This window comes from Gordionus sp. m RMFG-2023, chromosome 1 (assembly GCF_954871325.1).
Source record: "Gordionus sp. m RMFG-2023 chromosome 1, tfGorSpeb1-WG-v2, whole genome shotgun sequence".
NCBI lineage: Eukaryota > Metazoa > Nematomorpha > Gordioida > Chordodea > Parachordodidae > Gordionus > Gordionus sp. m RMFG-2023.
In genome coordinates this window covers 57,246,634-57,386,936 of record NC_088775.1, presented here as the reverse complement: position 1 = coordinate 57,386,936, position 140,303 = coordinate 57,246,634, and the positions used below count along the sequence as shown (strand labels likewise).

Genomic DNA, 140,303 nt, shown 5'->3' with positions numbered 1-140,303 from the left:
TCCTATCTTCTCAAAAGGAGCTAGCTCTCGCTCTAAGTAATGGAGTGCCACTCCATAACCGCTCCTTTGATTTTCATTTTTTTTAGAAGGTACACGAAACAAAATCATATTTTTTTATCACATTTATATTAAATGACTATCAAAATATTTATAATCTTTTATTAGCCTTTAAATTAAAAAATGTAGCGGCGCTCCAGGAACGCCGCTCCTTAACTACTCTGTTATCAAAACTTATTTTAACCTATTTTCGTCAAAAAGATTCAAAATAAACTTTAAAAATAACGATTATGACAATTGTCACTTATCTAGGGTACATTCTCACTGAGGTTTTATATAAACATGTTATCAATACTTATTTTAACCTATTTTCATCAAAAAAACTTAAAAAATGAGGACTATGACAATTGTTACTTTTCTATAGTACATTTCACTAAATTTTTATTTAAACATGTTATCAATAATTATTTTAACCCATTTTCATAAAAAAAATTCAAAAAACTTTAAATGTAATGAATATGACAATTGTCACATTAAAATATTTTCCTTAAATGGATCATATAAAATAACATCAAAAATGTTTTATATAAAATTTTTAAAAAATTATTTAGAAAAAACCACCTCATTTAATGAAAAAATAGATAATTTTACAAAAATTATAAAAAATATTGTAAAAGATTTCACCTAAAATATTGTTTATTTATCTAATAAAATTTACAAAAGAATTCCTCAATAAAAGATTTATTTACAAAGAAGATTGTGAAAATCACTAATAAATTGTATTAAAAAGAATATTACAATAGCACCTTATCATTTTTTTTAATAAGAAAACACATTTAAATAAATTTATTTTCATTTCATAATATAATATAAATAAAAAATATTAAATCATATCCTGTTTATTTGTTGATAATAATAAAATATTTACATTAAATATAAATAAAATAAATTATTTTACTAAAATAAATAAATAATAATTAATACTAGGCATATCTTACGGAACGTTGACGGACGATTAGCCGATGCAGAATTTTTGACTAATTTAGTTTTAGCCGATTTTTAGGCTTAGTCTAATTAGGCTTTATTTTTCAGTGGTATTCTTAGGCATATTCAAATATATATCAGAGACCTGCAGGCCCGGCCCTAAGCCCGGCTGTATTTTAAAATATACCTGAGTCAGGCCTGAAAATTTTTTTTTTTAAAATACCCGGACCGGGCCGTAAAATTTTTTAATATATTTATACAACATGAATTATTATATTCGTCAATTAGATATGGTTATAATGATTATATATAGTTATGATTAATATAATGTTGGGTGAAAGGGATGTACCGATATTTTTTATCGGATCGGATCGGGCCGATATTTTACCTATTATAAAATATCGGTTATCTGCCAATATTATAAATTTTGCAGATCCGATCCGATATAAAATGGCGTCCTTAACAAAAATAAAAGGTTATAAGTTTTTAAAAAAAAGTTATATTTAAAATCATTAATTTTTATAAATAAAATCGAAATCCATATTTTTTTAATAATAATAATTAATAAACATTCTGCCATATTGTTATTTTTTTGTGCATTCTATTTATAAAAGTTTGCGATAATCTCTTCAGAATCTATTTTTAGTGAAGCTGGTGATATTGACAGTTACCATCGCCGCAGGCTGATTTCTGATAAATTGGAAATTTTGATACTTCTAAAAAGAAATCTTCGATATATTAATTTTAAATATTTATTTAAATTTCATAATATATTTGTTTATTACTTATTATGTATATAAATTAATGTTGTTAATTATTATATAAAAGTGATTTATAATAAAAATATTTTATATACTTTTAGGCAATAGAATTGAATATAAACTATAACTGATAATTATAATATATTTAAATGACATAAGTTATTGTATAATTAAATTATAGATGTTATACTAATAAAAAGTATATTACAAATTAAAACCATTGGTATCTTTACAGAATGCAAAATTAGATATGATATCGGATCGTTTATCGGCCGATATTAATTTAATATCTGGAATATCGGATCGGATCGGCCTCCAAAATGTGGTATCGGTACACCCCTAGTTAACACTAGCTAACACTCATTGTATCTATTACATAATATAATTATCCTGCCATGGAATAAATAAGCAAAGGATAATAGGTAATAAATACATTATTATATAATATATGTTTTATTTTTTATTAATTAAAATATCAGTTTTTTTTATAAATACAATTAATATAGTATATTCTTAAAATATTATTTACACAAATTTTTTATAGTATCAATTTGTAATATACCAAATATCTGTTTAGAATAAAAAAAAATGTTAGTGTTGTTTAACGGCTCGTTTTGAACCGATTTTTAAAAACGGCTAACACAGTATTTTATCCAGAAAAATATTACGCAAGCCTGAAAATTTTGTTCATAAAAGGAGCAATGGTATAGACATTTAATATCGAAATTTCGAGGCTTAGTCAATATTTTTCGGCGAAAATATTGAGTTAGCCTTTTTTAAAAATCGGCTCAAAACGAGCCGTTTAACAACATTAGCTAATATTCTTGCCTATTAAATGATAATACTCGCCAAATATGATAAAATACAGAATAGGTGAATTTTTTGTATATACCAGGTCAAATATAATTTTAAAAATTCCGAGTCGGCCTAAAAAAATTTTTTTAAAAAAATTCGGACCGGGCCCAAAAAATTTTTAAAAAAAATATCCTGGCCGGGACTAAAAATTTTTTAATAAAATCTGGGCCGTGCAAATGGTACCTTTGCAGTATATTATCATAACATACATATAAAAAACTATTTATATCAAAGCGATCTTTTATTGTTGTTGGTTGTCATCTTGATATTGCATAGTTCATCTTTGACATTATCGAACATACGGTAATGGTCATAATGAGGTTGATTATTGATTACACTATGATTTATATCCATTGTATTAGTTGTTAATTATCAAAAATTTATCGGCTTTATTATCAATATTATTTGCATTGGCATGGTATTTGGATAATGGGATATAATTTTGGTTTAAAGGGATAATATATATTTTTTTTTATCGTACCAATTTTTAAACTACTTTTCATAAACACAACTATATCATTATTTATTTATGTAAACAAATCATTACTCTCTTTTATTATATTAATTATCTTCGACCATCTTTTTATTTCTCTCCTACCGAAGAATTTATTTAATCAAACATTAACAGTTGTCTTCATCATGAATTTTTTTAAAATTTTCCCAAATTCTTATTTCCCCTTTATTTTATTATTTCTTGTTTTACAGTGAAACGAGTGTTAATAATCAACTTACAATAAGAGGGGGTAAACATAATATGATTTTAATTTAATTTGAAATTAAATATGGACAAGCAATTAATTAACAAGATTAATCGTTAAAAATAAATGTGTTGGAAATTTAATTAAAAATAAAAAAATGTGTTCGTAGTATAATATTTATAATTTTTTAAATTTTTCTTAAATAATAAAAAAAATGTTTAATATAGAATCTTTATTATCCAATACTAATACTAATTTTTCCAATTTAAATGAAAACTCCCAATCTTCGACGAGAATTCAAAGACCAATAAGAATGCACAAATATTGGAATAAAGAAAAAATAGATATAGTTACTAAAATGTTATCAATGCCTAAAAAACAACAGATGAAAATTAAAGATATCGCAAAATACGTCGAAATGCCTACAGCATCGGTCCATAAATTTAGACCGGACACATTCCTAGATATAAATGGAGATCCTTTAATAGAATATAGTATTCAAAAAAAGAGGAAGTAAGAAAAAAGGTACTTCCATAATTGAAAGACGCATAAGTTTATTAATGGAAAATAATACTCTTACTATCCAGGAGATAATAGAAAATTTACCCTCTGGTAGTCTAAAAACTAAAACACAATTAGTAAATATATCAAAAATATAGGTTGGTCGAAAAAAAGAGCTGACAAGGAGCCTGATAGAAAAAATACTCCTGGGGAACATATTCATCAATATTGTGTTAAGATCTTAAATACCCCAAGAGAAAAATTATATTTCTTAGATGAAACAATAAACTTGCACGTTGCACCAATTCACGCCTGGGCACCATACAATGTCCGTCCAATAATAAAAATCCCATCCTCTAAGTGTAGAAATGTAAGCATACTTTGTACAATTAGAATTGGAGGGGTAATACATTATTAAATAATCGAAGGAGCTTTTAATGGGTTATTATTCCGTGTATTTATAACAGAGCTTATCAGTGTCATACACCAGATGCAATTATTGTAACGGTTATTGCATCTATCCATAGAAGCCATCTTATCGATGTTTATAAAGATAGGATTGAAGACCTACCACCATATTCACCTCAGTTTATTCCCATCGAAAATTTTTTTGGAGTCGAAAAATAAATATCGAGCAATAAATTCCCGCCCTAATTCAAGAGATGAAATTATTGGGAATATTATTCAGCTCTTACACGGATTTATTCCTTATGATTTTACTAACTTTTAAGATCACATATCACATGCAAAGCTATTTGGAGTTGGGTTATCGCGGGCAACTGATTAATTAGGTAATTCTTTTAATTGATTTGTATTAATAATTATAATATTAACTCTTTAAATTTCAGGTACCATCATCAAATTCGTGGAACAATGGTTTTAATTATATTTTTTATGTATTAATTATTTTATCGAAGTTATTATAAAAATTTATATTAGTTTCATATTTTTATCGAAATAAATGGATATAAAATTACATTTAAGAAATTCTAAAATATTTTTAAATATCAAAAAAACTTTTTATAAAAAATGATTTAGAATTTTAGATAAAATTTAATCAAAAATCTTACTTGAACATTCTCAAAGAAGATCGAAAAAAAATTTTCATATTTTATCACAAATTATATATTTACAACATAATTTCTTTTTATTATTTAAAAACGATTAATCTTGTTAATTAATTGCTTGTCCGTAATTAATTTCAATATGTATTAAATTAAAATAAAATCTTATTATGTTTACCCCCTTTTATTGTTAGTTGATTTTTAAAACTCGTTTCATTGTACCAATCTACTCCATGATTATTTACTTTTATTTTACACAAAATTTTATCTTTTAACCCCCTTTTATTATAATTTTCACAATCTATTTTTTTTTATTCTATCTTTACTGTTTCCTATTTTACAATTTTACATAATTAATTATTTTTACTTTTAATTATTTTTACTTTTACATTAAACACAATAATTAATTGCTTTCTTTTAACCACTAAATTCATCTTTTGACTCCTTCATCATTTTCTCTATTAATAGAAAATACATGTTAACAATATTTTAACCTCAACTCATATGTTACATTTTCTTTTATTATTATTTTTTAACAATTATTTTTTTCTACTTACAATTTATTAAATTCCCAACTCATATAGACATTTCTATCTTCCAACCTTCTCACACCAACGATAAATACAAAAAAATATATCAAGTAAAGCTTTAATACAATGACCCTTTAATATTACCACTTGACCCTCATATTTTACTTTATTTATTCTTTTGATTTTATTCCTATAAAGTTTAAAACCAACTTAAAATAAACTGCAAATGTGCATATAATTTTTTACAATTTTATCATTAACAACACTATCAATACCATTTAATCAACACTTTTAATATAATTCAATCCATACATAATTTCACAATTGGACTAAGCGATCCATAACCTTCCTAAATAATTTTAGATATTTAATTTTATATATGCCGATTTTTATTCAACTCAATCTCTTAATATACCAATTTTATTCAGCACGATTCCTTTCACAAAAACGATCCATAACCTTTTTACCCCTAAATAATTTTAGATATTTAATTTGATATATACCCATTTTTATTCAACTCTATCTCTTAATATTCCAATTTAATTCAGCTCGATTCCTTAATTGATCACAATGTCTCACTTCTACATTCTTATTTTCCATTATTACCGAACACAATTTATTTTCCAAATTTTCTATCACTATGCCCTTTTCCCATTTTATTTTTCCATACATTCTAACCCACACTAATTGATCCACCATGTATTTTACTTGATTCTTAATCTCCTGAATCTCAAATATTTCCGTGGATCTCAACATATCTAGAAACATATTTGTTTTTCTGCCCAATAATTTTTCTGTAGGTGATTTCTCATCTTTGCCTCTAGCATTATTATAATACAGCTGCAATACCCACATTTCCCCTCGGTCTTCTCTAATTTTTATTAACCAATTTTTTACTAAGCCACCATCCTCTAAGCCTGTCCATTTGAACTGGGATGATACGGTGGCGCGAATTCTTTATATTTAATTTCACACAAAAAATTATAAATCCAGTAATAAATGCTGGACCCCATCCTATATAGGTATTCCATATCTTGAAAATAATTTTTTTAAATATTTTACTATTCCCGTGGTTAAACCATGTATTTCACAAACTTAATCCACTTTGAAAAAGAATCAACCATCAAAATAAATTTTTTCCCTTCACGTTCAAAGAAAGTATTCACTTCCCCATTGTTTCATCATGGTAATTCCTTGATGTCCCGCATGCAATATATCCAACATTTTTTCTCTTAAATTCCGAGGAATAACAGTTCTATTTTCTCTCATTATACATTTATCAACTATCGATAATTCTGTTTCCACATTTTTAAACTTATTTCCACGGTTTTTTCCCTGTAATCCACAATTTTACCAAATTTAATTCTTTATCTTTCAAAGTATATTTTTGAATATCTTCCCATTTAGTAGGTCTACCTTTTAAAACTCTTGTTAATGTCCTGATAAGAGCTTCTTTCCCATTTTCAGTTTTATATACTTTCATATCCTGCTCTTCCTCATTAGCTTCTAATCTTGACAATATATCCGGTAAATGATTTTCCTTTCCTTGTCTACAGTGTTGTGATGATTTAATGAAACATGTTGACGATTAAATTAAAACCCATCCATATAAAATTATAATCTTTGTAAAAATAATAACAAAAGGAATAATAAAAAAAATTTCAATAATGCTTTGTCTATATTTTAATTATTTTTGCAAAGATTATAATTTTATGTGGATGATTTTTAATTTAATCAGCAATATGTTTCATTAAATCATCACAACATTGTATATTTCAATTTTATATTAAAACTTCCTACCAATAACAACAACCGTTGTAATCGAGGAGACATCATTAATCTTTATTATCCTTTTTAACCCTTTCGCGCCCATGGATAACTTTTGGAATCATAATTTTTCAATAGTATTTTTTATGTATTAAAAATAACCACTGATAACTTTTGAAATCATATTTTTAATTTTTAATATTTGCTGTTTCGTATTTTATCAATAACTCGCTTTGTTACATATGTTATTATATCATATTATAGTTATAAAAAATCAATTTTTTCGTACCAATTTCGCGCCAAAATTTTAATTCATATTTCTGGTTATCAAATCTTGCTAAAAATATAATTAATAATTTTATTATTAATATATATATATATATTAATATTTTTATTTAAAAATTATCATCTTTTTAATCATTTTATGTGTTGGAAATTGAACATAATGCCATTTGGCATCATTGGTCATTTCTTATGCACTAAAATATTTTTTATCAATAAATGGAAATTTTGGGCAAATTATTTAGGATATTTAGATTTAAAATTATGGAAACGGAAGGGGGGGGGGTAATTAGATTAGATTTTGATAATAGTTACCTATATTGATTATCTAATATCTATTAGTGGGTTTTCTTGGATATAGGGAGAGGTTCTAATAAATATTTTATATAAATAACATGTAATATGAAATGCTTTTTATATCAATATGCATTTAGGAGGGTGATATATCAGAGGCTGATATAGAGGGCTCAGACGAAGAAGACAATTATTATTCTTTGCTGGCAGATGATTTGCCGACTTCATCTTATATTACAAATCAATTAGGCCTTGATGTGGAGGATATAATAGAAGATACTTCTATAATTAAAATAAAAGATAACACCATGTGGTCTAAGAAAGACATAGGAAATATGAATACAGAATATATCCCTATATTAGAAATTCCTGAAGAGGATTCAACTCCACTAACATATTTTCGTAAATTTTTTGACAATCAGATAATCAGTAATTTTGTATCGGAAACAAATAATTATTCATTCCAATGTTCCGGTAAATCTATAAATACAGATAGTGATGAAATTGAAAAATTTATTGGGATACATTTATATACTAGTATAGTTAAGTTGCCTTCTATACGACAATATTGGTCTGTTGAAACATCTATTCCCTCTCCTTTATTTATTTATATAAATAGCTTATTATATCGGTTAAAATTCATTATTGTTAATTGTGATATATGAAATTTTGATTTAATAAAGCCTTAGGGATGCCAAAGCCATAAAGATCAAGGCATCCAGTTACATCCAACTTTCCCGCAAATAGGGGAAAGTTAAAAGGATGTAACGGCGAATGAACCCCGGGTCTGAATCCCGGATCTGTAAATGTAGAAATGCCCGCAATAATTAAAAACTATAATGAGGGAATGGGTGGAGGAGATCTTCACGATATGCTGGTGGAGTTATATCGGACAGATATTAAATGGAAACGATATTATATGCGAATGGTTTTCCATTTATTGTATTCTTGTGTGGTAAATGCCTGGCTCCTATATAGACGCCATATGAAGGCGTTAAATAATATAAAATTTATGCCTTTACTGGTATTTAAATCGCAGATAGCAAAAGGGTTGATGTTTGCAGGAAAGGATAATACAAAGAAAACCAGCAGACCTTCCAGCATAGATGTTAAAAGAAGAAAAGCTATCAACATTGCCCTCATATCGGATATAAGATATGACCAAGTAGGTCATTTCCCAAAGCCCGTAAGTATTAAGCAAGGGTGCAAGTATTGCGTAGAAGCCTATTCAAGAATTATTTGCAAAAAATGTAATATTTATTTATGTTTAATAATAAACGAAATTGTTATTTCATATGAAATAAAATATTTTTTAAATGAACTTGCATTTTGCCCATTGATAACAATTGGAATCATTGAATATCTTTTGATAGAAATACTCGAAATAAGTTTTTTTGATTAAAATGTGTTATTTGTGTCTATAATAAATAACTCTTAAAAAAAAAAATTTTTCATCGAGGGAAAAAAAGTCGGGCGCGAAAGGGTTAAATAAATGTATCAAAGGTTTATGATCTGTATGTACCACAAATTTTCTTCTAATTAAATATTTCCTGCATTTCGTCAATCCAAAAATGACTGCCTCTTGTTCAATCACCGAATACCTTCTTTCTACATCTCTGAATATTTTAGAAAAGAAAATCACTGGTCTCTTAATTCCTTCTATCTTGTGCAACTAAGCTCCACCCACTTCTTTATTGGATGCATCATCAGCCAAAATCACTATTGAAACATACTAAAATAGGTTCCTTGCTAATTTGTGCTTTCAACAATTTAAATGCCATTTCTTGTTCATCTTTCCATTCAAACGGTACATTTTTTCCTAATAATTCATACAAAGAAGCTGTTAGCCTTACAAATCCTCTATGAAACGATGATAATAATTTACCATTCCCATAAACGATTGTATCCCCGCTTTATTTGTCGGTTTTCGCATGTTTGTAATACTTAGAAAATTCTTAAACGGTTTCACTTCTATTCCATTTATTTTATGCCCCAAAAATATACAATTTCTGTAACCCCCCATAACACTTTTTTCACTACTCGCTCTTAATCCTTTAAGTTGAACTCTCTTAAAAACTTCTTCCAACCTTTGTAAAAAACACCCTTTATAACCCCTGAAATATAGCAGCCATTGTTCTTTGAAAAATTGGTGCTGAAACACTCAATCCAAATGGCAATCTACAAAATGTAAATAATCCTTTAAACGTTGTTATTGTTAACAATTATCTCGTAGATTCTTTCATAGGTAACTGTAAATACGCACATGAAAAATCTATTTTTGAAAAATACTTTTCTCCTTTCAAATTCGCTAAAAATTCTTCAATTCTAGGTAATGCGTACTTTACCTATACAACCAACGGATTTAAAGTTACTCTAAAATAAGCACAAATCTTTAACTTGCCATTACCCTTCCTTACCGGAACTAATGGTGTTGCCCATTCACTATATCCAATAGAACATATGATTCCATCGCGTAACCAATTGTCTAATTCTTTTTCCATTTCTGCTCTCCATTCAAAAGACACTCTACGTACTGCACAATACTGCGGAATATACCCGTCTTTTAAACGTATATCCAACAAACGACCCAATTAATCAAATATTTCTTTATATTTATTCTTTAAATCAACCATGGCATTCCTTAATACCACCAATCTTTGTTCTTCTTCTCACTTTGATTCTTTAATTTATTTCTCACCAATTTCACCGGAAAATTTTGCGATACAGGTAATTTTTCCCTCTCCAAATTTGAATCCTTATAAATCTCATCGCATCTTATATAGCTATTTTCCAGCTCCGATTTCCCTAAAATTATCTTATTGCCTATTTCCAAATTAAAATTTTCATCACCAATTTCCAAAATATTATCAACTTCTAGATCAATCGAAATATTATTAATTTCCAAATCAATTCAATTTCTGGATTATGTATTATACCTATGACATCTTTATTGTACAAAATTCCAGTCTTCTCCTTATCACTTAAAACTTTTACATTTTCTGAATTTCCTCAGAATTATTTAACAAATTTTTAATTTCACCACTCTTTGGCATTTTATTTTCCAAAATTTTTTATTCCTTATTATCTCAAATTTCTTGATTATTATTTACCATATTCTCAATTTTAATATTCTCTAAAATTTTATTTTTCACCAATTTGTTTTCCAAATTTTTAATATCTACCTCTTTTATAGATGTCTAATATTTTTATTATCATTTTTTCCTTGAAATATATTCAAAAAATTATTTTCCAGTCTAAATTTTAATATCCAATTCCATCCCAGATCAATTTTTCCTTTTAATATCCAAAGATTTAAATATATTATTTCTTTATTTACTAATACCGGTAAATTTACTTTTCCCAATACCATAATTTTCGATCCATTCAATTGTTTTACCCTCATTTTATCTTTAGTTATAAGTTCATTTGGCCATAATTTGTAAAATTCATCGTACCCCATTACAGATATTGTTGTCCCTGTATCCAATAACATCGAAATTTCTTTATTTCCTACATTCACATTTACCCTCGGACATCGATCTTAATTTTCATTATCTTCCAACGTTAAAACCGGTAAATCACATATTTGTATATTCCCGGGTTAAATTTCTCAATATATTTTTACAAATCCCATATTTTTACAAATCCCATATTTTTACTTTTATTTCCCCCATTTATTACATTTTCATATATAATTTATTTATTTGATCCAACAAATTTTTTGATGTAATCCTCCAAATGTCTTTATTTCACTATCATATAGTCATCCTACTGTACAATCTTTCGCATGTCTAATATAACGGCAAAAACAAGTTATATCTTCCACATCTCTTCTTTCATATGTATTTTTCTTACATTTTTTATATATTCACAGCTGGAAATGCTTTGGAATTTCCTTGTTCATTTTTATAACATTTACCCTGATTATATCCAAAATTCCCACAATTTTCACACGGAACTGTAATTTTTTGTTTTTCATTCAACAGCTTATATACCGGAACGTAACAATCTTCTGCATCATGTCCTTTATTCCCACATCTTTTACACATTTTCGGTAACACTCTTTGATTTATTCTTTCATCACATTCCTTGCTAATATGACCATACTTTCTACAATTATAACATGCTCCAATTTTCTAATGGTCTATGCTCGTATATTTTTATATATACACTGCGTCAAATTTTCTTAGATATCTTCTTCTAGTCGAATAAAAATAACGGCACCAACTATTACGATTAGTTCCAAAAAAATTACTTAATTATTACTAAAAATTATTATCCAATATTACTTAAAACAAAAACTTTTCTATAACGCATATTTTATTTTTCAACATAAAAAAAACCTAATTATGAATAATAATAATTTTCAAAAGCGATTTTAAAATACAAAATAAAATAAATAATAATAAATATCAAAATAATATTAATAATATAACACTAAAACATATACCTAAAACAATTACTATGACATTTAAGATTTGGATTTGTACATTTTTATAGGTATTATACACTATAGTGGATATCTTATACTTCCCCCAAAAAATTTATAAAAAATCGTGTGTTATAAACTTAAAATTGGTGGCCAAGACGTAGTGTACGGGATAATAATTTTTTTTTTAAATAACGTTGAAAACCAATTAGTAGGAAAGCGTTGTGTATACGGAATAACGTTGAAGACCAATTGGTAGGAAAGGCGTTGTATATAAAGCAAAGTAGATACTCTATTTGCCAAACTTTTATTTCTTTGATAAAAGCGCGAAATAATTTTGAAAAGTTTTTTTTTTGGTCAGCTATAAATCTTGACCCAATGCATTTTAACATTCGAAGAAAAAGAGATCACCAAGAATCATCTTTTTTAAAACTTGATACTTATGCGTCCAAAATCATAAAAATATAAATAAATAAAAAAATAACATAAGCTATTTTTAATGTAAAAATACAATGGGGTCCAATTTCATTTTTCGGTATTTATAAAAATTTATTTATTTTAAAAAATAATTAAAAAATAAATTCGAATAAAAATTTATTCAAAATTTATTTATTTTTAAAATTTTTATAGAAAAATAGTAAGTACAATTTTTACTGCTGTTAACTTTTATAAATTTACTAACCCAAACGATTATAACCTTTTATATTTGAGTCAAGTTTTAAATTGACACAGACAAATGTAAAATATAAATATAAAATAGTTTTTTATTTATAAAATTATATATTTTAATAGGTTGCACAATACCTTAATGAAATTGAAAACCCACTTGATGATCAGAATATTGAAATTGCTTCATTTGAGGATACTATAATTTCTGTATTTTATATTCTATTATTTGATATTTATTATTGAATAATAGCTAGATCAAGATATTGCTAATAAAGAAAATGAAAACCCCATAACTATTAATAAAAATATTCCTATTCCATCTATTAAAAGAAAAAAATTAAAAAATTCTGAAAGAACAGAAATATTAAAAGTTAAAATAATTTTATAATAAAAAAAATAGATATTTTAGATTCAAGCAAACTGGAAAAGATCAATGATAAACACTAGTGCTGTTAAAGTAACTAGTTACTAATAAAACTAGTTACATTTTTGCTAAAGAATAACTGTAACTAGTTATATTTTAAAAATCGTAACTAGTAACTGTAACTAGTTATGTTTTTTGAAATGTAACTGCCAAACGTAAAAGTAACTAGTTACTTTTAAAAATATATATGTATAAAAATATATTCCGGTAATTAATTTTATTTTTAATATGTTTTTTTTAAAAATAATATAACTATTTATTAAAATTATAATACTATATCTATATTCTATGTAAAAATCAGAGTTGTTAAAAGATCGAATCAAAAGATCGACGATCCTGGATTCGATCGCAAATTTGTCAATTTTACGCGATTTATGATTCTGACTTAAATTGAGGATCGAGATCGAGATCATTTTGTTTAAAATTCGATTCCGATCTTTTTAAAGATTAATTTTTTACTTAAAAAGCAATAAATAAAATAAAAAATTTGAAAATTAAATTATAATATTATTTTTAAAAAAAATATCTATCTTCATATTTTATCTCCGTTATCAACTTTCATTCTACCATTTATTTTATAGATATATTTATTCATTTCCTAAATTTTACGAGATTTAGAGCTCTTACAAGTTATTTAATATAAATTTATAATAATATATTAATATTTATTTTAATAGGTAAATGTAAATGTCCATTATAGATTTAGAAGATTCTATTGCTTCTACTATTGATGTAACAGCAGATATAAGTGAGTATGAGAATCTTTTACCATTTTTGAAATTACGTAAGTATTTTATTTTATGTGAAATGGATGAAAGCAACTCTTATAATATGATCAGCACCAAATGCCGTCTCTGTAAAAAGATAATATCATCTTCCAAAATATCATCCTTTCTTTAAAAATTTTTTTATTTAATAATCTTAATGTCAACATGTTTAAATTTAAATTATTACTGAGCAGGTCCTTCAGAAATAGAATCTAGATACATTTTCTTTATAAAAAAAATGAATTATTAGATACAGTATAATTAATAAAATATTTGATGAAGAGTTAATCTTGGTTTTGTTATTTATATATAATAATTAGGCATTTATTTTTTAATATTACTATTATATTAGTTTAATTTTCAAAAGAAGAGTATTTATAATAAATGGAAGGTATTTTGACTTTCTTTAATATAATTAAAACATCCAGTTCAATGTTATTTGTATTGAACTTAGCAATGTATCACCAAAAGAAAAATAAATATCTATTCTATTATTTCTTTATTATAATATGTTATATCTAATCAATTAGTATTATAGTTTCAGTTTGAGCTTGATTATATAATCCTCTTGACAACATTTTTAGGGCTTTTTTTAATAATATATTTTGAATTGAAAGTATTTTTTGTATCATTTGACTCAATCCATAAGTTCTTAAATGCCAAAAAGCCTCATTATATTCATAATAGGAAAATACTTTATCAAAATTTTTGGCCCATATCATCTTGGGAAACTTTTATTAATGATAGACAATATTGTAAACTTAAATTTTTAAGATAACCTACCCCCTTTTAACCACTAATAAAACATACTTTAATATGTTTAACAAAATTTGTTGAATCCCTTAATCCATAGTTCTTAAATGCCAAAAAGGCTAATTATATTCATTAATAGGAAAATATTTTATCAAAATCTTTAGCCCATATTATCTTGGGCAACTTTTAATAATGATAGACAAAGACAATATTGTAAATTTAAAATTTAAAATAACCTATATGAACCTTTTTTAACCATATATAAATTAAACAATATACTTTAATATGTTTAACAAAATTTGTGTTGAATCCTTTATCATTTTTTTGTTTATATAGGTTTTGAATTCAGCCTGTATATTGTTTTTTTTTTAACTTTAAATCTCCATATAAAATTTTAAAAATGAAATTTGATTCAGGAGAAGTTATTTTCATCCAACTTTGATACATACTATTTTTTTCTTTTATAAAGAAAAATCACAGTGAATTTAAAAATGAGATTACCAAACACCTCAACGAATTCTCTACACAAAAGAAAATATCACTGCAAAACCAAAGTGGTTCTGGTTGCAAATCCAGACAATCTAAATTAAATTTTAACAATCTAAACATTCCAGCTGTATCGCAAAAAACAGCAGACAAGGTTATCCCTGCGACAAAAATTATTTGTCGCCAAACACTGGGCAACAGGATATCTACTTCCTTCTCTTATATGACGAAAAATCTTATAAGAGATTTGTCTGAAGTTTCTTATATATGCACCACTGCTGATTGTTGGAGTGGTCATCGAAGGTATATTATATTTATATGAATTTTATAATGTTTATTTTATTAGGACTTTTATTGGACTTAATGCACATTGGCTGGATCCGTTAACCCTCAAGAGAAGGTCAGCCGCTTTGGCACTGAGGAGGATAATTGGGAGGCAAACATATGATGTTTTGGCCAACGAAATCATGGGCATCCACAAGTTCTATAAAATTCATAATAAGGTGGTGAAGATGGTGACTGACAATGGAACCAACTTTGTCAAGGCATTTAAGTAATATTTATATTTAGCAAAAAATATTTAAATAAATTTATTTTTTCTAGAGTTTTTGGAGAAAATGAAGAAGATAGTAGTGAGGATATGGAATTGATAAATTTGGATGACATATTATCCGTTGATGACCCAATTATTCCTACTATCAGCCTACCAAAACATCAACGTTGTTGTTGCCATAATCTTAACCTTATTGCAACAACAGATGCGGAGATGGCAGATAGTGATCTCAATTTTAAACGTCTAGATCCACTTTTGCAAAATGTTTTGCTTTAGTTAATAAACAAAATATGTCGTCAAAAATGGCGGATATTTTATTGGAGAAATTGGGAAGATATCTAATAGCTCCCAACAAGACAAGATGGAATTCTCATTACCAATCCATGTAATTAATAGATAAGATGCTTTCTGAAAAGTTTTCAGAAGTAGAACAAGTATGTGATCAAATTGGATTTGCAATGTTTAGGCAAGAGGAATTTTTTTTTGTTAAAGAGTATGCAACAGTAATACAATGATATTCTCTAAATAAATTTAAATTTTATAGGTTATGGAACCTTTGGCGATCTCGTTAAAAATCTTGGAACGGGAGGATAATATGAAGCAGGGATATCTAACTCCCGTTCTATCGATATTGATAAATAAATTAACAAAATTTAGCTGCCTGCGGTATTGTCAGCCCCTTATAGATAGTGTTCTTAGAGGTATTGATAATAGGTAATCTTTTTTTATGCAAATATTTTATATTATCAGATATCTGCAAAAATATTAAAAAATTGCAAAGATCTGGAAATTTAGTAAAATATTTTTAACAGGCCAGTTCTACTAAACCTCTGATATCTAGTAAAATATTAATGGGCCTTTGAAGACATTAAGAATTTATTAGATTATTTGAATTTTAAGCTAATATTTTGATTAATATTCTTTGTAAATAAATTACAATGTTAATTTCTTCGTATATTAAGTATTAAGTTTACATTTAATCAATATTTATGATATGACCCAAATATAAATAAATACCATACAGATGATGTGCCAGACTTGGCTGTAAATTTAAAAGGGTTAAGTTTTGCAGATACTTGATTTGATTTATATGAATAAAATGAACACTTATTTAATAATAAATTAATTATCATTTCATATTATAGATTTCCTTCACTGTATGAAGACAGTAACATTTTGGCAGCCATGATTCACCCTAAATTTAAACTTAATTGGCCTTATATTAATCTGCCACAAAATATGATGGTAAAAGAAAGATTAGTTGCCCATTTGGAAAATATGCAGGAACAGCCATATGCGGATACCTCAAATGAATGTATGGATGACATTAATGCTTTTTGGGAGAAAAATACTGTACAAAATGCTTGTTCCGTTAAAAATTTTTTTATTCAAATGATGATTCCATGAATATTTTTAATACTTATATTAATTTTAAAAAAGTATTTATTGAATATAATACACCTTTGCTATCAAGCGCTCCTGTGAAGCGCTTGTTTAGTAAATCTATTCTAAATGAAAGACGCGGATTTTTAAATGATGATAATTTAGAAAAAATTTTATTATTAAAAGCTAATTTTAATTATAAATAAATATAATATAATTGTTATATTTTTTATTCAATTACAATAAATTTCTACCATATTTAATTTATTTTTATATTAGTTAATTTTGCATCGGTTATATTATATTATTATTCAATTACAATAAATTTATAACATATATTAGTTAATTTTGCATCGGTCAGAAATTTCCTTCAGAAATTTAAATAGAAAAAAAGATCGTGATCGCGATCGTGATCTTTTTTTTAAAAAAAGGTCGATCATGGATTTCGATCCTTTGTTTTTGAAAAGATCGTGATCGGGATTCGATTATTTTAAAAAGATCGGTTAACAGGCCTGATAAAAATATATAATTAAAAGAAGGGAAATTAAATAAAATAATGTATTTAGGTTTAATCGGCGGGGCTTAATGACCTATGTATAGATATACATTTGGATAGACAAATTTTGATTGATATTCTTTGTTTTAGCTAGAATTTTGGATCACCTGTGATTAAACCAGTGGCGTATCCAGGATTTTCTTATAGGGGGGGGGGGATTTTTTGAGGCCTTCGCCCCTAAAACCCTCTTACCTGGCCTTCGGTCAGCTTTCCCCCGGCCTTCGGCAGGGTTTTATGTTTTAGCTATTCTATTAAATTATTCATAATTTAATAATAATTATATTTCTATTTTTAACTTTTATTTACTAAATCGTGCTTATGGATATTACAAGCATATTTTTTTTATTTTAAGTTTAATATATTATATTTAATAAAGTTTTTTTAAATGTAAAGTTGAAATAAAGTTTAATGTCATTATTTTTATAAAATTTGCTTTAAAAACTAGCCTCAGCATATACAATATAAGTAGATTATAATTTTTTTATTGAAAATACTAATAATAGTTTGTATAAAATATTGACTAGAAAATAATTTAAAAAACAAGTTTTATTTAACTTCTGATCAAATACAATATTATATAAAATTTTTTATTAAATACTATAATTATAATGTGATTTTTAATCTTCGTGGGAATATTGCCAATTCATCAAGAATTTCGTTTATCGTTGGAACCAAATCTCTGTGGATTTAACAGAGCTAATCCATTTAGCCGAGATTCGGAAGTAGTACTTCGTAAATATGTTTTCAACCTTATCAAGTTGGAAAAATTCCTTTCATTCGTACATGTTGTAATAGGCAAACAGGCAAGAATATAAAACAACTTCAAAATATTAGGAAATTGTTTACACCGATTGAGCGCATCAATAGCATGCTCAGGTAAAATAGCTAAACGTAGTAAATATTTATACCACAATTCGAATTCACTGATTAAATTTATTTCAGTATCAATATCAATGCCTAACCTAATTTTTATAAAATATATGCTATCTACCTTTACCATTTTTTCCTTCAATTTGTATTTGTACATTTTTTTCATGCTCAGCCTTATTTAAATTTTGTATTTCTATTTCTTCTGTTCTATAAAATGGAAGTAAAAATGAAAAATATTTAAAAAATTATAGATATTTATTAATAGTGCTGTAAACATTTCTAAAATAATCGAACGCGTTCAACATTCATTAACAAAAATCGAACGCGTTCACGTTCAAGTTCATGTTCAAAAAAAAGGAACGCGTTCACGTTCATAAAACCGTTCAAAATTTTATGATAAATTTTTTTTTAATTTAATTTAATATAAATAAACTTATATTTTTTAATATAATATATTTTAGCCATGTTAAAAAATAATATAAACAATAATATTTAAATTAATAAACTATGTGTTAAAAAAATTGAAATGTGAAAAGGAAATACACAGCCGATTAAAAAAAATATAAATAATACATTTTTTTTAAATTTTAGAAATATTAAATTTTTCAAATAAATAAAAATATTTTTTAAATAAACGAACTTTAAATTCGAACGCGTTCGTCATAAAAAAGGAACGCGTTCACGTTCAAAATTCGTCAAAAATAAAAGGAACGTCGTTCATCATTTTTTTCAAAAAAACGAACTTCGTTCACTAACGCGTTCATTTTGAACGCGTTCGTTTACAACACTATTTATTTAAATTAAAATATAATTAAATAAACTTATTAATTCTAACTCACTAATAATTTTAAATTTAATAAAATAATTATATATAATAATAAAATAAATTACGGTTTGATTTCAATCTCTCGATCATGGATTTCGATCCTTTGTTTTTGAAAAGATCGTGATCGGGATTCGATTATTTTAAAAAGATCGGTTAACAAGCCTGCTAGTTAGTCTATGGGTTAAATCCTAGTATACATATTAAAAAAAACACATGAATTCGTAATAAGGGAAACTCTGAAAGCCCGGGTAAACCACTTATTAGAGACTATGAGAAAATCAGGATTGTCCTGATATTTTTATAAGAAATAAGAAATCATACTTCGTTTTATTGGAAATAACCCAAAAATTAAGTTAAGGAGAAATATATGGATTGAAATTGCGTCCACTGCAACAATTATAACAAAATTTATTTTTTATAAGGCTCATTGATTAATGTCTGCATCATTATTTGTTATCCATGAAATAAAAATAAATGAATCTGCTAATGTATTCTATTTACCGTAAATATATTATTATTTTTTTTATTTTATAATATATACATTAACTTAATAGTTTTTCAGTTAACACTTCGAGAGACTAACTTAAAATTAACATTGATAAATAATTGATTTATTATTTTATATTAAATAAATATCATGTATAAAGGATGATTAATTTGAGAAACGTGATCATAAAACGTAAAAAAAAATTGATCAATTAACATATGCTTATTATTTGTAGAAAATATATTGAATCTAAATAAAATGATTAGATCAAAACATGAAAAATCCTAGTTATTTAACCCATCCACTTTCTCACTTATATTTTCAGATTCACTTTTTTTTACTATGATCAATTAAAATTATATCTAGAAAATAAATCGTTGTTTATTATATTGGTCTATTGTTGTTTTTCAGATAAATTTATTGTATGTCTTGTCTTTCCAAAATTATTTATCAAAGAATGCTATATTTCTATGATAAGTAAAAATGCTATCTATTTAAATTACAAAAAGGCCATTCAATATAAATGTAACTTAATTGCAATTTATTTATATTATTTTTAAGAAATTTGTTTTTCTTGTAAATCCATATAAAATTAGGCTAATTTTTTAAATAAATGATGTGTATTAATTATTATTTTGTGTATCTGTTAAAATTTAGAGCAAATCCTTTTGGAAATTTATATTTTTGATGAAAAAAGTGACAAGCTAAATATGTGCGGTGGTCTGGAATTTGATGAGGAAATAATTCATGCTTTATTCCCCTTAAGGTTGCAGGTGAATGTGATGTATTGACGGCTTACTAATGCAGGGTACAATAGCCATTGTGACCCGATAAAGTTGATGCATATGCCTTGGGCCACTAGTAAAAAAAAGAAGGCAAAATGATTTTTCTGCCAAAAATGTCTCAGCATTGGTATCCCCTTCTAAAATAGCATCTTGTACGACACTCAACCATAAAACAGTAGTATTTATCGTCGCATATATTGCCATTAAGGTTAGGTATTAAATATGAGACTGCTATAATTCTCAACGCAAATGAATCTCTTATCAATGATAATTACTCAAATTTTTTTTTAAGAGTTAGTGAAGGCTATGAGACATTTTAGCTCCAGAGATAAAATAAAAATTTCTGAAGATTGTTTTATAGCTTCTAATGATATTGAGGATCTTATTGTTTTTGTTTACCATATAGACAAATACAATATACGGTACATCATTTGCTCAAAATGCTATCCTGACCCCTAAATAAGTAAATAAATTGGTTTACAAAATTTCTCAGTTGGATTTAATTATATATATATATAAGTGCTGAAGAAACGATAACCGAGGAAGAAGCGACGTTTTATCCTACTGAATTTTTAAACTTTTGGATTACCACCTCAAAAACCTTCACTCAAAGTAGGGGTATCTATAATTTAAATGCATTATTTAAATTCTGCTTCTGGTTTGAGCAATGAGATTAAATTAATTTTAACCTCTTAGCGACCAAATATAATTGAGGCGGAATTTGTTTCTGGTATCTTTCTCAGCACTAAAGTTTTCATTCCTATAATAAGTTTAATTTCAACTGATTTGGGTTACTATTTTCCTTTAAGCGTCGCCAATTTCTCGTGAGATCTGCTTTTGTCATAACAATTAATAAAGCTCAAGGACAAAGGTTGAACAAAGTTGGCATCTATTTACCTTATCCTGTTTTTTCACATGGACAGCTATATTTGGATATATCTCGGGTTTGTTCTCCTCATAAACTAAATAATACCACTAAGGTAGGATTATTGCGATAACGTACATGAAATCTTGGAGTAGATTTTAGGTTTAAAGATATATTAGGAAAGTCATTAGTGATCATAGAAGCTACTCTCATAAATTGAGATGCAAAGGAGTCATAGCTATAAATAATTTCTTGCGATTCTATTAAAAGATGACGATCTAAAAAATGAACCTGATTACACCTGTTTACTTTAAGCATATTTAGTTATGTCCCTTAATGTTGGTAGGAGGGAACCAAATGAGATGGTGAACCTGTCAATTTATTTAAAAAGGTATATTACTGGAGCAAGAATTGGATAAAGTATATTTTATATTAACTCATAGTAAAGTGAATGATAGTGAAAAATTAAATGCTTTAATATTTGTTAAAAATTAGGCTGATAAACAATGCTCCCCGTATAATATACGTATTAAATTTAGAGAAGAGGGAAAATTTTGATAAAAATTTCCCATTCATGTATCATGTAGTAAATTGAATTTTTTATTTGAGATTTTTGATAATTTTTTACTATTCGACATTTTAGCATTGCAGAAGGCGCATATTTTCCTCATGTTTCCTATATCTAACATAGATGAGTGGTGGTCATCAAATATATGTCGAAATATGCATGGTAAAGGTGACATAAGGATTGTGGTAGTGAAAAAAACAAAATAAACTGTAAAGTTAATATCAGGCCTTATTATCCTGGCTATCAGTAACTCTAAAACGGGTAAGGCGTTTGTGAAGTCTCCATTTTTTTATTCTTTTATCTTTAATAATAAATTCTTCATATTTTATAGTAATGTGAAGCATTAAGGTTGGGTTAGCTTAGGAAAATAAAGAAATCAGGCAAAAATATAAATAAACATTATAATTTAAATTAAACGATCATTCAAATACTGTACTGAACCTGTAGAGGGGTCAATATTAAATGCATTTCTCTAGTAGTATCATTAAAAAAAATATTTTATCTAAACGATATAATGCACTGAACCTTCAGAGGATACAATATTAGATTCAACTCTCAAGCAGTTGTAGGAATATCATCAGATGCTTGTAAAGCTAATATAAATGTAATCTAAAATGTAAGTCCAAGAAAAATATATTAAAAAAATTATTGTACACATTAAGATAAATAAACATATATGCATTTTTAGTATATAGGGCGTCGGCCTAGCCCGGCCTTCAGACAGGGGATAATGTAGCATGGGAATCACAAATGTCACGGAATCAGAGATAGCCATGAATCACAAATAATGGTGAGTAACAAATCGTGATGAATCACAAAGCATGAGATATCAAAGTTCTATAATGGTACCTTTGCAGGTCTCTGCTATTCGTATTTGAAAAGACAATTAGAACGAATAACTAAGATATTTTCTAACATTTCAAGAAATTCCTTCCCTGCACAAATAGTATTAACTTAAGACTCGAAAATACACTTTCTACGGATACCTGTGTAGCTGAAACTGCTAGAACAGTTATAGCTAACTTATAAAGTTCTGGCATATTATGTTTTACATTTTCTCAATATTTCAAAAGGTTAGTATCTTTTTCTAATCTCTTTATATCAATCCGAATTATCTATTCTATTTCTATATATATTTTATAATTTTCTGTGCCCTAAGAATTATTCTTATTAAGGCTTTCATGTGGCTTTAAAAATCATAATCCAAATTTTTTTTTAATATAGGCATAGTATTTCAATATTCTAGAGCTGTAAACGTTACTACAAAAAACGAGTTACTCGTTATTTTTAAATAGGAACACGTATTACTGATTATTCAAAAAAATAATGGGTTACTCATTGCTTAAAAAATTAAATATTATATACAAAAAAAAATATAAATAAAACTATACAAAAATAATATACAATAAGAAAAGATCTTTTTATGAAAAAATTTTCAATATATATAATTAAACTATAAATAAAATTATACAAAAAATAATATATTATATATATAACATCTTTTGGTAAAAATTTTTTATTTATTTTTATCAACAATTGATTTTCAAAAATTTTGATCTTAGTGCTCAACATAGCTTTCGCCGTCTAAACCACGTTCAATTGGCGCAGAGGATGGGAGAGTTGTATTATATTTAATATATGAATATTTTAATGGGAATATATTAAAAATTATAATGAACTATTTAATTCCTTTCCTCATCAAATTTTTTTTTCTATCTTTATCAGAAAATATTCTGGTATGTGTGTTGGATAAAGGAATTAAGTATGCTCTTTCTTTATCGAGATATTCAAACTGAAAATAAGTTCTACCATTCTTCCTTTGTTGACCTCTAATTTCATCCAGGGCCAATCAATCCAATTTAAATAGCGGGTGAATTATTGCGGATAGGGACATAACTAAATATGCTTAAAGTAAACAGGTGTAATCAGGTTCATTTTTTAGATCGTCATCTTTTAATAGAATCGCAAGAAATTATTTATAGCTATGACTCCTTTGCATCTCAATTTATGAGAGTAGCTTCTATGATCACTAATGACTTTCCTAATATATCTTTAAACCTAAAATCTACTCCAAGATTTCATGTACGTTATCGCAATAATCCTACCTTAGTGGTATTATTTAGTTTATGAGGAGAACAAACCCGAGATATATCCAAATATAGCTGTCCATGTGAAAAAACAGGATAAGGTAAATAGATGCCAACTTTGTTCAACCTTTGTCCTTGAGCTTTATTAATTGTTATGACAAAAGCAGATCTCACGAGAAATTGGCGACGCTTAAAGGAAAATAGTAACCCAAATCAGTTGAAATTAAACTTATTATAGGAATGAAAACTTTAGTGCTGAGAAAGATACCAGAAACAAATTCCGCCTCAATTATATTTGGTCGCTAAGAGGTTAAAATTAATTTAATCTCATTGCTCAAACCAGAAGCAGAATTTAAATAATGCATTTAAATTATAGATACCCCTACTTTGAGTGAAGGTTTTTGAGGTGGTAATCCAAAAGTTTAAAAATTCAGTAGGATAAAACGTCGCTTCTTCCTCGGTTATCGTTTCTTCAGCACTTATATATATATATATATAATTAAATCCAACTAAGAAATTTTGTAAACCAATTTATTTACTTATTTAGGGGTCAGGATAGCATTTTGAGCAAATGATGTACCGTATATTGTATTTGTCTATATGGTAAACAAAAACAATAAGATCCTCAATATCATTAGAAGCTATAAAACAATCTTCAGAAATTTTTATTTTATCTCTGGAGCTAAAATGTCTCATAGCCTTCACTAACTCTTAAAAAAAAATTTGAGTAATTATCATTGATAAGAGATTCATTTGCGTTGAGAATTATAGCAGTCTCATATTTAATACCTAACCTTAATGGCAATATATGCGACGATAAATACTACTGTTTTATGGTTGAGTGTCGTACAAGATGCTATTTTAGAAGGGGATACCAATGCTGAGACATTTTTGGCAGAAAAATCATTTTGCCTTCTTTTTTTTACTAGTGGCCCAAGGCATATGCATCAACTTTATCGGGTCACAATGGCTATTGTACCCTGCATTAGTAAGCCGTCAATACATCACATTCACCTGCAACCTTAAGGGGAATAAAGCATGAATTATTTCCTCATCAAATTCCAGACCACCGCACATATTTAGCTTGTCACTTTTTTCATCAAAAATATAAATTTCCAAAAGGATTTGCTCTAAATTTTAACAGATACACAAAATAATAATTAATACACATCATTTATTTAAAAAATTAGCCTAATTTTATATGGATTTACAAGAAAAACAAATTTCTTAAAAATAATATAAATAAATTGCAATTAAGTTACATTTATATTGAATGGCCTTTTTGTAATTTAAATAGATAGCATTTTTACTTATCATAGAAATATAGCATTCTTTGATAAATAATTTTGGAAAGACAAGACATACAATAAATTTATCTGAAAAACAACAATAGACCAATATAATAAACAACGATTTATTTTCTAGATATAATTTTAATTGATCATAGTAAAAAAAAGTGAATCTGAAAATATAAGTGAGAAAGTGGATGGGTTAAATAACTAGGATTTTTCATGTTTTGATCTAATCATTTTATTTAGATTCAATATATTTTCTACAAATAATAAGCATATGTTAATTGATCAATTTTTTTTTACGTTTTATGATCACGTTTCTCAAATTAATCATCCTTTATACATGATATTTATTTAATATAAAATAATAAATCAATTATTTATCAATGTTAATTTTAAGTTAGTCTCTCGAAGTGTTAACTGAAAAACTATTAAGTTAATGTATATATTATAAAATAAAAAAAATAATAATATATTTACGGTAAATAGAATACATTAGCAGATTCATTTATTTTTATTTCATGGATAACAAATAATGATGCAGACATTAATCAATGAGCCTTATAAAAAATAAATTTTGTTATAATTGTTGCAGTGGACGCAATTTCAATCCATATATTTCTCCATAACTTAATTTTTGGGTTATTTCCAATAAAACGAAGTATGATTTCTTATTTCTTATAAAAATATCAGGACAATCCTGATTTTCTCATAGTCTCTAATAAGTGGTTTACCCGGGCTTTCAGAGTTTCCCTTATTACGAATTCATGTGTTTTTTTTAATATGTATACTAGGATTTAACCCATAGACTAACTAGCAGGCTTGTTAACCGATCTTTTTAAAATAATCGAATCCCGATCACGATCTTTTCAAAAACAAAGGATCGAAATCCATGATCGAGAGATTGAAATCAAACCGTAATTTATTTTATTATTATATATAATTATTTTATTAAATTTAAAATTATTAGTGAGTTAGAATTAATAAGTTTATTTAATTATATTTTAATTTAAATAAATAGTGTTGTAAACGAACGCGTTCAAAATGAACGCGTTAGTGAACGAAGTTCGTTTTTTTGAAAAAAATGATGAACGACGTTCCTTTTATTTTTGACGAATTTTGAACGTGAACGCGTTCCTTTTTTATGACGAACGCGTTCGAATTTAAAGTTCGTTTATTTAAAAAATATTTTTATTTATTTGAAAAATTTAATATTTCTAAAATTTAAAAAAAATGTATTATTTATATTTTTTTAATCGGCTGTGTATTTCCTTTTCACATTTCAATTTTTTTAACACATAGTTTATTAATTTAAATATTATTGTTTATATTATTTTTTAACATGGCTAAAATATATTATATTAAAAAATATAAGTTTATTTATATTAAATTAAATTTAAAAAAAATTTATCATAAAATTTTGAACGGTTTTATGAACGTGAACGCGTTCCTTTTTTTTGAACATGAACTTGAACGTGAACGCGTTCGATTTTTGTTAATGAATGTTGAACGCGTTCGATTATTTTAGAAATGTTTACAGCACTATTAATAAATATCTATAATTTTTTAAATATTTTTCATTTTTACTTCCATTTTATAGAACAGAAGAAATAGAAATACAAAATTTAAATAAGGCTGAGCATGAAAAAAATGTACAAATACAAATTGAAGGAAAAAATGGTAAAGGTAGATAGCATATATTTTATAAAAATTAGGTTAGGCATTGATATTGATACTGAAATAAATTTAATCAGTGAATTCGAATTGTGGTATAAATATTTACTACGTTTAGCTATTTTACCTGAGCATGCTATTGATGCGCTCAATCGGTGTAAACAATTTCCTAATATTTTGAAGTTGTTTTATATTCTTGCCTGTTTGCCTATTACAACATGTACGAATGAAAGGAATTTTTCCAACTTGATAAGGTTGAAAACATATTTACGAAGTACTACTTCCGAATCTCGGCTAAATGGATTAGCTCTGTTAAATCCACAGAGATTTGGTTCCAACGATAAACGAAATTCTTGATGAATTGGCAATATTCCCACGAAGATTAAAAATCACATTATAATTATAGTATTTAATAAAAAATTTTATATAATATTGTATTTGATCAGAAGTTAAATAAAACTTGTTTTTTAAATTATTTTCTAGTCAATATTTTATACAAACTATTATTAGTATTTTCAATAAAAAAATTATAATCTACTTATATTGTATATGCTGAGGCTAGTTTTTAAAGCAAATTTTATAAAAATAATGACATTAAACTTTATTTCAACTTTACATTTAAAAAAACTTTATTAAATATAATATATTAAACTTAAAATAAAAAAAATATGCTTGTAATATCCATAAGCACGATTTAGTAAATAAAAGTTAAAAATAGAAATATAATTATTATTAAATTATGAATAATTTAATAGAATAGCTAAAACATAAAACCCTGCCGAAGGCCGGGGGAAAGCTGACCGAAGGCCAGGTAAGAGGGTTTTAGGGGCGAAGGCCTCAAAAATCCCCCCCCCCCTATAAGAAAATCCTGGATACGCCACTGGTTTAATCACAATATTTATTAAAGAATACCATCAAAATCTACTATTTCTCAACATCTTCAATAAAAATAACGATAAATTTCAAAATCAAAATAAAGCTATATCTCTGAATTACACTTTATTAGGAAAATTATTATTTATCTATCATCAAATATCAAATAAGGAGAAAATTTTTATCATCGAATTCAGGATAAAATCTGATTTCTCGTCATTCCTGATGTGCTTACCTAGTAAATATTAATTAATAAATATAAATAAAATGATGTTATTTTAAAAAAATCTTTATTTTGTTTTCAGATGAGATAAATTAATTTATCTGTTTTATTTTCTATTAGAATGCTTAAATATTTATCAACGAAACGAGAGCCCCACTGTCCCTCTAACATCGGCCCCTTACACCTCTCTCCACTGAGATTCAATCGAGAAGCCTGCGTCACACTCCTTATTAATACCAGAGGCCCTTGCATAAAATCGTAGAAATAAATCCGAAATATTTATTTATATTTTTATAATTTACCTTTCCTAGTGATAACTAATATTTCGAATCTAATATCTCCTGTAGTAAGAAGTTCTCTCCATCCAATATTGCCATATCTATTGTCAAATTATAGTTTTCATATGTCAAATAGACAGCTGAGATACAAAAATAAAGGAGCGTATGATGCTCAGGAATTAAGACGAAGAAGGGAGGAAGAGGGAATTCAACTTAGAAAACAAAAGTGGGAAGAAAATTTGCATAAAAAGCGAATTATGCAAGGAAATGATGAAGGAAATGATGATCTTAATATGGTACAAGATGATGAAGATATCATGTCATCTAATAAAGTTTTATTAAAATTATTCAAAAATATATATTGCTAAATATATAGGTCCCTATTTTAGAAAAAATTTATAGTGATAATATACAAGAACAACTTGAGGCTACTCAACAATATAGACGATTACTATCTCAAGGTTATTCATACATCTTATTTTGTTATTAATTTAATATATAAAGAACCTAATCCTCCTATTGAGCAAGTTATCAACCTAGGTATTGTTCCTAGATTTATACAGTTCTTGGATCAAGAAGATGACTCAATGTTGCAAGTTTAATAAAATTTATTTTCTCTTAACTAATTTATTATCAAAGTTTGAAGCAGCCTGGGCCTTAACTAACATAGCATCTGGCACAACAGAACAGACTAGAGTAGTCATAGCGGCAGGAGGAATTTCAAGGTTTGTAAAACTTCTACAGTCACCTAATCAAGATGTCAAAGAACAAGTAAATATAAATTAGTGTTGATGGTATGTATATAAGTTAGTATAAAATATGTAATTATTTTTTAATTATGAATAAAATGTTTCTGAAATCAACAGACCTGGCTAGATCCATAGCCAATAAATTGGTATAATTTTAAAAATATCTCTAGAGATCTCCTGTTTAATCCATTTTATTTATTAATAATAAATATTTTTTAATGTTAGTAGAGATCTGCATGACCCAAGTAATGATGTGGCCAAAATTTTAATTAACCAATTTTATAAAAAATTGCAAATTTAAGATTTTAGTTAGATATATTTTGCTATTACTTTTGAAATCTTGTGCCATTATATACAAAATCTTGAGGCCTAGGTAATATTTTTTTGGCTAAATTCCTTGCTTAGCTCTTTTTAAAAAAATCTACTAATTCAAGATTTTTGGTAACATTAGCATTGAGCTGAATTAATCTGCTGGTTTGTGCTGAGTCATGTTGATCTCTTGTGGTTAGTGAAATATAGTTATGTTTAGTTAGAACTAGTGCTGTAATGTTACTTTGAAAAAGGAATGTTACTCATAGCATCTGATAAAAGGAACGTGTTAACATTATTTGATACCTTGTGAAAAAAGAATACACATTACTGGCTATTCAAAAACTAACACGTTACTTGTTACTTGAAAAATTAAAGATTCTATACAAAAATTTCCTATACATACATATATATATATATATATAAAATAAATAAAATTATAAATAAAATACTATATTATTTTCCTAATAATATATGATGAATTTCATATCAAATCAACAAAAAAACTCAATATTCAAGCTGACCCTCTCAGAATTTTTTTTATTGGTATTATATACTATAACTAAGAAAAAAAATGAAATTTTACTTCCTTACACCACTTACTTGCTAAGATTTGGGGGTTAAATAGTGAAAAATGATACATTTCGACAAAATTTGTCAATTTCATATATTTCAAAAATAAATAAAGTTAGAGCAATCATTTCACATAGATAAAGGACATTTAATATGACAAATAAATGTGATAAAAACCCAATTAGTGACAAAAACCGGATGTATAAAAACCCGAAATGGCCATAGAAAATAAAGAGATGTATATCTGACTACATTATATTAAATTGGGAATGGGTAAAAAGGGATCAAAATAGAAAACTAATAAATTGATTAATTTTATAAGGAAACAATTTCCAACACAAATATACCATAACACCAAAAGTGCCTTCTAATGATTTGGAAGTTTTTTTGGAGTCAATCAATTAGATTATCAGGAAGAAAATATATTTTAACAAATAATATACTATAATAAATATATTTGATAATTATAATGATTTAAAAAGCATTGATATACCTCTTCTACTACTCTCATGATTTTTAGGAGTGAGTCAAATTTAGAAAATTTGCTACTGTTAAAAGCAAATAAATGATCAATGCACTATTTTCTTTGAATAAAAAGTACAATTTTGTTTTTTATACTTTATATTATATTAAAAAAACTTAAAGGAGAGGTGATTTCTTTTTTAATTTGGAGCAATAGCTAGCTCTTTTTAAAAACACAGTAGGGGAAAAAGAGCTAGCACATTTAAAAAAGGAGCGTTAAAAATTATAGTATTGTTTAGGGCTGTGCCGATATTAAATATCGGATCGGACCGATACCTGTAAAAAACCCGAGCCGATCCTTTTACTAAAAATGCAATTCTTAAAACTTTTGAGTAATGAAACTTTGAATTATTATTACATCATATTTATTATTTTTTTAATAAAAATTTTTTTTTTAAAGTTTTTTTAAAAAAATAGAAAGGAACACCCAAAGTTTTATTTTTAATTTTTTTAAAAAATAACACCAATTTTATTATTTATACTTTAAATAAAAGAATTATTTTAAATATGGTTTCTGAATTATGGGAATATTTTGATTAAGATAAAGAGAATTTTGCAAAATGCGTTATCTGCAGAATTCTAATTTCATGGGGTGGAATAATGAAAAATTCATTTAATACAACAAATATTCGGAAATATTTAAAGCGATTCCATCAAACAGAATTCGAAGAGCTAATACAAAAAGAACTAGAAATATTAGAAAAAACATCAATTTTTTTAAAAAAAGAGCCCTGAAAGTCAGTCAACAATATCAGTCATTCTTAATAAAACTAATATTTGAAAATATTCTGATCCTTTGCCTGAAAATCTAGAGGCTCTTATATTTATTAAAAAAATCTAATATATTATAATTTTTTATGTTAAATATTACAATTTTATAAACCAACATAAAATGGATATATTATTATATTTATTTTATCTATTATAATATAATTTTTTTAAAATTATAGTTGAAATTAAAAAATTAAATTAAATGCATAATTCTTTTGCATAAAAAATATTTATTTCTTAATTACATTTGGTTTAAAGAGGGGTGGTAAAAAATCAATATAAATATCGGATCGATTTTGAACCAATATCGGATCGGATCGGTGAAAAATATGTGGATCGGCACAGCCCTAATATTGTTTATTCGTTGAATTTTACTATTTTTTCACGCACCTTAAATGGAGAAAGAAATTTTTGAGTAGACTATATAGAAATATGAAATTAAGGAAGAGGGGAGTGTTATTTAAAAGAAAATGAAGACAAATTATATATATCAACATAAAAATAGTATGAAAACACAAAATTCTCATAATCATATTTTCCATGAGTGGATTTCAGCCTCCCCCCCTACGCCACTGATGTAAACTGATAAAAAAAAATTTAAATTATATTTAAAAAAAATTAGCACTTTTTTTATAAGAATATTCTTAACTTGTAAATGAGCCTGGAGATTTTGCTCATAGGTGGAAGAAAAGTTTGGACTTCTATTTGCCAAATCTTGAAAAAATTAAACAGACCTTTTTAAAAATCTACACCAATCGGGCTGTTTAATAATACTATCTCTAGGAATGACTATGAATTGATAATTATTTCGATATTTTCACTTATATTCATTTGATTAATATTTTAAATTTTAATTAAATTAAAAAGGATTGATCTATATAAATTTTTAAATTTATAAAATAAGTGTCAAGCTACATATTTAAAAAACATAGTTGAAACTTGGATTAACCATTTTTTTTAAAAAAATAACTTTAACACAAATATTATATTTATATTATTTTACTCTTAACAGAGTGTGTGGGCATTGGGTAATATAGCTGGTGATAGTCCAGAATGCAGAGACTTGGTATTGAATACAAATTGTCTGCCTACAATATTAGAGTAATCAATATTAATATTTAAAAAAATTTTATGGTATTATGACTATTTTTTTATATAAAATATTCAATTTTTTTATACTTATGACAGAATTTTAATGAACCCTAAAACGAGATTATCGATGCAGCGTAACTCAACTTGGGCACTTTCTAATTTATGCAGAGGAAAAGATCCACCTCCCAGCCCTGAAAAGGTTTTTTACCATTAAAATATTTACCCAAAATCTCATAATATCAAAAACAAGGAAAGTATAGTGATTCTAATCATAATAAAGTCAATATGCCTCACTCAACATTCTTAAATTCATATGCATAATACATATGCAAAAAAACAGTTAATAAGGAATATAGTATCCAAAAATAATAGAGAAATTTTTCATCTCCTGACTAGCTTAAATCAAGTTCCCTCTTGCTACAACATTCAGTTTGAACGATGGATCCGAACCACAACTTGTATAACAATTATTATTTACCGAATTGAAACTCTTAAAATTTAACCAGAACCAAACCTCTAAAAAGGTCTGCTAACCGGCTTGAATCTTTTGACATTTTAACTCCATTAAAGATTATTAATAATCAGTTTTGATTGATAAGTATCAATAACTTTTTATATATATTGGTATATTACTGTTTGACGGTGCTACCCAATTTGGCATAGAGAAGTAACCATAGAATTTATTCTTTCTCCATATAGGGATAATTTGACAGAAGAAAATCTTGAAAATATTTTAATTTGTATAGGCTCAATATTATTTTTTAGATAATAGTGATAAAATTTTTAAAAATTGTGATTCTTTTTGCTATTCTATAATGATTATTTACAAAAATGTTTGAATCGGGTTTTAAAGGTTCAACTCTAAATGATGCTCTAATTTTTCGCTAACCGAAATTACCATAAATATTATTTTTATATAATCCTGAATGATATTCTTTCCTATTCGGATCCATGACATAAAACCCTAAATTATATTTGGTACTGATACAAAAATATTTTATTTAATAACACTCTTTTACAGGCTTATCCGATATATCGGACAGGAATTCATATTGCTGATATTTAAGAAAATTCTTATCAGTTTTATAAAATTTTTATTCATTTTTTTTTAAGTCAGAGAAAGCATAAAAACATAAAAAAACAATTTTTTTCGAATGTAAAAATGCGAAAAAGCAGATAAAAGCATGCATCAAATCATTTTAACGAAATTTTGAAACACTCGAAAATTAAATTTATATTATTTGCAATAAGATATTGGTAGATTATTTTTTTCATATTTATGCAGTCATATTTATACATTGTTTTAATAACATTGAAATTAATTATATGAAATGAATTAAAAATTTATTTATTTCTTCAAACAAACTTTGACCTATCTGAATTTAAGTTTACATTTTAAAAAAAACGTCCTTAAAATAGTCCCAGATTGCAAAATACAAACGTTTAATTTAATAAGTTTTATATTTTAATGTAACGTAAAATATTTTATATTATTTTTATATATTATTTAAATCGCAAATAAGGGTAATTAATTCCATGAGAAATCGACCAGCGATTCGGCCGACCATCTCAAAAATGAATGAAACTTGGCATGTTAGTTATTTATGTTGTAATTGTTAATAAAATCAAAATTATATATCATTTTATAGCCCTTAAAATTTTACGTTGGAAAATATAAAAAAATTAAAAAATTTCAAGTGTTTTCTTATTTCCGGTAAAAAAAAAATTAACATTGTTAGGAAGGGATTTATTTTGCGTGTTAATATTCACTAAAAATGTTTATTACCTTTATATTAAACGATTTAATAAAAAATCTCGATAGCCATTTTTGTTTTTTTAATTTTATTTGAATTTTTATTATTTTTATAAATAAAAAATGCAATATAAATGGCGTTATAATTTTTTTATAATATATAATTTTTAATAAAAATATGAATAGTATTGTGATTAAAATTAAAAAATCAATTGTGTATAACCAAGAATGATGTCCTGGGACAATATATAAGCAGGCAGTCCATACAGATATGATTTTATTAGGACGCTATATTGTAAAATAAACATATTTTAAAATTTTATACACAAACAATATAAAAATAAATACCTCTTGTTTTAATCTTATCCCATTTTGTGCTTATTAATAGAATTTCTTGAGACGATAATTTGTAGGTACGTCCTGTCACTGTAATAGGATCTACTATTGTTATTATTTTATTAATGGGTAACTATATCTTTTCCGCAATTGTGTGGTAAAAGAAGGATGGTGATGGACCATGGGGATGTAAAAAGGAAATATATATCTCCTCAGTAATTTCATTCTTTTTTAGTACTATGGCTAACCACCAAAAAATCGTCATAAACACATGTTACGAATCCTTTAATATCAGCAAAAGACAAATTGTCCTCATTTGAGATATTGTTAATTTGAAAGTCCTCTGCATATGAATATATTTTTGATTTAAGTTTAAAACTCAAAGGAAATACAGCATGTATTTCCCGAGTTCTTGAAATGGGACGAGCTAAATTGAATCTTTCTCGTAGTTTAATCTCTTGTAAATTGTATTGTTCGTTGGTTATATATGTAAAATTTACTGATGGCATGTTTTATTTTGCAAATTGATATAAATCAACTGGCGTTAAAATGTGCCCAGAACTGATGTGCTGAAGGCTTGAACGTGCTGCTAATCTTTTTGTTCCGCCAAGGTCGTCACATGGACCTTTTCCATGGGATGTAGCTGAAAAATGCCATTCAGCTTCTACCCCAAAATCTGATTCATGATAACACAGATTTATAAAAAAATTTCTGTTTTTATATTGCGCAGCTGATCCGTCAGAGCAGTAATATAATATATTTTGTTTGGCTTTTTGTTGAATAGATTGGTCAAAGTTTTATCATTTTAGTCTGGTATAAATGTACTGCAATAACATTATGTTGAAGTGACTGATATTACCATATAATTAAGGTTTTCTATATTGCATTATTATTATAATATGCTATCAGGCTTGATTACTATTCAAGTGGAATCTTTGAACAGCGTCTTGGATTATAATTGAATAATTTTCAGAGAAATCACAAATTATCATAAATTCATTTGGTTGTAAAAATGTTTAAGTTTTGAAATATATGATGATTTATTGGTAGCGATGATAGGAATAAAAAAGAAATAAGCTGATAAAATCGTTATTTTCAAATAATAACGATAGTAGATCCACAAAATGGAAGTATATATCTACAAATTATGGCCTTAGGAATTTTTATTAATAAGCGCAAAATTATAATAATTTGAATATAAAATTTTATATGTTTATTTTACAATATAGCGTCAATAAAATAATATCTGTATGGGCTGCCTGCTTACATATTGCCCCAGGACATCATTCTTGCTTATACTTAATTGATATTTTAATTTTAATCACAATACTATTTATATTTTTATTAAAAATTCTATATAATAAAAAAAATTAATATAACGCCATCTATATTGCTTTTTTTATTTATAAAAATAATAAAAATTCAAATAAAATTTAAAAAAGCAAAAATGGCTATCGAAATTTTTTATTAAATCGTTTAATATAAAGGTAATAAACATTTTTAGTGAATATTAACACCCCAAAAAAATTCTTTCCAAACAATGTTTATTTTTTATTTTTACCGGTTATATTTTCCAACATAAAATTTGAATGGCTATAAAATGATATATAATTTGTAACTCTTATTTTTTAAAATAACAAGATTTAATGAAATCACGCACTTCGCGATTTTCGACTTTGAAGGCGATCTTTGGATCTGGTTGAGCTAGCACGCTAAAATTTTGATTTTATTAACATTTACAACATAAATAACTAACATGCCAAGTTTCATTCATTTTTGAGATGGTCGGCCAAAAATCTCCTTTTTTGGTCGATTTGATGTGGAATCACCCATAAATATAGATTGAAATATATAAGATTTTTACAAAAGATATAATATAAAAATAATTAACTATTGTTTAAAATTTAAAAGTAACAAAAATATTTCCGCAAGATGGAATATTTTTAAAAATTTAATTTGTAATGAATGATTTTATAGTATAAAATGACACTTCATATAAAAGTTTTTTATATTTTTGGAAGAATAAATAATTGCAAAATGCATGAAAAATATAGTGTTGTGCAAATTTAATTCAAAATATTTCCATATTTTTTAATTCATTATTATTTAACTTGTAAAAATATCAATTCATTCAATCCAGGTCAACGCCTGCTTAGGTGTACTCACGGCTCTGACTTGTAATGAGGATGCTGACGTGGTGACGGATGCATGTTGGGCTCTCTCTTATCTCTCGGACGGGTTGAATGAGCGGATTCAACCTCTCGTTGAGTGCCCAGGACTTGTTTCCGGACTCGTGAGAGTTTTGGCTCACGCCAAGCCTTCGGTCGTATCAGCGGCTTTGCGGGCTGTGGGCAACATCGTAACAGGCGACGATTCTCAAACGCAGGTATATTATAACTATGATGATGATAATACTTAAGTAAAATTTGGTATATCAGCAAATTGATTTCTTTTTTTATATCTAAAATAAAATAAATACCAACTAAGAAGTTCGAAGGAGGGAATGATGAATGTTTCCTTTAAATAATAATCGAGAATATCTATTTCCTATTTTCAAATCTAAAATAAAATATTGTCCAAACTAATTTTAAACTGAGAGCTTATTTATTGTTATTTAGCAAATAATAAAAATAAATCTGCATGTAAGAATTTGAAAATCAAACTGAATCTTCAAAAATTTATAAAAAAATAGATATCTGAATCTAAATTAAATTTGCTCACTTCGATTTTTTATAACCATTTATCGCTCATTGCTAACTATTTTATTCGTATTATTATGTATTTAAAGTTACCATTACCTGGAGGAAAAACAGAGACATAATTAAATTGCAGGAAATTATAATCAATGAAAATCCGAATAAATTATGATAAAAATAAATAATGAATTCTTATCAGTGATTAAAGATTTGTTTATAGAAAAATAGGGAAGAATACATGAGAACTCTTATTTCATATTTTTAGGGAAATTAATCTTTTGGGATAGATTTTGATCTTTTTATTAGTAGAAATAAAATTGAAATGCCATCCTTCAACATATTTCATAATTTGTTTAGTAATAAAACGCAGTATATAGACAAAAACAAGTTATTAAAATATTATTTGATTGACTATTATTTAATGCAATATGATTATAATTAGTAATTACAATGAACATACAATTTTAAAAATACATATTAGATGCAGATTCCATTTATAAGTTTAGCCACTTTAAGATATAAATTTTGGTACAAAGCTATTTATCGTAACGTTACCTCTATTATAATGTTTATTATAAATAATCCCTCCAAATGATATAAAAAAATTACCTCCTAAAAAAAGAATAATATTTTTTATTTAGAGAAAGAACCTGTTAATTGTTGCCATAATAAAATTCATTTTAAGAGCTAAACTAAATTTTAAATCGTTAATCAAATTTTTTTATATAATTTTATTTTATTTATTCTATAGTTGCATATAACGTTTTTATTAGGTTGTGGTTAGTCCCAATTGTTTAGATTATTTTTTTTACGTAAAATTAGTATGGAATTACTATTTTACATATATTGTTTATTATTCAATTAATATATAATAAAATGATAGGCTGTTATCGATCAATCGGCCCTTCCATTGCTCCGCAGTTTATTAAATCACTCAAAGGAAGCTATTAAGAAAGAAGCTTGTTGGACAATTTCCAATATCACTGCTGGCACTAAAACACAAATACAGGTTATTTGAACATTTTATTAATGTTGTTTTAGGTTTTAACAAGATTATATTAATTAAAATGTGAAATAATAAGGATGATACATTAACCTATCATAATATATTTTAGAAATGTTATGTTTTTAATGGCGCAATAGGGTTAGCAAAATTCATGATTTTTTATAAAAATTGGTTACACATTTTAATCAAATACTATATTAGTTAGAGAAGTAATAATAAATTTTTATACTGGTTAAAGCTTCAGGAAACCCTGTAAGGTTGAAAAAAAACATGTTGATAAATCATGAGTTAATTTGTTTGTCAAATAAAAAACCGATTTCAACTAAAAATTTGATTATTTATGTATTCGGTTTTTAAAACATATCTAACTAGTTTCGCAAAAAGAGAATTAAATATTTTATAAAACGAATATCGTAAAATTTCCTCATTCAAATAAAATTGTTAAACCAAATAATAAAATAATGGTGGTTTTATTATTTTTAATTTGGCGACTATAATTTCCCAACTGGCTGTCTTGATACACAGGGGCGGACTCTGAATTCTAGTTTAGCGGTAAATCAGAAGTTTTCCGCCAGGTCACATTGGTTTATTTTTTTAAAATAGTTTTTATTGGCAAAACTGACCAAAACGATAGGCTAAAATTGTTATTGTTACTTTTAATAAATGGAAAACTAATGTATTACACTATCATATATTTTATTGTAAGATAATTGCAGTTTAATCTAAATTTATATACATATATTTTATGTATAAAATATTGCAAGTATAGTGTCTATAAGAGATTGCTTGCAACTATTAATTAGAAAGTAAATAATTAATGTTTTATTTTATTTGTAAACCCCCATATAAAATTGCACTATTTTAATACTATGTTAGTATATTATATAATGACGAATGTTTTCTTAAATTAACGAGGATATTCTCAAATTGAATTTGGTTTATTAGTTTACGTTCCCCTGACATAAGTAGAATAGCTTATAATTTGCCTTGTCTGTTCTGTAAACGTTACTGCAAAAAAGAAACGCGTTACCGATACTCGTTGCCTTTTTAAAAATGGAACGCGCGTTACAGGCTATTCAAAAAAGTAATGGGTTACTCGTTACTTAAAAATTAAATATTATATGCAAAAAATATATTAATTTTTTTCCCTACAATGTATAATATAAATAAAACTATGCAAATAAAAAATTAAGATCTTTTTATAAAAAAAGTTTTCATAATAAAATTTTACAAAAATGATATATTATATATAAGATAACATAATTAACAATTTTTTATTTATTTTTAGCAACAATTGATTTTCAAAATTTTTGATCAGACAATCAAGAGCGCTTTATGCTCAATACATCTTTATGGGAGAGTTGTATTATATTTAATAAATAAAAATTTTAATTCGGGGAATTTATTATTGACAAAAAAAACACAAAAAGGAAACAAGAGGTTCAAATATTAATTATATCAGAAAAATTACTAAGACTAAATTCTACTATAAGGCTAAACTCAGAATGCAAACTATCAAATTAAATGCTAGGCAAACTAATTTTCGGATCTATATCTTTATTAAATAAAACTATATCAAATTACAAGGGTCAAAAATTAAAGGCGCAAAATATTATCATAATTTAAAAAGGTTTTATTACCATAAAAAAAGGTTATCAAAAATTTAAAAGTCACAAAAAATATAAAAATCGAAAAGTCATAAAAATTAAAAAAGTGTTTCTTTGTTCAAAAAAAATATAAACAAAAATCTTTGTCAGAAATGACTGACATTTCATTAATTAAAAACTAATATAAATATATATTTATAAAACTTGATTGACATTTCTACTAAAATAAGTATCATTTATGACAATTATAAATATAAATATTTAAAGAATTATCTTTATTTTGAAAAAGGTTAATAGATCATCTTTACAAGGATCTTCATTCATTTCCTCATCAAAATTTTTTTATCTTTATCAAAAAATAATCTGGTATGTGTATTGAATAAAGGAATTACCTCTGCTCTTTCTTTATCAAGATCTTTTCTCAAACTGTAAATAAGTACTAGCATTTTTCCTTTGCTTTTACCAGGGTTGTGCATTTGACCGGTCAAATACAATTCGGTCAATTGACCGATATTTGACTGGTCAAATACGGTCAAATATGGTCAAATTCAAATAAATGTTTTTTACACCAATATTAACTTTATTTTGCATTTATATAATATTATAATAAATCTATGTATAATAATAAATATCATAATATTTTTTAATTCATTCTATAGTCAATGTTTCACCCTCCGTGGCAGAGTCTTGTTCCGATTCATATTCAATATCATTATTTTCTTTAATATTTTTAATCAATCTTAAATTATGATACACTCTTACTAATTTTCCTGCTGTAGAAGCCTTTAATCTATTTCTGTTTTTCGTGTGAATATTTCCCCAAACCGACCAATTTCTTTCAGAAGAAGAAGTCGATCTAGGAAATGTTAGTAAAATATTAGCTACTTCTCTTAATGGGCAAGGTGGGCAAAATGCATTCCACCAACTTGAGGCCGAAATTTGATTGTTTCTTATGGAAGTTACAACTTTCCACATATTATGGCTATTAAATATACCGCTTTTGCTTCTGAAATTTACTATATTACTCAAAATATTTTGATTATCACCACCTTGTAAAATACCCAATTTTTGTATTATATTACATGCTTCATCAAATTCAGTATTAGTAAGATGCTCCCCTTGATATTGGGGGTCCAATAAATAAGCAGCATTGTGAGCACATGTATTTATATCAGTTTTTCTCTTTTCAAACATAACCTTAATTTTTTTTTCTTGAGATGGAGAAAATATAGAATCATGGCATGATTGTATTATGTGTTTTTCCAAATTAAGCATCTCGTTTTTTACTTGGGCCAAAGTACATTTATCCCCTTGCACTTTCTACAATGAGGTAGCTAAAGGTTGGAGTATAGCTAAAAATTTTAAATTTTTCGTCCAAAATTCTTCGTTTAATATATTATTGGTAATTTCTATGGGACAATTATCACAAACAGCTTCTTCAACAACTGATGCTTTTAGAGCTTTCTTGCATATTTGAATTTGCTCCATACATTTTATTGACGATGCCCATCTTGTTTGGCTAATTGTACTTAATGTAGATGGTATGCCATGAAGATTCTTATTACGGGAAAATACTGCAGCTGGTATGTGTTTATTCTTGAAAAATTTAACAATTTTTTTAATTATTGAAATATGGTCACTGAAGGCGTCCAATCGTTCAAAATCGTGAAAGAATAACTGCAATGTATGCGCTGCACAACCATAACATTGTATATGATTATAAATAGATTCAGATTTTAGAATTCTCCAGGCTGCTTTCATGTTAGCGGCATTATCAGTAACTAAAGAATATACTTTTACCGGATTCAATTCATGAATTACATTTTTAAATTCCTGGGCAATATAATCTGCCGTATGGCGATTTTCCTCAGTATTTAGAAATTTGTAGAACACTGGAACAGGCGTCATCACCATAAAATTAATAATACTCTCGTTTCTAATGTTGCTCCAGCCATCTGATACAATTGATAAGTAAGGAGCTTTATCTATTATATCTGCAACTCTCACCTCCATATCACCTGACGCTTTGTCTAGAAGATATCCAGCCAGCTGCCTTCTCCTGGGTAATGTGTAAATAGGACATATTTTTTTAAAAAATTCTTGGATGTAGGGATTTTCAGTGATGTGGAAAGGTAAATTGCTTGCATATACAGCCTTTGCAAACAATTGATCCAGCTCATTTTTTTCTTTGGGATTAATTCTATCTATGAAACCGGTTATACAAGATTGAGATTTATATTTAATCGCCTTGCTTGTAGATTGATTAGAAATAAGGGAATCAAATTCTCCTGAGTCACAAGACAAAATATTGTTCATTTGATAATCATTCTCACTAATTTCACCCAATTCTTCATTAGAGTTAGACTTAGAAGTATTACAAATTACATTTGTGATATTTTTTGTAGAGGCTGATATTTTGGAATTTGAATAAAATTTTTCCTTAATTATAACAGGGCACATAGTACAGCTGCTTAATAAATGTTTGACCATTCTATCAACGTGGGTGATATAGGACAGGACATCTTGCAAAACTTGCACACGCTTTAACTGATTTACCATCGCGTACTTCTTGAAAATGTTTCCAAACATGATGCTTTGGTTTGACCATAATCCCTAATATATTAAAATTTAACAAAAAATGATTTTGATTATTGTAAAGTTAATCAATCTTAACTATTTTATAATTATCGACCAATTATTCCAATAATTTCTTAATATTATAAATATAATATAATAAACTTTTTACCAGAATTGAATAATATTCCGTAAATCTGACCAGAACAATTAAAATGAAAATTAATTTTAAAAACCAAATATAGCAAGTGTAAGTAAAACAAATGAGAATTAATATAATTTATACTCGGCTAAATATGAAATAAAATTTAAATTTATTAAAAAATAAGAATGAAAAAATTATATTATGATTATAATAATCGGGTATTTTTATTTTTTTTAAGAAAAATGAATTGAAAAAAATAAAGAAGGCATGGGCAAAAAAATAACTAAAAATATTACTATATTTAGAAAAATTACATATTTATATTTTAATAAAAAAATAATAAGATTGATAAACATGCTTTTAATGCATACTAGTTAATTATATCAAAATATTTATTCGCCATTAATATTTTAGAGTATTTGACCGTATTTGACCAGTCAAATACTCCTCCGGTCAATTGACCAGTCATCAATTGACCGAATTTGACCGGTCAATTGACTGACATGCCAACCCTGGCTTTTACCCATGACCAATCCAATTTAAATAGCGGGTGAATTATTGCGGATAGTATATATGCATCTTTATAGATGTGTTTGTATCTATTGAAAATAAAAGATAATCAAAATATAGCTTGTAAGTATTATTTGAACTGTATACCTTTTATCTATGCCTTCCAGGATTGAATAAATAGGCGGCTTATGAAATTATTTAAAGCCATTTTTTAAGTTTTAATATTATAATAGTTATAGTGGGAGTGAGATAACTCAAATACATTTTTTTCTCGCTCTCTAAAATTGAAAGAGCCTTAATCATATATATACATTCCTTAATTAACACTAACCATACAATATTCATCCATGAAACGATTCAAAATCTCTGTAATTTAGATTTTACAAGATTCGTAAAATTTTTGGCAATTCTCCTTAATAAGATTATCTCACGGAGTTATAAAAAGAATTCCATCTTGTTACAACCGGTTTAATCAGATATCTTCACATGTATTCCTTAAAAATGGCTGCACAGTTTGAAGATTACCTATGTTTATTCCACAATAGCTTACACTTAGAAATTGTAATTTTTGAGATGGTTTTAAAATGGACATCGTTACATGCCTTTTCAATATCAACACTTGCAATGAGATTTAAAGTATGTGCTGAACAGGAATGATGCTTAGGTTAGTATACAATATTATCATTAGTATTTTGTTTTTCAAATAGATCAAATAATGGCAGAGGAGCTATTTCATCATCCTCCTCTGCTTGTTCATATACTCTAATAGATTTTTAATAAATATATTATAATTTTTTTACTTGATAACTTTTATATAATTTCTAGCATTGTCGGTTACCCATTTGGTCACTTTATTTTGTATCTATATGTGGTAAAAATTTCAATTATTATTTTTGCTAGATAATCAAATGTGTGTTTTTGGTTTAGCCTTTTATAAGCTAAGCAGGCTGAAACCCTCTCAAGAGTTTCTAGGTGTAACCAGTGGGTCATTCCATATCAAATCAATCACTTTACAACCTGACCATCTCAGATTTTGCTGAAATTTTGTATATAAGTTAATGAAGTGTTGTAATTGACGAATCCAAAATATTAGCCCCTTAACTCTACTAGAACCGGAGATATAGGGTCTCAAAGTAGCTCTGCGAGGTCATTTTTCGAAAAAAATGATTTTTTAAAATCGGGATAACTTTAATATTTAATGCAGTATATTTATCTATCATGGCTCATTTTATAGCCCTAAGTAAACTCTTCCACATATTTAAATAAAATTAATTTTTAATTTATAAATTTTTTTTAAATTGCGGTCAAAAATTTGTAATTAATTTTTTTAAATTTTAGTATAATTTTTTTTTCCAATTTTCATATATTTTGTAAAGAGTATCAAGAACTGTTCATATAAAAATTTTCAGAGTGGTAAAATAAGAATTAAGTAGAAAAATTCCAAAAAATAAAAAACCGCTAGCGTTAATTTAAATAGTTTAAAATTTAATTTTTGAAAATATAAGTCAATTATTTATATCCTATAATATAATATTTGTTGAATAAAATCGGAATTTAGCACAAAAATAAAATTTCCGCTAGATAGCGCAAGTATTTTAAAATAGATAAAAACCTCATTTTTGTGAAATATGTCAGCATATATTTTTATTTATCCTATAATATTTATTAATTTAATTCATAGTAAAATTACTTCTAGTACAGAAGCTTGGTTATATTGATTTCTGTAAATTTAATTTGTTTACAACCATTTCGGATTCTTCACGAATTAGATTATAAGTTCTTCATGTAGTGGTCAAAAGATTGACAACAGTTAGAATATTACTTTTCGTAAGAATAAGAATATCGGGTATCTATTGAGAATATTACTTTCCGTAAGAATAAGAATATCGGGTATCTATTGATAATAAAAGGAATTAGATGGTCCATTAGGGTGTAAAAATATAACCTTTACCTCCTCAGGACTAATAATGGCTAGTATATAAGCCACCCACCATTCATTATCATAAATGCATGTAACATACCCTTTTATATCATTGGTTGTTACCTCGCCTATTCGATTTTGAATATTTTGTGTTGTGGTTTGAATAGCACTGGAATATTTTTTCGTAATTATTTGTGATAAGCTAACAGGATAATCGGAATGAATTTTTTGAGTTCCAGGAATGGAAAGAACTTTTGAAAACCTATCTTTTAAAAATTCTTTCTCCTCTTGGTATTCTTCATGGGATGTATAAGAAAAATTAATATTTTTTATATTTTCCTCAGCGAATTTGAAGAATTCGCAAGAAGATTTTATTTGATTTTCATAAGGTCGTTGTAAATTGGCCCATGCAGTCAAGCGTTTCACAGTTCCTCCTATTCCGCAGGCACTTTTCCCATGTGCAGTAGCAAAGAAATGCCATTCTGCTGAGATACCGAAGTCTACCTGATGATAACAAGTTTATGAAATTTTTCCTGTTTTTATATTGGGCCGCGGAATAATAATAAATGTATTTAGGCTCTGATAAAAAGTAATTTTTTAGAAAGTTTATTAATTTTTTTTGAAATAAATGAAATAAGCACGTATTATGTTCCAGCGACTCGGATATGGCAACATAACTATATGATTCAATGAATTATTAACTTTGTAATATATTACAAAGGGATGTAGGGTGACCTGGGAAGTGGCCCAATGGTAACTGTATTTCATCTTGAAGTATGAAAGAATAATTTTTAGAAAAATTGCAGATAACCAAATAATGATCTAAGCTCTAAGTTGTAATTAAGATTTTGATGGAATCTATTTTGCTGTTCAGTAATAAAAGAATGGAGAGTCAAAATAAATATTTTATCAAATAAGTAATTAAGAAATTTGTCAGCAGTTTGTGTTAGGGTCTCTAGACTGGTTCTGTCTACAGCTATCCATTACTTGAACGTTATCCTGTTTATATCATGTGCAATTAATAAATTTTCTAATTTAGCCCTTAATGTTTGGTCCCTAGGACATTCATGACATTCGCCAAATTAACAGGCTGGCAGTGGAGGATTGCAAATCATTTTTGGAATTATGTCTTTGTAAGTCTTTATCTCAAAATCCTTATTTTTTGTTAAGGTTGCTAAATTGCTCCCGATTAGTATTAATTTATCATTTTAATGTATGTGGCAAACGCAATCTTTAATGTTGATATTAGAAAATTCAGACATCCATGGACATACCTTACGTAGTCCCTTCTTTGATAAATGCTTTTTTAAAAAGGATTTTTACAAATCATGATATTCAAATTTAAATAGTATTAATTAATTTTAAAAATAGATAAAATTCTTTAAAAATAGACAACTGGAATTGAAAAATTTATTTGGAAAAAAAATCGATAATTAATTTAAATCATATTTATCTATATTAGAATATTTGCGCTATCTAGCGGAAATTTTATTTTTTTGCTAAAATGCGATTTTATTTAACAAATATTATATTGTAGGATAAATATAAGGTGTAGATTGACTTATATTTTCAATAATTAAATTTTAAGCTATTTAAAATTATTAACGCCATCTAGCGGATATCTTATTTTTTGGATTTTTTCTACTTAATTCTTATTTTGCCACTCTGAAAATTTTAATATGAACAGTTCTTGATACTCTTTACAAAATATCTGAAAATTGGCAAAAAAAATTTATACAAACATTTAAAAAAATTAATTACAAATTTTTGACCGCAATTTAAAAATATTTTATAAATAAAAAATTAATTCCATTTAAAATATGTGGAAGAGTTTACTTAGGGCTATAAAATGAGCCATGATAGATAAATATACTACGTTTAATATTAAAGTTAACCCGATTTTAAAAAATCATTTTTTTCGAAAAATGACCTCGCAGAGCTACTTTGAGACCCTATATCTCTAGTAGAGTTAAGGGGCTAATATTTTGGATTCGTCAATTACAACACTTCATTAACTTATTACCAAATTTCAGGAAAATCTGAGATGGTCAGGTTGTAAAGTGATTGATTTGATAAGGAATGACTAGTGTACCGTCATTCCTAAGTAAGAACTTTTTTAAAAGACATTATTATCAATCTATAAAATATATATTTTATTTACCGATGATAAGCTGACCAAGAATCCGTAGTTGTACAGGCAATTTTTGGGATACACAATAAATCCACTAATTTATTTGCCATAGTGTCATATGCCTTGTTAATTTTTAATACGAGGGTAGGCCTAGACATCACATTTTTAGTTGACTGCAATTTTTTGATAATATTAATAAATGCAGTGCTTTCACAATTGAAAATGATTGCAATTCTACAATTACAAAATTAAAAACGAAATCATCAACAACTAATTGTGCTATTTTTATCTTTGATATAGATGGATTCTGCATCTCAATGAGTGTGAGTTGATTGGCTTAAATTTTTTTACTATTCAAATGTTCATTAATCTCTTTCATTTTTGAGGAATGTACAGTCAATAATTTTTTAATTAAAATATTATTAATTTCTGAATATTTTATTGAAAATAACTTAACTTTTTCAATAATTGAAGATAAATTTTAAAAATTTAATTGCATTTTTTAATCTTTTAGGAAAACATTAATAATTGAATTATGATTGCCAAAGAAAATTATTTATTATCTTTATCAGAATTCAGTATTATCATTTAAAATCAGGAAAAATATCTAGATTCAGTTCTATAAAACTATTGCTTCATAGTTTTATTCCATATATATATGTCGTATTGGGATACGGAATCATGTGGGATTCTTACCTTCTTCTTGTTACCTCTAGAAGAATATAACTAATGGCGTTCCTTTTCTTCAAAAAAGGTAATGACGTTAGTAACGACGTTATCTTTTTGACGATACTTTACAGCACTAGTCTTGTCCAATACTAGCCTACAATCTATTTTTTATTATTTTTAATTTCTAATGCTTTGTTCATAGCTTATTTGAGTAACTTATGATGATATATATTCCTTGGAAGGTGTAGGCCGCTATGGATACCTTCATTGTTATCTGAATCCAAGACTTCCTCCCATTCCATAATTTGGGCGATTTTTTCTTTAGATATCTTATTTACAAGATTTTTATTTCCATATATTTTAGCAAAAAAAGTAAATTATTGACGACTGGGGATTTTCACTAATTCAGATATTGTGTCTAATAATTCTTTGATACCCGCCATAAATATGCTTGTAAAATGGCAATTCATATTCTATGACAAAATAATTCATTTAAGTTGAGTGCCAATTCTTTTGCCTTACCTTCAATTGAAAAATCCAAATTAGTAATTGATAATTTGGTAACTTCACCCATAGTCTATTCAGCTAAACTAAGAATATCACAATTTTTTCATGACAATGGCCCAATTGTTTCAAAAAAATTTCTAAAAAAATCATGCTGTTAATAGTGTTTTAAATTTTAATAAGTTTTCAAAAATGATTGTGTCTCGGAAGAAATTTTAGTTTTAAACTATTGTAAATCTATATATATTGTAAGGTAGTGATCTGCATCGGGCCTAATTTTTCTAGCCCGGCCAGGCTCGAAATTTTTTTAAAAAAGTTCTGCCGGTCAGGCCTGAACCAGAAATTTTTTAAAAAAAATTACAGATCCGACCTGGCCTGGAATTATTTAAATATAGAAATTAATTTTTATAATTACTCAAAATAAAATCAAATATTTTTATTTTACATAAAAAATTCAATATAAAATTGATAAATTAAATATATTTAAAAAAAATTTCCAAAGTCCGACCCACCCAGCCCGAATTTTTTCAAAAATATTAGGCCCGGCCTGAATCCGATTATTTTAAATAGAATTAGGCCGGGCCTAACTTTGCAGATCTCTATTGTAAGGCATTTATTGTAATAGGCAGCAAGGAATCTTCTCCATATACCCGTGTGTAGTGTTGCGTAATCGGCTAAAAACTACCCCTAAGCCTAAAAATTGGCTAAGCCTAAAAATTGGCTAAGTCTAAAAATTGGCTAAGCCTAAAAATTGGCTAAAATAAATTAGTTAAAAATTCTGCATTGATGCCTAGCATTAATTATTATTTATTTATTTTAGTAAAACAATTTATTTTATTTATATTTAATGTAAATATCTTATTATATTTTTTAATTTATATTGTTATATTTTGAAATGAAAATAAATTTATTTATTTGATGTTTTTTTAATAAAAAAAATAATATGCTCCTATTGTAAAAATGTAATATTCTTTATATAATTTATTAGTGATTTTCATAATCTTCTTTGTAAATACATCTTTTATTGAGGAATTATATTGTAAATTTATTAGATAAAAAAACAATCTTTTAGGTGTAATCTTTTATAATTTTTTTTTATCAATTAGGTAAAATTATCTATTTTTTTATTAAATGAGGTGTTTTTTTAAAATGATTATTTAAAAATATTTATATTAAACTTTTTTAATGTTATTTTATATGATCTTTTTAAGGATAATATTTTTTAATGTGAGAATTGTAATAATCGTTATTTTTAAAGTATTTTGAATTTTTTTGACGAATATATGTTAAAATAAGTATTGATAACATATTTAAATAAAATTTAGTGAAGATGTACCGCAGAAAAGTGACAATTGTCATTATCATTATTTTTGAATTTTTTTGACGAAAATATGTTAAAATAAGTATTGATAACATGTTTAAATAAAATTTAGTGAAGATGTACCATAGAAAAGTGACAATTATCATAATCGTTATTTTTGAATTTTTTGGACGAAAATATGTTTAAATAAGTATTGATAACATGTTTAAATTAAATTTAATGAAGAAGTACCGTAGAAAGTGACAATTGTCATAATCGTTATTTTTAAAGTTTTTTTAATTTTTTTGAAGAAAATATGTTAAAATAAGTATTGATAAGACGTTTAAATAAAATTTAGTGAAGATGTACCATAGAAAAGTGACAATTATCATAATCGTTATTTTTATAGTTTTTTTTAATTTTTTTGACCAAAATATGTTAAAATAAGTATTGATAACATGTTTAAATAAAATTTAGTGAAGATGTATCATAGAAAAGTGACAATTGTCATAATCGTTATTTTTATAGTTTTTTTAATTTTTTTGACAAAAATATGTTAAAATAAGTATTGATAACATGTTTAAATAAAAATTTAGTGAAGATGTACTCTAGATAAGCGACAATTGTCATAATCGTTATTTTTAAGTTTTTTGAAGCAAATGGGTTAAAATTAGTGCTATAATTAATTTTATAGGTTAAGAAATTAAAATACAAATATTTATTTTTTTTAAGCTAAAGATAATTTGATTGATAAATAATCAATTATTAACGATATTTTTTTTTGTAATATTTTTATAAAATTTGATGTAAATATTAATAAAAATTTTTTATTAAATATTTTTAAAGGTGATTTTTATTCATACTAAGTGTTGTTTATGAATTTTTAAATTTTTTTTTTGTAAATAATTAATTTATGAGATAGTAGAGGTGTTATTTGCATGACCCTAATTTTTATAATATAAAAATTTCGTCCCGGCTCCTTTTTTCAAAAAAAAATTAAGCCTGGCCAGGATTTTTAGTCCGTATACTTTATATATTTAGGGCCGGCCCGTCCTGGATTTTTTTAATGTTGCTTTATGTTAAATATGTTATCAACTTATTTTAGCCTATTTACGTCAAAAAACTTTAAAAACTACGATTATGACAATTGTCATTTATCTATGGTACATCTTCACTAAATTTTATTTAAACATGTTATCAATACTTATTTTAACATATTTTCGTCAAAAAAATTAAAAAAACTTTAAAAATAACGATTATGACAATTGTCACTTTTCATTGGTATATCTTCACTAAATTTATATTTACACATGTTATTAATACTTATTTTAACATATTTTCGTCAAAAAAATTCAAAAAACTTTAAAATAAACGATTATGACAATTGTCACTTTTCTATGGTACATCTTCGCTAAATTTTTATTTAAACATGTTATCAATACTTATTTTAATCTATTTTCGTCAAAAAAAATAAAAAAACTTTAAAAATAACGATTATGACAATTGTCACTTTTCTATGGTACATCTTCATTAAATTTTATTTAAATATGTTATCAATACTTATTTTAACATATATTCGTCAAAAAAAATCCAAAAACTTTAAAAATAACGATTATGACAATTCTCAAATATTATCTTTAAAAAGATCATATAAAATAACATCAAAAAAGTTTAATATAAATATTTTAAAATAATTATTTAAATAAAACACCTCATTTAATAAAAAAATAGATAATTTTACCTAATCATAAAAAAAATAATAAAAGATTTCACCTAACAGTTTGTTTTTTTATCTATAATTCTTCAATAAAAGAGGTATTTACAAAGAAGATTGTGAAAATCATTAATAAATTATATTAAAAAGAATATTACATTTTTACAATTGCAGCATATTATTTTTTTTATTAAAAAAACATCAAATAAATAAATTTATTTTCATTTCAAAATATAACAATATAAATAAAAAATATTAAATCATATCATGTTTATTTGTTGATAATAATAAAATATTTACATTAAATATAAATAAAATAAATTGTTTTACTAAAATAAATAAATAATAATGCAGAATTTTTGACTAATTTTTTTTAGCCAATTTTTAGGCTTAACTGATTTAGGTTAAGCCGATTTATTCACCTAAAATCTCTGCTAAGCCGTTTTATAGTAGGCTAAAATTAGCCGATTACGCCAGACTACCCATGTCATAGTTGATCCCACTATCTTGTTTCCATGATAATTTGAAGTCTTCACAAATTTTCTGGCTTAGGGAAATACATACGTTTATAAGATTCTCCGGTGGCTATAGATATGTAATGGACTCCCCTGGAAACTAATATATGCACATGACCTCTTATTAATGGCAAACAGTAAGGAAGTATTGAAGGATAAAATTAGTAGATGGAATATGACTGGAAGCAAAGGGCGTGAAAATTGGCTTTGTGGTGTATGTGGAAAAGGAGTTGTTAGAAATTCAATCCAATTCACCAGATGCCAGTAATGGGTGCATAAAGTATGTTGCGGGGAAAAAAGAAATCTAATGTTTGCAAGAATGATTTTTATTTGTAGAATGTGCATAAAAGATGTACATAATACTGATAACGTAGAAAATAGTTTGGATATTGGCAATGGGTTAACCCTTGAAAAGTGGAAAGGTTTTGCTATTGTAGATTATGCTGTTGTTGCAAGGGTCAGATAATCATGGAAGAAGTTCAGAGAGATGTCATCTATTCTAATAAATAAAAACGTCTCTGAAGTTAAAGGGGAAAGTCTACATAAGCTGTTTGAGGAGTTGTTTAGTTTATGGAGGCGAAACATGGGAAATGAAAGAAAGTGGCCTGCAAAGCGAAATTAAGAATAACAGATGAGGATGATTAGATGGATGTATGTGGTATCTCTGAGAAAGAGTAAAATAGCAAGGAGTTGTGAGCAAGAATGTGTATAGAAGTTTTTGGAATGGTAAGGGGAGAAATAGACTAAGATGGATTGAACATGTGGAATGTAAGATAAAAGATGAATTGGTAAAGAGATGCACTTTGATGGAAGTAGGAGGATCAAGACCTAGAGGAAGACCCAAGATAACGTGGATTAAGGTGATAACTGTTGATATGAGAAAAATGAATCTTACAAATATTGATGCTCAGGACCGTCAAAATTGGTAAAAATAAATCATAGGGAAAGCTGGTCAAACCTGGAAATTGCCATTAAATTGAGAAAAAGAAGAATATATAACAGGGTTGGGCCGTATTTTAATTTTTTTAAATATACCCGGTCCAGTCCAAAAAAAATTTTTTTTCTGAAATCCCATGTATATTTTATATCGCCATTATTATATATAAAAATTATAATATATTTTAAAATAATCTGTGCTGAGCCTGAATTTTTTTTTTAATAATCCAGGCTGGGCCATTTAAAGACAAAAACAAAACCAGGCTGGGGTGTAATTTTTAAAAAAATAATCCGAGCCGGGCCTTGCAAATATATATATAAATCATTTGTGAAATATATAAATATGATAAAGATTTTTAAAAATTCTATTTATTAAAATGTTGTAATATATTTTAACCCATCGTTTTGGTCAATTTTGTCATAAAGATATAACTATTTAAAAAGAATAAGCTGTATGGCCCGTCAGAAGGCCTAGCAAAAACAGGTCGTAATCCCGCAAATCGGGGTATGGTGAAGCTCCCATATAAACGAGACCTCGAGGTTTTCCTACGTGACTGACACATTCCCAGTCCGCCCCTGGGTGAGATTTATTCAGCTGAAATTGTATAGAGAACAATGTGATTTGCTTGTATATATTATATATAATGGTTGTTGAAAATTACTTTTGAAACGTAACTAGTTGTATTCTCAAAAAGTAACTAGTTATAGTTATATTTCAAAAATAACTAATTACATTATAAGCTACTTTATAACTCATTTTTATAACGCCATCATTTTTCTATTTAATATTAAAAAATTTATGATAAAAATAATTATACTGGAAAAATTACTAAAGAATACAATATATTTTCTATGAAATAAATTATCATATATTTACACTGTTTATTTTTTATAAAAAATTGCGTTTAATAAATTTTTTATAAGACCCATGCGTTTCTCTTCATAATTAAGCTATGTTAAACAAACGCACGGGAACCCTTGATATAGGGGCAACATCATATAAGAAAACATGTTATTATTGATTGTATAAAATTTTCTATATATGCATTATTAACAACAAAATTTTACTTCATCTTGTTATACGGGAAATGTTAGTTAACAATATTCAGATGATGACTCAGATTTATTTTGCAAATTCCACAAACTTTGCATTATGACATGGCAAGTTGTATGCTTTATTATAATTTTTATTCTCAAAGATATTGTTGACATTTTATGCTGCCACTAAGTTTGGTGTATGAAAGAACATCTTCTGTATTTGGGAAGGTAGTAAAAATAATTTAAATCACAATGAGTTAGCCCAGAAGATGTAGCAAATTGGACTCTAATTTTAATTTTAAAATAACCTTCATTTAAATAATATTTATATATTCATGAAGTTAAGGTTTGTCTACATATTATTTTCATATTAGGTTGCAGAGTATTTATTAGCTCAATAAATTCATCATCACAGGAAGTTATTTAATTTATTTGATGTTGCTGGATTATTTTTCTTATCTATAGTTTCTTTTTTTTTATGGATTGGTGATGATTTGATGTGTTCTCTAAAACAATATTTTTATATAAGATAAGAATATGTAATTTATATTAATTATTTATAAAAAATTACTTTAATTAATAATTCTATATAATATTAAGCAAAAATTTTTTTTATGAACATCTAACTAAACTTAGTACAATTATTTGGGACAAGTTATGTGAAAATTAACTTAGAAATGTGTTCCCATAGATTGGCTGCGGATGACCAAGATGCTGAAATATATCATTAAGGAATAGGAGACATTTAACACTAATATTGGGTGTACTACCAGCCTTCTCTTTGTGAAATACAAAATATTTTTCGAATCTTGATTTAGGTATTTTTACATTTAAGTCTGCCTTTTTGTAATAGTTAAAGGAAAAGGTAAAATTTTTATTTTATCATTCTGAATCATTTCAATATCATTCTCATCAAATGACAAGTTAGAGTCAGAATTCATATTATATTCTGTGTCTGTTTTATCATTGGTCTGATCTAATATCAATTCAATATTAGATATAAAGAAGGCACACATTATACACAATAACTCTAAACAAGATTTATTATAATATAATAGAATATATATATTAAGATATAATATAAATATTCACTTTTAGTAGTTAAATTCCACAAAATGCATTTAGTTAAAGTTATTTTTTGCAAAAATGTAACTAGTTAATTTAACAATACTATTATATATATATAATTTATTAAATTGATTATTATAAAAATCATAAAATAAGTAATTAAAAGATCAAATGATTATTATAAAAATCATAAAATAAGGCAATAAATAGATCAAATGATGATTATATATAATTTGACAAGAAAGTAATTAAAATCACCTACCAGCTCAACTATATTTAATTGAGGGCAGAAGCAAAAACTCATCATCCAGCTTTCGTGATTGACAAATTCCATTCACGTTTGATACATATTTTTGAAATTGATCAAAGTCAATCCATGTTTTTGAAGTTCTTATATGTTGGCTTAATGATATTTAACTAACCCGAAAAGAGTGGTAAGTACGTGGTCTTCGTTGCCCATTGGGGTAGAGGGTAGTAAATATTCTCAACACAATAGAACGAATATTTGAGTTAATTGAACACAAAATTGAAATATACAAGGATTTTATTTGAAAAATATCACGGTAGCTCGCTATTAATTTAGGTGCTATTTTCACTTTTATATAATAAAAAATTATTAAAATATATTTAAAATTAATTTTAAAATATAAACTTTTAATTTAGTTTTGAAGTTTATATTGAAAAATCTGCATTATAAATCTATTTGTTCACCCAGACATTAACTTTCCTTGAATATCCCAAATTGTTGTAGATTTCACCAATTAAAAATGTTCTAACCTTCGCTAATTTATCGGTTTTATTAACCCTTCACTAAAAAGGTGAAATACCCCACGGCTTTCATAATTGGTAATAAAAAAACCTGAAGATATTTGACCTGGTTTTTACAGTAGTTTAATATTTTGTTATAAGGATTATATCTACCAAATTTCAAGATAATTGATTTGATATTTTTTAAAAATTTGCAATATGTTGAGCTTGGGGTAGTATAGGTCCCACTTGGGTCATTCCATGTGAAATGAGCAAAAAAATCAAGATTTTCGGCCGACCCCTTTCAATTTCGATAAAAAGTTGTAGACTGGTTATATATGTTCCTATTAGATTATAAAGAAAATTTTAGCGCATTAGCAACTATATTAGCTGAGATAATCGGGGTTACAGGTCCAAAAAACGCCTTTTTTTTCTTTTTACTCATGTTAAATAATTAGTTTTTAATTTAAAACTAAATATGATCAAATATTGAATCTAATATCAATAGCTAAGTTAGTAAATGATAATTATGGCGAAAACATCAAAATTAATTTTTTTTAAAATATGGGTCATCTTATGGTCAGTTCGAAATTTGAAATTAATATTTCGAAATGTATATGATCTCCGATTTTTAATTTTTTTAAGAAATATTATCTGTTTACTATTTTTTTAATAATTTCTTTAACAATTAGTATAGCTGGATATTTATTTAAAAAAATATTCCGATTTTTATACTTTAAAAAAATAGATGGCGCTATTTATAATTGTTTTAATATGTTAAAATTTATTTTTTTTATTGATTAAAAATATTTTAATGTATAATATATCATAAAATTTTATTATATAACTTTGTAAACCTTATTCCCTTAGATATTCGCAGGATAAAAAATTTTAATAATTTTTTTAATATTTCAATATAAATTAAAAATAATTATAAAATCGGACTAGCACACGAACAAAAAAGCAGGATTAAAAGATTGCAGGAAAATTATTAAGGGAAAAATAAAAAATCACATTAATTACCAGGCCTACCCTCAACACTCCCCCCCCCCCCCCCAGACAAAGTCATACCCATCAAGACCAAGAATGTTATGAAATTCTCATTATCTTACATTATTAAAATAACCAGTGATAAAGAAAATTTCAAAGATTTTGAAAAATTTTTAAGCAATAAAAATAACAAAATTATAGTTCTGATGAAATAAGCCGACTCATGCCTGGAATAAAAGATTGTGTATCTGTTAAAGGCGAGAAAGAATCAGTCCAAAGACTTATATTAAATAATCTTAAAGAAATATTTAAGATGTTTAAGGAAGAATACCCAAATATATCAATTGGATTCTCTAAATTTGCCGAACTTAGACCAAAAAACTGTATTTTAGTTGCAGCTAGTGGCACACACACTGTTTGTGTGCGCCATTCAAGCTGAAATTACAGCAGGTGAAGATTACTGTATAAATTTATAACTATCTTTTGGCGCAAATTATTTGTAATCCATCTCAGCCAAAATGTTATTTAACAAATTGTGATCAATGCCCTGGTATAGAATCTCTTAAGGGCCAATTATACCAGTTGCTTCAGAGAAATCGTATAGAATATGTCACGTTTAAAAAATGGATCTCGGTGGATAGAGCAAATCTTGAAACTATTATAAAGTCCATTGATGATTTCATCGAATATCTATTAGAAAAGGTTCAAATTTTACTGCGTCACTCATTTATAGCTAAACAAAAAGTTTATTTTTGAAGAATTCCAAAGAAAATTTAAAAGATGGGGAATTTTTAACAATTCTAGATTATTCAGAGAATTATTCCTTCAATTTACTAGATGAAGTTCAGAAATTTCATTGGAACAACGTGCAGGCCACTATACATCCATTTGTAGTATATTATAAATCTGGAGAAGAATTAAAAAATATAAATTTTGTTATTTTATCCGAATCATTAAGCCATAATACTAGTGCAGTCCACCTTTATCAAAAAAAATTTATTAAATTCTTAACAGCCAAATTTAATTCTAAACCAGAAAAAATAATATATTTTTCAGATGAAGCCGCGTCTCAATACAAGAATTGCAAAAATTTTTTGAACATATGCACATATGCCTTCATAAATACGATTATATTCCTGCCAAATGGCATTTCTTTGCCACTGCTCACGGCAAAGATGCATGTGACGGTATCGGAGGAACTGTCAAAAAATTAGTTGCCAGAGCTAGTCTTCAAAGGCCAAATAAAAATCAAATCTTAACCCCATTAGAATTATATAATTATGCTGAAGAAAATATTAATGGAATTCAATTTGAATACGTATCCAATCAAGAATATATCGAAGAGGAATTAGCCCTTCGTAAAAGATTTGATTCTGCACTGCCCATTCATGGTACCCAAAAAATTCACGGGGTTATTCCCATTGATCAAAATAGACTAAAAACCAAAATATATTCCAATTCCAAAAAATATAATATAAAACAAGTTTGGTTTTAAATGAGAAAATTATATTTTAAAATATTAATGGATATATAACATGTGTATATGAAGATAAATGGTGGTTAGGATATAAAATCGATAAAAATGATACAAATGAAGAAGTAAAAGTCCGATTTTTACACCCTTGTGTACCTTCAGCCTCATTTAAATTTCATCTGAAAGATGATATTTTAGTGTTGCCTAAATCTCATATTCTCTCGCTGGTCAATCCTTTTACTCCCACTAGTCGAACATATATATTATCTCCTGAAGAAATCTCACAAGCTAGCCAGGCTTTGTATTCCTTTAGATGAAGTAAGATTTAATTAATTTATAAACTATCTTAATTAGGCAAAATTTGTGAAGATTTTAAAAATTTATGATCTGAATTACAAATAAATATATATAATGCACATTGTAATCGATTTAGTATGATATATATACATTAAAATATTTTTAATCAATAAAAAAAATGAATTTTAACATATTAAAACTATTATATATAGCGCCATCTATTTTTTCAAAAGTATAAAAATCGCAATATATTTTTAAATATATTCAGCCATGCTAATTGTTGAAGAAATTATTAAAAAAATAGTAAACAGATAATATTTCTTAAAAAAATTAAAAATCAGAGATCATATACATTTCTAAATATTAATTTCAAGTTTTCAACTGACCATAAGATGACCCATATTTTATCAAAAATTAATTTTGATGTTTTCACCATAATCATCAATCATTAACTTAGCTATTGATATTAGATTCAATATTTGATCATATTTAGTTTTAAATTAAAAACTAATTATTTAACATCAGTAAAATGCAAAAATAGACGTTTTTTGGACCTCCGCTAATATAGTTGCTAATGCGCTAAAATTTAGTTTATAATCTAATGGGAACATATATAACCAGCCTACGATTTTTTATCAATATCGAAAGGGGTCGGCCGAAATACTTACGAAATTTTTTATTATTAATTAATATTATTGTATATTACAAACTAATATATAAAATTGAAAAGATAATTTTTAAATTTTCCATTGTTATATTCAGGGCCGTGGCCAGGAATTTTTTATTAGGGAGGCCAGCTGCTTATTTAGGGGGGGGGGCGCTATTTAAAAAAAAATAAAACCAATAATTAAGTACTCATAGAAATTTTTTGCTATTTTTATTAAAAAATTATTAATGTTATATGAATACAAAATAATACTATAATATGAACATACAAAAATAATACTATAATATAATACGACGATTTTTATTTTTAAATTTTAACATAAATAAATTAAAGGATAAATTTTGTGTTAATTTTTTTTCACAAGCCATCAATACTAAATTTTGCTTACTTTGATCTTTCATCGACCCCCTAGTGCTCGATAGAACTCTCTTTATTATAGAGAAAGAAACCACACAAGAAGCCGTTGGTACCCCAATGATGATGGCTGCTGAGTAGCATTTATACAATTCTTAAAATGCATGATGATATTTTTTTTATACATAATATTTAGGATATTTTCAAAATTATGTGTTTCTTAAACTTCTGCAGCTTATATTCCTTTAACTATTTTCTATGATATAAAGTTTCCATATTTAAGTTTAATAATAATTATTCTAATCGGGTCATTTTGTACGATATAAAAATCACTATCAAATGGGACAATGCATTAAAACTTGATAGAAGATTATAATCATCTTGCGTAAATCTATCTAAAAAATTATCAACAAATTAATCAATAATTTCATAATAATTCCATTTTAAAGAACTCCAATTGGAGTCTTTTTCGCAATCAAACTGTAATTTGGTTTCGACTAATAAATCTTGGAAATTTATAGGCGTTTCACGTACGCTTGATGATCTGTGGGGAGTGAGATTAATTTTACTAAAAAAATTTTAGCCTTTATTCTAATCAAATCAATAGAATTATTCCTTCTTATATTTTTTAAATATATTGATCGTGGAATCAATATAATTTTTAGCATCCACTTGATAAGTATGTACACTGTAGATGCTTATATAGTGGATCTATTGTTATTAATATTTCATAAATTATAATGGCTAATATAAAGTAATTTATATTAACGTATTAAAATAAATAACCAAAGGTTTCGACAGAATCATGAGTGGAAACCACTGAGTTAAGAGTTCTATTAGAAAAGTAAACTTATACTTCACTAATAGCCTCAAAATTAACATAAATGATGCAAAATGTTTCTAAATGACCAGTCCACTTCTGGTCTAAAAGTCTCATAAGAGTATGGCCTGCATATTTACAGGATACGTTAAATCGCCTAAAAAATTAGTAATGATAACAATATTATTATACCAATTTTGAACCATAAGATGCAACATGTAGTTGTAGCAATGCATAAAAGGAACTTTTTTATTAATTTTTTTTTGAAGTAGGGTTTGCACTCCTTTATTTCGGCCAGACATAACGTTTGCACCATCATATGATAGGTTTATCACATTCGTTGAATTAATATTTAACTCATTAAGTTGCTTTAAAATGCAATTAGTAATGCTTTCAGCAGAAAGACACTGTAAATTAATAATCCCTATTAAATTTCCTTGGACTTTTCCAGAAAAAAATATATTATGCTTAGGTTTTCACTACCGATGCATCTTTTGTCACATCAGCCATAAAATACATCTCACTTCTATTATATTTATCAGAAATATAATCAAGCACCATATATACCATAATAGATATTACTTCGTTTTAAATCTGGGTGATGTATATCGCGTATTTTTGTATATAAATTTTATAATTTTATTTAATTCAGGATCTTTTTGGATGGTGTATGAAAACATTGCTATAAATAGTCTAGAAATAATAAATTAATTTGCAGCATCCATAATTTTTGTTGAACCAGTCCCACGGAAAGGTACCTCCTTTATGTTAAGAAATATCATGAAATCTTGATTTAAGATCGTAAAGATTACGGTTAATTTGTTAGCTCACCAATATTGTTGTTATCTCAGTATTTTCTTTATAATGCTAAAAATTTATCACTGTTTTAAATAACTATATCGAGCTTAGATAATATTATTTTGTCTAAGATCTTAATTGGACCATTTTTAAAAATCGGCCCAATTTGAGCTGTTTAGCAACACTGCACAATAATTACCAAATTTAAAAAAAATATAATTAGAACCTTTTTTATTTTAATAAATATTTACGGATCGGTATCAATCTGTTTACTTAGATTTGATATATATATATATATATATATATATCAAGCCTTGAGTAACCAATTGATTAGTTTCAGAAAATCCCGGTTTTTTATGATTTGCACCCAGATCTATATCAGAGACCTTCAAAAGATAATAATATTGTGATTGAACCATAATAAATAAAATAATTATCATTGAAATAAGTACAATTTAAACGTTATAATTAAACGCCCACACAAACACACATGGATATGATAAAATTTGAATGAATGATGATTTATTATTGGATAAAAATGAAACAGGATAGGAAGAAATTTACAAACAAGACATTTTTTTTGAATAAATATTTAAAATTTATTTTAAAAATATAAAAATAATCAATTACAAAATATTTTTTATTTGATATGGTGGCCAAAAAAAAATTTGGAGGGGGTTGCCCCCCCCCTTTCCTCCGGGCATCCCCATGGCTACGACCTTGGTTATATTGTAACCCAAAATTTTATCTCTATTTTTTTTTCTTGTGGAGCAAAATACTATAAAACAGACATATGGAAAATTGTTCTGGAAGTATTTTCTATTTAATATTTGATATAGGTGTAGATTGTGAGTCAAGTGATGATTATTTATATTAAAAATTCGGAAACAGAATAGGATAATATAAATAGTTGATGATTGTGAAGATAACTATAAATATTGTTACACTAAAATATGCTTAATTAAATTTATAAATTCATTGGAAACACTTTTAAAATAAAATTTATACTGTATTATGTTTATAACTATAATTTAATGATTTTATTAAGTTATAATTATCATGAATAAATATTATTTTATTAAGATTTATAAGGACATAATAATGATCCTTAAGAGTTCAGAGTGAGCCTAGCTATAGAAAATACACGCTCGTTGGGTGTGTCGTAGCTGGAACGCACAGGACCTTTCTAGCTAATATTGAAAGTTTAGGAAGATCCAATGCTCTTATCTTCCAAAAATCTTAGACATCTTTTATCTCCAAATTATAAGGCGAAAATAATTAATAACACTCTTTTTCTAAACTAGTTAAATAGTGTTGTTGTTCCAGGCTATTGTTTTGAATAGATGAATGTTTCTTAGCCAATGACTTAAGATCATCGAGTTTTGAAGCAACTTCTGTCGTTTCACATTCGTTTAATTCGTCCGTGTAAAGCTGTAGAGAGGTAGCGTGTTGACATAAAAATTCAACCGGAGTAATATTTTTTTTTTTAAATATTCATTTACTATGTTTATTGATTGAAAACGAGGATCCAAAAGTGCTCCTAACACCTAAGTAAAAAAATAAAAGAAAGAGAAATAATATATAAAAAAAATAATTTAAGTATTTTAAAATACTACTGAAGATCGGTTATTGGAAATCTATGATCAAATTTAGTAAGCATATTTTGTTTAAGGGATGCTATGGAAGGACTATCATATTCTTATACAATTAAATGATTTTTAATTTCACTACGAAATAATAAGGGTAAATTTATAGTAACTCCTATTTGGACAAATAAAAATTCAACAGTTTTTTTGAAGGTTTTAAGAAAATTTAAAAGTTCATGCACCAAGTTCCAATCGGAGTTAAATAATTTGAGATCCGGTTTCTCCATTCTATTTAATAGAATATTTATAGGATTTTTGTTATTGCCAGTCACACTTTCCAGCATGTAGGCACTTTTAATTTTAAGGTTTTATGTTTTTTCTCATATGATTTTTGATTTTCACTATCATCAAACCCCAAACGATCTTCATAAAAAGGATCATTATCATCCAAATCTAAAATATCCGATGTATATGATATCGATTCAAAACATTTTCTATATCGTTTATATTTTCAAAATCCACTGTTTTGAATCTTAAGGCAGCTATAACTTCTCTCACTTTTTTAATGAGATTTTCTATTTTATTAACTTTTTTTATTCCATCGACTGTCACTAGATTATGTAATCCATGCCCCAAACATAAATGATGGTCATATTCTCCTAGACGCACACTTTTCCTTACATTGGGTCCTGCATCCGTAACCATTTGAATTTTCTTGGACCCTAAATTAAATTCATTTTCAACTTTTTCTATTTCGGAAAGAATTGTTTCAGCGGTATGTTTTTGAGTGACATGATGTGTCGCCAATGTATAAAATACAATACTAAAATTATTATCTATTTCGTGAAATGTAAAGGTGATATAATTTCGCCATCTATATTTGTTGGTCCACATATCAATATAGCACAAAATTTAGGACCTATATTAATTTGTTGGCATATGTATGCTTTCATTGATAAATACACATCATCTAATCCACTCCGGCTAAGTGTAGTTCTATCTGGCAATTCTTTGGTATCTGAAATAATGCCATATTTCTACATAATAAAAGTTAATAATAAAAATATTACATAAAAATTCTAAATGTGGGATGTTATAAAATAATTAAATATCTTAACAGTTATAAAAAATTATAATGATTTTACAAATAACCTTTAGAAAATCTTGCATTCCAGTATTATCTATAGAAGAGAATAACATTAAATCCTTTCAACACATGAGAACATAATTCCTAACCAGAATCCATTTTTTATCTTTTATAGGGTCAGTTGTATCTTTTACAATGGGTTTGAAAAATAACTTTAAATTTTGTTTAGATATTTCTTCTTTACATGATAAATCATGTTTGTCAAGTAAATGTTTTATTATATTTGATGTGCTGATATTTTTTGAAAAAGATTTGATTGGATAACTAATTAAAAAATTTACAAATATTTTTAAAATAATCAAAAAATTTACTCTGAAAATGGAAATTTATTATCATCCTCACCATCTTTATCAAGTGATATTTGCAAGCATATATTACAAAAGACTTATTGGTTCTCTTATTATTTGTGTCAGTTTTTAATATTAAGGTTCCAAAATGTTTCCATGCAAAAGAAGGCTTTGCTTGCAAGGATATACTATATTTTGTTACAGGGTATTGCAATGCTGCATCCATTATAATTGTTTTAGTCCTGGTATTTTTATATATGTTATAATGGCAACAAAATAAAAATCATTAATTAAAATTTCCTATTTATGATAAAAAATAAATTTTATATAACGAGTTGTAAATTATTTGAAGCATCAAAATAAAAGAATAAAATATAGAATTACCTTTTCAATTTTTATGTCCTAATCTTATTTTATCTAGCATGTTGGTCACAAACCTGCCCAAAGTGTGCGAATATGGATTGTTACAAATCAAATTTATAGCAAATAATATTTATTAATTTTGAAAAATAAAATCGCATTTTTTAATAATTCAAAAAATATTTAATATTTTTCTTCTAATTACAATTCATAAATAATATATAAAATAAATTAATAATAAAAAATATGTATCACGCCGCCGTGTTGAGCGCCGACAATTTTTTGGCGCGCGGCGTCGGGTCGTCAAAATCACCGGCGGCGGCGCACATGTCTACATATACTACATAATTGCAAGAAGGCAATGTCGAAATAATTGTAATGAAATGTTTTAACGAATTTAGTTCATCAACTAAAAGAGTTGGTGAAGTGGTCTGACTTGAAATGGTATGAGTTGTTGCGATATATACCTATCAGGTGGTTGTCATTAATACCTGCCATCGATAGAATTTTAAAATTTTACAACCCTTAAAAAAATACTTCTTAAATAGAGATTTTAAAAGCTGTCCTAAAACTTTGAAAAATTTTTTCGAGTATGAAATAGCAGAATCATATTTGGGATTCGTTTCACATGTAGGAAAACTACTTCATGCAGTTAATATTCAGTTGCAATCAGAATATTATTTATTAAAAAAAGATTCATAAAATCATGCTACAGCTCTGTTCATCTCTACAGTTAAAAATTGATAATAAATTTTATCGCTATTGCTAAAAATATTATATTAAAATGTTCAAATAATACTCTAATTAATACTTTTTTAATGAGGCAGATATTTTTATTAGACAATTCTAGAATATTTACAATCAAAATTTGATTTTAATAACTATTTACAAATGTATAAATATTATGACCTTGGAACAGAAACCATCAATAGATGGTTTTTTTAATTTAATAAATATATTAAAAATACCGAAAGACATTGATGTCTTGTTTGAGGAGATTGTAATTCTCTCTATTATTTATGATTCGCCAAAATACTTAAAGTTAGATGGTCTAAAAGCAGAGGAGAAATGGGTAGAATTTTTTCGTAATAACGATAAATCCCCATGCTTGGAAAAAATATGCGAGTATGTCTTCTCCTTATTTCTAATGCCTCATCCGAGCCCATTTTTAGCCTGATGAGGACTGCCTGGGAAAAGGAGAGAAATCGGATTGCTTTAACAACATTAGAGGCCGAGCTAATGGTTAAACAAATATATAATATGTCATACCAGGAATTTTATAAATATCTCAATAACGACAGTAAACATTTAGTTCTATTATTTAAATCTCAAATAAAATATAATTAAGTTTTAGCAATGGCGCCATAAAATTTATTGTCAATTTTTAACTGTAAAGATGAACACATCTGCAGAATAATTTTGTGAATCTTTGTTAAGATTCTTCTGATTGCAACTACACATTAACAGCATGTAGTAGATTTCCTACATGTGAAATCATTCCTATATATACCTCTGCCATTCATTATTGAAAAAAATTTTCAAAATGTTAGGACAGCTTTTATAATCTTTATTTAAGAAATATTTTTTTAAAGGTTTATAAAATTTTAAAATTCTATCGATGGCGGGTATTAGGAACATATCGCAACCAACATTGTGCTGATTCAATTCTGTAAATACACTCTGTTTTTACCAAATTCACTGAAGCATTATCAGATCACAAAGCTGACATGCAATTTATTGATAATCTCGAAGCTGCTATATTTACCATTATATGGTTAGCTATGTCTTTCGATTTTTCACTATTTGAGGGGAAAAAATTTAATAGTGTTTTATTGAAACGACCTTAATTTTGTTGAAATAGCAGCGGATCAAGGGAAATATTTTAATATTTCCCTTATTAGATGCATCTGTTAGAATTGCATATGTAATCAAAATCGTCAAGAATTGACCTCTTGGATTTAGATCCTAAAACATTTGATAGCCTTGCTCATTTTTGTTCTACAAGTATAGTTTACATATATATTAGAGTCGTTAAATATTATGGGGAAAAGATTCTACCAACATTGTGATGATAAGTATCTCTGTGAATGTTGTACTACAAGATAAGTGATTACAATTGCCGCAACTGTAGTTACATCTGTATTATTTCTTATTTTTGGAGTACATTATTATGTATTTAAACGTGATACATGTTAATTAAGTGCCTATCCCTATAATGTTATACACACACACGGTAGATTTCCAATTGCGGTTGTTTTGCGAGACATTCGCATAAAATATATTTTTAATTGTAAAATTAAAATCGTTTTTTTATAAAATTTTATCTTGTTTACATTCTTTTATATTTAAAAAAGATCGTTGGTTTTTTTTTATAAATTAATATATTTTAATAAATCAAGATGTTATTTTATTTTGAAAAATAGTTACCGACTTTGGCCCACAAATTTTTTTTAGCAATTTTTATATTTCTACCGCAATTTTCATATTTCTCACGCATAATTCTAAATTTCTCCCGCAATTTGTAAATTTTGATCTGGCAACCCTGGGTAGGTACAGGTTGCTTAGTTATACTAAGGACAAGGTCGGATGGAGCATTTAGGGTTCGACAAATTGCTGGTGATGAGATAGGACGCTAAGATTGATTACACTTAATTTTCTGTTTTGATGAGATGGTAGTAGCCCCATTTGATTACTTTAATTAGTTTATTACATAATATATAGCTACATTTGGTAGTTCATAAGAAATATGTTATTGGTTCTCCAAATAGGGTATTTTTTAGGGTTCCAATATAGGTATTATTTAAATTTTATACATTTTGTAATTCTAAAAGATCTAACAATATTATCTTGGTATTTTGAAAATATGTTATTAAAATTAAAATTTGTGGTAAATAACCTTGTAAAAATATTATTTTCTATAATAAAGATTCTATGAGAGAGCAATAAATTAGAGTACTGACAAAAATCATATTGTTTATATATAGCCATTTTGCACTGTAAAATGAAATTAATTTAATTAGAATGTGATATATTTTCTGATGTTGACAGTGACATTAATTGTTGAGTCCATTCACTAATAAATTTAAATCCCTGTATGTGTAATGGTACAAACCCTGCATATGGAATGGTACAATCTGATCAAAGTGGTTGTTAATAAAAAAAATTTATCAGATTCATTATTTTTAAATTTACATTTATAGCTAATCTACCGATAACCATGTTTTAGAAGTTTGTTTATATTTGGGCCATTTCCACGTCAAATAGATCACGATTCGGCCGACCCCTTTTAAAATTGTTAAAAATTTCTGGAATTATTTAGATAGGTAAAAGAGTGAGAAAGCCGTTTATTTTAGCTCGCTAGCATACCTGGATCTCGAGATATAGGGGTTCAAAGGTACAAAAAAGAGCCACTTTGGAATCTGTAAAATTTTTAAAATGCTTATATCTCAAAAACTATTTATAGTAAAAAAAAATATAATATATCATTTTGTAGGTAAAGAAATTCTCTAATGGGCTAACAAAGAATAATAAATATTGGCATCATTATAGGCTTTTAACATCCGGTTTACCTAAATTGCTTTACCTGTATTTTTAAGCAAAATAGTAAGTTTGTTTTCGAATTTTTTTTATTGCTTTTTATTTAGACGCCTTTGCTAAATATATATACAATATCAAAATAAAAATTGATAAAAAAATAGATGGCGCTTTATGAAATTACGGATTATGGTTAAAATTTTGCTGCTAACTTATCAATAACCAGTTATTTTCACTTTTTATACTAAAAATTTTTGATTTTCTATTAAATATACTAATTAACTGAGGAGCAGGCATATGCCCATTAGACACTTAATAATGTAACAAATTTCCAATATTCATATAATTCTTAAGGTATCTACAATTTCATCGAATTTTTCATCATTTGATGAAGATAATGGTATAATTTTAGTCGTTAAAACTTTTTTTTACTCTAGATATTTTTTTCTTCGAATATTTCTTTTCACATAAGCGTTTTCTTTTAATGTGAGATTCCCCATTTGATTGTAGGGATATATTAATGTTATCAATAGCCTCTTGATTAATTATATCAAGGGGAGAATCAATATCTACATTGTCATTTGAAGTATAAGGAATGTTTGCTAATTTTTGTCGCCATGAAGAGCATATTAACATATCTAAATTGAATGGTAAATTTTTTTGGGTCATCCAGGGTAGAATCTTTCTTAGATTCTCGCGATAATAAGCATGTCTCTGTAGATTAAATGGGTTGCAACATTTTAATATTTGGTACGTCCATCTGTGATATAGAATAAAATTTTAATTGATCTACACCTAGAATACATGTTTTTGCACTCTCCAAATCCAGATTGTTATTGGTAGACAGATGATAAAATTAATCTGAACGGACAGGTTAAAATTATTTCGCAAAAAGAGAGATCGTTTTAAACAATTTTTTTTGTAAATATAATTGAATATATCTAATAAAATATTCATTTTTACTGCAGCTGTTAAATATTATCGAGCTTATAAGTCATTCGCTCGCTATAGTAGCAAAGAAGAGATCTAAAAAATGTAAAACATTTTAAGGATAGTGGGGGGGGGAAGGCAGAACTGGAAAATTTTATCACAATTATAAACGTATCAATATTTTCATTTTCCTTAAGAATAATATTTTTCAACCATTAGCGCTATCTACTTTTTTCTTCTATTTTTGGTAAAAATTTATGTTTCGGAAAAGTCGATAGGGTCGCCAAGGTTTTGACATATATATTTATAAAAGGTGTCTAAATAAAAAGCAAAAAAAAATTCGAAAAAACTCACTATTTTGCTTAAAAATACAGGTAAAGCAATTTAGGTAAACCGGATGTTAAAAGCCTATAATGGCGCCAATATTTATTATTCTTTAGAGAATTTCTTTACCTACAAAATGATATATTATATTTTTTTTTACTATAAATAGTTTTTGAGATATAAGCATTTTAAAGATTCAAAAGTGGCTTTTGTACCTTTTAGCCCCTATATCTCGAGAACCAGGTGTGCTAGCAAGCTAAAATAAACGGCTTTCTCATTCTTTTACCTATCTAAATAATTCCAGAAAATTTTTCAATTTTAAAAGGGGTCGGCCGAAAAAGTGCCATTTTTGAACGATGACATGGAATGACCCATTTAGCTTATGTTTTGCACTGTATTATAAAATTTATTTCATTAGAATGAAATATATTTTTAGTGTGTTGACAGTCACTTATTAATTGTTGTATCCATTTATTAATAAATATGTCTCTCTATATGGAGTTATAATTTTATCAGAGTGATATTTTATCTCGTAAAGAATAAATTATGTCAGGTTTAGAATCAAAACTAATTTCATTATTGTTAAAATTCAATTTTAATTGCATTCTTGACTAAATGTTTGTCCAATAACCATGTTTAAGAAGTTTATTTATTGAATCCCGGAAAATAATTCCCCGGAAAAAAAATCCCCGGAAATTAATTCCCCGGAAAAAAATTCGCCAGAAAATAATTCCCAGGTAAATAATTCTCCGGAAAAAAAATCCCCGGAATAAAATTCCCCTGGAAAATAATTCCTCGGAAAAAATTTCCCCACTATATATTGAATTGCTAATGCATTGCTAAACTGCATTGCTAAAAGGCAATCAATCATTATCAATTATAAATCAATCAAAAATTTATTACGTATATTTTTTTAATGATAATTTTTTAAACTTTTTTTATAATATATTTAAATCATTTTTTTATTATAAATGAAGAATACTGATTAAATGATATAGTATATAATTTTATTTTTATTTAATATTATTAATAAGAAATTTATTTTTCTAGCTTATTAAAACAAATATACATTTTATTCAATTTTAAAAATTAACAAATATATATCCGTAAGAGGGCGTTATATGTTTTAATATGTATCATTTTAGGAAACCGGAATGATGATTGGATAGCATTTTTTTTATATTTGGGTATATATATACATATGAAAAACCTAAAAATTAAAAATTTTTTTTAGGTTTCTTTGATGTTTAATGAGTAGGTTTAGAATAGTAAAACAATGGAAATTTTTTAAAGTAAATATTGCTGGCGTTATTTATCAAAATCTCTTCATTTTTGTTTTATACGTGTGTATATTTACGTGCTAAGCATTATTCTAAAAATATATTGAAAATAATTTGATTTGACCGATTGCCGAGCTCAAAACCGATCACTCACTAAATATTCGATTGACCAAATTTATTAGGAATATAATTTGAAAAATGTTGATTTTCGTTTTATATATCTATAAATACGTATAAAACATAATCCTAATAATTCTTCAGAATTAATTTTATCAAAATTTTTAAATATTTTATTTGAGAATTATTATTTCGTTGATTTATTTATAGGGACTTTTTTCTCCTAATTTTGTAATTTTAATTATCTTAAAAACGGAGATTTTTTTTCCGGGGAATTATTTTTCTAGATTCTTTTTTTAATATAGCTTACATTTAATATATTTATTGTAGCTTTCGTTCTCTTCGCTACACTGCACAAGGTACGATTCCCAAACAATTTATTTTAAATGAAATAGTTACATTTCTCATATTTAAATAAATATATTATGCTAAGCTAACCTATCTCATATTTTACTTTTAATAAACCTTTTATCGGTCCGTTGTCTCACCCCCTCCTTCATTATTATATAGGATTTAACTTGTAATATACAATAAATTTATTGAATTTAAAACAAATTAAACAATAACATAAAATTTATCGAATTTAAAAACATTTAATGGTAAATCTAAATATATTTCCGCGAATATGAAGTTGATGATTTATTTTCAAAAAAGATACTCCAGCAGTAGTCCGCCAACATATTTATACGATTCTTGCCGGGAATTTAAATTGAAAACTTAAGACCCCCCAAAACGAAATTCTTTACCATTTTTCTCAAAAAGCAATCGATAAAAAATTATAAAAATTAATTTATAAGGAAATATAAATCTAACACTATCACCAATTTTCAGGGATTTTCATTTGATACTTTTTAAAATATATCCGTATTACCATTTTTGAGATTTCGAAAAGTTGCCTTTATACGATAATATTTTTACTTGACGTGAAGGGAAAACTTAGAAAACGAATTCGAACTCAATGTCAAATTCTGCACCAAAACTTGTTTTTATTTATTTTTTCTCCCATTTTTCTTGTCACACAGTACAATTAATAAAAATTGATAAAGACATAAATATTAAATAAAACCTATACAATAATTTTAATCTATATTTTTTCAACTTTTAGGTAGAGATATCAACATCCAAGGATGTTTTTATCATCTAACTCAATCAACTCATAGAAAGATTCAGGAATTGGGGTTAGAATCATCATATCGGAATGATCCAATGTTATGCTTATTTGCAGCTATGATCGATGGATTAGCATTCTTACCTATACACGATGTCAAACGAGGTATGGAGTATTTAAAAACCATTGTATCGGATGAAAACAAAGAATTATTGTTTTATTTTGATAAAAATTATGTGAATGGAGAATTGAGACATGGGAAAAACTCTCAAAGGCAAGTAGAGCCATTGTTCCCACCAGAAACATGGAATGTGTTCAATGTTACGATTGCTGGGGAAAATCGAACAAACAATGTATGTGAAGGATGGAATAACCGATTTAAGCATATTGTAGGCAACAAAAAACCGAAGATATGGGAACTACTCGAAAAAATAAGAATGGAAATAGCGGTTGATATGGGAAAAATCGGCCAATGGAATATTGAGACATACACTCCCAAAAAAAATCGTATTTATGCAACGAAACAAACTATTTTAAAAAATTTATGCATTGATTATTTAGAAGAGAGAAGGGATTTGCCCAATTTTCTCTCTTCAATTGGAGAACATATACGTTCTAGAATTGTTTCTTTTGAATAATATAATTTATTATTCTATATATCATTTAATAAAATTATAATTATTTCTTTTCTGTAACTTTTGAAAAAAATTCATAAACAAAATAATAATTGTTAGATTAGAAAAATATAATACTCACTGCTGATAATCACCTCTGGATGTATTTTGATTAAAGTGGTCAGCATTTTTCATTACTTTTGGCAGTATTTAATTAAAATTGGGCAGTAAAAAATATAATTTTGCAAGTTTTATAGTGATTTTGTATTCAGTCAGTTAAATTCTTAAAGTAGGTAAATACTTCAGTAAAATAATATTTATCAAATAGAGGGTATCAGATTGAATTGCTAATTTCCTATTTAGCCACAAAATTTATAAAATTATATTATTTAATAGCTTATCCTTGTAAAAACAAAAAGGGGCGCTATTTAAGAGTCAGTAAACTGTGAAAAGCCTTTTATCATATTTCTAAAAAAATGATTAAAATTTGTGTAAAAATAATTTTTCAATAAATACCTAAAAGTTGATGAAAGTGTGTAAAGGTGAACTAGATTTATTTAACTTTCGTTTTATTATTAAAAATCTCAAATCCTCGAAGAAATTTGACTTTAAAAAACATTTCTATTTAATTAAATACTGCAGAGCAGATCCGGGTCACGGGATTTTTTTCCCGGGGAATTATTTTCCTAGATTCAAATTTACTAGTAATATAATTTGAAAATTGTTCATTTTTGTTTTATATATCTATAAATACATATAAAACATAATCCCAAAAAATATTTTAAAAATATCGTGGTTTGGCGGATAACCGACTCGTATATTTTTTACTCGTAATTATAGATATATAAAACAAAAAATGAACATTTTTCGAATCATATTACTAGTAAATTTTATCAATCGAATATTTAGTAAGTGGGGTTTTGAGCTCGGCAATCAGTCAAATCAAATTATTTTCAAAATATTTTTTAGGATAATGCTTAGCACGTATATATATACGCGTATAATACAAAAATGAAGATTTTTCCATGGATAACGCCAGCAATGCAGTATTTGGTCATTCGGTCGGTTTTCAAGTCAAATCACGATATTTTTAAAATATTTTTTGGAATTATGTTTTATACGTATTTATAGATACATAAAACAAAAATCAACATTTTTCAATTTATCTTAATAGCAAATTTGATCAATCAAATATTTAATAAGTGGTCGGTTTGAACTCGGCAATCGGTCAAATCAAATTATTTTCAAAATATATATACACGTATAAAACAAAAATGAAGAGATTTTGATAAATAACGCCAGCAATATTTACTTTAAAAAATTTCCATTGTTTTACTATTCTAAACCTACTCATTAAACATCAAAGAAACCTAAAAAAAATTTTTAATTTTTAGGTTTTTCATATGTATGTATATACCCAAATATAAAAAAAGTGCTATCCAATCATCATTCCGGTTTCCTAAAATGATACATATTCAAACATATAACGCCCTCTTACGGATATATATTTGTTAATTTTTAAAATGAAATAAAATGTATATTTGTTTTAATAAGCTAGAAAAATAAATTTCTTATTAATAATATTAAATAAAAATAAAATTATATACTATATCATTTAATCAGTATTCTTCATTTATAATAAAAAAATGATTTAAATATATTTTAAAAAAAGTTTAAAAAATTATCATTAAAAAAATATACGTAATAAAATTTTGATTGATTTATAATTGATAATGATTGATTGCCTTTTAGCAATGCATTAGCAATTCAATATATAGTGGGGAAATTTTTTCCGGGGAATTTTATTCCGGGGATTTTTTTTCCGGAGAATTATTTACTTGGGAATTATTTTCTGGGGAATTTTTTTTCCCGATGAATTAATTTCCGGGAATTTATTTTCCGGGGATTTTTTTTCCAGGGAATTAATTTCCGGGGATTTTTTTTCCGGGGAATTATTTTCCGCTTACCATATTTAGTCCATGTTTTCACAGTAAGTTTTTATACTTGTAAATTTTTTACAGCCAATCTCATTATCAAGTAAGCACATTTCGACACTATTCTTAAATGAGCCTATTATATGGGATCATGATGTTAGAGCTTAATTTTTATTATGATTTTTTGCCATCATTAGATCTTAAATTCTATTTGCACCAATGTGATAATTGATCCTATATTATTTTTATAGTCATTGTCATAATATTTGAAAAAATATATAAGAATAGCCCTGGATCGAAAGGTCTAAGTTGTCAGCATGTAATATTAATATTTAAAATTAATTAAAATGATTTTTTCCTTTAATTAAAATACTTTAAAATATGGTTTAAACAATTATTTAATAAAATGAATAATTATTTTTAAGAAAGTGATAAATTAAAGACCCAACATTTATAAAAATGCTATTTTTGTAGCAACTTGTTCTTCTTTTTAATCTAATTTTTGATACCCAATGGTTAATTATTTGACTTTTCTCAATATCTTATATTGAATCACTTAATCTTTTATTCTATATTCTTAGGCTGTTATCGACGCCGACATAGTCCCTATTTTAATATCATTACTGCCCAAAGCGGAGTTTAAAACTAGGAAGGAAGCTGCTTGGGCTATAACTAACGCAACCACTGGAGGGAGTCCTGAACAAATCAAGTTTAAATTCTTACATAAATAGCATAATTAAGTAAGGCTATGCTGATCTACAAATTTTTCACAGATTTACTGATCTGATATTTATATCTGAGGTCTAACAAATGGTTAATTTAGTCTCAATCAAGTGGGAATATAGCTAATGCATAACTAAGCCAAATTTCTACCCTGGCAGCCCAGTTTCCAATTTTTTATTGCTCTGCCCCATAAAAAAATTTTAAATACAAGGCTTAAAACAAAATATATGTTGAACTCAAAACTATATATAGTTTTGGTAAATTGAAAACACTATACTTATGGGTTATCACTATAATATCAGAATTTATCAAATGTATATTTTAAAAAACCCGCCCAAAATAAAATTTTCAAACGTTATCCGGCCAGATCTTTTATTTTTATTTACCATCTACCTTTGAACTAGAGATCTGCAATGCTCGGTCTGGCCTTACGTCTGGCCCTGGCCAGGCAAAAATGTCAACCTTTTATTATTTTTACATTCTAATTGTAAATTTTAATAAAATGTATTATATAACTTTATTTATATTTCTTCTAGTAGAATTTTCGCATATATATTTATTTATTCTTCAAATAAAATAATTGTATTTTCTTTATATGGTCAACCCAGAGCCGGACATAGCCAGAAAAAAACAATTTGGGTCAAGACCAGGCAAAGAATTAAACGGGCGGACCTGACAAAAATTGAAAATACGATATTTTTTTTGCCATTTTTGATAATAATCTTAATTTAATCGTAAAACATGAAATCATCATTGACAGAATTTTTTAAAGAACCGCGCTGGACCCGGATAAAATTTGGCCAGGCCGGGCTAAAGCTAAATCCTTACCGGGTCAGGCCGGGCCTAAAAATACCATTTGCAGACCTTTACTTTGAAACAATATAATAAAAAATCAATATTTTATATTTAAAAAAACCAATTAACTTTCAATGATTAAGTATATTTGTTATTTTATTCTCCAAAAGTTAATTATCTCATTTAAAATGTGGGAAATGTTTACAGCTTAGTAGGAATGTTTAATATCTCGATTTCGCCGATTTTTAAAGCGGAGAAATCAAGATTTTATTAATTATTTCCTAAGTCTAAATTTCGTTATTAAAAGTCCAAACACTTCTACCATCTATAAAACTTTTAAACTTGGGTAATTTACTTATGGCTAAAATCTTGAATTAGCCATTTTTAAAAATCGGCTAAATTGAGCATTTAACAATACTAGTTGAATGTGTCTCTTTAGATATTTTAAATCCTTTTCTTGTTGCAGATAATATAATGAAAAATTATATGAAACTAGCTACTCTATCTTTTAAAATAATTGATTTTTTTAAATATTAGAAAAAATTGATTAACAAATGAAAAATTTATTATATATACGCAAAGCAAAAATAACAACCAAAAACAATAAAAATAGGTTCCTATTTAATCCTACAGATTAAAACTGAAATACTCAGAAAAAAATTCATTAGCGTTCAGAAAAAATACTGAATGCTCAAAATTATTTTTTATTACTCAGATAAAAAACTTTATTGCTCAGAAAAATATCAATTGCTCGGGTAAAAAACTGAAACGCGTAGATCAGAAAATGAATAGCTCTTAGAAAAATATGTGAAAGAACTAGTTACTTAATAGCTCAGAAGTTTTTTTGAAATGGTAGAAAGTCAAAATGTTCTTAAAGACATAGTGATGAGTGAAAATTACAATTTTATCAGTAAATTTTTATATTAGCTTTTATAAGATACCAATATTGAAATAATTTGTTTAAATTGTTTTTAGCTTCTCCATGAATAATAGTTATAATTATCTAATTGCTCTTTTTCGAATTATTATGCTAAAAACTTTTTAATCCCATTTCATTCACACTGAAGACTTAGAGTAATCAATCTATGTCCTTATTATGCCGATATATTATGCTAGGATTTTTTAACTCCCAACTCTATCATACTCAATCTAAAGTATAGTTGGGTAATGGCTAAATGTGGACAAATTCGGCTTAATATACAGGCGCTTGCCCGAGAAAATCCGCCAATTTTAAGGTATTTTAATTTATATTAGTTTCTTTCAAATTTGAGCTGCTATATTTTTAAGAAAACACCCGAGGCCAAAATGATAGATTTCGGCTAAAAACTGGCTTAAACGGCTAAAAATATAGTAATTACCCAACTATACTCTTAAGTGATGAGTATCAATATAATTAATTGGTCTTTTTAATATCTTTTATTTAATACCCATGTTGAGATATACTAAAAAATTTCCCCTCTCCTCCACTCCACCCCTACTTATTTTACCTACCTCAAAGACGTAATGAAAATTAATTAATCTCCTAATTAGCGCTCATTTAATACATATGTCGAAATAATGTTAGAAAATTATCCCCCAACCCAACCTGTGTAGATGAGTAAGAATGTAGTCAATTTTTCTATATTTCATTTGATACCCATGTCGAGGTATTTTACTATGCACTTTTTATTCCCTTTATCAGCTTTCATTTGACCATGTTGACATATGTCGAAATTTCCTCCCCCCCCTACACACACACCTACCCTCAGGGTTTCGAACCGTCATATATAGCAGTTCGGTTCATTCCGGTTTTTTGTTTGAAATTTTAAAAAGCTTTTCTTTTATTCCGGTTTTTTTCGAAGAAATTCATATCAATTCATTTCGGTATAATCGTTCTTTGCGGTTTATTTGATTTAAAAAAAAATTAATCGTAATTTAACATCTAAAATGTAAAACTTGCTATTATTTTTAACTCAATATACCATGAAATATAAAACACATAAGTATAAAATAAAAGTATAAAAATAATTGATGCAATGTTATTTAAATTAAAGATTTATAAGAATTTTTTTTTACTATTTTAAGATTAAAAACAGATCTAGAAGAATATTGGAATTATAAGATTTTTCTTTAAATTAAAAGCATTATAAAAACTAATATAAATAATATAAGTATAAACTTGTTAATTTAGTCAAAAATAGTTTTGTGTGATAATTTTTTAAGATTATTTCTCATCTAATTGATTAGAATTAACCTAATATCTATTAAATTGAGTATATAAAGTAAAAACAATAAACGGTATTGATATGAAGATAAAGGCGATTTAATTGTATAAAAAATTTAATTTGAAAAGAAATCATGAATTTAAATTCCCCCTAAGGAAAATGGAAATTTTAAATTTAGGTTAATAATTTTAAGTTAAAAATTAAAAGCCATTTTGAACACAGTTAAACCGGTTCAAAATATATATAACAGTTCATTTCGCTTTTTTTATATTTTATAACGGTTCGGTTCTAAACCCTACCCTTAGGTCATAGAGTGCTGAGTATTAATTTATCTTTTTAGTAGCTTTCATTTGTTGACAAGTTATTATGTTTAAAAAATTTACCCCCTCCCCTCTATCCTAATGACATATATTGCTGAGCATCAATTTATCATTTTAGTAGCTTTCATTTGATAATCATGTCATGATATTATGTTAAAAAATTGTATCCCATCCATGACTTCCGAAAGCAATGTTTCATTTGATTTCCTTTAATTTAAAAATAAAATACATTAATAACAAAAATTTATGAGCGATTTGCTATTTCTTTTGGGAAATTCAATAAAAGAGAAATAAAAATTTTTGCATTGCAAAATCGTCTTTAATTTTAAGGAAAATATATATGATTCAATAAAATTCTTAGCTTTAAATATTTTTTATTTATGGACAATAAAAGATTTGTGATGGTAGTTATTCTGTGCAAAATGATATTAGTCATAAAAATATCGAATCGGATCGGTTTTTTAAAAATATCAACCTGATCCGATATTTTTAAAAACTTTAAATATAGGCACCTCTTAAGTTATATTTTTTTAAATATTTTTGTTGAAATCTGTTTATTTACAGTTCCTCTATTATCAGACTTAGGCACTAACAATCTTTAGTAAATGCTAAAACTTTAAGTTATTAACTTAACCCGTTACTGGTTAACGGTGCATATATGCACCACCTCCTATATACCTTATTTTAACATAGTAGTTTTTTTTTTAAAAATAATAAAAAATATTTTTATATAGTTCAGACATTGTACTTCAAAACTGGAAAAGAAAAATATGAAAAAAATATTTTTTTTTATGCCCCTAAGAAACCCTCAAACTTTGCGAATTTATGAGGTCTAAAATGCAAAATTTTCTAAGTGATCTCACGAGCATATTATAAAATTATTTCGATGAAAACTAGTGTGTATATATTCTTTATAGATATATCAATATTTATCAATCATTTTTGAATTTTTAAATAATTAATATTTTAGTAGGTAACCACATAAAGTTGACTGGTGCATATATGCACCGTTAACCATCTAGCAGTATATATTATTTAAAAAAATTCAAACAAATGAAATTTAACATAATGAATTATAATTTTTTATATTATACTTAAAACCACTACCGTCACTAAGGGTGGGAAGGGGAGGGGTTGGTGGCTCGAGCCCCTTAAGAATTTTTAAAAAAAATTTTATACCCAAAAAAGACCTTTTGAAAATAATTTAAAAAAATTTTTTTCCCCTGAGATTAAATCGAATAATATATTGTTCCTATTATAATTTTTTATCCCGATCAAATTATATGAAATTATTAGGTTCATAAATATTCAAAAGTTTAAAATTATTTTTAGCCTCTTCCTTTCTGAAGATTTTATTTTATTTATATAAAATATTATGCACCTGTTTTGTCAATTCAATCAAAATTATCAAAATAATAGATGACTAATAAAAAAATCAAGATTCTACGAAAATAATTTGTCTAGATATTTAATTTTTAATAAATTTTTTTAATGAAACGTTTTCTAACAATTGAACAAGCGCTTGCTCAACTTTTTGAAGAGGAACCAATTGAAGAAAGAGATATGGTTATAATTCCGCCAAACCCCTCTGCAGTTAGTGATGAAGAAGATTTCGATGAAAATGACTTAACAAATGTCGGAGTTTTGCCTTCAGATACAGCTGGAGAATTGGAGATTCATAATTCAGTTGATGACGACCTTCCAGAACCATATTCTACAAGAAGCTATTCTCGAATTTCTCACAATTTAAAATGGAGAAAAACGGATGCAATATATTCTTCAAGCCCTTTCAATGGAGAAAAGGAAGATGTAATAAAACTTGAAAATGATTTACATGGTAAAAGTCCATCAGATATATTTTGTTTAATTTTCGACGAAGACTTATATTCCCTAATTGTAGAACAAAGTAATATTTATGCTAAACAAATGAATAGACCTAACATATGCATAACCATCCAAGATATTCAGAGATTTATTGGAATTCTATTATTTACTGGATATCATTCTCACCCACAAGAAAGAATGTACTGGTCTAATGACAGCGATATTTCTATTCCAATAATCCGGGATACAATGACCCAATTACAATTTCGAAATTTGAAATATAATATCCATTTGGCAGACAATACTAAAATAGATATACATGATAGATTTTATAAAGTTAGGCCTTACATTAATATATTGAATAATAAATTTCAGCAATTCGGAATTTTTAAACATCATTTATCAATAGATGAACAGATGATACCATATCGAGGAAGACATTCTTGCAAAATGTTCATAAAAGGAAAACCAATTAGATTCGGATACAAGTCTTGGATATTGGCCTCTTCCGACGGTTACGTATTCTCATTTGATATATATCAAGGAAAAAGCGAAAATAAATATGAATATGGATTAGGTGGAATCATAAAATTATTAAAGGCATTGCAAAAACCAAATTATCATAAAATATATTTTGATAATTTCTTTACATCATTTAAACTCTTGTCATACTTAAAACAAATGGGATATTTTGCAACTGGAACTGTGAGGGACAATAGAATAGAGCATTGCCCAGTTGAATCTATAAAGGTTGCAGCAAAAAAAGAAAGAGGATATTATGATTATAGGTTTGAAAAATTAAACGAAATATTTGTAATTCGTTGGAATGAGGTGGTGACCGTTGCATCGACATGCCACACTATCTCTTTGATTTCTAATGTTTCAAGGTATTCTAAGAAAATATCTTCTAAAATAAAAATTACTCAGCCAAATATGGTAACTGCTTATAACAAACACATGGGTGGAGTTGATCTATGTGATAATCTAATATCTACATATAGAATAAAAATAAGAGGAAAAAAATGGTGGTGGCCAATATTCACCAATTTTATTGATGTAGCTTTGGTAAATTCATGGAAAATCTGGAAATTCGTGAATCGAGATGACAAGAAGAGTTTGCTTGCATTTAGACGAGAAGTTACTAACTACCTCCTTCGAACGCCAGTAAAAATTGAAAAAAATTCAAGTACAGGTCACGCCAGCCAGTTTGCATTACAGTGTGAAAACCCTATTGATTCATCTGGACATTATTTATCCAAAATTATAGATGGAAAAAGACGAAGATGCAGATATTGCCATACGCACTCAAGATATATGTGCCAAACATGTCAAATCGCACTCCATATTAAATGTTTCAAGGATTTTCATAATATATAAACATTTTCTCGTTTTTATTATAAATTACAAAAAAAGAATAAAGATATTTGTTGTTTTTTTGATCTTATAGTATTTTATATAATTTTTATCTTTTTTAACCTCTTAATGGTTAACGGTGCATATATGCATCAGGCTAGATTTTCTATTTAGGATTATTTTTTTTGGCTGATTTTTTTAGAATATCATATTTGAGCATTAATCAATATAATTTGAAAAAATTGAGCATTTTTATCCACTAGAAAAATCTTGACCATTAATGGGTTAAAGCATGCATGGCGGATATTAAAGTATTTTAGAGACATAACGAAATACATTTTTTAGAATAACGCTTGTATTTTAAAAATGTGAAATACTTTATACAAAAAAGTAGGAAATATTACAAATAAAAAAATTGGTTAATTTGTAATTTTGTTTAATCGTTTTCTTTTCTACAATTTTCATAATTATCAATTGTATTTAATTTCATAATAAACCTTTTTTTAGATGTCAGATAACGACGAAGGTTTTTTTGAATGCGATAGGTGGAAAGTTGTTATCATGCATAGAGGTCAAATTTCTCTAACAATCACTTTAGATAAATTATAAAAACAAAAGGTGTATTACTACTTGGATCCAGTTCTTATCCTTTTTGTAATTAGAGACTTCCAATCTAAGACATTCTCACCCATATTGAATGATAGGGGTTGATAATTCGGAAATTCCGAATTTTTGGCCACAATCTCCTATCCATATTAAAAACTAATTGGGGGTTCTAAATTCAGAGGTGGAAAAGTTGCAAAATCTCTTTGTTAATGAAGCAATAACACAATGAAGGAAACCACGTTCTCCAACTCCAAAAACGAATAGTCAGTCAAATGATGACAAATATTTCTCTTTTTCAGATTCAACTATTTTACAAACAAATCTTTGTAAAAAAATGAAATAGGACTGGAAGTATTACAATATTTACCATATCCTACCCATCAAAAATATTTTCACGCTTGTTAATTGATCCTTTTAAAAAGATCGAATCACGATCTTTGAAAAAAAGAGGATCGAAATTCAGGATTGATCTTTTTAAAAAAAAAAGGATCGCGATCACGATCTTTTTCTTATTTAAATTTCTGATCGATGCAAAATTAACTAATATAAAAAATAAATAAATATGGTATAAATTTATTGTAATTGAATAATATAATATAAGTATAACAATTAGAATATATTTATTTATAATTAAATTAGCCTTTAATAACACTGTGTGACAAGAAAAATGGGAGAAGAAAATAAAAACAAGTTTTGGTGCAGAATTTGATGCTAATCCGTTTTCCAAATTTTCCCTACACGTCAAGTTTTAAAAATATTAGCTTATAAAGACAACTTTTCGAAATCTCAAAAATGGTAAAATTTAGGTCTTTATACGGATATATTTTAAAAAGTATCGAATAAAAATCCCTGAAAATTGGTGATAGTGTTAAACCTATATTTCTTTATAAATTTACTAATTTTTATAATTTTTTATCGATTGGTTTTTGAGAAAAATGGTAAAGAATTTTGTTTTGGGGGTCTTAAGTTTTCAATTTAAATTACTATCAAAATTATTAACTTTAGAAGATAAATTTTTTATAATTTTGCTTCAAATATGCTCAAGATTATATATTAATTCTAATTATGTTTCAAAAGTACTCTATGCCATGAAAATTCAACCAAAATCTATAAATTAAAAAAGTCGGTACAGATATTTTCGAACTTTTTAATTTGTACACTTTTATTGAATTTTCTCTGCATAAAGCATTTTTAAAGCAAAATTAAGGTAATATTTATCTTTTTTAGTTGTATTTAGTAAAATTTTATGCATTTATGAGCAATTTATACCAAAATCAGATATCTGTACCCACTTTTTTAATTTGTACTCTTTTTGAATTGAGCATTTTTGAAGCAAAATTCTTGGTAATTTTTTCATATTTTATATTAATATTTATCTTTTTTAGATGTATTTAAGAATATTTGTTTTTTAATCAATTTATATCAAAATATATGATTTTCCAATGGAGTACCTTGAACCCGTAGTATGGGCAATAAATAATAATGCCAAATAATGAGTAGGAAGAAAGGAGAAGAATTATTTTTTTCGCGCTTAATTTTTCATAAAAATTTAATTTCTTTCTTTTTTTTAAAATTGGATTTTAAATATTCCCTCCTTATATAATATTCTACAAAAAATTAATGCCGAGGTCCCCTTGTTCAAAGTGTGTCTTTAAATTTTGTTACATCTGTGCGGGCTAAAAAATGTCCAATTTCTCCAATCATTCAAAGGATTTATGAAATTTATTACAATATTCCACTCTGCGATTTGGATAAACCATTTGCCCCTAATTACATATGTAAAACATGTTATAATTCTTTTAATTCATGGGTAAATGGTAAACGGTCATATTTGCCTTATTCGAAACCTGCATTTTGGCACGTAGCAAGAAATCATTCGTGGGATTGTTATTTTTGCTCGATTAGTACATTTGGGTTTAACAAAAAAAATAAGAAGAAAATTCGTTATCCTGAAAGTCGGTTGTTTATCCGGTAAAATATAATATGCATACAACAGTTCCTTTTTTTAATAGTTCGCACCTGGAAAAATTACGTTGCCAGGACAATGACAATATTGATCTTGAGTATCATCCCGAAGAGGATTCGCCATTTATGTCACAAGAGCAACTAAATGACATAACCACAAATTTACAACTTAAAAAGAAATAACGAATTTTTAGCCTCAAGGCTTAATGATTTTAAAATTTAAAAAAATGGAGTTCGAACTTCATACCGATTCCGTGGAGCATCGTTTAAAAATTTATTCTCGAAAATTTTTTATACTATTCCAACAATCTAGGTCAACTTTTTTACAACTTAATATTGAATTGGTGCCCGATGAATGACGCTTGTTCATCTTCAAGCAAAAACAGCTTGAAAGCAGGTTTGCTTCATAACGGAAATTTTAAGCCATCAATTCCCATGGTTTATTCCAACCAGTTAAATGAATTATGAAAATATGAAATATTTATTGTCAAAAATAAATTATTCCATTTACGAATTTAAGATATGCTGCGATCTCAAAATGATCGCAATCCTGACGGGCCTTCAGTTAGGCTAGACCAAGCATTCGTGTTTTCTTTGTCTCTGGAATTCCAGAGAAACTCTAAAACATTATACAGTATCTGAATGGGAGGATCGTCCAACTTTCTTGAAAAAAATCGCGTAAAGTAAGCTATATTAAAAAAGATTTTATAAATAAAGGTAAATTTAAAAATTGAGTAAGGATTTTATAAAAAAAAATGTATAATAATAATAAGGAAGGTTTGCTGCAAAAATTAAGATATTTTTTTAGTTGTTGGGATCATTAGAACCGAAGTTATTAAAAATGACCTTTTTGGCCACTTTAACCTAAAATAAATAAAAAAAGCTGACGTGCTAGAAAAAAACTGATAGCGGATTTAGAATATGCATAAAAAACTGTTTTAAAACATGTTTATTTTATTTTCTCCCAAAAAATCAAGTCGAAATTTGTCACATAGTGTAATAAAATTTTTTCTAAATTATCATCATTTAAACAACCACGTTTTTCATTTAGTATATGTTTAGCTTACTAAACCTTGATGGTATAGGTGTGTTATATTCAATAAATGTTTTTTTTAAATTAACCCATTACTGGTTAACGGTGCATATATATACACCACCTCCTGTATATCATTTTTAAACATAGTAGTTTTTATTTTAAAAAATAATAAAAAAGGTTTTTATATAGTTTAGACATTATACCTCAAAACTGGAAAAGAAAAATATGAAAAATTTTTTTTATGTCCCTAAGAAGCCCTCAAACATGGCAAATGTATGAGGTATAAAATGCAAAGTCTTCTAAGTGATCTCACGAGCACATGGATGATCTGTGTGATAATCCCATATCTACTAAAGAAAAAGAGGGAAAAAATGGCGGTGGCCAATATTCACAAATTTTATCGATATATCTTTGGTAAATTCGTGAAAAATTAGGAAATTCATGAATCGAGATTGCTTGCATTTAGGCGAGAAGTTACTACTTCATTTGACCACCAATAAAAATTGAAAAAAATTTAAGTATAAACGCAAACCAGTTTGCATTACAGAGCGAAAACCCTACTGATTCATCTGGAAATTATTTATCCAAAATTATAGATGGAAAAAGACGTAACATTCAAAATATATGTGCCAAACATGTCAAATCACACTTCATACTAAATGTTTCAAGGGTTTTCATAATATATAAACATTTTCTCGTTTTTATTATAAATTACAAAAAAAGAATAAAGATTTCTATTGTTTTTTGATCTTATAGTATTATACCTAATTTTTATCTTTTTTAACCTCTCAACGGTGCAGATATGCCCCAGGCTAGATTTTCTATTTATGATTATTTTTTTCGGCTGATTTTTTTTAGAAAATCATATTTGAGCATTAATCAACATAATTTGAAAAAATTGAGCATTTTTATCAACTAGAAAAATCTTGACCATTAATGGGTTAACATAATTATTAAAAATTTTCACTGAATCATCATTAGAATAATAAAAATTATTAATGGAAAGAGCATTTTGTGACGAATTTTCCCCAAAAAAGGTATCGATCCATGCATACATTTGAAGGATCTACATATGGTTGACCCTGTATATTTTCTAAATGGGCAAAATTTTTCTTTTAGCAACAAATTTTGCGGCAGATTAATAAAAGGCCAATTGAGCTTAAATTTTGGGTGAATTATTGATGCCAATATATTACTGTCATCATATATAGTGTAGGAAATCTATAATTTTTATTATATGCATATTGTTATGATCTTCACAAATAATAAAAATTATATTTTTAAAAGAATTAATTACTTCTAAATGCCTCTTTAGGTTTGAACTACTAATCCTTGAAGCATAAAGAGCATTTTGCATAGATCATTGTATGGCTGCTTCCATCCGTTTCACATAAAGTAAAATACATGGAAAAAGATTATCATTCTCACTTATATCTGCTGTCACATCAATAGAAGTATATGTATCATCTTCTAAATCAATAATGGAGGACATTATTTAAACCTAGAATTTATATTATAAAATAATTAATAAATAAGTATAAAATAATTAATAAATAAGTATAACTTGTTCTTACAAAAAATTTAAGAAATTGTTGAAATATAAAATCTGGTGGAATGGTGGTTGATAAAATATGATGTAGATAGATATTTTTTTTAAATAATATTTAAATTTAATTTTCAAAATTTTTATTTTTTGCTTTTTAAGTAAAAAATAATTGTTAAAAGGATCGGGATCGAATATTTAAAAAAATGATCTCTATCACGATCCACAATTTAAGGTCAGGATCTTAAATCCTAGAAAATTGACAAATTTAGGATCGAATCCAGGATCGGCGATCTAAGATTCGATCCTTTAACAACTCTGAATATTTTATATAAGTATCCAGCAAATGAGGTGTTTCTGGTATAACACGATAAAGATTGTTTTCTTTTGCAGGTTTAATTAACAAACAAAATAGAAAAGTTTTAATTGACGCTTTTTGAAAAAAGTCATTTAAAAGGGATAATTTGTGTATCTTTACCTAAAATATTAAAAACATTTTTTTAATACATTGAGGTATATAGTGGAGCTCTGCAGGGCTGGCCCACCGGTCGCGCTGACAATAACATTATCAATAAAATATAACAGCCGGTGGCCCAAAAAATATTAATATATTTTTCATATTCTGCTTGGCTGTTAAAAAATCAAGAGGTATAGAAAATATTTTCTAATCATTTTTTAAATTTTTTTTAGCTTTTTAAAAATTCTGGCCTCCCACCTTGCTTTGATTTAAAAAATGCCACCAGGAAAGATTTTTTAACTGCCTCGTATAAAAAATAAAGATCAAAGGGTTTATACGAGCTTCAACATTCTCGTATAAACTTTTATTTTCTATTATTTAAAAAAAATTGTATTGTTTGTAAAATTGAGCACATTCGGAATTAATTTTTTTTGATCAGAAAGAGAAATTATGTTTTAAATCACCATTAAATTTGAATTTTCTTCTTCTCCGTTTAATGGCAATTTTCAGGTTGACCACTTATAGGGAATCATATCCACAAATATTAGAAATAACAAACTTGAAGCCATAATAAATATATAAAAAAGGAACATTGAAAAATGTTGATTAATTATATTATTTATATTTATCTCTAAAATTTGTATTTATAACATAACGATCGGAAAATGGCCAAAACTGTTAAAAATATTACCATATTTTACAATATGGCGAACTCACAAGTTATATAATATGAAATAATGTATAGTGTAAGTTGATGTAATGAGAATGAGATAATGTTTGGTCATATATTCAAAATTTGGCTGAAGATAAAAATGATAACAGATAAACAAACCGGAAAAATAAACAGAAATTACCATATATTTATAAACTAAATGGGGAGTTTTCCCAAGGAAAATATATCATTTTCTCCGGTATTTACCTTACATGCTTACATCTATAAGGACTCATAAAATACGTAAAAACTATCATAATTTGAAACATGTTTTTATCAAATTATTAATATTTTCTTAATTAAAATAGAAATTTTACAAAAATGTTTTATGTCTCCTGAACAATTTTAAAAAGGTCATTTACGAGATTTTGCAGTCTGACCGACGTTATATAGTTTTCTTTTTGTTGATTATGCATAAAAGGAATGGTCTTTTACAAAAAATTAATTTTTTCTTTAATTTGTGGTGAGATATACACATACATATTTAATTACTCATAATTGTTTTTATTTTACTTCTGTATTAATGCTTAATACTGAATTTGAATAACTATGCTGATTAATTACCTGCAAAAACTAATTAAAGACAGTTAAATAAGGTCAATAATATGATCTTATTATTCAAATTTAACAATTTATTATATCAGGTACATTGTACAACAAGGAGCAATACCGCAATTATGCAATTTGTTATCCGTCATGGATATCAAGATGATACAAGTGGCTTTGAACGGACTGGAAAACATATTAGCTCTGGGTGAGCGAGAATTTACCATGAACGGGCATCCTAACTATTATTCTATCAAAGTAGAAGAATGTGAAGGTATTAAACTATTTTTAATAGCATCAATCAATTTGTCCCTTTTTTAAGTATATCAAATGAATAAATACTATCCTCTTATTCAATTGTTGATTTAAAATATGTATATCTAAATTAGGTTTGGACAAAATCGAGCTTTTGCAAAGCCACGAAAACGTGAACATCTACAAAAAATCTTTGGCTCTTATTGAAAAGTATTTCGGATCTGAAGATGATGACATCGAAACTTTCGCGCCTTCGGCCGGAGATCAGGCATTCAATTTCAACACGGAAGGTCAAGACAATAACATGATGGTCGCTGGTAACCAAGGTAGTAATAACCCTGGCAACGTCCCTTTTCAGTTTTGAGAAATCGATATGGAGATAATACATATTCATAATATATTTGCCAGGTTCCCCTTCCCCTACAATTCCTCTTTCCCCATCATATGTCCCTATTTTTTGCGATTTTTTTTATATTAGGAATATTGTGCTCTGGGTATATTTTTTGGAAAGTATAGTCCACCCTTTCATCATTGTTTGTTCATTCTTACTGGTCGGTTTCGCATATTTTATTTTTAATCTCGCTCTTGAAATATTACCCCCTCCCTTGAAACGATTTACGACTAAATATTATTTATCTAAACATATGCATCCATAACATTAATAATTTCTATACCTTTAAAAAAATTGAAATTTCATCCATACTCTTATCACAAATGATTGAAAATGCTTTTTATTACATTGAACCTATTCATCGTTTGATATATATATTCATATGATCATTTGGGGATTCATTTTAAGTAATATAAATTTTTCATTGTTAATTGATATCCTAAGTAAATTTTTTCTATTAATAATCTAAGCTTAATTAAAAAATATATAAATTATTATAGCTTCATATTTTTTTCATAAAATTAATTATAAATATTCAATAACAATCATTACAATATAATTAACTCCCTCCTCTCTACTACAAACGAGTTTTAATTTTAATAAATCCCCGTTATCAACCCTTCCAATTAGATAATGTTAATAATAAAGATACACTACATTAATCATAATTACTAACCAAGAATTATATTAATCTCAATAGAAATTCATAAATGCAAAGGGATAGGACTTACCAGCTTTGGCTTTACGTGTGATGTTGATTGTTTGGACTTATCAATGATGGTCCAAACAATGTGTTGTTTTTTGTTTTAAAATATTCAATCTAGTATAGTTCAAATTAGATTGAATTTTTTTGCGCTCTCCTCCACTGGTGGGGGTGGGATAAAAAGTCATAGACTTTATTTAATTTAATCATTGTTTGTTACGATTAAATTATTCCTTAATTTAATCACTGTTTGTTACGATTAAATTAATTTTCCCTGTGATTCTATCGGAAACTCTGTATTTATTTGTACATTATGAAATTGTTATATAATTTTAATATGAATATTTAAAAAAATTCTATTCTGGCATAGTTACCTAAATCTCAATGCATGAATTAATTATATTATATTTTGTCGCTTCTTAACATTGAACCATGAAACATTAAAGAAAAGTTGTCAACTAATTTTTTAAAAGTTTTATACAGAATTCGTATTATATTATAGTTATAATGGGGGTGTTTACTCTCTTGCAAATTTATAAATCTAATTGCTTTGTAATTTTACGATGCAATATCTTCATTTTTCTTACATCATCACCAAGCCTTTATCTCTTTCAACGCTATTTATACATGTTAATAAATAAATTCAATTTAAGTTGTTTAAAATAAATTACAATCAGAAATGATAAACAATGCATCTATATTTTTATTTATAGACTTAATATTTTAGTTAGAAAGCTCTAAATTACAAAGAAATAAGCATTTGTAATTTATTTTCAAATAGTGTTAATCAAAATATTAGCTTGAAATTCAAAAATATTTACCAAAATGTTAAAGCCTGGGGTAAGCCTATTAAATTTTTTGAAAAATCTGAAATTGTTAGATCCTGTTTTATTTTTATACATAAATTCTCCGGATTCGAAATTTATTAATAACTTTAGGATATGGTCTGGTAGGGGGGGGGGTACATATAGGTTGGGGGGTAATAAAAAATAAAATTTGTATCCATATCTAGGGTTTCGAACCGTTAATTATAGCGGTTCGATTCGTTTTTTAGTTTAAAATTTTATAAAGGTTTTGTTCCATTTCGGTTTTAAAAAAATTCATATCGGTTAGGTTTATAATTTGTAACGGTTCGTTTCGGTCTGTTCCGGTTTTTATAAATATGATTTTAAAAAAATATTAATCATAAACTATATATATTAATCTTAGAAAAAAATCTTTTTAATTTATATTCTTATTTAATCTAACCATGATAATCTAATAGATATTTTTATTAAATATAGTAGATATAAATTAAAATTAATTTTTTTTATATATAAAAAAAATACCTGCATAGCTGGAACTGTTAGCACAGTTATAGCTAACTTATAAAGTTTTGGCATACTATTCTTTACATTTTCTCATAATTCATAAGATTAGTATCTTTTTTTTATATATTCTAATTCTATACATTTATTATAATAATTTATGCCCTGAGAATTATTTTTATTAAGGCTTTCATGCGACTTTAATAAATCATCAGCTAAATTATCTTTCGAATGTGAACACATAGGCATAGTATCTAGAATTTCAATATTCTTATTATTTAAATTTTGTATTAAGTTTCAAGTTTTAGAAAGATTATCTTTTTCCTCAAATGTTAAATTACATTTATATATCTTTAGTCAAGATATATATCTGAGTTATAAATGCCATTTTTCAAATTTATGTCTTGTGCTTTTACCGTAAAAACTAAAATTCTGGCAAATGGAGTGTCTACTTCGCTCGTTTGCATGATACATTTAATCCACGCGGCATAAAAATCGTCCATTATCAATTGTTCACTTTGTATATATTTTGTCAAAAAATAAGCTGATTTTCCATTCATTCTCTGATAAATATTTTTCACAATCATTGCTTTGTAGCTATATTTCTTAGCAAAAGTTTAACTCTAGTAATCTCTCCAACATTAAATAAATTGAGTTCCATCTTTTGCAACAATCTATTAGTGGTTTTTTCAAATTTAATATAGACAGAATCACCATTGTTGTGTCATTTCTTGCTTTATTTATAATGACAATTTCATTTGAATTATTAATGCAATCATTAATTGAATTGAAATATATGTGAGGCACATCTAATGCCCTTTAATATGGATCTGGTATGGGTACAAGATTAATATTTTCAATGTTAAAAGGTTCTTTATTTTCATCATCAATTATAAAGTTATTATTGAAATTATCTTTATCATCATTATTTAAATATAAGGCTATCGTGATGTATTAATAGCATAATTAATTTAATCATATTTGCTGCATTATCGATGGTTATCGTGTAAATTTGCTCAATTCTATTTCATATTCTTTTAGAACATCTAAAAAAAATTTTAAGATATTCTGATGTGTGTAGTCCTTCTATCTCTTTCATGCATATAGTTTTTAATTTTATTTTTCCGTTATTTATAAATTGAATGTTGATCCTCAATATGGACCTATCATATTTAGTTACTATATCTAATTTTAACGTGTAGTACACAAGATTTGTACCTAAAAATAAATTAAAAGAAAATTTAAATTAAATACAAATTTTAATTTCTTTACTAAATTATATATAAATTAATCAATTATAAACATAAAAGGAAAAATTTTCAAAAAATAAAATAATATTAGAAAAAGTAAAAAAAATAAGAAATTTCTAACTAAAAAAATAAGAAATTTCTAACTAAAAAAAATAAGAAATTTCTAACTAAAAAAAATAAAAATAATGAACAACTCCAATTGTTTATCACGCGTTTTCTCTCATTTGCATAGTTTGCTTAAATAATAAAGTAACAATTTTAATAAAACATTTTTGTTTGAATATTATCACGATTTGAATAATAAATCCTTTTGTAATATTACAACATAACGAAATAAGTATTTGATATTCTATTTTGCGAAAAATCAAACGCCATTTTTTTAATACTATTGCGTATATTTTCCGAATTGATAGTTAGATTTCCACTCAATCCTATAGTTATTGGGTCCAAAATAAAAATTTTAAATTTAGGTTATAATAATTTAAAATTAATTATTTTTTAAAACCGGTTTAAAATATTTATAACAGTTCGATCGCTCTTTTTATATTTTCTTTATAACGGTTAGGTTACAGTTCAGAAAATTATAACGGTTCGGTTACGGTTCAGAAAATTTTAACGGGTTATTCCAGTTTGGCGGTTCTATTTGAAACCCTGTCCATATCAAATGAAAATATCTTTTGATTGTAATAATAATTATGTCTGCGGCTCTAGGTTTTGAGGGGTCAGGAATATTTTTTCCAACACAAAATATTGATATAGGTACTAAATAAAAATATATGACTTTAATATTAATTATCACTAAGCAGGGATCATAAGTGGCCAATGCTTTTTATAAACTCAATATAGCATAAGTATAAAGAGATTTGCACGCCACTTCATCAAATAAATCTGTAATATTTCAATCATTTTTGGTAGTGTTGTTAAAAAGCCGAGTTTTTACGGCTCCTACCTCGAGGTCGGAGCCAAATATTGGCTTAGGCTCAAGCCGGCTAATACTGGACATCACAAACTTCTTTGCTTATACATCTATAATAATGATTAACAATTTATTGTAAATATATATACCTGAACAGATAATTTTCATCACGAATAATCGACTTGGTGGAAAATTTCTCTCCCATCACACCATTATGATATTTTGGATATCTTATCGTGATCGCGAAATGAAATCGCTCAGAATGATTAATTTACCAATTTCTTTTGGTAAAAAGAAAAAGATTTGTTTCATCTTTCTCGGAAATTACAGCCTCTACTATGAATTCAACATCTAAAAGTATGCATAATTAAATAATAATACAGATCTCTCATTAAACAGGCATATTTTGTCAATTACAACTGGTATATTAGGATTAAGAAACATAACTAATAATAAATAACAAATTAATATTAATTTATAAAAATATTACTATTTCCTTGAAAGCCATCAGGTTTTACCATCTTCGTTTCATCTAGTTTTGTTAAATGATTGGTTTTTTCGACCCAGAACCCGACTCAAAGTCGTAGAAATCGACCCAACCCTGAGTCAGGTCGAAAAATCGACCACGACGCAACCCTTCCCATGAGCCTGCTAAGCCGATTTATCGGGTTCGATGGGTTGGCTGTTGGATCAACATAATATATAGAAAATTAAAATAGTTTGTTTTAATCTGGGTTTAAAGTTTTGATATTAGAAAGATGTTCTAAAATCTTTGGTTCTAGTGATATGGTACTGCCATTATATTGTATTCCACGAGGAAAAAAAGGAAAATATTTTAAAACTTTTTGAACCTAGTTAAAAGCTTGTGATACTAGCAAGATGTTCTAAAAACTTTTGGACTAGTAATAAATTGGCACTGTCATTATTACTCCACGAGGAAAAATAATTGTGAATTTTTAATGGCAGTGCCAATTTATTACTTGACCCAGAGATTTCAGAACAACTTTTTACTATCAAAAACTTTTAACAAGACTTAAAATAATTTTTTTTTAAAATTTTCATATTTCCTCGTGGAAAAAAATATAATGGCATGGCCAATTTATTGCTACCAGAGGTTTTAGAACATCCTTTTAGTATCGAAAACTTTTGACTAGGCTTAAAAAAAAATTTTAAAAAATTTTCATAATTTTTTTTCCTCGTGGAGCAAAATACAATAGCAGTGCCAATTTATTACTAGACGCAAAGGTTTTAGAACATTTCTCTAGTATCATAAACTTTTAACTAGGTTTAAAACAACGTTTAAAAGTTTTCTTATTTTTTTCCTCGTGGAATAATATATAATAACAGTGCCAATTTATCGGTTGACCACTAAATAGCATAAAAAGCATAAATAGAGTATGTTTTTTAACGTCTACAAAAAATGGCCGCTATATCTGAAAAAAAAATGTAAGTTAAATATTGCAAGTTATTTTTCATACTTTTTGAATATAATAATATTTATAGATGTTAGCGACTGCCGCCAATAATATAGAATACTATCTTAGAATACAAAATCTTATTGAAGTAATATATAAGTTTTAACAGTATACTGGTTTTAATTTTTTATAAATATTCTAAGGAAGAGGCATAGTAAAAAAACTTAAAAATGCATAATATAGTTAATTATTGATTTTGAACTTGGCTAAAATCACAATCTCAAATTGGATTAATTTAATTTTCATCTTGTATGAAACAAGGCGCTAATATTCTATTTTTTACTATAAAAAAATAAATTTTTATCTATTTAAATAAATTTGAGATGGACGGAGAAATAATCTTTATTTTGGATCAAGCTTTTCGGGACAAATAAAAAAAATTTTGTTCGGGATCGGGCCTGACAGGATAAATTTTTTTTAAATTTAGGGCCGGGCAGGGGTTTAAAAATTAAGCCCGATGACTCTTATTTGAATGATATTTTACTTTTTGCACAGTATGATTTATTTTTTATTTAATTTAATTTTGAATTTGCTATTTTTATCGCCAATGAATTTTTTTAAATTATTATTTTATATTAATTATTTATGGCTATGTATATATGTTCATATATCATGCTATAAATGGGAAAAAACAAACACAGTTAGGTGTTTTATAAATAAATTAAACATACAATTACAACTCCCCCCCCCACCCTTGTTCCACAAGTACAATAATATGTCCGATAATATGGTCTCACTTACGTGACCCCAGTCCTGATGATATTTCTTCAAGCTCTGTTAATTTATTTCTTTTTTCACATAAGCTCCAGTTCTATCTAGAATACCTATAGCACCCCGAGGATCAATTTCAAAGTTCCTCACGTCTCTTATAAATAATTGAATTCAGATTTCTTCTCAACACCCTTATGCCTGGCATTGATTAGTTTTTGTTTTCGAATAAACCCCAAAATAAAATAAATAATTTATCAGCCTCAATTAAGGAGAAAGTGTCCAATTTTGATAACCATTATTGAAGAATTTACGATCTCTGAAAAATTAGACCTTGGAGATATTAGCGGTGCTCCCCGACTTTAGACTTCTGATGATATTATTTCTCCTATCAACACTACTATTTTTCAATAACTTCTCAAACATCCATTGGCGCCCCCTTCCAACATTTACCCGCATGACTCTTCTCCTATTCCCTTTATATGTGATGAAGTTCCAAGTGCTTGAAGTTTTTTAAAAAAGGGACGACAGCTGGTTTAGATGGGTTCAAACCAGGTTTTTTGTTGATTTAATCCAATGCTTTGAATGGTTTTATTGACCCTTTATTAAACTCATTAGCCAACGCACAATTCTTTTTGGTGCACGTCTTGTTTCTTTAAAAACATGGAGGTGTTAGACCCATAGCTATAGGGTCATTTTTTTGTTGATTAGTTGCCAAGGTTATAACGAATCAAATTTAATATCTGTTAGTATTTAGAATGAGCTAAGAAGTTAAATATAAATACTTAATTATACAAAATATTCATTATAAAACCTCCTAACTAACATTTTTGAAGCTTTATTGGAGAGATTAAATTTAAATATTATGCTTACATTAAACAAAAATTATAATAGTTATTGGAGTTGATATAAATATTTATTTAACATTTAAAAAATAGAGACTTAAGAATTTATAAAATTAATAAAGCTTATAGTTGCAAAATACGCATTTTTAAAATAGGTTAAGAGTTTCAAATAATATACCACTCATTTCTAATATCAAAAATTTTAAACTCAGCTGAAGTAAAAAATAAGAATAAAATATAATAGCAGTATCAATCTTTTACACCCTAAGATTTAGAATATTTTTCTAACATCAAAAACATTTTACTGGGCTGAAAACAAGTAAATAATTTTTTTATATTTACAGATTTTTACGTGTAGAGTTAATGAGTAATAATAGAATTAGAAATTATACTTACTGAACCCAAAGGTTTTAAAACATCTTTCCAATATCAAAATTTTTTAAATAGGCTTAAAACAAAGATCTAAAATAAAAATTTTCCTCGTGGAATAAAATATAATGGCACCTTATTACTAGATCCAATATTTTAAAAATCTTTATAATATCAAAAACTTTACATTTCATGCATGGAGTTAAAAAAAATGGCACTATTAATTTCTTTATAAACATAAAATTTAGAACAACTTTGTAATATTAAAAACTTTTAACTAGTGCTGTGAAGTAACATCAAAAAAGTAAGGTCGTTACTAATGACTTTACGTTTTGAAGAAAAGGAACGCCATTCGTTACCTTCTTCTAGTGGTAACGAGTAACGGTAACGCGTTTCTTTTTTTTTGAGTAACGGTAAGTAAAACGTTACTCGTTACTTTATATTTTCGCTTAAAAAAATATCAACAATAAACATATTTTTATTGTATTATAAAATTACTTTTATTATTTTTTAATTCTTAATATAAATAATTTAAGGTTTTAATTCATATTTACTTCAATATTATTTTAAATTCTCGTTGTTAAATTTTCTGTCGAAATTAATATTCAATCAAAATTCAAAGTAAATGTTAATAATGATATTAATTCTTATAATTTATTTTAAGAATATAATGTCCATAGTACTTGCTTCTTCAGATGAAGATGTTTAACCCTTCCCTGGCCCCAATTTGAAATATTTAAACCAATAAAGAAAATTAATGATACCAACTCTACACTTTGTAAATGTAAATTTTATCCCAACAAAAATATTTCAACCTCAATGTCCAGTAGTTCAAACTTAAAAAAGCATTTGAAGGTAAAAAGATGAATTAATATATCATTATTTCCAAATTTAAAATTTTTATTTAATATAATTTTTAAAAAAAATTGATAAAACACTAAAATATTAAAACAACTATATAAAAATATGGAAAAATATATAAAATTACTAAATAAAAATATATATTAATAGTATCGAAGGCTCTAAAAAGAGGTTAATTTAATAATGAAAATGTACCTAAAAATTTTAATAATAGAATAATATTCTTTCATAATATTTTGAAAAGCTTAATCATGGAATTAAAATATAAGTAGGGCTTTGCCGATATTAAATATCGGATAGGATCGGCACCAATATTTAGTGTTTCCAAAATATCGGATCGGGCCGATACCTGTAAAAACCGATCCGATCATTTACTTTTCTTTTTTTTTGTTATTTTATGTTATGTATATTTATTTTACATTATTATAATATTTTCTAGATAATTTTTTTTTAAACAATGAAATGCACAACACCCTCTAAATTTTATTCTTTTTTAAAATAGATTTATAGTATTTTAAAAGTTTTTTTATAAAAATAGAAAGGAACACCCAAAGTTTTATTTATTTTAAAAATCTTTTTAAATAACGCCAATTTTATTATTTATACTTTAAATAAAAGAATTTTTTTAAAAATATGGTATCTGAATTATGGAAATATTTTACAAAAGTCAAAGATAATTTTACAAAATGCGTTATCTGCGGAATCATCTGAGTTTACCTTCAGTACGGCAGGGGATATAGATATTCCATATCGTAGAAGCTTATTGCCAGAAAATCTAGAGGCTCTCATATTTATTAAAAAAATCTAATATATTATAATTTTATATATTAAATAAAATTTATAATTCATACCAACATAAAATGGATATATTATCAAATATATGTTTTTTTAGAGTCTCAATTGTAGAAATAAAAAAAAATGTAATGCGCAATTTGATTTTTTGTATAAAAAATATTGATTTCTTAATTACATTTGGTTCAAAGGGAGGGGGGGGGGGGTGAAAAATCAATATAAATATCAAATTGGTATCAGTATTGGATCGGTTTGGAAGCAATATTGGATCGGATCGGTGAAAAATATGTGGATCGGCACTACCTAAATAAAAGCAAATAAATTATACTACAGTATTGGGCTGGGAACCAAGATTAAAAACCCAAGATTAACAAAATAATGGCTTTGGTTCAAAGTATTATATTGAGTTTTTTTATATCTTCTATTTCTTGTTTTAGTATTGCTATTGGTTTGACTATAATTGTTAATAAATTTAAAGAATAAAAAATAGTGATTTTAAAAAACTTTGTTTAAATAATATATATGAAATTGTAGCGTAGCCAGGATTTATCCATAAACAAAATTTTACAGAGAATTTCATTATTAAACATTCCATTATAACCAGCTGTGTTGAGCACTAAACGATCCTGTTTGTCTGATCAAAATTTTGAAATCAATAGTTGCTAAAAATAAATAAAAAATTGTTACATAAAGATGTTATCTTATAATATATTATTTTTGTATAATTTTATTTATATTATAATTAAATATATTAATATTTTTTTTTATAAAACGTTCTTATTTTTGTATATATTTAATTTTTTTAAGTAACGAGTAGCCCGTTACTTTTTTGAAAGAGTAACGGTAACGCGTTCCTTTTTTCATATGTAACGAGTAACGGTAACGCGTCACTTTTTTGTAGTAACGTTTACAGCACTACTTTTAACTAGGATAAAAACATAATTTTTTAAAATTTTAATAATTTTTTTTCTTCGTGGACCAAAATATAATAGCAATGCTAATTTATTACTAAGCCCAAAAGTTTTAGAACACCTCTTTAGTATCATAAACATTTAACTAGGTTTAAAACAACGTTTTAAAAATTTTCATAATTTTTTTTCCTAGTGGAGTGTATAATGACAGTGCCCATTTATTACTAGACCCACAGGTTTTAGAACATCTTTTTAATATCAAAAACATTTAACTCGACTTGAAACAAAATTTTAAAAAAAATTTATAGTTTGTTTTTCCTCGTGGGGTAAAATATAATGACTGTGCCAATTTATTATTTCATGGCCATTTAACTCTTTTTCATTATTACTCACTACCTCAGAGTTTTCATCATCTAAAAATATGTATATTACTAAATAATTAGGGCAATTATATACCTTTTCTAGCAAGTAATGTTCTATATAACATATATTTGCATTGATCTTTAAAATGCTACCGCTAGCATTAATGAGCTTAACATTGGCTAAATATTAAAAATAATTTATTAATAATGATGAATTTTACTTTTAAATATCCTAACTATTGTATAAAGACCCATCCAATGCCTGGTCATTTTATCATTTTAATTATCTATATAATGGGTATCCCTATCAGCACAGCATTACATGTTCTATAATCCCTTTGCTGCTTAAGCCAAGATCTATATTAATAACAGCTATCTCATGAATATCATTCATCCTGGAAACTGTATCTTGAAAACAAGATTACAAATATGCTTTAAATATTGTCAGGATCCATATTCATTTCCTCGTTATACTTATAATAAATATGATTTATAATTGATATTTATTATACCCTATAAGACTGTTTATATCCAATGAAAATAAACAATATGTATTTAGGCAATCATTTTGTCATTTTGTTTGCAATACTGAAATTTATAATTTAGGAAATATTTGCAATATTTTTTTAAGTTAGCAAAGATCTAAATAAGCTAAATTTAAATGAAAAAATTTTAGATCCAAGCTCATATCCAAAAATTTATTTTATTGTATTACGAAAATAATAAATTTAAATGAAAATTTTTTAGGTCCAAGACCATATCCAAACATTTAATTATTGTATTTAATGAAAATGAGCAATATTTCAGTGCATTTAGGCAATCATTTTATTTGCAATACTGAAATTTATTATTAGAAAAATTGCAATAATGGGTTAAAGTAACTAGTTCTCGTTACGAAAAACTAGTTAAAATAACTGTAACTAGTAATATTTTAAAAATTGTAACTGTAATTAATTATATTTTTTTAATGTAACTACCAAAAGTAACTAGTTACTTTTATAAATACGAATGTATAAATCTAAATAATATATTCAAATAATTAATTTTATTTTTAATATGTTTTTTTAATAATATAATTATTTATTAAATGAATATTTAAATTATAATTAACATACTATATCTATATTCTGTATAAAAAGATATAATTAAAAGAAGATAAATTAAAAAATAAAATAAAATATTTAGAATTGGTCGACGGGGCTTAATGACCCATGTATAAGATATACAGTTGGATGGATAAATTTCGATTGATATTCTTTCTCATAGGTAGAAGCCTTCTTTTGGATCACCTGTGATTAAATGTAACCTTTGTCCTATTGTTTTGAATAATTTTAAGGGGGGGGGGGATCCAAAAGATCCACAGGTATCTTAAGACTACCGGAACAAACAAAAGATTATTAAGGTGGCTATATTTATCTGTTTTTGCATTTTCATCTTTCTTTATGGAGTTGACAGAAAAATATCTGGCAAAACGATCTACACATATATAATCCCAAGCGAAGGGTATATACCTTGCTTCCAAGGGACTAGCGTCATTCCATCAGGTCTGGTTTGATTATCAGAGCTAAGGCCAGCGGGTTCCAGCGTAGAAGAGATATTTGTGGATTTCAAGATTCTTGATGATCAAATTGATGGCATAGTGCCTGGATAATCTGTCTTTTGAAAAACGACAGTATAGGGGGTGGTGCAAGGCTAACGATATGAGTTTCACATGGGACACATGATGTCTGCGTTACTATTTCATAGCCTAAACGAAGACCTATACCTATTCTAAGGTCTTCGTTGGTTAGTAACATAGGTATAGTTTTTAACCATTCGTAACCGAGGTAGCATATGGCCGGGGCTGGAAATATTTGATCTAGCAAAAGAGTCGCATTGTTGTCATTCTGTATACTCAGGGTTGTGTTTAGGTGGAGAAAGAGCGATGAAGATTATCTTTGAACAGTTTTGAAGTGTAAGTATTCAGCAATGCTGTATCAATGGTAAATTCCAGTCTCCTTGTCTTATAAAATTTGAATATGAGCGGCTTGGAGCATTTTTGCTTCAGAGATCTAATGCTGACATATGATGTGGATCTATAATATTCAAATCTCCAAATGTGTATCGAAATTTAGCAACTGAGGATAAAAAAGCTGAAATGCATAAGGATGGGGGAATGGCTACCTATACCACCTAGCTTTCGTGGAAGGGCAGCTTGCATCCAGGAGAGTGATGAGAATTTGATATTTAAAATAGATTCGAATGTATTTTTTAAATGAACTTCAAGGTAAAATAAGGGGACATGAGAATTGTTGATAAACGAAAGGCATGTAAAATTTTAGGAATGAATAAAAAAAAATTAAGTAAATAAAAACCCTGATTAGCAAGTAAATGTTTTAAAATATTTTTCATTCTATTGAATTGGCAAGAAATTCATCTCTGTTATGAAATATAGCACTTTCATCTCCAATGGGTGAACCTAGTTGGGTAAAGCTAGTTTTGTCCACTACATTAAAATTTTCAGGTGGGGTGTGATAAATTAATTTTAAATTAAATTTATTATTTATAATTTTGTTTAAATGTTTGATTGTGCTAGCAAAGGATATGCAACAATAATATATAATTTCCCGCCCAAATAGATTTTCTTTTCTTAAATTGTAACAATGCTGGGATAATTTTGCAACCAAATTCAAGTAATAAACCTACTTTTTAATATTATATATCTTTACAAATTTATCACAAATATATTCCATATTTTTTTCCCTCAATTTGCTTGCAATATTTATACTCTGGATTTCATAAGTAAAAAATGTATTTTTTTAAAAATTTTACTAAATTAGATCATAGAACTTAGTATAAGGAACGATAAAGACTTATATTACTTAGAATTAAATAATTTTTGTATAAAGGAAATACAAAGACTATTAAAAAAAAAAATATTATAAAGCAGATATCAAAATCATTTCCTTCAACTAGAGATTAATCAAATACCCTTTAGACAAATGAATCATGTTCGAAACTAAAGTTTTCTAAGATAAATGATTGTTACGAGATCATTTATTTTATTTTAAATTAATAATTTAATTTTATATAATATATTTTAAAATTTTACATTTTATTATCAAACTAAAAAATCAGGTTTATATAACAATTTTCATATTAATATATAAAAATTTATATAAAAAAAATCAATCTACACAATTTATAAAAAAATCAATTTATATCAACATAAAAAAAAACAATTTAAAGGTTAGTATTAATCGGTCATATCAACAGAAACCATTGATGTAGTTAGAATTTTTGACTTAAAGCGACAAAATATTGTTGATAATGAACTTATAGAAAATTTTATGAAATTCAATAATAACACATTATCTTTATATGATGATTTCCCAAATTTAAAATTACTAATATAATCTTATCCTTACATCAAGTATAACCGTAGAGCGTTTATTCAGCCTAGGAAAGCTCATTTTTAGAGATAAACAAGCGCGTCTCTTAGTAAAAATTTTGAAATCAATTTGTTGTTAAAAACAAATAAACATTTATTAAACTCTAATTTTTATTACAAATAAATATGTTTTTTTTCAATTCGATGTAATTATAAACCTATTCTATTTTCTTATATTTTTTTCGGTTTAATTATTATTTATATAAATTGTATTTTATTTTAAATAATTGATTATAATTTGTATATCCTAATTTTTTTATATTAAATAAATGCGTGAATGGAGTCTTAGCAAGACTGTTATGCATAACTAAATTTTTTCCAGCATATCTTCGGCCAAACAAGACATATATCTTGAAATAAGCTTTTATCTCGGATAGAGTAAGCTAGCCATAACCATTTAGTAAAATAGCTGTTTTGAAATTTTAATTTTCGATTAGCATAAAAAGTTTATGGATATTGAAAATTGAGGGGTGGAATATAAATCTATTATAAATAAAATATTTATCATACGTATCTTTAATACCTCTTCAAGAAGTATATGTCAATATTATCTTTATCCAAAAAATTGGCTATATAATATGGATGATCATTGTACTCTATTTTTGTATAAGAATCTTAGTTATAAGTTTATCAGTATAATATTGAGATGTGTGCATTATCATCAATAAAATAATTTTAAAAAAAATTGTTGCTGCATATTGTTCCACTCTCTTTTTTTACTGATAAATATCTAAAGTATTCTTAATGTTTAATATTTTCCTTTTCCATCCTTACTATTACCAGGTTCTTCATAATTATCAGATGAATCTATTTATCAATTGATTTCATTGCATAATTAAATCCATTTTCAAAGTAGGTGTTCAAAAAAATTAAACCTTCATAAGTGCATAAAAATGTAAAATTATTTTAAATACTGCCCAAAATTAATTAACTGCCCAAAAATCTTAAATAACTACCAAATGTTTTCCTACTGCTCATTTAATTAAAATATTGCCCATTTTGATTAATTTTATTGCACATTTATCATCAAAAACTCAAATATTTATTTAGTATAACTAACCTTTTGACGGCTATATCCTGATTCTCAATTATATCATCAATTATTTGTCCAATTTCATTATTTGTATTTTTTATGGGAGGGATTTTAATTACTAAGAGTAAATATTATAAAATGTTTAAAAATTATCTTTTATACATATTTACCTTTTTGCAAGATGACTAGGATTCGGAATTTCATCATCAATATGTTTAGAAATTTTCTTATATCCATAATTATTATTTAACTAAAAATTTGAAAATGTGATAGATAAATATTACGCCACTAGAAATTTGAAAATAATAGATAAATATTACGCCAAGGAAAATTTAAAATCTAAATTAATTGTTAAAATAACTTAGTAGATGAATGTGACAAATAAATATAATTAAATATATATTTAATAAGAAAGTGATAGAAATAAATATAAAATATAAATTAATATAAATAATAATATTTAAAAAAAAAAAAATTAGGCATCTGCGTTTTTTGGCTGTGAGAGGAGGGGTGGGGGATTTGTCTTCGCTGCCTCCCCCCCTCCGTTGCGCACGCCCCTGCTGAATTATTTATGTTTTGTTCATCTGTGCCAATAATGATATCAAGATCTGAGGAATATTTAAACAATTAAATAATAATTACAATTACTTTGTAGACCAGCAGATAAAAGGTTTTTTTCATATACTATTTCTGGAATAGATTAATGTTATTAACATATTATAAAAAAAAATTATTTGCACAAATTTAAGCAGTTTATTGAATAAAATCTACAATTTTTTTTTTAAAAAAAATTGATCTTAATACACTCTTCATTATAACTGAAAAGTCTGATTTTAATGAATTCTTTAAATACAATGGGTTCTATATAAGTCAGTCATAAATGTCGATATCACTAAATATAAATTTATTTAAAACAGGGTTCATTTAAAAACGTTACACCAGGAATGACCGGGACGAACTGGCCAGTAAGCCTAGTGTGAAAAAGCCCCACGGGGCTTGGAGATTTTAAAAATTAGAAGGCCTTTAGAGAAGAATTTGGAGTCCTTAGGAAAGAAAAAGAAATTCTTTTAAAAAAAATTAAAGTCCCAATCAAAAAAAGGAAAAGTTTCAATCATAAAAGGAAAAGGTCCGATCAAAAAAGGAAAAGGGTCAATCATAAAAGGAAAAAGTTCAATTAAAAAAGTAAAAGGCCTAAACAAAAAAGGAAAAGTGTCAATCAAAAAAGGAAAATTCCCAAAAAGAAAGGAAAAAGTCCGATCAAAAAAGGAAAAGTGTCAAACAAAAAAGGAAAAGGTTCAATCAAAAAAGGAAAAGTGTCAAACAAAAAAGTAAAAGGTCCAATCAATAAAGGAAAAGTGTCAATCGAAAAAGGAAAATTCCCAAAAGGAAAGGAAAAGTGTCAATCAAAAAATGAAAATTCCCATTTAAAAAAAGAAAATCGTAATTTTTAAAATTTTTTGTCAATTTTTCTTAAATTTTATTTATTTTTGTTATTCCTTCATAATTTATTTCTAACTTTTTTGCGATTTTCTTTACTCTTATTTTTCTTACTATTATATCTTCTCTCAATTTATTTTTCTTCTCATTTTTTGATAATTCTTTTGTATTTTTAAAAATAATTTATAAATTTAGGTCCATTTTTTTTACAATTCTTTACGTTTTTTTTTCATCATACATACAATATTCTTCTTCTTTTTTCATTGTAATCTTTTATATACGTTTTTAATCTTTATTTTTTGAGCATTTCTCAATTTTTTTTCTTCTCATTTTTGATAATTTTTAAAAAAGAATTTAAAAATGATTATATTTTATTAATTTACATATCGTTTGGTATTACAGTTCAATTATAACCAAACGATTAATTTAATTTAGCAATTGTAATTATATTGTCTGTTAAAAACATTAATAAAGATTACAATGAAAAAATCATAAAAAGAATATTGTATGTATGATGAAAAAAGAACGTAAAGAATTGTTAAAAAAAGGGCCTAAATTTATAAATTATTTTTAAAAATACAAAAGAATTATCAAAAATAAGAAGAAAAATAAATTGAGGATATAGTAAGAAAAATAAAAGTAAAGAAAATCGCAAAAAGTTAAAAATAAATTGAGAAAAGATACAGTAAGAAAAAAAACGTAAAGAAATCGCAAAAATTTAGAAATAAATTAAGAAGGAATAACAAAAATAAATAAAAATTTAACAAAAATCGACAAAAAATTACGATTTTCTTTTTTGATTGGACCTTTTCCTTTTTTGATCGGACTTTTTCCTTTCTTTTTAGGAATTTTCCTTTTTTGATTGACACTTTTCCTCTTTTGTTTGGACCCCTTTTATGATTGACCCTTTTCCATTTTTGATCGGACCTGTTCCTTTTATGATTAAAACTTTTCTTTTTTTGATTGAGACTTATCCTTTTTCGAATGGGAAACCCTGTATAATATAAATATGTATTTACACAAAATAACTTAAATATTACAAATTTAGACATTATAAATATTAATTTAATTTTCTGATGAAATTATAAACACTATAAGCGCTATAAAGAAATAGAAATTAGATTTAAATGTTTAGCCCTGAATGGTCGAAAAATAAAACCATTTCCCTATTTTCATTAGTACATAAGAAATTATATAAGAAAGCATTTTATTCGTATTATTGTCTTAAAATAAATTTTTATTAGTATTGTCTTAAAATAAATAACCGCAAGTAGATATTTAATTAATTTATATACATATAATATTTATAGTTTATATATAGAAAATAAAATATTATTATTATAAATAAATAAAGAGCCAAACCAACCATTAAAATAATTTTTACATAGGGCGGGCTGGTGGTTTAAAAGTAATTTTTTCAATAATCAAGGCATGCAGGTGGGTGAATTTAAAAAAACTATGGATGAACTGACGTTCAGGTTATTCCCTCCCCCATGCATATAAATGTATAATGGTAAATATGCTCATTCAAATAAACAAACATAGGAAAGAAAAACTTAAACTCTTAGGCAAGTTACATTCCAGAAGAAGAGGTTCCTTATTATTAAAAGACGACGGTTGGAAAGTTATTGATGCAATTCTACAAACGCTTAAAAAGCGAATTAAGGAACAATTAAGAAATAAAAGATCGTCATACAGATGGGCAGAGCACTCAGGACTTAAGCATATATGATCACACTACAATTTGTTTGAGGTATATTTATGAAGAAATTACAGAAAACATTCTGTAGTAGTCAAAGTAACAAATTTTTCAGGTATAAGTACTTGTTTTCTAAACAAGGCTTCAATTAAAGAATATAATTGGAGAATTTTTGGATGGTGATAGCCACATTCTTAACTTATTGTATTTGTGACACATGTGATAATCTTAAAGTTAAAAATCTATTTGGATTACTTAATAGGCTTGCCACATTTTCTTATTAAATCTATAAAAAAATGGAATGGACAAATGAAAGTACGAATAAATAAAAAAAACTTCAAAAAATTGAGGAAACAAGATGGTGAGCAATGAAAAAAATGTTCTAATATCTACGACAATAAGTGCTTTATATAATCTTTATAACACTTTTGATGCAAAAACGACCTCAGAATCAGAAGCTTTATTAGAAAAGTTATGGAAATTTAAAACCCTTAGCTGCACAAGTTTCTTTGGAAATTTTTGAAATAATTGGGCCTCCATCAGTTGAGTATTCTAAATTTTCTTTAAATTCTCTAAATAAATATTTGGCCGATTTGATGATACCCGAATACAAATGAATGGAAACTGAAATACCGCAGCGTAGAATTTGTCAATAGAAGATAAGTTTTGAGAAATGTTCAGATGGGCGTTCAAATGACACTTTTAAAATATACAGATGAAGTAATTCATGATTTCATCGATCAGATAGTACTAGTTTTATAAAAATAATTTCAAAAATCAACATCTAATAACTAATGCATATATCCTAGAAGTTAGGATGAAATTAAATGGATAGGTAAAACTAAGGGGGCTTTGAAAAGAACCTCTTCGTTAGCAAAGATAGACAGTGATAATCTGCTAGAGGAACTAATATTATTTTCTAGAATTTATGTTAATCTACTTATTGGCATGAAAAAAAGTACAGACAATTTGATTCATTATAGTAATTACCCATCAGAAAAGTGAAATAAAGAATTTAGAACCTTTTACCAAATACTATACAAATTGCTGATATATATATGAGACATTATGCCATTAAATTTTACAAGTGAATGCGAATTAACTTTTAGAAAATTAAAAATAGACTGCGACCAAATATTGGGCAGGATTATATATTTCAGCCAATAGTAATTTCAACTAAGGGCAATTTTTCACAGTCTACATATATTTTTTTAAAAACTTTATCACGAAAAATTTTTAGCATAACAAACGAAAATCGCGAATCCTTATTTCTTAAACAAAAACTTCAATAGAAATTTTTAAACACAATTATACTTGTTTTTTAGGTACATTTACATTATTAAATTAACATCTTTTTAGAGCCTTCGATACTATTAATATATATTTTTATTGAATAATTTTATATATTTATACATATTTTTATATAGTTGTTTTAATATTCTAGTATTTTATCATTTTTTTAAAAATTATACCAATATCAATATTATCAAAATAAAATTTTAAAATATTTTAATGATAACAATAGATGGAATATTATTGGAAGATATCGAATTAAATGATATTCTTGATTATTTGAGCAAAAGTTTACCCCTGTAATAAAATTGTTATTGAAGGAAATTTAAGGCACAACTTCAGCAAATTCTTTTCTTTCCAAGTGTTCAAAACCTATTTCAAAAGTAAAATTAAAATAGTAGAATGAAACATTGTAGTCTACTATTTTAATTTCTTTCTAACTTTCCACTTATGACTGATATGTGAAATAAAATATGCGTTCAATGATAACCATATTTATTCTAATTCTGTCTTTTCCAGTTATGGGAATGCACGATTTTTATATGATAGACTAACAAAATGCACCTATGTTAAATAATGAATCATAGAAAATTTTTAATACGATTATAAATATTCTTCGATATTAAAGATTTTAGCAAAAGAAAAATGATTCTCGTTTTGTCTCAATCCTATGCTCCAATTTTTTAAGGCAAAACCTTTTGCAGCTGATACGAGATTTAGTCAAATATCGAGTCTTGTTTAACCATATATTATAATTGGATCAAGCTCACTATTAGCACACCATTGAATTAACATCTATATGCTTATTTTACTTCATTTTTAAAAAAATATTATATTACTCTTTATATTATCATAATTCGTTTTTTATTTTAAAATTATAAAAATAAACCACTTTTATTTAATTCTTAGTTATAAAAATATTTGGTTAACTTATATTTTTTTTCTAATAATCTTTAGAGATATTGCAATTTCTGATTACCCTACATTTATTATTCCGCATTATTTGCGACAGGTCCCCTTCCCTACTATATAAATATAAAATAAAGAAAATATATATAAAACACAAAGATTTAGTAAATGTCTCTTTTATATGGAACATCTAAATTGAAATTTTAATTTAACATGTTAAAAATACATATTTTTGCCCAATAACATCAAAAAATCTAATATTACAGATTATGATAATTGTCATTTTTCCAAGGAACATCTTCATTGAATTTATAATTTAACATCTTTACAATATAAATTATATTTTTACCCTTTTGTGTCAAAAAATTTCAAAAATGTTAAAAAATAGCGAATATGACAATTGTCACATTAAAATATTATACTTAAAAAGATCATATAAAGTAACATAAAAAAGTTTAATATAAATATTTTAAAAAAATTCTTTAGAAATGTTGTTACATATAATTATTTTAATTAAATTTTTGCATATAACAAAATTTTGCAGAGAATTTCATTATAGATTTTATTTATTATTTATCAATAAAATAAGTTTCAAAATTAATAAATTTTATATAGATTATATTAAAAATTTATTCTAAATAACTATATTTAAAAAAAATAGAATAACAATAAAATATGAGTAATTCTTGTGCGGTATTTAAAAAAAAATCTAATTTAACAATTATAATATAATTAATACAAATGAGTATATTAATAAAACATAAATAATTCTTACTAGAGATCCGCAAAAGTAGGAAAATCGGGACTGGGCTGGGTCGGGCCTAATATTTTTTAAAAAAATTCGGGCCGGGTTGGGTCGGGCCTTGGAAATTTTTTAATATATATCTAAATATATCAATTTTATGTTAAATTTTTTATGTAAAATAAAAATATTTGATTTTATTTATAAAAACTAGACGCCATATAACATATATCTTTTATTTTGAGTAATTATAAAAATGAATTTCTATATTTAAATAAATTCGGGCAGGCCGCCAAAACTTTTTTAAAAAAATTTCAGGTTCGGGCCGGCAAAACTTTTTTATTAATTTCGGGCAGGGCCGGGCTTGAAAAATTAGACCCGATGCAGATCACTAATTCTTAGTGCAAATGCAATATTTTTATTAAAAATAGTATAATATATAAATATTATGACTAAGAATTCATTATAATTACGTTTTGAATATAAAAATTTTACGACTAAGATCAAATTATAATAATATAGGATCATATTATAATAATATAGCATTTTATAATTTGAATTTATATAAAGAGGTCTACTTTTCTCTGAGATTTGACTAATTCATCTAGAATCAAATTTTTATCTAGAATAATCTCCTTATAAATATTTAATATAGCGAATCTATTTAAACGGCTTTCACCGGTGCTATTTCTTAAATAGGTTTTTTAACCTTTTCAAAGTTAAAAAAGACCTTTCATTAGTGCAGGTGCTAATTGGTAAGGTAGCTAAGATAAAAAGCAATGTTTTGATATTAGACAGGGTATCTAAAGTGCAATTATACATGGAAAGAGCCTGCAAAGCATATTTTGGTCTCAAAGAGACTCTATTCTGTATTTTTATACCAAAATTCGACATCACAAAGTAATTTATTTCTTAATATCCTCTCGCGTTTAAAGTGAATTTAGACTCAACCGACAAAAGAAAATAATAGCTGTTTAAAATAAAATTGTGACTAATAAATCTTTCATTTAATTGAAATAAAAATGTATCAATAATGGAAGTAAAAATATTTATTTTATAAAAATCTCAATCGTAGAAGCATCAATATTTAAGCGATTGGACTATCTAGAAACTACTCTAGGTTTAAAATTTTTAATCCCAAACATATTAGTGATCACCTTTACTTTCTCATTATATTTACCAAATTAAATGATTTTTCTTTTATTTAAAAATTATAAAAAATTAATTAAAATTTTAAAACTATCTAATTATTTTAACATTATAAATTTTATTATTAAATTTATGAATATCTAATTTAACTATGCGAGAAAAATTTACAATATATTTTTATTGTTACTTAATATTTTACATATAATTAATATATATTTTTAAACCATGATATCATCTAAAATTAAAAATTCTTATTTGTTTTTTTAAATATATTTCATTTTCATATCGTATATAATTTTATTTATAAATTGAAACCATTTTTTAAATAAAATTATTTGCAATAAGAAAAAAAATTTTCGCACTGTAAATGTTGTTATGTTATGAGGTGTCAATTTAATATTAGATAATATTACATTCAATTTATTTTATCAATTATATATTTGACTGTAAAATGATATTCAAACACATAAAAAATCTTTTTACAAAAAAACAAATTTTATATATATGAAAGAATTCAGACTAGATAAATAGTTAACACTAAATTATATATTTTCAATCAATACTACCGCTTACCAAGCTCATATATTCTCAATCACTACTACCGCCTACCAGACTAATCCCTACAAGAAAAAATCACCTCTTTTAATATACTTAAAAAAATAAATGATTTTACAAAAATGATAAAAAAAACTCTTCCTCAAAAAAGATTTATTTACAAAGTTGATTTAAATTTTTTATCAGATCAAAATATGTTCAAAAATCTTTTTTAATTTCAAAAAATATTTCTTGTTTAAAATTTTGGGCGTGAAAATCACAATAATATTACAATAACAGCATATCATTAAAAAAACATCAAATAAATAAATCCATTTTCATAATATAATAATATATTAAAATATTAAATCATATATGTTTTTTTGTTGAAAATAGTAAAATATTAACTAAATATAAATAAAATAAATTTTTTTACTAAAAATAAATAAATAATAATTAATGCTCGGTAGAACAATAATTCTACATAATTATATTCTTAAAATGTCACAATTTTATAAATAAATTTTGGCTCTAAATTGAACTCAAGCTAACTCCTAAGCCAGGCGCGTACGCAGGAATTTGGTCTGAAGGGGGGGGGGGGGATAATAAATTTTTTTAAGAAATAATATTGTTGATTAAAAATACTAAGCATAAATTTATTAGGATTAATAACTTTTTTAATACACAATTTTAAACTAATGTGAATTAAAAAAATTATATAAATAAACCGGCATTGAAAAACTATAAAATAAAAATGTGAATTATAAAATATGAATATAACCTACGATATGAATCACTTAAATGATCCAAAATTTAAATTTGAATTTTTTGAGCTTTTAAAATATATAAAGTATAAAAAATTTAAATGTTGGAAATATAAATTAATATACAAAAAGTTTCTTAGGAATAATTGTATTTTGTATGTTTTGAGCTAATTTTTCAATTATCAATCCTTGCTTGGCGTTAAATGTCTATGAATATTCAAAAGATCGAAATCATTCAATCTACTTTCAGATGTTGTATTTCATAAGTATGTTTTTCACAGACTTGGAGGCCCGGCCCCCGAGCCGGACCGTATTTTAATTTTTTCAAATATACCCGGGCCGAGCTGTATATTTTAAAACCAAATATTTGAAATCGCCATTATTAGCTATAAAAATCAAAAATAAATATAATTTATTTTAAAAAAATTTTTAAAAAAAAACCCGGGCCGGAAAGTATTTTTAAAAAAAATCTGGGCTGTGTCCTGCAAATGGTACCTCTGCAAGGCTCTGTTATTCTTCTTAAAAAAGTGAATATTCTCTCATTAGTTTACTAAAGAGCTGCTAATATATATATAACCATTTTAATGATTGGGAGTATAATCTAAAATGTGTTTGAAATAAAAAGCATCCATAGAATTTTTTGGGACTGTATCAACCATAGTTAATCTTTTAATCATAGTTATTCAGCTAATAAGGCATCATAAGATATTTTAACACCTTCATGATAAAAATCTAACAAATATTTATATTTTTTTTCTATCACCATATGAAAAAGGTTGGGAGAGGGGACATTTGATTTATAATACTCCTGATTCTATATTAATGATTTGACGATGAGCTTACTTTGCTGCAAGTCGAGGGGGACAAATATTAAACACGTATAGCTCTGCTTTTGACTCAACAATAACATATAAAATATGAAATTCTTCAACAACATTAGCTCTATTTCCTTGAGTTCTAATAAAATGCTCTCCGCTATTCTCATCTTCTTAATCAAGTCAATGTTATGTTTATGAAAAGTATTACATAAAATAGTTGTATAATTAAATAATACATTCTAATGAGAAAAAAAATTTGGAATAAGTATTGAATCCAATAATTTTCTTGCTTCTGAGGAAATATTTCTCTCAAGCCATTGTGATATTTCAGTAATAACATTAATAATCGGCTCTTCTAACTCCATATAGATGTTACTGTGGCCGAGACTCGATCTCGTTGGACAAGCTTGCAATTTCTTTCTCCCTGTTGGACAAGGAGTTTCAAAGATAATTATTATTTGACTAGAAATTTAGATAAATATTACGCCACTAAAATTTGAAAATAATAGGTAAATTACTCTAAGGAAACTTGAAATCGAAATTGATTGATAAAATAACTTAGTAGATGAATGTGATAAATAAATGTAATTAAATATATATATATATATATATATATGAGATAGAAATAAATATTAACAAATATAAATTAATATTAACAATAATATTTTTGAAAAATATAATCCGGCATCTGCATTTTTTGGCTTTGAGGGGGGGGGGGGATTTGTCCCCCTTCCCCCCCCCGCTGCCTACGCCAATGTCCTGAGCCGACTTGAGCCAAATTCTGAACTAGCCTACTCATATGTCTTATTAAGCTGGCGAGCCTATTTTTCGACTCAAAAACTGGCTAAATTTAGGGCTTAGCTGACTTGAATCAAAAGTTTAACAACACCAATCACAAATAAATAAATTTCGGCTCAAGGCTTGAGCTAATTCCTGAGCCGTGAGCCAACTCCTGAACCAGATTGGGCCCTCTTGAGCCAGCTTGAACCAAAGGCTTGAGCTAACTCCTGAGCTGGCTTATTAATTTTTTTTATCAAAATTTCCACAAAATTAAGTTTAAAATCCCTGAAATCGAATTCGGGTCAAGACCATTTTTAGTTTCGATATATATTATAATTTTTGTTCACATTAATCGTAGCCCTACCAGACATTTGAGTTAGCCGTTTATAAAAATCCACTCGAATGGAGTCCTTTTACAAAATACTGTCAAAAAATAAATATCAAAAATTATAATTAACTTATTAAATAAAAAAACTAAAAAAATTGAGCCGACTAAGCGAGCTGACTAAACGAGCACACTAAGCGTGTCGGCTCATGCGGCTCCTTGGTCGGTTTGAATCGGAGCCGTTTTTTACGACTATGACTCGAGTTGTAAGTCGTAAGAACTCGATTTTTTAACAACACAATATACACCTACTTTAAAAATATTCATTTTAAAGAGGAAATAATATTAAATTTGTATGGAAGGAATATATTATATATACATAATCTATCTAATAACATCGGAACTAAGAATTATCAGAACTATGAATTATATTAAAATTTATTTTAAAAAATTTGTTGACTAAATTCTCCTACCCTCTTATTCCACTCCTATATATAAACTCTCGGAATAATCGGAATTATTATAAAAAATATATATTTGTAAAAAATTTGTAGGCAAAATTCCTACCTCCCCCCCCCCCTCCCTTATATACAGTATTAATATGATTTGTTGTAACACATTTTCATAATGTGAAAAAACATTCTTATATAGTTAAATAACTTTCCATAATTATTGCAAAAAAAATTTTGATAAAATTTTTTTTAAAATTTTTTAAAGTTTTTAAACTTTAATGAAGACTAAAATCAAAGTTATGAATCAAATAGTTTTTTTTGGACACAAGTTTAAGTGGAAAAATGTGAATTCAAAAAAAAATATTTAATAATAAAGTTCTTAAACTTTAATGAAGACAAACGTCAAAGTTATGAATCGAATATAGTTTTTTTATGTTTTGGACATAAGTTTAAGTGGAAAAATAAGAATTTTAAAAGATATTATATAAAAAAAAATTTCTAAGATTTTTACAATACCTTTTTTAAATTTAAAGAATTATTCCAATATTTTAATTTTACTATTAGCTATCCAAAGAATGGAAATCAGGATAAGAAATTTGAATAATTTCTTAATTAAACATGAGTGAAAACTCGAATTTAGGGTTTTCAGATAATTCTTATTTGTTTAGAATTTTTTATGATCAATTCGAAATACCAAAATAAAAAAAACCATTTATTATTTTAAAAAAGGATGTATTTTTCTCAACAAGTTTTTACAATAATTATGGAAAGTTAAATTGAAGTGTAGGGGCTTCCGTTATGGGTAGAATGGTTGGTGGCACATCTCGATGATTTTTGTTATGCGTCATTTTAGGTTAATAAAAGCAACTACAACAATTAAATTTTAAATTTTATTTAATTTTAAAACCAAAAAAAAATATTAAAAAAATAGGAATTATCTGAAACCCTAAATTCGAATTTTCTTTCACTTATGTTTATTAAGAAATTATCAATTATCTTATCCTGATTTCCATTCTTTAGATAACTAAAAGTAACATTAATATATTGTAATAATACTTTAAATTTAAAAAAATTTACAATGCATTTAAAAAAAAAATTATTCTAAAAATCTTAGAAATTTTTTATTCTCATTTTCCCACTTAAACTTGGGTCCAAAACATAAAAAAATTATATTCGATTCATAACTTTGACGTTAATCTTCGTTAATAAAAACTCTTAAAAAAAATTTTAAAAAAATTATATCAAAAATTTTATCAAAATGTTTTCACAATAATTATGGAAAGTTATTTAACTATATAAGAATGTTTTTTCACATTGTGAAAATGTGTTACAACAAATCATATTATTACTGTAAACTCTGTATACAAATTTTAGAAAAAAACTATTTTGAAATATCTTAAATAAAAAAATAAAATAAAAAATTAACCAATCAGAAAAAAAACCAATCTAATATTAATATAAAAAATAAACATAAAAAATTACATAAAAAAATAACAAAAATTTTTAAAAAATAATAAGCCCCCCGAGAAAAGCAGCAACCCATTTATTTATCGTATAATTATTTTTTCATATGGCGGTTTACCAAATTAACAACGGATTTCAAATATACTAATTAAGCACTAAATAATGGCGAAAACTTGATGTTACTATAATAGTTTTTGTTTGGCAAGCCATCATGTGTTGCTTATTTCTGTTTTTTTATTTAATTAATTTTTGAATAGGGACTACTAAACTGATTGAAGCACTATCCTCTACAGTGAAACGAGTGTTAATAATCAACTTACAATAAAAGGGGGTAAACATAATAAGATTTTATTGAATTTAATAGATATTGAAATTAAATATGGACAAGCAATTAATTAACAAGATTAATCGTTTTAAAATAAAAAAAAGAAAGTATGTTTTAAATATATAATTTAATTTGTGAAGAAAAATGAAAAATTTTTTTTGATCTTCTTTGAGAATGCTCAAGTAAGATTTTTGATTAAATTTCATCTAAAAATTCTAAATCATTTTTTGTAAAAAGTATTTTTAATATTTGAAAATATTTTAGAATTTCTTAAATATAATATTTTTTGTAATTTGTGCATCCATTTATTTCGATAAAAATATGATAATACTATAAATTTTTATAATAATTTCTATAAAATAATTAATACCTAAAAAATTTAATTATAATTTATCGAAATATTCCATTGTTCCACGGATTTGATGATGGTACCTTTTTAGAAATTAAAAGATTTATTATAATTATTAATACAAATCAATTATAAGGATTACCTAATTAATCAGTTGCCCGCGATAACCCAACTCCAAATAGCTTTGCAGTGATGTAAAAATTAGTAAAATTATAAGGAATAAATTCGTGATTCGTGTAAGAATAATATTCCCAATAATTTCATCTCTTAAATTAGGGCGGGGATTGATTATTCGATATTTATTTTTCAAGACTCCAAAAGAATTTTCGATGGGATTTAGCTGAGGTGAATATGGTGATAAGTATACAATCCTATCTTTATAAGCATCTATAAGATTGTTTTTTATAGATAGATGCATTATCCATAACAATAATTGCATTGGTAAGACACTGATAGGCTCTGTCATAAAATCACGGAATAATAACCCATTATAAGCTTCGATTATTTTATAATTCACGGAATAATAACCCATTATAAGCTCCTTCGATTATTTTATAATGGATTACTCCTCCAATTCCAATTGTACAAAGTGTGCTTATATTTTTACCCTTAGAGGATGGGATTTTTATTATTGGATGGACATTTTATGGCGCCCAGGCTTAGATTGGCACGACATGCAAGTTTATTCCAGTTTAATTTAAGAAATATAATTTTTCTCTTTGGATATTTAAGATCTTTACACAATAGATTTGACGAATATTAATTGCACTATCAGGTTCCTTGCCAGCTCTTTTTATGGACCAACCTATATTTTTGATATATTACTAATTGTTGTTTTCGTTTTTGAACTACCAAGTGGTAAATTTTCTATTATCTTCTGGATAGTAAGTGTGTTATTTTTAATAAACTTATGATGTATCTTTCAATTATGGAAAAATATTTTTTCTTACTTACTCTTTTTTGAATACTGTATTCTTTTAAAGGGGATCTCCATTATCTAAACATTTCGACGTATTTTTCGATGTTGTAAATTTTTATTTGTTTTTTTTCAGGCATTGTGTATTCTTTTTGGTATTTGAATTCTCACGAAGATTGGGAGTTTATTTAAATTGGATAATAAAGATTCTATATTAAACATTTTTTAAAATTAATTTAAGAAAAATTAATAAATAGTTACTCTAACATATTTTTTTATTTTAAATTAAATTTCCAACACATTTCTTTTCAACAATTAAACTTGTTAATTAATTGCTTGTCCATATTTAATTTCAATATATATTAAATTAAAATAAAATCTTATATGTTTGCCCCTTTTATTGTAAGTTGATTATTAACACTCGTTTCACTGTATAATGAAGCACTAAAGAATAATATAATTCTCATCGTTAGCATAGTTTTGCTGCCCAAATTTGACCTCTACATATTTAATTAGTATAAAACTATTTTTTCATATAGCGATTTACCAAATAAAAAACGGAATTCAAATTTACTAAATTAAATAATGGCGAAAACCGAATGTTAAATACTACTATAGTTTTCGTTTTGACTAGCCGCCATTTGTTTTTATTGTTTTTTTCTTTAGTAATTTTTTTATTTTAGTTGGTGTAGTAAACTGATTTAAGCACTAATATCTACTAACGAAGCCATAAAGAATTTATATTCATTGTTAGTGCTTACATAATTTTGGTGGCCAAAATTTGACCTCGAAATTTTTTTTAGAGTATAACTATTTTTATTAAACTGTTTACCAAATTAATTAAGTAATTTGAATTTACTAATTGACCGCTCGCCATTTTTTTGTATATTAATAACTTTTTTATTTTAAAAGGGGCTACTAAACTAATTAAAGTACTAACCTCTATTAACGAAGAAATATAGAATTATATAAATTTCATCGTTTAATTCTACATGCCGAGCCGCAGGTATAAAAAAATCGGCGGCAAGCCTGACACGCCTTCATCTCAATCGGTGGCTTTTTCAACGTGAAAAATTATATTCAATTATAAAAAATAATAATAAATAATGCGTCTGAATAGGTTTTTTTTCAATTATCCCTTCAAACTGATTAATTGACATAATTTAAATTTATTTAAAAAGCGGCGTTGAGGATTATTAATTTTTTTCACTTTTTATGCCCAGCCCAAATTTTTAAATCTTTAATCCTAGTCTAGATTTTTAAAAATACTACCATTTTATTATCCCGTTCCGGACCGCGTCTGCATGTCTTTGGAAGAAATTCATAAAAAATGCCATCCTGAACCATGCAGATAATTCTATGTGATGATTGCGGTGATTAAACATTTGTGTTCCAAATCGATAAAAATTGGGAATCTGGCTTATCTGGAAAATTTTTTAAGTAAATTTGAAATTAATATTAATAGATTACTTTATCATAACGAACATATAACTTTATAGAAATAAATTTTACTTCGCAACAAATTATTCCATTTCTTATAAAAAAATATATTACAAGTACAAAATCGTCTACGAATTGTATATTATACTATTGACGTATTAATATTCTAATTTAGACATAATGAAAACATCCGGTTAAAGGCAAACTGTCCCACCCACCGCTGATAATCATTCAGTTGCCAAGAAATTCTACTAAAACAAACAAAACTTTATTTAAGAATTTAATTTTATGCATATATTTAAGAACAAGTTTTGTATATTTATTCTTTATAATAGATATAAGAATAAATATTTATCAGAGACTTACAAACCCGGCCCGGGCCGATTTTATTTTTTAAACATACCCGGGCAGGGGCAAGCCTAAAATTTGTATTTAAATACCCGGGACGGACCTAGAAATTTTATTTTTTAAATACTGGAGCTGGGCTGAATATTTTAAATCGTTTATAAGATACATTTTAAAATTGTGTATCATAGAACTTAGTCACTTATCATATTTCCTATTTCCATTTTTTCGATCCTTAGGAAATATTTATAATACAACGTTATTCAAATTAATTATTCAACTAATCATTATTTTAGGTGATATTCAATCAAATTAAAAGCAACAAAGATATATTCAATATTTAAATTACAGAAAAATTTTATTTTAGATAAGTATCATTTTATCTCTCTTTTTCTCTATCCTAAATTCAGGTTGCCAGGGAGAAAGCATAAAATGATTGATAATTATATAAGTATATATTAAATTATTAAATTACAAGAGGAACCTGAAATAATGGAATTACCAAGAACTAATCGAATTGAAAGTGTGGTAATTCAAGTTCACTTCTTTTATGACAAATGGGGAGATAAAATAGTTTGTAAAGTTCTGTTATATGGATTTCATATTTGCTGAAAAACGATCTGTTTTTTTACAAACCATGGCCATAGGAAAAAATATACAGATCCTGACCGAATTTTTTTTTAAAAGAGAAGAAATTTTTTGAAAAAAAATCCTGGCAGGGCAGAATAATGTTTTTTTCATATACGAACCGGGTCAGGTCGTGCAAATAGTAGGGGAGACCGGGGTACATTGAGTACAGGGGAACGTTAGGACACTCTAATTATAATTTGAGCTATTATTTTATAAGACTGGAAATTTGAGCCTAACATAGATAATTACGCCATACATGATTGGCTAAAAAAGATTTGAAAAATATTTAGTATTATAATTTTTACAGAATAAAATGTGTTTTGGCATACCAAAAGTAATAAAAAATATTTGCAAACTTTATCGTTTTTATTTATAAGTAAAGCTTTAAAAATCATAATATATAGATTTTAGGAAAGTTTATGCCCTATTTTCCAATCTGGCAAACCTTCAGAATCAATAAACATGAATTAATATGATTTTGGATGATATTTATAAAGTTAGTGGGCTCGGTCATAGTTGGTCATAGTGTAGTTGGGACACGCCATTTTAGCTCATTTTATCATTTACTAGTGATGCGGAATTACAATAAAAAGGATAGAAAAATCTTCTGTACAGAAGAGTATGAAAATGCTTTAATTTTATATCCATTTCAGTCAGAAAGTTATCATTACTTACAGGTAAGATTATTTATATTATTATATATATTTTTTAGGCATTCCAAAATCTAATATAGAAAGATATTTATCAAAAAAGAGGTAAATGAAAATAATTCAACCCACAATGGGATATTCAAATCACAAATGTGATTTCAATAAAGTGGAGGAGAAAATATAGCTAATTACATAATAAAATCCTCTAAAAAATTTTATGGACTTACCAAAAAAAAAGTAAATAAGAGCATCTAATTACTAGATTTTAATTAAATATATGCAATGATTAAAGTAAAATTATATTCTATTCCTTTAGAGGCTTAATGAAATTTATTTATTCTTATCAGATTTCTCATCATTTAAAATAATATCATTATTCACAATGAGAATCTATAAACAAGTTAATAAATTTTATTATTAATTAAGTATTGTGAATAATGAATAATTTAATATTGTGAATAAAGAATCATTTGGTATTGTGAATAATAAATTATTTAGTATTGTTAATAATGAATATCATTTAAAATTATTAATTTAGCATTGTGAATAATGAATTATTTAGTATTGTGAATAATGTATCATTAAGTGTTGCGAATAAAGATATATACGCGTACGCAGGAATTTGGTCTGGGGGGGGGGGGGGATAATAAAATTTTTTAAGAAATATTATTGTTTTTTTAAAAATATCAAGCATAAATTTATTAGGACTAATAACTATTTCTAATTTAAATTAATGTGAATTATAAAAAAATTATATGTAAAGAATCACCTAAATGACCCAAAATAGAAATTTGAAATTATTGAGCTTTAAAATTTATATATAAAATATAAAAAATTTAAATGTTAGAAATATAAATTAATATACAAAAAGCTTTGGAAATAATTGTATTTTGTATGTTATATATTTACAATGTAAAATCCAATCTTCGTTGGGATTGAGCTAATTTTTCAATATCTCATCCTTGCTTGTTGTCAAATGCCTATGAATATTCAAAGATCCAAACCTTTCAATCTACTTTAAGTTGTACTTCTTGGTATGTTTTTCAGAGACCTGCAGGCCCGGCCTCCGGGCCGGACCGTATGGCCGAGCCCGAAATTTTTAAAAAAAACACCCAGGCTGAGCTTGAATTTTTAAAAAAAACATCTAAGCCGGGCCTGAAACGGGCCGGGCTGTATATTTTAAAACAGCCTATATTTGAAATCGTTATTATTAGCTATAAAAATCAAAAATAAATATAATTTATTTTAAAAAAATCTGGGTCGGGTCTGAAAATTTTATTTTAAAAAAGGCCGGGCCGGGCCTGAAAATTGAGCTTAGCCGTAAAAATCTTTAAAAAAATCCGGGTCGTGCCCTGCAAATGGTACCTCTGCAGAGCTCTGTTATTCTTCTTAAAAAAGAGAATGTTCTCTCATTAGTTTACTATTGGGAGGAGTTGCTAATATATATGAACCCTTTTAATACATTGAGAGAGAATATAATCTAAAATGTGTTTGAAATAATGCAGAACATCCATAGCATTTTTTGGTACGTATCAACCATAGTTAATCTTATAAACATAGTTATTCAGCTAATAAGGCATCATAAGATACTTTAACATCTTCATGATAAAAATCCAACAAATATTTTTTTCCTATCACCATCTGAGAAAGGTTGAGAAGGCTTTTATGGAAATAATATTTGCAGATTGGTAAGTGCTGCATAATGAATTAAAAACCATTCATTTATTTGGTTTATAAATGTATTTGTATCTAAGATATACTCTTCTACTGATCCTATATTAATGTTTTAACTATGAGCTTGCTTGCTGCAAGTCGAGTGAGACAAATATTAAACACGTATAGCTCTGCTTTTGACTTAACAATAACATATAAAACATGAAATTCTTCATAAACATTAGCCCTAATTTCCTTGAATTCTAATAAAATGCTCTCCGCTATTCTCATCTTCTTAATCAAGTCATCATGTTTTTGAAAAGTAATACATAAAATAGTTGTACATTCTAATGAGAAAAAAAATTTGGAATAAACATTGAATCCAATAATTTTCTTGCTTCTAAGGAAAAATTTCTTTCAGGCCATTGTGATATGTCAGTAATAGCAAATAATCGGCTCTTCTAACTCCATAAAAGCTGTTACTGCTTGATGGCGGAGACTCTATCTCGTAAGACAAGGTTGCAATTTCTTTCTCCCTGTTGGACAATTTCAGAATAATTATTATTTGACTAGAAACTTAAAAATGGTAGATAAATATTACGCCACTAAAAATTTGAAAATAATAAGATAATATTACGCCGGAAAACTTGAAATCGAAATTAATTGATAAACTTAGTTATGAATGTGATAATATATGTAATTAAATATATATTTAATATGAGATAGGAATAAATATTAACAAATATAAATTAATGTGTACTGTGTAAATTTAATTCAAAACATTTCCATATTTATTAATTTATTTGAAAATAAAATTATTTGACTTGTAAAAAGTTGTTAAAATAACATATTTATATATTCTAATCAATTTTTACAAGTTAAAATTTTTATTTACAAATGAATTAAAAAATATGGAAATGTTTAAACTAAATCTGCACAACAATCTAAACAAAAATATTTTTGAAAAATATATCCGGCATCTGCATTTTTTGCCTTTGGGTGGGGGGGGGGGGGGGGGGGATTTGTCCCCCTGTTCCCACCCCCCGCTGCGTACGCCAATGTAAAGAATCATTTAGTATTGTTAATAATGAATCATTTAAAATTATTATTTAGCAATGTGAATAATGAATCATTTGGTATTGTGAATAATCAAACATTTAAAATATTCATTTCATTAAAATTTATTAACTTGTTTCTCATCTCATCATTTAAATGAATATCATTAATCACAATATTAAATTAATAATATGTTCATTTCATACTTTTTTTAACTTGTTTATAGACTTATCATAATGATATCGATAATCCTATTTTTCATAATTTAAATTTTTTTATAGATCATTTTAATTTATATATTATGTATTTTATTTAGGTTAAAGAATTAGCTTATCAAGTAGCAATAAAATATAATAATTTTTTACAATTTTTTTTTTACCAATATAAATTTTGTAAATTTTGTAAATTTTGCTAAAATTTTTTTTATATAGTTATTGATTATGAATTTCAATATTATCAATAAAATCAAATGTGTCATAGTCTCTAGTATTACTGGATTACTGATTTAAAATTTTTAAATTTATTTAGACCTCTATTTCATGAGTGTCCCAACTATCACATATGTTGTGTCCCAACGTACACAGAGTCTGTCATGGTTGTGGGACAAAAAAAAGTTTTTTTTTAAATTCAATTTTCTAAAAAAATATAATTTTCATATAATATATATTAATTATTTCAAATAGCCTATACTTCTGGGATTCAGAAGATGTTTTAATTATTCAGATTAGTCTATTAATATTAAAATTATTAAGGTTTGAACAGAAAATGTCCCAACCATCTCTGGTCTCCCCTACCTCTGCAGGTCTCTGATATTTATGGACATGTGCCCATGAAAATGTGATATCAAAAAGTAAGGTAAATGTTATTATTTGTTCGTTTAGTAATAATTCTCATCTATTTTTTTTTATCATGTGATTTATAGTTTTTGATTCTTTTTATAAAATTATACCACTATGATATTTCACACCTATGTTTGAATTGATGTCATAAAAAATTAATATTTTCTATTCAAAAAAAAGCAAGCTAACTTCCACGGATTAATCCGTGTATATTCATTTCTTTTTTTTTATTAAATTAATTTTATTTAAAATTTTCAACATATTTAAAACACTATAAAATAAAAAATTCAGAGTTGTTAAGAGCGAGTGGAGGAGCGCCACTCCACCACTCCTTTAAATTTAAGGTATAACTTAAATTATTTTTTAAATATTAATAATATTTGTTAATTAAAATTCGATAAAAATATAATTTTATTTTATTTAAATTTATTCATTATTAAATGTTGAGCCGAGTTTTATATTGGGGTTTCTTCTAATCATTTAAATATTACACATCAGGTTTTTCATTTTTATATTGAAAATTTTGTGGAAAATCTTGTAAGTCATATTAATATTCATTTTATAGATATATAATAAAAAATAGTTTTCGATATTATGGATTTAGAGATCATAGAAGAATAAATCGAATTTCCATTTCCATCATACAAAAAATATTTTAAACTTCCAAAAGATGTTGATCCAATTGATCAAACAAATTTAAGGGCAAAATGCCTTTTGTGTTTAAGTAAAAGTATTTCATTTTCAAAAGTGAGCAGCTCCAATCTAAAATAGCAACTAAAAGTAAAAAATCTTTCTTTACGAAATGAAAACTATATTTTTTTATTTTGGAAAAAATTTTTTTAAATGGTTAATATTATTTTTGGGGAATTCATTATAGTTTAGCTTGGGATGTTATTTATGATGCTTTTTTAAATATATTTTAATATTTATTTTAATTTTCTCATTACTTGTTCAACCTCCTTTTTTATACCTGAATTAAAAAATATCTTTATAAAATACAAAACCCCGCTTCCCTCTAGTGTTCCTATGGAGCGCTTATTTGGTATTGCAAAACAGGTCTTAGGGAAGAGGCGTGGATGTTTGTTAGATTCTAATTTAGAAAATATATTACTTTTAAAGGCTAAAAAAAGATTATAAATATTTTTATTTTGTTTCGTGCCTTCTGAAAAATGAAATCAAAGGAGCGGTTATGGAGTGGCACTCCATTACTTGGAGCGGGAGCTACCTCCTTTTAAAAATGTAGTAGTGGGAGCGGGAGCTAGCTCCTTTTGAGTAGGTAGGAGCGGGAGCTAGCTACTTTTAAAAAGAAGCGTTAACAACTCTGATCTAGCTCCTTTTGAGAGCTAGCACCTTTTAAGAAGGTAAAAGCGGGAGCTAGCTACTTTTAAAAAGGAGCGTTAACAACTCTAAATAATATACATCCAATCAAACCCTTACATTTTTGAGAAAAAGGAGTCACTTAAAATAGCTAAATATTCCGAAATTTCTCAAGAATACATATTCATTCTCCTTATTTCCACTACCGTTACAACTTTTAGGAAATGTGCTTTATCTTTCAAGGAACTTAGCTCTCATATACGCAAACTTACGGATGAACCTCGCGAAAAATTCTTCTTAAGACAAAGACTACCCTTAGCGATACACAAGGCTAATTACATTAGCTTCATAGGCACCCTCATCACACAAGATGATTAGTTTTCAATACTTTTTGTGCCCCCCCCCCTCTTTTTTTTCTCTTTGTTTTTTTTTCTTATTACTAATATATGTATATTGAACATTGTATATTATATATATATTTGTTTTTATGATAATAATAATTAAGAATACAATTTTATAATTGAGTTCCCAAAAAAGGAACCATAATTATGCATATAAATTTTTATTTGAATTTTTTGGCACATAAAATTCTTTGGCTTCGTATGTAAAAAAAGCCTAATTTTAATGCCTAGATTTAAAAAAAATTTATATGTTAATGGCAAAATGGCCGTTTGTGAAAGTAACTATTGGAGTAAATAGGAAGTTGTTAAAATTTTTGTATTTGTTAATTTCCTTGTTTCTGCTTGAGTTAGTGGAATGATATTTATGTTAGAGGGGAATGAAGAAACGCATGTGAGGTCTCATATTAGTGCTTCTCCAAGAGCCCAAGGCATGGTTGTTATACTAGCAGGTCTTAAGCCATTGAATTAACATAAATTTGTGGGTTCAAGATGGTTTAGAATATTGGGGGACTGTTGGACCTTAATTTATTACATGGTTTATTGCTGTGTGGCACTGATGTCGCCCTTGACTATACAATTAGGTCGTGTCTACATTTTAAATCAACGAATGATTTGCATTTGATTCAAGATGAGGCTGTACGATGTCACAACCTAGTCGTAAACTAATACTATCTGCGTCTGATAAGAGATTACCAAGGTTATGTGTAGAAAGGGATCTAATCATTTATGGCCGCGAAGTCTGTCAAATGATTGCAAGTTGAATGCAATCTAAAGGTGGGTTGACTGATATATCGGTATGGTATTTCGAAATTAAAGGTGTGAAAAATTATTGTGTGATGAGTGATGGTAAATGAGTGTTAATGGGTATATTAGTCTTCCATTTGTTAATTGCGTCAGCTAATAACGATCGGCACGGCATATAAAGCCGAAAATCATAGAATTGTTTGAATCTGGGATAAAAATGATGAAAATGATAAAAGATTGAGTGACAAAAAAGTCTAAACCACCTAATTTATAGAGGTGGGCGTGGGCCTAATTTTTTATTCATGGCCAGCCCACTCATGGTGGTAATAAAAAAAATTCACACCCTTTCACGTTTACTACTAAAATATTTTGACCAGATTCGCCATAAAAAACTATATTTGGCCCGTCACGCCCAAAAATTTACTCTGTGTTTTTAAATTTTTTAAAACTTTATAGCTATATTTTTACCTTTTGAATTTATTCTTTCGTAGTTTTTATTTCTCTAATTTCATATTAATAACACAAAATAATTGCAAATTATAAATTAAAATTTTTATTTAGAAAAAAAAATTGTAGTAAAGGATTAATTTATTGTAATATTCGATTTACATATTATGTGTTTTCGTCATTTAGATATGATTATATATATATATTTACGATTAATATAATAGGTGTTGGTTAACTTCCTAATATATTATTGACATCACTTATCCTTTCACGACTTCCTTGTATTACGATTGATAAATAAAAATGAATAAAATGTAAATGATGACTAAATACAAAAAAAATGTCCATGTTTTTTTATTTCAATTGTGTTTGAGTTTCCTCTAATAAGCTATTGGCAATATTAAATAATTTTTCACTAGAAATCGAAATACCGGGATTGACAAAATTTTACTAGCTAATTTTTTCAAAAAAAGGAAATGAATTTTCCTTCCTAACTTAAAAATTGTCATTGTTATTTGTTTTATGAGCGATGAACCTTTTAAGTTCATCCTTACAATTACAACTCTCATCTGTAGATGTTAATGCTTCAGAGTAGAGATCTGCAAAGTTAGGCCCGGCCCTACCCGGTCCGACCCGGCCCGAACTGGCTTTGGGCCGGGCTCGGGCCTAATTCTAATTAAAATAATCGGGAGCAAGCCGGGCCGGGCCTAATCTTTTTTAAAAAAAATCGGGTCGGGTTGGACCTTGGAAATTTGATTAAATATATCTAAATTTATCAATTTTATATTGAATTTTTTATGTAAAATAAAAATTTTTGATTTAATTTATTGAAACTAAACCCTATATAACATATGTCTTTTATTTTAAGTAATTATAAAAATTAATTTATATATTTAAATAAATTCGGGCCTGGCAGGGCTGGTAAATTTTTTTAAAATAAATTTCGGGTTCGGGCCGGGCCGGCAAAACTTTTTTAAAAAAAATTTCGGGCCGGGCTGGGCTTGAAAAATTAGACCCGATGCAGATCACTACTTCAGAGTCATCTAGAAATTGTCCAAATGTTTCATTTAGAATATACTATTTTTTTATGTGTGCAGGAAGAATTAGAAAAGTTATTAATGATTGTTAGCATTGACTTATGCATATCTAATTTTATATCATAGGACTTCTTAACAAACGAAGAATTACGCATAGCAATAGGTCTCCGTCTTGGTTGTAAAATACTGGCCAACTCCACATGTCAGTATTTTCTCAACCCGTAAATTGTTTCGGACATCATCCTCTTCATTGACGATTCTCTAAAGGTAGACATTCTCGACACAGTGCAGTTAACGGCACCATTCTCCGCGCTCTACGCTCAGCTCAAATTCCCGCAACCCTTGAACCCTGTGGCCTCTCAACTGAAAATAGTATACGGCCAGATGGGCTGACCTTAATACCTTGGAGTAACGGAACTCCATTAGCATGGGATTATACTTGCATTGACCGATTCGCTCCCTCGTTTAGTAACAACTCATTCGTGCGAGCGGAAAACTCTAAAATTAATAAATATATTTCCCTAACTAATTGCAATCTCATACCAATTGTATCCGATACAACCGGTTTTTTTGGCAATCATGCCCTAACCTTCTTCAAATCCTTTGATAAAAAAATTGAGGCATCACTGGTGACCCACAGGAAGGCTTCGATCTTCGTCAGTGTGTATCTATTGATATATGCAGATCTAACTTTGCCATCCACGGCTCCCTTTTTTGACCTCCTCCCACCCAACATACAATTTATTATACTAATTTTATTTAATACAGTTTTTATATAGTTTTTATTTTACAAATAGTTTACATGATATTTTTAATATATATTTTAAATTACGTATGTATGTTTTACTTTTAACGTTCAATAAAGAGATTTATTTAATAAAACAGATAATAAAAAAAAATTTGCATTTTTAAAATTGTTTTATATATATCATCATTTGCTACGTCTTTTAAAAACATAAAATTTTTGAAATTCGGATCTAGAATTAAGCTTATCTTATGTAGAGATGCATAATAAATCTTTCCTTTAAAAGAAATGTCCTGTTTTTAGTGTTTTGATTAATATTGTATCACATTCAGAAGGTTGACAAAATTATATCAATTTCTTTTTCCATAGATAAACTTCATTTATTGTGGGACAAGAATCTCCGCTCAATTTTCCGAGTGATAATATGATTTTAAGAAACTCTGTATCAATATATATACAGAGCAGCGTCTACATGGGGGGGGGGGCAAGGGGTAGGAACAGTTTGTATCCAATTTTTTCTAAGGGGGGTGGGTGGTCGGGGGTAGGCACCTCTAATTGGGGTAGGATAAATTTTTAAAGGGGTTATCTATTAAATTTTGAGATGAAATAATACAAAATTTTTACTACATTGCAAACAATCATAGACATTATTTTTCAAATAAAACTTTGTTATTCTTTTAAATGTAATTTAAAAGGGTTAGACATTCTCAGCAAATTCATAATGCTATAATAATGTATTCATTTTAAATGAGGGGGTTTTTATTTGAATTCATGATCTAAAAAAGAACTCTCTATATTCGCAATATTTTGAAAGTTGGTAATAGAGATAAAATAATTCAAGTTATTCTTTTTAAAATTTCTGAAAGTAGTATTATTATAATTAAAGGTTGTAATAAATAATGGGAAAAGGAATTTTTTTAGGGGGGTAGGCATAGGTTTTTGAGGGGGGGGGGGTTTACATCCAGTAAAAATCTTATCATGTAGACGCTTATACATATTTCCATCTCGTTATTATATCTTGTTTAAGGGTGTGGTTTAGTCTGTTATTAGCTGTAGATTGTTTGAAATTGTACCATTTTTTTACAACATTTATATTTAAGGCTATTCAGGTAACCAATTGTCAAAAATATAATGCATAATATTATTTAGTATAAGGCATATACATGCTAGAGCTTCGTCAACTTTGAATGCACTTATAAGATTTGCCCCGTTATCAGTCACAACTATACATTTAATTAAATAATTTTATACTTCTATGTATTCTTCTAAAATTGAATTGACTACACTTTTAGTAATAAGGCCTGTTTTCATTTCCCTTGTGGCCAAAACAAATGTTTTTAATTATAAATCCTTAATGATAATATGTCCTGTAATGGTTAAAAAACTTCGATTTTTATAATCACCTCCAAAGATTAGTGGTTATGGACACGTACACGTAATTATTATTGACAGTGGCTTCGCTAGGGGGGGAGCGGGAGCTCAAGCCCGCTGGAAAATTTGAATAACCCCCTGAAGTAAAAAATTTTTTTTTAATGAAATCTTAACTCTTTGAACTAAAAATAAATTTTTTTGATTGCCCCCTGAAAGTTTTTTTTATAATTCTTTTAAGTAAAATATATTTAATTTTATTATTTAAAAATTAATAAGACTATCTAAATATTTATTAAATTATACTAATTTAAAATTAGATTAAATTAATACATATAAATTATATTTTTACTATGTCAGCTAGCAATCAAATTTTGTGTTAAAAATAGAATATCAATATCACTCACTAAATATTAATTTAGCATTGACAGTTGAAGTTTAATTGACTATTATTATTTCAATTATTTTATAACCCTAATTACATAAATATAATCATATATTAATTGAAAAATAAATAAATTAATATTGTAATTAGCAAAGTTCAAAATGATTAATCAACTGTATATTTATTTTTAAATTTTATTATCATACCTATTCCTAAAAGTATTCAAGGTTCAAATAAGTATAATAAAAAGTAAGTAAGTAGACATATAGTTTATAATCCTCTATTATATAATCCTCTATTATATACAGTTGTTTGTAATATATTAGATAAAATTCCACTTTTATAGACTTATTTTACAGATATAATATATTACAGCTAATGTTATATTAAATTTTACTAATAAATGCTTTTGATAATAAATATAGTAACAATTTGCTTTTAAGTATTTAACGCCATCTATTTAGTTATAAATAATTTTAAATACTAAACCTTTTATTATTCATCCTACAATAGATGTAATTAATTGATTTCTTTTCTTTTTTACGTTAGGAAAGCTATTTTTTTCTTTTTCAAAAAACAGTTTTGAGTTAAAATTTTAATACAAGTATATTTTTGATATTTTTACAAACTACTATTATTTTAAGATATAATATACCAAAAAGAGGTGGTGCGACAATATATAAAATCTTAATCATTTCATAATATCATCCTGGTCCTTATTTTATAGTTCCAAAATGTTTCATTTTTAATATGGCATCCTTGCCGTGTAAATAACTCAAGGCTTCAATATATTTGGACAATTATTTCTTCCAAAGATTTTCAGTGTTTTTATTTTATTAATATCCAACATAATAAATTCTGATACTTACATCGTGAGTGTCATGGCTATTACTGCAAATTAACCAGCATCTATTGCTATGTAATTTAAGATTATTACAACAACGGCTGAGAGCATATGATTGCATATTTTAGATAAACAATAATGATCAACTATGTAGTCGTTTATATATTATATATCATTTAAAATGGATGATAATATTTTAGAAATTTAATACCTCACAATAATTTTATCGATTACTTATCTAGCTACCATTATGTTATCTAAAAGAAAGCTCTAACCACTTAATAGTTTTATGATTTGGATTGGTCGTTTATACTCTCTTCTTCAAGAATTGTTGATTTGGTTTAGGCCTATAAATTTTTCCTTATTAGTCCATTCTATAAATGTGTAAAATGGTAACAGAGAGTTATATTAGTTTGATAACCTTTTTTCAATGTAAGCTAAGAATTAGATTATTGCATTGTGTGGTTTTAAAAACTATTATGTATGAATTAATTAATCTTTTTTATCACTTGTAATTCTTTAGACGCTAATTTTTTTTATATCAGCAATCGAAAATATTTTATACTGTTATAAATAGATTTTGTATTAATAAATTTTATTTTCAGAAATGTCTTGTATTGTTTTAATTATTTATATGGCAGTTTATTTTGTATGCATTATATAATAAATGAGAAAATTAAAATTCAGAATAATTGTTCAGGGTCAACAAATTTAAAAAAAGTATAATATATTAATATAAACGCTGCCGAAGGCCGAGCAAAAGCGGGCTGAAGGCCAGCAAATTGGGAGGCATGGGGGGCGAAGCCCCATAATTTTTTTTTAATTGAGCCCTCTGAGATTGTAAAGGCTTGCGACGCCTCTGATTATTGATCATGTTTATAATTTTAATTTCATTGTAAATTTTTGAAGCTATAATATCCATGAGAGCTTTATGGCCCACAAGTATATCTTTTATATTTTGTGGTCCGTATATTACACCAACACTTATTAACTCTTGACCTAGCTTGTAAAAATCTTTCACTTTCTATTGTAATTAAAGATCGAAGATCTTTACAAATAAAATATAACTGACTTTTCTGTAAAAAGTTTAAACAAAATTTAGCAAAATGTCTCGCGATAAAACACCTAAACATAAAATAAAATAGAACTAGCGGCATGATACCGGATGTTGTTTATAAAATTCGGAAGATTTTTTATTCTCAAAAATTTTTCCTTTTTAAAAAAGAACTAAATTAAATTAGAAAATATATATTATAATTATAAAATTGCAAATTTATATTTATTTTAAAAATTAAAATTTCCGTGATTCACGGAAAATTTATATTCACGCTCGATCACACCTGGGGGAAATTTTGGGAAGGCCCGTCAAGCCTAAAAATTTAAAATTTATTCACACTCACGTTGTGACCCAATGTGACAAGATGGGTACGCCTACGCGTAATTTCACAGTCCACGCCCATCTCTAGTGGAGATATCTTAAATCAGGGATTTATTCCTTGAGTAACTTTTGGAAAATTTGCTTTCTCTCCCTAAAAAAATATTTCACAGATGGCAATTTCTTCCTCCTTATAGCGCACAAATTGAACGTTTCAGCGCTGCTTTTCAAAACACAAATAATGCACTTTAAATGCATTTGTTTAAATTGAGCACATTTACTTTTTGCATTTTAAATTATTTAGTAAAAGACAAAATAGCTTGTGTTTTTTGCGTTTTTAAATTTTGAAATGATAGAATGAATATAACGTCTTCTAAAATGTAAGAATAATAATTATTAATTATTACAATAATATTTCTAGCACATGGAATGATGAAAATACTAAAAAGTTTGCTAGGTTTTGATACCAATACTTTATATCTAAAGAAGAGATTGAGAAATTTTAAATTGAACAAATCAGGTTGTAAAGGAAGAAAACATGAATATAAATAGAGAAATATATAAATTTTATGCAAAAGATAGTTGCAGATAGAGCAACATTAAGCAATTTAAATGTGTCACACTCAAACACAATGAAACCTAAAGGACCTAATAATATTAATAGATTATTAAATATATTGGAAAAAAGCCATCTGGTATCTATAATTTATTAATATTTTATATAGACTTTTTATGAAAAACCTTATAAGGTTTTAAATTGATTCATTATCTATAGACAAATGATACCTTACCAACACCTGCTAATGAAACTACATTAGATATATTTAATAGCATTATATAAATTATTTATTTATTATAAAAATATATAATTAATTTTGTATTTTAATGTGATATTTTTCTTATTATATTTACTTGTGTTATTTTTCTTATTATATTTACTTGTGTTATTTTTCTTATTATATTTACTTGTGTTATTTTTCTTATTATATTTACTTGTGTTATTTTTCTTATTATATTTACATGTGATATTTATGTATTTTATATTTACAAGTGATATTATTTCCACATTTAACATAAGTTAAGTTATATATCAATTAATTTTTCTTAGCATTCAAATAATTTTTTTATATCATTTAATAACTAAATTTATTAGTGTCCACATTTAATAGAAATGAAGGGATATATCAATTAATAACTAAATTTATTAGTGTCCACATTTAATAGAAATGAAGGGATATATCAATTAAATTTTTCTTAACATTCAAATAATTTATTTATATCATTTAATAACATAAGTGTGTATAAAAATTAAAAATGTAAAATAATTTAATATAAAATATTTACATAAATAAATTTATTACAATATAAATATAAAAATTAAATAGTTTATAAAAATTTTAAATTTGTCTCTAAGAATTTTTGATTCCATTGAAAAAGAATTATTTTATACGATGGATGCTTCGAACAACTCCACATATATGATGGAATTTGTCAAGCTAGATTTCCCTAAATTTAGTGACGGGGCTTATATAAGGAAATTGCAAAATTTTGACACTAGCAAGATCTCCAACTGAGAAAAGGCCGCTTTGTTTCTCCGAAGTTTACCGGATGACGAATTTAACAACATTGGAGCAATCTGTACTGAAACAGACCCACAGGACCCGATAGCTCTTCTTGGCAAATTCAAGCTCCAACATCCCTCGAAAACCGAGAATCCCAAACTCTCCATATTTTATGCTGCTAAAGGTAAGGAGGGGACGTTCTCAGCATGGGTCACACGCGCAGTCAGACTCAATGAAGAATGCAAATTCGATGGCATTCAACGCGTGAGAAAGTGAGAGTTGCTTTGATTTCCAAAGATGTCAGGAAAGCGGCCAGGAGCTCTATGACGATAGAAGATATTTACAATCTAAGTTTTGAGGAAGACATCACGGAGCCAAACGACATCAAGGGACTGGTGAAAGTAGAAGCCATACATGTGGCTGAATCATCTGGAACACAAGAAGAGATAAACTATATGGCCGAGCTAAAAATAGCCACGAGACCGTGAAACCCAAGCAGGAGTCTAATGCACTTCGTAAATCTCTAGTGAAATATGATGCTTCACCAGGCAACCTCATCTCATGTATGACAACCGCCACGAACAACGTTTCGATATACGCTACGACAATTATAGTGACAAACGCTTTGATGAACGTTGCGATATACGGTACGACAACTGCCGTGATAACCGTTTCGATCAAAGCTACGATAATCGCCAGGATACCTCAACCGTTTTGACAATCGCTACGACAACCACTACGACGATCGATGCAACATTCGCGGGTACAACTTCCAGGACAACCGCCACAACTATCGTTGCAACCAACGTCAAAGTCTTGGTCAACGGGATGATTGCTATAGAGGCGATAACCGAACCAACTATTCACAACGCGGTCAGCATAGACATAACCCTCAACATAGTAATGGTTTTCCGAAATAATCGCCGAGGCCACCATTGCAATAATGACAATTATACCAATAACAGATGGTATGATTATAAAGATCGTGATTGTCAATCGAACACCAACTATACTATGAACATCGAACAAATCGATGATGAGGACGTCACAAACATAGACGTTAAATAGTACAATCTTCAGAATCTGGAAGTGTACAATCTGGGGGTCAATGACATCAGATATGTTGCGTACAAAATTCCGGTGAGCATCAACAACATACCCACGTTGATGCAAGTAGAAACTGGTACCAGGTACATGATACTACCGAAGCATACAGCTAAGATTGTAGGCATAGGCCCAACACGCTCCTACAAACCCAAGATGATCAGACAAGTAAAATTTCACTTGAATTTCGATGCTGTGCCTAAGCTGTCCAAAGGATAACATCGTAGAACCTGCATCTCAAGTCAAAGGGGCAAGTCCACTAACACTAACACATGTTTTTAAGAGAGATGGCATCGTGAGGGTGTGCGCTGACTTGAAGGACACCATAAATAAACCCTGCTCTAAAAGGTTCTAGATGCTTTACTGCGTACAAACAATCTGGTAGAAAATTTAGCTAAGGGCAGGAAATTCACCAAAATAGATTGCAAGCAAGCTTTTCTGCAGATTCATATACAAGAAAACCCCAGATATCTACTCACAATCTCTATTCGTAATATTTGCATTTGCTTCACCAAGCCATCGTTCGGTTTGAAAAGAAGACTGTACCATGAGCATGGATGGCGTATTGCTTGGCGATCCTGAACGTCAATGGCGTTCTCCACTCATCATATCCGAGGAAAACATAGGCAGGATTTATTTAGAGGGTGGAATGTTAATGTGTCGTGGTCGTGTTTTTTTTAATAACAACAAAAAAATAAATAAATGTTAATATTTAAAAAAAAGAGAACATATAATGTTTTTTCAAATATACGTTAACTTAATAGTTTGATACATTGTTTTATAACACTTCGAGCGACGAACATTGATAGATTAATATAATCGATATGATATATAAAGCGTGATAAGAAATAAGAGGACAGAGAAAATGTAATTTATATATTTTAATTCACATTGAATATTAAAGAATTATAAAATGTAATTCATATACTTATTAAATAAAATACTTAATTCAAATATACATATTTATATTGAGATGCACCATACAGGCGCGTACGCAGCGGAAAGGGGGGGAATCCCCCCTAAAGCCAAAAATGGAGATGCCGGATTATATTTTTCAAAAATATTATTTTTAATATTAATTTACATTTGTTAATATTTATTCCTATCTCATATATATTTTTAATTATATTTATTTATCACATTCATCTACTAAGTTATTTTTTCAATTAATTTCGATTCCTTGGCGTAATTTACCTATTATTTTCAAATTTTAGTGGCGCATTATTTATCTAAATTAGTCAAATAATAATTATCTCTGAAACTCCTTGTCCAACAGGGAGAAAGAAATTGCAAGCTTATCCAACGAGATCGAGTCTCCACCAGTAACAGCTTTTATGGAGTTAGAAGAGCCGATTATTAATGCTATTACTGAAATATCACAATGGCTTGAAAGAAATATTTCCTCAGAAGCAAGAAAATTATTGGATTCAATACCTATTCCAAATTTTTTTTTTCATTGGAATGTATTATTTAATTATATAACTATTTTATGAAATACTTTTCAAAAACATGACATTGACTTGATTAAGAAGATGAGAATAGCGGAGAGCATTTTATTAGAATTCAAGAAAATTAGAGCTAATGTTGAGGAAAAATTTCATATTTTACATGTTATTGTTGAGTCAAAAGCAGAGCTATACGTGTTTAATATTTGTCCCCCTCGACTTGCAGCAAGCAAGCTCATCGTCAAAAAATTAATAAAGGACCAGTAGAAGAGTATTAAAAAACAAATTCCACCTCTCTTAGATACATTTATAACCCAAATAAATGAATGATTTTTAATTCATCATGCAGCACTTACAAATCCGCATATATTACTTTCACAAAAGCCTTTCCGACCTTTTTCAGATGGTGATAGAAAAAAAATAAATATTTGCTAGATTTTACTCTGGTTGATACAGTTCCAAAAAATGCTATGGATGCGTTGCATTATTTCAAACACATTTTAGAATATATTCTCAATGTAAAATGGTTATATATATTAGCAACTCTTCCCATTAGTAAACTAATGAGTTCTCATTTTTAAGAAGAATAACAGAGCCATGCAGAAGTACCATTTGCAGGGCACGGTCCAGATTTTTTTTTAAAATTTTTTTCGGCCCGGGTTTTTTTAAAAAAAATTTTCATGCCCGATTAGGCATTTTTGAAAATAAAATTTTCAGGCCCGGTTCGAATTTTTTTAAAATAAATTATATTTATTTTTGATTTTTATAGCTAATAATGGAGATTTCAAATATTTGGTTTTAAAATATACAGTTCGACCCGGATATTTTTTTTAAAAAAAATTTCGAGCCCGGCCCGGGTATGTTTAAAAAAATTAAAATACGGTCCAGCTCGGGGTCAGGGCTTGCAAATCTCCGAAAAACATACCTATGAAATACAACTTCTGAAAGTATATTGAAAGATTTTGATCTTTTGAATATTCATAGGCATTTAACGCCAAGCAAGGATAGATAATTGAAAAATTAGCTCAAAACATACATAATACAATTATTCCTAAGAAACATTTTGTGTATTAATTTATATTTCTAACATTTAAATTTTTTTTACTTTATATATTTTAAAGGCTCAAAATATTCAAATTTCAATTTTGGGTAATTTAAGTGATTCATATCGTGGTTATATTCATAATTCACATTTATTTTATAGTTTTTCAATGCTGGTTTATATATATAATTTTTTTATAATTCATTAATTTAAAATTGTGTATTAGAAAAGTTATTAGTCCTAATAAATTTATGCTTAGTATTTTTATAACAATAATATTTCTAAAAAATATTTATTATCCCCCTCCCCTCAAGACCAAATTCTTGCGTACGCGCCTGGCACCATATGATTTTTATATTAATATCCAAAGTATGAATTTAATAAAAGATACTTCTCACCAATCTAACAGGTCGTGTAGTAAGGCTTACCATTGTTGTCTGTATAATTTTGATGATTACATAATTTTAAAAATATAAATAATAAGATGTTTTATATTTGTATATTTGTAGTACCTGTATCATCAATGGGAGCTGATCCTTCTTTGTTGATGATTATGTTGTGTAAGATACATATTGCTTTTATCACTATTTCTATGCTAGCTAGGCCAATTTCTATTGGTCTACTCAGAAGCTCAAATTTTTTTACAATTCACCCAAAACTCCTTTTAATTGTGCAAAGGATAGACCAATAATTAAATACCTTTTATATAAATAATTACTAATGAATTAAATTATTTTACCTCAATAACAAACAATCTGTTTTCAGCATCAATTTGCTTGTTACAATGTAATTTTTGGATTAATATCATCATATATTAGCCAGGGAATATATGAAATGGTTGATCTTCTCATTCTTGTATAATTATAAAATTGAGAAATTATCAAATCTCTTTTGTATAAATATATTCAGAAAAACTACTTCTTTTAACATATATTTGAGATGTCTTGCACCTCTTCCTTCCTTTATTTTTTTTAAGTAAATATAAGACACGCATTTTTTTTTGTTTGGCTCAATTTCCAAATATTTTGAAGTTGTTTTATATTCAGGCATATTTCCTATTAATACGGATGAAAGGACCTTTTCCAACTTGAGAAGGTTGAAAACTTATTGACGAAATACTACTTCCGAATTTCGGTTAAGCTTTGTTAAATATCCACAGAGATTTGATTCCAACGACAAACGAAGTTCTTGATAAATTAACAAATTTCCCATGAAAATTAAAAGTCGCATCATAATTATAGCATTTAATAAATTTTTTGTATAATATTGTATTTGATAAGGTTATAAAAACTTGTTTTTAAAAATATTTTTAGTCAATATTTTATATGCACTACAATTAGTATTTTTAATAAAAAAATTTATTCAATTTATATTGTATGAGAATTAAGCTGAGACTATTTTTTAAACCCAATTTTATAAAAAAAATAATAAACTTTATTTCAATTTTATATTAAAAATTTTTTTTATTAAATATAATATACCTAACTAATAATAAAATATTAGGTTATTATAACCTTTATTTCTTCTTTAAATAACCAGCGTGAATTAGTAAATAACAGCTAAAAATATTAATATAATTTTTATTGAAATAAGAAAATTTAAAAGAATAGCTCAAAGAAAAGGCTGCTGAAGACCAGCTAAGGGGGGTTTGAAGGGCTTAGCCCCCCCCCCCCAATAAATCTTTCACCCTATAGGAAAATCCTGGATATGCCATTGGTAAGATATGATGACCACGATGCTACACATGTTAATTAATCTAGATCCTATCTTTTAAAATCAACTATCATATGCTTATTTTCAAATTTTACATTGTAATTCAATATATTGACATATATAAC

At 26.4% G+C, this 140,303-nt stretch overlaps 1 protein-coding gene and 1 long non-coding RNA gene across 2 annotated transcripts; both read left to right on the top strand.

Annotated features, from left to right (window-relative positions):
* Positions 1 to 28,623: 28,623 nt before the first annotated feature.
* LOC135922626 (importin subunit alpha-6-like) lies at positions 28,624 to 90,415 on the top strand. Its single transcript, XM_065457036.1, has 12 exons — positions 28,624 to 28,656; positions 28,700 to 28,913; positions 28,958 to 29,042; positions 29,086 to 29,177; positions 29,221 to 29,352; positions 32,518 to 32,606; positions 32,694 to 32,796; positions 36,827 to 37,072; positions 38,266 to 38,391; positions 74,970 to 75,097; positions 88,571 to 88,746; positions 88,862 to 90,415. The coding sequence occupies exons 2-12, from the start codon at positions 28,707 to 28,709 to the stop codon at positions 89,089 to 89,091; spliced, it is 1,614 nt and encodes a 537-aa protein (XP_065313108.1). The 5' UTR covers positions 28,624 to 28,656; positions 28,700 to 28,706; the 3' UTR covers positions 89,092 to 90,415.
* Positions 90,416 to 94,809: 4,394 nt separating this feature from the next.
* On the top strand, positions 94,810 to 124,580 carry LOC135928783 (uncharacterized). The gene is made up of 4 exons (XR_010572383.1): positions 94,810 to 94,857; positions 124,127 to 124,147; positions 124,339 to 124,423; positions 124,563 to 124,580. It is a non-coding gene; the product is annotated as an uncharacterized LOC135928783 (long non-coding RNA).
* Positions 124,581 to 140,303: the final 15,723 nt, after the last annotated feature.

What these genes read in the sequence shown, in the direction of transcription:
- LOC135922626 (XM_065457036.1), top strand. Translation starts at nt 28,707, where the DNA reads ATGTCAAATAGACAGCTGAGATACAAAAATAAAGGAGCGTATGATGCT. An exon ending in AAGATGACTCAATGTTGCAA is followed by an intron (nt 29,178 to 29,220) that starts GTTTAATAAAAT and finishes TTATTATCAAAG; the next exon opens with TTTGAAGCAGCCTGGGCCTT. An exon ending in GCGACGATTCTCAAACGCAG is followed by an intron (nt 37,073 to 38,265) that starts GTATATTATAAC and finishes ATAAAATGATAG; the next exon opens with GCTGTTATCGATCAATCGGC.